The 141,735-nt window shown below is 41.7% G+C and overlaps 10 protein-coding genes, 1 long non-coding RNA gene and 1 pseudogene across 20 annotated transcripts in view; 6 read left to right on the top strand and 6 right to left on the bottom strand.

Moving 5' to 3' along the window:
* The window catches only part of usp49 (ubiquitin specific peptidase 49), a 9,645-nt gene extending 4,377 nt beyond the window's left edge, over positions 1-5,268 (top strand). For 2 of the 3 annotated variants that reach the window (XM_080890661.1, XM_080890662.1), the window contains exons 4-7: positions 1,247-1,454; positions 3,131-3,239; positions 3,467-3,672; positions 3,777-5,268. In XM_080890661.1, the coding sequence (XP_080746787.1) occupies positions 1,247-1,454; positions 3,131-3,239; positions 3,467-3,672; positions 3,777-3,880 (627 nt within the window). In that variant the 3' untranslated portion in view covers positions 3,881-5,268. The remainder of the gene's footprint in view (positions 1-1,246; positions 1,455-3,130; positions 3,240-3,466; positions 3,673-3,776) is intronic. The other variant, XR_013972687.1, reaches the window with a different exon arrangement.
* Positions 5,269-5,621: 353 nt separating this feature from the next.
* On the bottom strand, positions 5,622-13,256 carry tmcc2 (transmembrane and coiled-coil domain family 2). 2 transcript variants are annotated; one of them, XM_080891889.1, is made up of 5 exons: positions 12,820-13,256; positions 9,922-10,335; positions 8,974-9,596; positions 7,714-7,849; positions 5,622-7,414 (listed from the first exon to the last, which is right to left on the bottom strand). In XM_080891889.1, exons 1-5 carry the CDS (start codon positions 12,820-12,822, stop codon positions 7,115-7,117), a joined length of 1,476 nt encoding a protein of 491 aa, XP_080748015.1. In that variant the 5' UTR covers positions 12,823-13,256; the 3' UTR covers positions 5,622-7,114. The 2 variants fall into 2 exon arrangements, with proteins under 2 accessions (XP_080748015.1, XP_080748016.1); XM_080891890.1 differs by having other exon boundaries at positions 12,825-13,256.
* A 1,995-nt stretch (positions 13,257-15,251) lies between these two features.
* cdkn1a (cyclin dependent kinase inhibitor 1A) lies at positions 15,252-19,201 on the bottom strand. 3 transcript variants are annotated; one of them, XM_080891618.1, is made up of 3 exons: positions 18,849-19,201; positions 16,717-17,167; positions 15,252-16,634 (listed from the first exon to the last, which is right to left on the bottom strand). In XM_080891618.1, the coding sequence occupies exons 2-3, from the start codon at positions 17,156-17,158 to the stop codon at positions 16,579-16,581; spliced, it is 498 nt and encodes a 165-aa protein (XP_080747744.1). In that variant the 5' UTR covers positions 17,159-17,167; positions 18,849-19,201; the 3' UTR covers positions 15,252-16,578. The 3 variants fall into 3 exon arrangements, with proteins under 3 accessions (XP_080747744.1, XP_080747742.1, XP_080747743.1); XM_080891616.1 differs by lacking the exon at positions 18,849-19,201 and adding an exon at positions 17,505-17,657; XM_080891617.1 differs by lacking the exon at positions 18,849-19,201 and having other exon boundaries at positions 16,717-17,498.
* Positions 19,202-21,226: 2,025 nt separating this feature from the next.
* On the bottom strand, positions 21,227-23,459 carry LOC308402672. The gene is made up of 3 exons (XR_013972791.1): positions 23,347-23,459; positions 22,576-22,664; positions 21,227-22,377 (listed from the first exon to the last, which is right to left on the bottom strand). It is a non-coding gene; the product is annotated as an uncharacterized lncRNA (long non-coding RNA).
* Positions 23,460-32,267: 8,808 nt separating this feature from the next.
* Positions 32,268-38,795, bottom strand: srsf3b (serine and arginine rich splicing factor 3b). Of its 2 annotated transcripts, none has more exons than XM_080892570.1 (6): positions 38,637-38,795; positions 37,900-38,110; positions 37,319-37,459; positions 35,282-35,320; positions 34,714-34,800; positions 32,268-32,967 (listed from the first exon to the last, which is right to left on the bottom strand). In XM_080892570.1, exons 2-6 carry the CDS (start codon positions 38,100-38,102, stop codon positions 32,940-32,942), a joined length of 498 nt encoding a protein of 165 aa, XP_080748696.1. In that variant the 5' UTR covers positions 38,103-38,110; positions 38,637-38,795; the 3' UTR covers positions 32,268-32,939. The 2 variants fall into 2 exon arrangements, with proteins under 2 accessions (XP_080748696.1, XP_080748697.1); XM_080892571.1 differs by lacking the exon at positions 38,637-38,795 and adding an exon at positions 38,278-38,450.
* A 1,291-nt stretch (positions 38,796-40,086) lies between these two features.
* LOC308402314 (S-adenosylhomocysteine hydrolase-like protein 1) lies at positions 40,087-54,938 on the top strand. Its single transcript, XM_080891052.1, has 17 exons — positions 40,087-40,581; positions 43,624-43,735; positions 44,019-44,162; positions 46,169-46,269; positions 46,607-46,709; positions 47,547-47,641; positions 48,002-48,108; positions 48,194-48,310; positions 50,597-50,660; positions 50,800-50,888; positions 51,142-51,212; positions 51,593-51,687; positions 51,840-51,938; positions 52,212-52,280; positions 52,611-52,689; positions 52,854-52,974; positions 53,131-54,938. Exons 1-17 carry the CDS (start codon positions 40,402-40,404, stop codon positions 53,135-53,137), a joined length of 1,653 nt encoding a protein of 550 aa, XP_080747178.1. The 5' UTR covers positions 40,087-40,401; the 3' UTR covers positions 53,138-54,938.
* A 2,637-nt stretch (positions 54,939-57,575) lies between these two features.
* On the top strand, positions 57,576-68,360 carry strip1 (striatin interacting protein 1). The gene is made up of 20 exons (XM_080890470.1): positions 57,576-57,730; positions 59,648-59,717; positions 59,827-59,901; positions 59,996-60,130; positions 60,226-60,346; positions 60,670-60,845; positions 60,929-61,056; positions 61,173-61,355; positions 61,787-62,007; positions 62,129-62,194; positions 62,290-62,353; positions 62,468-62,539; positions 62,938-63,012; positions 63,371-63,468; positions 63,814-63,940; positions 65,445-65,545; positions 65,667-65,733; positions 65,827-65,931; positions 66,042-66,246; positions 66,932-68,360. Exons 1-20 carry the CDS (start codon positions 57,620-57,622, stop codon positions 67,177-67,179), a joined length of 2,448 nt encoding a protein of 815 aa, XP_080746596.1. The 5' UTR covers positions 57,576-57,619; the 3' UTR covers positions 67,180-68,360.
* A 42-nt stretch (positions 68,361-68,402) lies between these two features.
* Positions 68,403-77,696, top strand: LOC308401989 (tripartite motif-containing protein 16-like protein; annotated as a pseudogene). The gene is made up of 7 exons (XR_013974826.1): positions 68,403-69,032; positions 73,003-73,098; positions 73,179-73,412; positions 73,497-73,653; positions 73,730-73,819; positions 76,058-76,117; positions 76,230-77,696. The product of XR_013974826.1 is annotated as a tripartite motif-containing protein 16-like protein (transcript).
* Positions 77,697-78,893: 1,197 nt separating this feature from the next.
* LOC308403175 (sodium-dependent neutral amino acid transporter SLC6A17-like) lies at positions 78,894-99,449 on the bottom strand. 3 transcript variants are annotated; one of them, XM_080892438.1, is made up of 12 exons: positions 99,095-99,449; positions 95,091-95,536; positions 91,514-91,671; positions 90,825-90,951; positions 87,593-87,774; positions 87,390-87,500; positions 87,068-87,309; positions 85,176-85,368; positions 84,906-85,098; positions 84,468-84,627; positions 84,207-84,369; positions 78,894-83,874 (listed from the first exon to the last, which is right to left on the bottom strand). In XM_080892438.1, the coding sequence occupies exons 2-12, from the start codon at positions 95,371-95,373 to the stop codon at positions 83,473-83,475; spliced, it is 2,214 nt and encodes a 737-aa protein (XP_080748564.1). In that variant the 5' UTR covers positions 95,374-95,536; positions 99,095-99,449; the 3' UTR covers positions 78,894-83,472. The 3 variants fall into 3 exon arrangements, with proteins under 3 accessions (XP_080748564.1, XP_080748566.1, XP_080748565.1); XM_080892440.1 differs by lacking the exons at positions 95,091-95,536; positions 99,095-99,449 and adding an exon at positions 91,746-92,582; XM_080892439.1 differs by lacking the exons at positions 95,091-95,536; positions 99,095-99,449 and adding an exon at positions 91,891-92,582.
* A 6,565-nt stretch (positions 99,450-106,014) lies between these two features.
* On the top strand, positions 106,015-114,026 carry LOC308402063 (RNA-binding protein 15-like). The gene has a single exon (XM_080890636.1). It carries the CDS (start codon positions 106,151-106,153, stop codon positions 108,698-108,700), a length of 2,550 nt encoding a protein of 849 aa, XP_080746762.1. The 5' UTR covers positions 106,015-106,150; the 3' UTR covers positions 108,701-114,026.
* Positions 114,027-118,320: 4,294 nt separating this feature from the next.
* LOC308402948 (amphoterin-induced protein 1-like) lies at positions 118,321-123,245 on the bottom strand. The gene is made up of 2 exons (XM_080892124.1): positions 123,068-123,245; positions 118,321-122,712 (listed from the first exon to the last, which is right to left on the bottom strand). The coding sequence occupies exon 2, from the start codon at positions 122,642-122,644 to the stop codon at positions 121,124-121,126; it is 1,521 nt and encodes a 506-aa protein (XP_080748250.1). The 5' UTR covers positions 122,645-122,712; positions 123,068-123,245; the 3' UTR covers positions 118,321-121,123.
* Positions 123,246-134,718: 11,473 nt separating this feature from the next.
* Positions 134,719-138,451, top strand: LOC308402131 (G-protein coupled receptor 61-like). Its single transcript, XM_080890754.1, has 2 exons — positions 134,719-134,914; positions 136,313-138,451. The coding sequence occupies exon 2, from the start codon at positions 136,528-136,530 to the stop codon at positions 137,929-137,931; it is 1,404 nt and encodes a 467-aa protein (XP_080746880.1). The 5' UTR covers positions 134,719-134,914; positions 136,313-136,527; the 3' UTR covers positions 137,932-138,451.
* The last annotated feature ends 3,284 nt before the right edge of the window (positions 138,452-141,735 follow it).

Genomic DNA, 141,735 nt, shown 5'->3' with positions numbered 1-141,735 from the left:
GACCTCAAAACGATTTTATGTACACGGCGCTCGAAAATGTTTTAGTACGACTTTGCTAAGCTACGAACCTGCACCGCTTGATGGATTGTCGGCGCATTACGGCTATCTTAGGCAGGAGCCTCGCGGAGTGATACATACGGTGCTTCAACATAATATTACTGTATTGTGTGTGTATAACCTCTTTTTAAGTTTTGTGGATATTATACTTGGTTATGCTGAGGATATGTCGGCCAGTTTCTACTGGAAATGCTTTTTGGTTGAACTGTCAGCAAGGAATTTGCATTTGCACTGTTACGTTTTTATATAACTTTAATGCAAAAAAACAGCTGCTTGTTTAAGTGAAAATACATGTTTTGTTTTTTGTTTTTTTGCACTAATAAAATTGTGGAGTTGTAAAGTATTTTGTCTAGTGTCAATTATCGTCAGTTATATCGTTATCGCAAATTTTCAAATCTATATCGTGATAAATATTTTTGGTCATATCGCCCTGCTCTAGATGTCACATCACCACATTCCTATAATCATTTAGGGTGGTGCATGAGGAGGACCAGACTTACACTACAATACACTACAATGGTGCGTTGTAGTGTATTGTCTCTGTGATGTCCACCTATAGCTGCTTTAGAATCACCAGCTAACCTTACATCCATGTGTTTGGACTGTTGGAGCACGGTGGAGTACCCAAAACGCTTCCCATGCAACATGCACGCATTACACAGAACACCCTCCCCCCAAAGTCCAGCAGTTTCAAAGGCGACACTCTGCAGTTCTAATTGCGATTTAATTTTTAAAATTCAAAATTCAATCCACTTCAAGGTGATGTGTTTTTGGTGTTGTGAACAAATAAACAAACAAAAAAAGTCTTAACTGCATCTGTTCAGCTCTGTTTGCAGGGTTTGACCAATCACAGTTAAGATTGTGAGTTTAGTAATAAAAAAGAGGCATGCATCTGCATTAAAGAATAAAATGCAGAGACACGGTGGGTTAAGCAGTTGCCTGGAAGAGCAGGCCAAAGAAGACAGTTGATTGATTGTGATCATGTATGAAGAGCATAAACCTGTGCTGGAATGTAGTTAGAATGGGGAAGTGTCTGGTTTTGTAATTCAGGCAGATATTTTTGTTTCATTTATTAAATCAGTTTATTTATTTGTTTGAACCACTTTCCAGAGTTCTGCTACAGCTGAAACTTGGAATCGTCGTCACACTCACCTTTGCTTGTGTTCCTCCTCTTCTCTGTATGTTTTAGGTGACATGCCTATCCTGTAAGCACAAGTCTAACACAGTAGAGCCATTCTGGGATTTGTCTTTGGAGTTTCCAGAGCGATACCACAGCATAGACAAAGGCTCGAGCTCGACGGCTTACCAGCGTAGCTGCACCCTCACTGAGATGCTGTCCAAGTTTACAGAGATGGAGGCTCTTGAAGGCAGCATCTACGCCTGCAACCACTGCAACAGTCAGTACAATGTTTAATGCACCACAAGCCAAGCTCGTCTTAAGTTCATTATTAGCTGATAAGACTTTGCTTCTTAAGCTCGAGTTGAATAAATCTGTATTGTTTCAGGATATCTGCCTATTATATGACAACTTGGATGCATTCTGATAAAGCTGCTTATCAACCCTAAAATATCAATTAGCAGTTAAATTATTCTCTTGATTCATCAGACAGAGAACTGGATAGTGGACCATACCTACACAATTTGGATTCTAATGGGAATTGGTTTTAAATAAGTTATTATCCAAAGTGGAACTTAAAGTTATAGATTTCCCTTCATGATTTATTCATTTTGACTCCGGACCCTGCTTTTTCTTTAAAGGTCAATGCAGTTTTTCTTGCGAGGTATTTCTATGAATAACTGAGAATGTCAGGACAGCAACTTGTAAAAATGAAGCGTTCAGAACATTTTCCTGTTAATCTGATGGCATCGGAACTAAACGCACACCCGGGTCATGACTAATTAAAAGCTGTCATTTCATTCTCATCAGACGCACAATAGTAACATGCAAACTGTCGCATAAATGAAGAGGATTGCACAGGATTACGACCGCATGCATGTGTTTCCCGACGTTATCAGTTAAAAGACTTGATTTTTCAGGATGGAGAGAAGTTCGTCTCCGAAGTGTTACACATGCATTCAGTGTGATCCAAATGCATAAAGCAAGATTTACAAATGTATGTATTGATGTGTGTGTAGCGTTTGAGAACACACAAGCAGGTGCTTCAGTCCACACAATTTCAAAGCAATTTTACCACACGCGAAACTGTTTTACAAATGCGCACATCCACATTTGAATAAATATTGAATGAATACTGATCAGCTGCTCACAATTCCTGTGCATACAAATGTCTGAAACTTTACAGACATCCTCCTACTCACGAATGGCCTGGCACGCACAGATCACATCACATGGTCACGTAGGATTTTGAGACAAATTTCAGGCTGCCGGCTTCGCATACATCCAGAAATGTAAGCTGCATTCAACTACTAGTGTTCTGTTTTCCTGCATTTTTCCTACTAAAGTAGCCATTTCTTCTAAGTAAACAGAACAACTAGTCACCCCGCTACTAGAAAACAGATTTTCCAGTTATGTAGTTAGAAGTTTTCACTGGAATGGAGACAGGATCTATCAGGAAAAAATGTTTAAGTGATTCATTTCAGGGAGGTGAGGTAAAAGCTGCTGTATTTACTGAAGTGCGAAGTCTTGTGGTCCCAAATCATCAAATAAACATCAGTAAAGTGTAAACACTTACCTCAAGTATGATTTGTCAGGTAATGTATTGTCAGATTTCACCCATGGTGTGCATACAGAGTACACTGTAGAACTGTGGGTGCATCTGAATGTACCCGTGAGGAACATTTGTGTGTAAAGTGACCTTTACCTGAATGACTGAATGCTTTCAACAGATTAATGAAGCCAACGGTGTTATTTATTTATTCATTGTCTAAGAAGCTCTTTAATCTCCTGCTGACAGCTCCGGCGGAGGCAGTGACTTAAAAACTAGGCTAGCAGCTTTGAGAGAGCCACACAACACTTTCGCAAAGCCTGAGATTTTGCAAGAAAGCGTCACTTGTGCAGCGGAAACAAAGCCTCGCATCAGTAACCTGTGATCTCCTTGTTTCATGGTTTCAGAAAGAAGACGGAAATCATCCCACAAACCCTTAGTTCTGTCAGAAGCATGTAAGCAGCTTCTGATCTACCGTTTACCTCAGGTTCTCCGGCTGCACCTCAAACGCTTCAGGCAAGTTTCTGTAAAGGCTGATATATATATTTTTTTTTTTTTTTTTTTTTTTACTTCCAAACCAAGTTCTTTGAAATTTCTCAAAGAAATTTCAGGATTTCCTGTAGTTTTGATCTTGTTTTTTCTGTTTGCGTTGTGAACTTGGGGTGCTCTACCTTTATTTATTTTTTTTGTAAGACGAGGCTTGTGAAGTGTAGCAACACTAACTATCGCCTGTTGTACGGCAGATGGTCGGGGCGGAACCACAGGGAGAAAATCGGCGTCCATGTGGCCTTTGACCAGGTTCTGAACATCAAACCATACTGCTGCACAGGCTCAGGTCACTCTGTCCACAGAGGAGGCTACACCTACGATCTGTCTGCTGTAGTTATGCATCATGGTAAAGGCTTCGGCTCAGGGCACTACACCGCATACTGCTACAATACAGAAGGAGGTGAGGAAGAGCGCACAGCATCCTGTGGTTTATTTAAGATGCAAATGTTCTGCTGTGTTGTTGTTTTTTTAACATCTTTTTTAATGTGCATTTGCTATCCTCAGGTTTCTGGGTCCACTGTAATGACTCTGAGATGAAGGTTTGCAGTGTAGAGGAAGTGTGCAACACTCAGGCCTATATTCTCTTCTATACCCAGAGGTCTGCCTAGGTACCTCTCGCTGTGATGATAACCTGTGCGTGGAAACTTAGGGCTGCATTCACGAAAAGGTTTTCTGATGCTTTCCCAGATGTCATAACATTTTAGCAGCACAATCCAGATAAGAAGTATGATAGTGGTGAGTAATGTTGCCATAGCTAGTAGATCAGAAAGCTCTGGGTTTATGTCTTACTTTTGACTCTGTAAGAAAACATTTTCGTAAATGAAGCCCAGGTTTCTCAGCCTGTAGTACCAGCGTATTGATTCCTGGCCTGAAGACTGTGGTCAGACTCTGTCCTGCTGAACAACAACAACAACCATCAGGCTCGTGTCTGTTGAGTCTGGGAACAACCAGGTGCTCTCCCCGAGACAGCATTTTACATTAAAAAGGCAACACGGATTCTGGACTTTGGAGCGTTTGGCCACAGTAATGTTGACGATGTGCATTTTTACACGTAATCGCGCGTTTGACCGCTGAGCTTTACATGAAGCGACACATTTTTAACGTTGCCAGCGACCGCACTGATGGTCCACGCTCCATGTTGCCTTCTGCTCAGCTTTTTTAATTATCGTGAAACGTCAGTTATGGAAACTTTTAATACTCACCCCTGTGTCATTTGTATCTCATCATGTCCTCTCCCTCAGATGTACTGCTGTGACTGGATACTGTGTCTTAGGCTCAAGGCTCTCAGTGAACACGAATAGGTTTTGTTTTTAGTTTATTTTGTAGCCGCTCTGTTCCATGAAAAGAAGCAAAAAGCACGAGTATCAGACACTCAGTGGAAAGCTGCGGGAGGAGCTGTTGCTGTCGGCTCCCGTAACACCTTGAAGTGTCTGCTCCTCCTCCTGCGGTTAGACCGGTCTGAGCCTGGGTTGGACATGCCGCCTCTCTTAACCTGCCGGAGACGGGGCGCGAGTTAAAGGGTAGATACCGAAGAATGTGTGGTTTCTTTTTCTTTCTTTCTTTTATCTGTTTTTTGGGGTACCCATTTTTGAGTTGAGCACCTGAAAGCAATATATTGTACATCTCGCATCTTGACAGGAAATTTAAGAAAATCAGGAATTCTTCTGCTTGTTATATACAATGTGTTTTGGGTTTTTTTTTTTCTGTTGTCTTTTTTTATTTTGTTTTCTACTCTGCTGTTTCTATCGAGGTCTTTAGATTTTGCTAGGTTGTCAAGAAAAACTGTGTTTGATACGAGTCAAATGCAAAATACATTTGTGAACTCTGTGACAGTTGGAACAATCTAATGACGATGAATGTCTTACTTTTTAGCGGTCAGGTGTGGCCATGCCACCGGCTCTGATCCCCTTGAGTTCTGTCGTGTACTGTAAGAATACCTGTCATAAATGTAATGGTCATATGGGTTTTGCCTGACAGTAATTATTAAAAAGACAAAACAAAATTGAGATGCTTTGGTTCTCTTGCTTATTTTTTTTTTTTTTTATATAGTATTTTTTCCAGAGGGAGTGGTGATTCTGATTAAAAGAAGGTTATGAGCAGCTTCATGAATTTAGCTTCATGGCTGAGCCAAGAGAGTAAAGTAGAACTGAAATAATCAGGTTACCAGATGGATGCACAGCTGATCCGAGGCCTAACCACTAATGTGTTCTTAGATATATAATCTGATCCAGCCAAGGATGGTGCTCATAATCAAATGTAAATCTCTTTCTTGCCTTAACAGTAAAGTGATCAGGGGCGTGGCCGCCACTCCCAAATGAAAAAAATATGAATCAGTAATTGTGATCCATAAACATGCCAACAGTGTCTGAAACAGCATTCTACAAATGCTCCCTTAAGGTATGTGTATGTGTTTAAATGCTTAAGATCAATCAGCTTATGGGACTCTTTCACACTGGAAGCTCCTAAATTTCCCTTTTTCCATGCTTCATATCTGACTTTTATGGAAGATCTATGTTACTTTGTTTGTATGCAATGGTCAAGGGTGGAGCAAAAGGATGGCCAAGCTCACCGCAAACTAACATTTACCCGTCCTTCGGGCCTACCTCTTCCAACCAAAGGTAATCCGATGATTATGCACACAGTCAGAGCTGGAGCTTTATCCACTCTCTGCTGCTTTTTTATGCTTCCCATGCATTCACATTGTAACAGCAAAACCACCCATTTATATGCAATAATCTTACAATTATTATAAGCAATCAAAAGAGAATACACTTTGGTGCCTGCATATGCAAATACGTTTTTAAAAGTAAAAAAAACAAACGGGTGTCGGCGTGAAGGACGATGAGGAGATGGATCAAGGTCAGCCTAATATATGAAATCATTTATTTCTTACATTGTTTAATAAAACAGCAATAATTCTTCTTTCTTTTCTTTTTTTTCTTTTTTTGCAAACTGGATATAAACTTTGAACATGCCAGTTAAGTTGACACTGTGGATAGTAGCAGTTCTACAATAGATATAATATGAAAATGCATTTGTGGACAGAGCAGATTTTTACACTGTTGAGTCAGTATGGTGAATTGTAGCAGATTTTTTTTAACTATTCATTCATTTGCAAGAGAAAAAAAAAAGGAAAACGAAAGAAAAAGCACTGCTTCAACACCAGAGAAGAATGTGAAACAAACCGGGAATGACACCGAGTGGAGATACGACAGATCCGCGCTGCAATTCTGACACCAAAATGGCAGTTATAGAAGATTCAGTCTGTCAGTAATGACATGTTAACTCATGCCAGCTAGATGCATCTCAGTGCACATATGAGGACATGCATGAGCACATAACATTCATGGAGAAAAGAAGAAAAAACACCTTGTTCCTCTCAAATACACATTAGCTTCAACATGAAGATTACAGCAAACATGATCGGGCATTTTATTTTTGCTCCTGTCTTTTTAATGAATGTATCATAAATCATTAGAAAAAGGCCAAAGATTTCTTGCAAGAAACTCAGTTTTTGGTGACAGCGATGCGATCGACGGTTGGTCATCAGTGCCGGTACATGTGGGTGAGAGGGAAGGATGTCTTTTGTCACTTGGCAAGCAGAGAATTTCACTTGTTTTTGCTCTGTAAACACCTCTCGGCGCTCCCTGTAGGCCGGGTCTCGACTAAAAAGTGCCGTGCTTTGTTCTCTCTCACTCCGCCTTCAAACTCAAAGGGAACTCGCCGCAGTGGCTTTCATTTCACTTCAGTCTCTGGGTCCCTTCAGTGATGGCGAACTGAGCTGGAATCAGCTTCTCTGATCCCCTCCTCCTCTTCCTCCTGTAGAGTGTCTTTCAGGAAGTTTAGCTGGGCAGCAGCCACAGCTCCACAAAGTCCCACTGCTTCCACAGCACGAACAGCAGCAATGTCAGCAGGACGGTGGCGGCTACGCGGGCCCGGGTCTTCATCAGAGGGGTGATGAAGTTGGCCAGAGTGGAGACGAAGACCAACAGCACGGCCATGAGCGCCAGGATGACGTTGATGAGCTTCCCCAGCAGAGCTCGAGCGTTGGCATTCTCCACTCCTTCTAACTGGACAACCTGCTGCTGCTGCTGCTGCAGCTCCAGCTTGGTGATGCGGGTCAGGCATGACTCGACTGCCTCCTGTGTGTGCAGATCCCAAAGAAATGAACCCACTTAGTGCGATTTTGTTTTTCAAAACCTCATTAAAAGGCCTGAAAATCTAAGACACCTTTTACAGGGAATGATAATGTCTTAATTCAACTGCTTTAGTCAGAGTTGAAACTACCTCTGAAAATCACAGTCAGTAAACACAGTTTGTACGTTCACGTCTTTGAAGCATATACAGGTTTTGGAGAAACATATTGCCCACACACAGCTCTGATCCCAACTTCTAGCAAACTCCAAAGTCTCCAACGATCTATCGGAGTCTTTGTTTTTACCTGAATGTCTCTCGCCCTCTCATACGACTGGTAGGCGACTTTCTCCTCCATGCTGGCGAGCTCCTGTTTCAGGTTGGTCATCTCATTCTGGTGCAGCTCCGTCAGGTCATTCAGCTGCTCTTCAAGTCGCTCATACCTGAACACACAGCGCAGCACACACTGTACTCCAAAGCATGCATGTCAAACTTGTTTTACATGGTTTATCTACATATTTAATCCCTGTGATGTCATTTATTTTTCTTTTTTTTATTATTGTGGACTCATTGTACAAAACATACATTTAGTAGAGGGCAAAAAAATAGAAGTTTCCTTGTATTTAATTCATCCTCTGGTTGTTTGTTGCTTTCTACCATCTACCACTCTACCATCTTGAAATTTTGTGTGATGGTAGAGATCAATAAGAGCTCAGCTGATTTCATTTGGGAGGAAATCTGGTCATGGTCACACCAAATGTAAAAATCAGTATAAACTTTATATTACCCACAGTGTTTTATGGATCTTCAATCTTCACAACAGTATAACAGGCTTGAATGACATGATTACCTAGGTTGGCTAAGCATTTGACCTTGACCTTCATTTTCTAGCGCCCAAGGTTAAAAAAAAACATTTGAAAGGGCATGGAGAGAACACGCTTGTAATTCTTTTCAATATGATGCCCTAATTGATCACGATGACAAAATCACACACTGCATGAAGAAATGTCAAAATCTGAAGTTATTGCAGCTTATTGAAGCCAAAGATTTTGGCCGATTCTGCACCAATCGTCTGGGTAAAGATAATAAAATACACTAGCATTTAAGGCTTTAAGGTCATAGGTCAAAGGTCAGTCAGCATGTTGCAAAACAAAAGCTTTAGTATACTCCTTGACCTTCAGGGGGAGTTGTGCTCTCTGAGTGCTATTGTTGTTTATCTATTACTTAATTAATAATGAATTATTAAGTGAATAATTAATTTGTGTTGCATGCACTGTTAGAGGGGAGGTGTTTATCAGAAGGAAAAGCTGTAAAGCTCTGAAAATGTAGTCAGAAATTTCAAACCCGATGCCCTCCTTCACATTTTCCAATAACGTCTAGTGGACGGCACTTTTCCGGCCACTTTTGGCGACTGGGCCTTAATTTTGACACCCCTGCTCTAAAGTACATATTTAATGATGATTTTAAAAGGAGCAGTGGGGACTGAGTTGTTTTTTCCTTGTGTGAATTGCATCTTGATGTTCAGTGTAGCACGTTAGTGATTGCTTTTCTTTGCAGGGACATCTACCTGTATCTCTCTTCCTGCAGGCACTGAGTCATGTAAGAGTAGTCGCTCTGCAGCTGGCCCTTCATGTCCTCGATGGCGTCCTCCATGTGCGTCTGGCTGGCCTTGATCTCCTGCAGACCCTCAAGTAAAGAGTCCCATGAACTATGCATGTGATGGTGGTGGTGGTGGTGCCCGTCCAATCTGGGGCTCCCCATCGTTGGGCCTAACATACCACCCCCTCCTCCTCCACCAGCCCCACCAGAATTACTGCCCGCTCCGGATCCAGACGTGGCGCTGGAACACTCGTCGTCGCTGCCGTACTTTGGGCTGGAGACCAGGGTGGCGCTTCCACTCAGGGCGCGGGGCGTGGGGGTGTCTTCAGCGTGGCCCCCAACTCCGTCCTCTAGCGTGTCTTTTAGGTGAGCAATGTTATCAGCACTGCCAAACTTGTTTCTTATAAGACTGGCAAACTCTCGTGGCTTGGAGACAACGGCCGTGTGCGTGAGAGCAGAAACTCCTCCTTTAACCCCTTCAACTACTCCACCTCCGAATCCACTTATCCCAGCACGAACGTTGGCTCCCACGTCCTTCAGTCCCTGCTGCATGTCCCGCAGGACATCCTTCGGCTGCCGGGCTGGCCCATTCTGTGAAGAGGGGAAAAGGAATGAGGAAGCAGAGAAGTGGAGGATCCTAAAGGAGAGAGCTGATCATGTTATGAGGGTAAGTTTTAGCCCTCATAACACAGATGAGGAAAGCAGTCCCTGTGAAGAATCAGGTGAGGCACAGGGGGGATGCACTGGTTTAAATAAGTGTTTGGGAAATCATCAGTCTATTTCTGGACTCCACTGCGCTCCCAAAGATAGACTGAACACTTGTTCAAGTCACTCATAAGATAAATGTTCCAATAGACCACGAAGAAAGACACGTGCATACACACACACACACACACACGCACACGCACACACTTACCTGCTCTATCTCCTTCAGCTTCTTGTGGTAGTGCTCTAGTTTTTTGTGTAAGTGCGCAATAGTCTGTGCCGATTTCTGGTTCTTCTTCTCGAACACTTGCTTGATTCTGGACGCCTGCTGTTTGTCCGCGTTGTGAGCCAACTTCAGGTACTCCGCCACGTTGTCGTCACGCGCCTCCTGCTCCACGCGAATCTGCTCGGTGACCTTTAGGATCTTCTGCTGCAGATGCTCCAGAGCAGCACGTGTCCGCTGCGGCTCACCGGCCACAGCACCTTCCGCTCCCCCCGCCATGCCCCCAGACACCGACCCCACCGCCGCTGCTGCCCCCGCTCCGTCCATGCTGATGTTGGTGTCAGAGCCTCCATGGCTGGTAGTGGAGGGCAGGCCTAGAGTTGCCACCTCACTCTTGTCCAGCTGAGGGGACAAGAGGGCAGTGACTTGCTATTCAGGGGTGAAAAGAGAGCTACAACTGCTCCAGATACATTAGAGGTGTTAGTCAAACTAAGGAATCAGAGCCTCATCAGTATAAAAGTGTAAAAGTAGAGATAACAAAGGTTATTCAGATAAACGGCGCTGGAGAAACATCTTCACTGTAGCTGACTCTTCACAGACTGGGTTTTACAAGAAAAGAAGTTCATCTGCAGACATGTGGTGCCAACACAGGCTGTTATTATTGGTGTTATATTCACATAAACATTACTGTGCAAAAGTCTTGAGCCACTCCTTATATCTATGTGTTTTAATGGGAAATAGGTGCAGTGATTTACATGTGCAAACTTAACATAAATACAGCACATTAAGGCAAACAGAGTTTGTACAACTCCAACAAGCTTGAAATTCAATATTTTGTTATGACCGCCTGAACTCTCTTCCTCAAGCTTTCTTGTAATTCTTGTAATTTCTTTAAGTAGCCTTCAGGGATATCCAGGATACTTGAAGGACATTCAAGGTCAGATGCATCTTTTAGGTCCTGTGTCAGGGCTTTCCTTTCCTTTCCTTTCCTTTCCTTTCCTTTCCTTTCCTTTCCTTTCCTTTCCTTTCCTTCCTTCCTTCCTTCCTTCCTTCCTTCCTTCCTTTAAACTTTATATTAAGCATTATTCAAAGATTCAGCTAAAGAAATGGAAACAAGTTATATGCTGTTGTGACAGGCTGCTAGTAACAAAGTGCCTAGATTAGACTTATTAAAAAATCTATTATTAAATATTTATTAGATATGATGCAATTTAAAATCGGTTCTTTGCTAATGTTCTGTCACATATAGAGACAACACTGGTTCATCCCTTGAGTGAGATGTTGTTTTTGTTCTTGAATGACTCATAGGTACAAGGTACAAGGACTGGACTGAAAGTGAGAACAAACTTTGAAAGACCTTTGGAAAGCCGAAGCAAAATATAAAGAGACAAGGGTTGGCTCAAGACTGGTGCTGTATGACAATAAAACAGTAATGCTTCGTTTATAATTAAAGTACATCATATAGGTCGCATACATAAAACACTCAGTTCATTTTTAGTTGTGTGTAATTCAAAAAAATTATCTTCACAGAAACAGACAAAATGTAAAGTATTTGAATCTTTACTTTCTGCAGGAAACAAAATTTCTTCTGTTTTTCTAAACTGCAGATTATATTTTCCAGATCTCAACTGCCAGAAACAAAACACCTGAGTAACCTCAGTAAAATCACTCAACAAAATAAATAAACCTCCTTCGATGGGACTGTCAAAATGTGTCATTTTGCCCACTCGGGGCATATTAGCTTTAACCGATCTAGCGGAGAGATTAGAGACCACATAGAAAGGCCACCATGCATTAATTAGATGATGCTTCCTGCCCTGCTGAGCCTCAAAAAACGAAGAAGGAGAAGAAGACGATGACGATTAGTTAAGATGGAAGCAAACTACACATGTAAACCCACGAAGGTGTGCAGCACGTGGCGTGTACTTTAATGCTAAAGACACGCTGAGCGTGTATGTAAATCTATTTCTGCCTGAACCTTCGTCTGACTTTTCCTTCAGAAAAACAAAAAACATAACAGCCTGAGGATGTAATCCCTTTTACACGACGAGACCCCGCGTTGACAGATCCACGCGGGGATTCCCTGGTCAGTATTATATGTTTATGTGCGGCTTTGGCAGATGGCGCGTTTGATAATGACTCTCCGCCTGACGTCAAAACGCAGCAATCAGACCCTCAGACACGAGTTTGGGCTCACACATGACGAGAGCAGTGCTGTGAGATATTTCTCACAGCACTGCTCTCGTTTCTGTCTGCGGGATGGCGCGAGGATTTATTTTACATTATATCTGCGCGACTGCGTGAAATGAGCACGCGCTGTGATTGTAAAAGTAGGTTACAATCACGGTGTGATGGAGAGGAAAACGCATGACTGCAGCCCCGTGATGGAAAAACAACAAATCATTTTTTTCCTGATCTCTGAAAAAAATAGATGAATAAAAAGTGGGATGCTTTTTTGAGTGGCTATCACTCGCAGGATCAGAGGGGGTGAAGTGGGCAACCAAAAAAAAGCGCAAATCGGCATATAGCGACGGCTGCGGTGGTGCTCAAACCTGACGCGGTGTCTCTGTTTAAACGTGTAATAATAATAATAATAATAATAATAATAATAATAATAATAATAAAAGATCCACGGAGCGACGCTGTGGATGAAGCCGAGACTCCTGAAGGTCGGGAGAGAAGCGGTGAGGATGAGGATGGAGATGGCAGATGTCTATGGCGTGAAAACAAGAGGACAGGGTGATGCCTGTGCATTCTTCACTCAGCGGGAGACGCGCGGGGACGTGATGCCAGCGAGCACGCGAGGACGAGACACAAGCAGCGCAGGAAAATGAAAATGAAAAATTTAAAAAAGGAAAGAAAAAAAAGGATATCAGAAAACGTTACCATACTGCTTTAATCCAATTTTTGCAGTGCCATTGCAAGTCTGTGTTCGAGGCCCATCCTCCTCCTCCTCCCTCCGCCTCCCCCTGAGCTCACCGAGGAGGAGTCCCCCCTCCTCAAATGTCTTTACCCCCAGCCGTGGGTCTGGCTAACTGTCACCTCCCTGGATCCTAACGCTCCATCGTTAACACCATCGATATCTGCAGCCTCCCTCTCCCTTTTCCTATCTCTAATGCTCCGATCTCTCTCTCTCTCTCCCTCTCCTTTGTGTCATATGCTCCCTCCGCCTCCCCCTGCTTCACTCTCCTACATCTCTCTCTCTCTCTTTCTGTCCCTCTTTCGGTCTACATGCAAATGCTATCAGTACTGCCCTGTAATGGATGTGGGAGCTAAGGGACAGATGATGGAGGGGCTGGGAGAGCTTGGCGCAGGCGTGCAGGTGCCCCCGTGCTGATAAGGCCAGAGGAGGGAGGGAGGGGGTGGGGTGAGTGGAGGGAGGGAGCGCTCCACTCACCTAAACTAACTCCAGTACAAACACGCGCACTTCGCCTGTGCTGGTGTGGGACTGCAGTGATGTTGTGCCAAAGTACACAATGCCTCAGAGCGCCGACTCGCTCTCGTAATTTGCCTACTTCACAAAAGAGTGAAGAAGAAAAAGTGGTATCACAACAGCAGAAGCCAGTTTGCATGACTCGGCACTACTCGAGGATATATTCACCCAACTTCAGATCTCTCTGTGCCTGACGGTGCGTCAGGATGTGTCTCCGCGGAGGGACGCCCTCTAAAAAGGAAGCGTAAAACACGCTGTCATCGTCGTCTTCAAAAACAAACTTGGAATAGATTTCAAAGAGGAACTGAGAACAAAACAAGTAAAAGAACTGGAAGGTATAATAAATAAAATAGACTTCAACAACACTTGATTTTAGTGTGTTGTTATTTTTAAATTATTGTATTACTTATTGATCGTGGCCCAATAATAGCAAGAGGTAATACGTTAACACGCTTACTGGACACTTTATTAGGGTGTATTCAACCTCTCCTTAACATAAATATTTAATTAGCCAATCACATGGCTTCAGGTCCATGTATTTATGCATGCAGACTAAGGAGCTGCTGAAATTCAAACTAAGCATCAGATTAGAGAAGAAAGACGATTTAAGTGACTTTGAATGTGGCATGGTCTGCTGTATTTCAGAAACTGCTGATCTGCTTGGATTTTGCTGCACAGCCACCTCTTTACGGGAATGGTCTGATGGTCGGAAAAAGAGAAAATATCAAATTAGTGAGCGGCAGTTCTCTTGGAGAAAATACCTCATTGGTGTCAGAGGTCAGAGGAGAATGGTTTGAACAGATAGACAACAGAAACTCAAATAACAGCCAACGTTACAACCAAACTGTTACAGGAAAAATGATTCTATGTTTCTTTACCTTCTTTTAAATGTACAAAGATGCCTTTTGTCTGCCCTCTGCCTATGGTTAGATTAGTTTAGAATGATCTTTTTAGACTTTCCCAGCAAACACATCTTGTTTCTGGGACATATTGTTTTAGATTGTTTTATCTTCCCTAGCTCTCTGCTGACGAGACTAGCACCATATATGGAGTTGTTTTATTTTATCTGTTTATTATTTGTTATCCTGTTCTCACTGTCTCTGTGCTCTGTGCCTATAAAAATTACCAAGCCACTGTGCATGGTGTGAGTTGTTCTTAGCAGCTCACCCGTGTACACGTTTGATAAAGAAAGTAACTTTGTCTCATTGTGTCTTTATTTCTCCTGGGTCTTTTACAGAGTTTTCCCCCAACAGGTTTGAACAGATAGACAACAGAAACTCAAATAACAGCCAACGTTACAACCAAACTATGCACACCATGTTGCCAGTGACGTCAGCAAAGAACAGGAAACTGAAGCCACAATTTGCACGGGCTCACCAAACTTGGACATTAGATGTTTGGATAAATGTTGCCTGGTTTCAGGAGTCTCGATTTCTGCAAGGAATCGATTTTCTGATTTCTTGCATACTTTGGGCCCCTTAATGCCAATTGATTAACATAAAAAAAAAAACACCACAGTGGCCTCCACAGTCACCAGATCCCAATCCTGTAGAGCATCTTTGGGATGTGATAGAGCATCATGGATATGCAGCTGACAAATCTGCACCAAATATGTGATGCTTTCATGTCAACATGGACCAAAATCTCTGAGGTTTGTTTCCAGCACCTTGTTGAATCTGTGCTACAAAGAGTTAATGCACTTCTGAAGACAAAGAGATCCAACCCAGTGCTAGCGAGGTGTTCCTAATAAAGCGGCCAGTGAGTGTATAATGGCCTTAATGGAGAAATGACAAGTTGTTGTACTGTTGCACAACACTGCAAGGGTTCAACCAAACTAAGGAACAGTTTTACCGCTGATACTAAAAAGTAAAGTGACGACACATTAAAGACACAAGGCGGTTCATTTGACCATTTTATTGGATTTCATAATAATTAAACAAAACCTAAATTAACACATGACATCGTATCTCACAATAAATAAGGACAGATTTTCACTTGTAGCCTTGAACAAAACACAATACAGAGGAAATGTGCGCAAGCATCTACAAACAGAAGTGCATTCGTTGTTTGGGGTCATTCGCTTATTTTCTCGGCTTCGGAGCATTTGTAAGCTTTCTGTTGGTGAGGGTTAGCGTCACAGTGACACCCATTCATATTACCCATAGCAGCAGGATTTGCTAATGTAGACATAAATAAGTGCCAAGAGGGAAAAAAAAGAACAAATTTAAGGCAAAAAACCCCAAAACAAAACATATCATTAGTTAGATTGCACAGTGAAAATAATAAATGTGACATTTTAGCTTAGTATACATTTACTTATGATGAAGGAACTTTAAATACCAAAAACAAATGCCAGTAAAGGCACTTGATACTGGGTGTTTATGTGCAATACTGCAGTTTAAATGATTATGCTACCTGACAATGCCATATTTAACTTTATAGATAAATCTCTTATACATATATAACTAAATAAACGTGTTTAAGTGTTCCTAGTCTACGTTATCAGTATCAGAGTCTGGGCAGCCGAAGGACATCAAAAATCAGCTGACGTAAAGTAGATGGAAAAGGATGGAAGAGGACATGATGGCACTTCTGTCTTTTACAATCTAAGCAAAGCAACTGCGTGTTTGAGATGTCAGAACTCTTCAAGCATCTTCCTTTGATTAAAAGATGGTCGATAAAAGCACTGTATACAGCTGGACATAAAAAGTATAACATACTTCGGAAAGTAAAAAAAAGAAGACGACTGGTAAACCCTTGTGATACACATGTAGAAAAAATGCTGTAGAAAAACAATAATGGATTTGAACTACGGAGCCAAAGAGCTTTGTCCTCTCAGCTCACAGACATGATGAGGCTGGATGATTTTAATCGACACATCTCCAGCGGATGTGAATGTGCTTTCAGTGCGGCTGAATGTGCAGTCGGGCAACACTTTGGCACCCCCCCCCCCTTCCCCAAATGAGTGTAAATCCACTGATTCCAGAGATTACTGTTAATCTTCTCTGCTCAAATGTCGCATTCTTGCCACTGAGGGAAAAAAACACCAATCTCCTCAAAGTGACTACAGTACCCTAATTAAGTGTTTTGTATTGACGTGTGGTTGAGGTCCCTCCTGGGTGCACGGCCAGAGTCTGTGCGGGACGTGCGATTCCTGAGCGTGGCCCTGTCTGTGAGGTTCTCTTGGCATATTGGCGTTTCTCCACCGAACATCACTCGCCGGATTTGCGGGGCATCCACACTACTCTTCTTTTAGCCTGGTAGAAATCTGTTGGGATAAAGCGCAGGAATTTTAATCTCATGCACTCTCACGTAAAATGACGAGACTTCTCGCTTTCAGCTACACGTACCTGTGATGTTCGTCTGCTTCCTCTTCAGCCCCGTGTTCTCGCCCTTCTCCGGTGTTTTCTCCAGCATCTCCTGGCTGTGCGTGCATTTCCCCGGCGTACCGGGGATGTTCTCCTTCTCGCTCTGTGCCGTCTCCACCCTCCCTCTCTTGGGAGTAACTGTCGCTGCTGACCTTTGGCCTTCAGCTTGTCCGAGATCCTGCAAACAGGACCTGTAGAGCAGAGGCACCCTAGTGCTCGGGACACCTTCCCATTGGAAATCACTGCTCTCCAGAGGCTTGTCCAAGCTAAAGTCAAAGCCCCACCGTTTTGAAGCCTCCTGAAGGTCGCTACGCATGGCAGCCTGGTACTCCACCTGTAGCTGCTCTCGGTCCACAGGCCCAAACAGGTTTCTCCGGGCTGGTCTTTTTCTCAGAACCCCCAAGATTCGCTTGTGAGAAGCCATCACTCTACACTGATGGAAACAGACAGAAGATCTCTGGTTAGAGTAACACTGATTGGCGTTTTGCTTTAAAAAAGTAGCAACAATAATAAACCAGGCATGGCATATTTGAAAGTTAATTTTGTCTCCATTAATTAAGCATCTCCAGCGATGAGACTAATCCTCCCAGACACTCGGTGCTGATGAAATGTTGCACAAGTAAAACATGCAGTGACTTCTCTGAGAGGAGAGGAACTTCTGCGCCAGTCTTATTCTAAACCAAGCAAAATGAGTTCTGTAATCCATTACAAGTGCATCCATCTCAGTTACTTGATACTGTCTCGAGTATGAAAGTAAAAATCAGTCTCACCATCTTTCAAACCAGCGTAAAGCTCCTCAGTGAACTAACACACTGGTCTCACTGGGCAGCTTTTTATACTAAGGCAGTGACTCACTGAGCGCTCCTCCCTCTCTCTGAATCACTGGTACATGCCAGGGCATAATCTCAACCAGACATGTAAGGACAAGTCCTAAGCAGCGACCAACAGCGCAAACACCGAGAATCACCACCAGGTGGCAGTATCAGGCCCCCTGCAGATTAAAAATCAGAGGCGGTGATTTGTGAATCCTATTTCCAGATCTGCAGATCTGGACGGGACTTACAAACAGCAAACACTTTACTGCGAAGGCTACAGGAAGGAATCAGGTGTGTCTCAGGTGGATGTCATTAAGGCCATCCGGGAAGTACTGGGCAGAATTCCCAGGATTTTCTTTTCAGGGAACAATCATGAGAAGCAGTTCCCATCATGATTATCCAGCTGAGAACAGCAGGAGGGGGAGAGGTCACTCTGATTAGAGTTTAATAAGTGATGAAAATAATGACGATGAAGAGAAGTGCAGATGAGGCAGAGAAGCAAATCATCAACACAACCTGATAACTGTTCACTGGCACCTTAAGTCCATTGTTTTTTTCAACAAAGCTTTCAATAAACACGGGCTTTAAAATGACTCCTTATACTGGGAAAAACTGGGGAGCCAAAAATAAATCCAATTCACCTAGAATGAAGTAAAACATCAGAAACAAGGAAACAGTTTGGGAGAGGGTAAATACACAGCTTGTAGACACCATCCTCCTCACACCCTCCCATTTCCATCCACTCAGTCACGCGTATGACGCGGCGTGAGAGGAGGGGGCGGAGTGATTCAAGCGAGTGGCGGGAGAACGAGTCATGCCCGGGCGGCGCTGGAACCGGCTCGAACCCTGCCCAGTTTACTACACGGGTCCACGTGAGGCTGGAACTCGTGCTGGCCAAACTGCGCTGTCACTGTCTGGAGCCCTTACCACCCCTGCACACCAATGAATCATAACCACACACACACACGTAAAAACAACCGTGCGGGAAGCTTTGGTAAAGTTTTGAGTTGATACACTGAAACCAGCTAAAAGACATACAAACCCAACAACAACACGGGGACGGCGGTAATCATGGAAAGGTGTAATTTCTGGGATTAAACGAACAAATAAATAAATAAATTAGATTTAAAAAAAGATAAAATATAGTTAGGACTGAACCTAAAAGTAGCTCCTATAACATTGCAGGTTGTATAGCTATATAATGTAAACAGCGATTTGTTTTAGAGTTGTATACACTAACAGGCCAGTCACAAGTGAACACACCAAAGCGCAAAAATTCAAATTTTTAGTTTTACTTACATTTTAATTCAAAGACAAAAAATCTTCCTTCTTTCAAACTTGCTGGGGGAAACCTGACTGTTATCCACCTTATCTTGCTGTTTTTCTGATTTCCAGTCTTCACAGCAGCTCTGAAGTAAATAAACGCCCGAAGCTGATGCTATGTAACCCAGCAGATTCACAGGAAAATACTTCTCCGTGACACTTTCTCCTAAGATTTCTTACAGACACGGACTCCTGCTAAACTTTTATGAGCTCGGGTACCCTCCTCTCCAGTCCAGAGGTGGAGACTCGGGGGACTCGCACACGTGAATTTGGCCCGGTAAACACACGAGCGCACGTGAAACTTGGCTCGGGTAGAAGACGTGAGGAAATTCCAGTTCAGGACACAGCCCAGCTCAGCCTCCCCCTCCCCGCCTCTCCCTGCCTCTCAGTGCGCATGACAGAGCGCAGCGGTGTGTATACTTGTCCCGTTTCCAGGATACATGACACATCTCGTTTGCTTCCTTCCATTTCTAAAACAGCTCATGTATGGAATCAGAACGATGCCACCTTGAAACGAAACCGAAAAATGGATTGAAACCGAAAAAAAATATTGTAACTGAAATAAATGTACTGAAAAATCTTGTATTGAAACCGAAAAAAAAATTGATAGTGAAAAACAATTAATTGAAACTGTAATTTTTTTGTTTTCGCTTACAATTTTTTTTTCGGTTTCAATCCATTTTTTTTTCGGTTTCAAACCATTTTTCAGTTTCAATCCATTTTTCGGTTTCAAACCATTTTTCAGTTTCAATCTGCTGGCACTGTTTTGGCGTCCGGGGGCGCGCTGGGGGGGGGGGGGGGGGGGGGGGGTACCGCATGTATTTGCATATATTATAGAGGCCACTAGTGCTGACCAAGCTGCCATCTTTCTCTCTTCCCGTCTTTCAATGGCTGCTTCAATTTCAGCTTGAACCTCCAAACCGCAAGTAAGTAATCATTTTTTGTCATCTTTTCTTGCTGTCCCACTGGGCTGGACATTAGTTTAGTTTTTTTAGCTACATCTGGTGAAGTTGTGGTAAAATGCTGGTATTAGCCTATTCGTCGTAGCAAGCTAGCCTGAAGCTAATATTTGCTAAATTTAGGGACACCCGTGTCTCTTCAGGAGTTGGAGGCCGGTGTTCTAGGAGCGGATCTCAGGATCTCAACAGGCAGTGTTGGGCAGTAACATAATACATGCACCGGCGTTACGTATTTAAAATACAAAATATGAGTAAATGTATCCGTTACAATTACTGTTCAATAGGTGATATTGAGAATACAGTTAGTTTGTTGAAATAAATGGATTACATGGCGGTATTTACCTGTTTCATATGTTAGGCTATGGTCTCTCTATTTTTTGGTAATTCCACGCCGGTGGAAACCCAAACAAAACACGCAATAAGAGCCTCTAAAAATTATTATACAAAAATTATTTAATATGAAGGCAATAGCAGAGTGTTACAGGCATCGCTCTAAACAATGTAGCCTCATGGGCAGTGTAGTCCGTGCTGCAGGGAGAATGGACTGCCATACCCGTTATGTGTCTGTGAGCGAGGGAGGGAGAGAAAGGAGAAGTACAGCTGTCACGGAGCAGAAACGGGAGCTGGAAGCATGTAAATATAATAATAACCACTAAAGCCAAAAAGAGTGCCTGACGAGCCCAGCTGCAAGTAAGCTGTTAAGACTCGACTGTACACCGTGTTCTTGTTTTCCTCCGAAACAATAAGCAGCCTTTCAACGCCTCTCTCTGTCTCTCGCTAGCAAACTTGACCCAGACAACAAAGTAAAGCTAGTTTTCAGCTATGAGCCCGACACGAACCGGACATATTAGCCAGAGGTCCCTTTACTACGGTTCGGAGCCGCTGACCTGTTTTATATACGCGCTGAATAGTTTTCTACACGAGATCGCTGCAGCCTTACCTAATGTCCACCTACTGTTACTCATTTATATTAAGATTTTAACATCTAGTTGGTGTTGGTATGGCGAGTAGCCTTCAGTAATAGTAATAAATCACACAGCAATAGTACATTCATGTAGTTGTAAAGTATTCAGAATACATTACTTCTATAATCTTTGGTGGAATACATTTTAAAATTAACCTTCCCAACACTGTCAACAGGTTAGCACCTCATACCACAGTGCATCAAAGCAGTCTCATGAGCGCTGGGAAGGAGGAGCCCAGAGCCCAAAACAGATAGTGCAGGAGATGACAAGGTTAGTAATTGTATGGTGAAAATTATACTTTATCTTTATTGGCAAAAGAAAAGTAAATACAAAATCTGCTTCTCACATATAGGGCATTTCCAAAACTTCAATTTCTTTCATTACAGCTGTCCTGTGCCAGACGTTCTGTTGACCCACAGTGAGAGGCATCATTTCGGAAACACCAGGAAGACTGAAACTCATCGCCGGGATCAAGCAGGGCTCGTGATCTTCACCAGCAGCTCCCTCACAAGAAGGATAAACCCAGCATTTCATGAACACTGATGGAGACCTTTGCTTTGTGTAATGTTAGAAGTACTCAGATAATCCTCAGAGGGTCTGGACTTTTAATAGAATAGAATTCAACTTTGTTGTCATTGCACATGCATAGGTACAGGGCAACGAAATGCAGTTTGCATCCATCCAGAAGTGCTTTAGCCATGATATAGATATATTACAATATATATTAGCAATAATATAGATATGTAAGTATATTACAGAAATGGGTCTATTATGGTATGTTATAATGTACACGGTATGAAGTATGTTGTGAATATTCTATAACTATAAGTATGTACAGGCTGTAGTGAGTACAAACTATGTACAGGCTATGAACAGGATATAAATATGAAAAACTACAGAAATCTGAGATATACAGTTATACAGAAATGTGAACTATGCAAATTATAAACAGTTGTAGGATTAAAAATCATCATATGTACAGAATGATTATTTACACAGAACTATACAGTAGTGCAGTTAAGTAATAGCTATAGCTATAAGCTATAGTAATAGCTTTAAGTCCTGTAGAAAGTTAAATATATGTTGTGCTCACTGGTTACTCTGGTATGAATGACTCTGAATTACTTTATGATAAATAACACACTATTGTCAAAAAACAGTGAAAGAATTCCAGATCACAAGTTTTTAGTTCAAATACAAGTAACAACCTTTGACTTTTAATCAGGTTTTATTTAATTGTGTCAGAGAAAACATCACGTGCTTTTCATGTAGCTGAGTACATTCAGTGTTTAAAACAGAAGTTGTGCAGGTCTGAGATCAGCAGTTTTCTGAAACACCAAACTGAGGTACTGTTAATGCTGATATATAGTGACACAGTTACAGGGGTGATTAATCCTTTTGACTTTTTGTCTTTAAATTTATCAATAAAACAGCTGCAGCTTTCACTGACAGCACATGTGGTACTTTAACCTTTGTACTGTTTTCTTCAGTTAATTTTGGAGTTACTACAAAGATTGAAGATATAGGATGATCTGTCTGCTGTCACTGGGTGGTGCTGAGGTCTGAATCTGAGGACGGCTCCTGTAATCACAAACAGAACAGAATCATCACAAACTGAAATATAAAGTTTATCTCTCAAATCTGAAATAGAGCAGATCCTTCTCCGTCCTCACACACTCGGGATCTGAAGTTGTTCAGTCCTACAGTTCTGCCGACAGCTGTTTATTTTTTTATTTGTTTTAAAGGCCTTACTAACACTTTTTCTAATATCATGTTTACCTTTGAGTTGTTGATGCTTTATAAATGGACATCTGCAAAGATGAGATGATGGAGCAGGTTTCAGTCGAGGTTCAGTCTGCTGCTGCATCCTGGTCACAACATACAGAGGTGTTATCAGCTCAGTATTGAACAAGAAATATTAACGTTTCAAATTATTTGTCCTAAAGGATGCAAGCTGTACAGAGTACTGAACATGTGACTTTGTGAACATAATTCATTAAAAATAATTTGGACAGTTTTTTAACCTGAATATTTGTAACAAACTCAGTAAAAAAAAAAAAAAAAAAGCTAAAAAAAATAATCAGGGGAAAAATGTAACATTTTAAGTTAAGCTGACAAGCGGAAGTAGTTGGTTTCAGTACATAAGTATCGGGCTTTGCTATTTAATCCGTAGCTATTGACTAATGAGGGGAATTTAAAAGTTGGCTTTAATGTCCTTCCACATGTGGAAAGCGACAGAAAACATGCTGCTGTTTGCACATATTTAATAATCAGCTCTGCACAGGAGCAGAAGCAGAGTCCAGCCCGTTGCTCTTACAGTATAATACTCATAATAAAAGTACAGTAACCGTGGTTAGTCACTGAGCAGCCTGGTGCGTTTCTCTTGATTTCTTTAGTCAGGGTAAATTCATTCACCTGCACGGGGTAGCTAAACGAACTTTACAAAACATGTTTCCCCGACAGCCGAGTGCTCATCTTAGCTAGCTAGGTCCTTAGGTAGCTAGCTAAGGACCTAAATTACGGATTAGCTTACAAACACATTTAACTTACCAAAAATAATGCGGTGGGGCCTCAGATCCTCCTGTCCGGTAGTCCAATTTACTGAAGAACACCTCAGGCTGTCACTTTGAAATAGTCGGTAATGTAAACGCTGGACCTCTCGGTATCTGCCATTCCCGAACAGACACGTGCGAGTTTGTCCGTGACCGCAGCCGCGTCGTCAGTGTTTTCTCCAGTCATTGGTCAGCATTATAATATATGCAAATACATGCGGGTCGGAATCCCCGCCCCCAGCGCCCCCGTACACCAAAACAGTGCCAGCAGAGTGAAACTGAAAAATGGTTTGAAACCGAAAAAAAAAAATTGTAAGCGAAAACAAAAAAATTACAGTTTCAATTAATTGTTTTTCACTATCAATTTTTTTTCGGTTTCAATACAAGATTTTTCAGTACATTTATTTCAGTTACAATATTTTTTTTCGGTTTCAATCCATTTTTCGGTTTCGTTTCAAGGTGGCATCGTTCTGATTCCATAGTCACGCGACGTTTCGGTTTCTGTTGACATCACAGAGCAGACAGCAGCGAAGGAGAAAGTAGAAGTAAAAGTGGAGAAACTCGTAAACAGTAAATGGAACTACACTGGGCAACTGCACTCATGCGCTCTTTGTACCTGTGTCCAATTTAAATATATCCCTCCTGTGGTAACCCCCCCTCCCCAAAAAACTCACTATATGTATCGACCACTTCACTATGACAACATTCACCGGCCACTTCATTAGGTACACATGTTCAACAGTTTGTTAAGGTCAATATCTAATATGCCGATCATATGGTGGAAACTCAATATATTTAGATGTGTAGACACGATGAAGATGACCTGGTAACGTTTAAAGTAAGCATAAGAACGGGGAAGAAAAGTGATTTAAGGGAATTTGGTGCCAGATAGGCTGGTCTTTGTATTTCAGAAAGTGCTGCTGTGCTGGGATTTTCCCACATAAACATCTCCAGGGTTTGCAGTATTGTCCAGAAAAGAGAAAATATCCAGCAAGCAGCAGTTCTGTGGGTGAAAATGCCTTGTTGATGTCAGAGGAGGATGGACAGACTGCTTCGAGCTGATAGGAAGGCAACATAAACTCACATAACCACACGTTATACTCAAGTTATTCAACTCAGTTCAGTTAAAATTGTTTCTTTACACGGTGTCAAATAACAACAACAATCACCTCAAGGCACTTTATATTGTAAGGTAAAACCCCTACAGTAATATGAGAAAACCCCATCAGTTAGAGGACACCCCCACCCCCTCATGAGCAAGCACTTCTGGGAAGGAAAAACTCCCCTTTAACAGGAAGAAACCTCTGACAGAAGCAAGCTGAGGGAGGGACAACCATCTGCTGTAACCAGTTGAAGGTGAGGGGAGGAAGACCACCATAAGGCCACACAGGGCACCACTCCTGTCAGCTAAGAGGAGGAAACATAGGCTAAAATTGGTACGGAGTCATAAAAACTGGACACTAAAAGACTGGATACATGTTGCGTGGTCTGATGAGTCTCGATTCCTGCTGCCACATTCAGGTTGTATGTTCAGGATTTTTTGTAAGCAACACAAAAGAATGGATCCATCTGCGCTCCAGCTTTGTATCAACACCTCAGTCGATTGTGTAATAGCCTGGAGGGATATATTCTTCACACACTTTAGGTCCTTTAGTTCCAGCTGAGCATCACTTAAACACCACATCCTGAGTATTGCTGCTGACCAATGCACCATGTCGCAAAGCTCAAATCATCTCAAACTAGTTTCAGTCAGCTTATTGGAAATTTAAGGCAACTAATGTAACTAAAGAAGTGGCCCATGAGTGCAACTTACTTTGACATAAAAAAAAACTAAAAAGAAAAACAGAATTATTTCAGAAAATATCTTCAAGTTTTACAGAATAAACCCAATCTTATACTAGCAGCAGTGACAAGACAGTAATAAACTATACATGCAGACTGTATTCCCTGCTGACACTTTCAGGGTGTTATTATTACATAACATTATACACCCCCGTCCCCAATGCTCTCCAGCCCCATCATGCTGCCCTTTAGCCTAGTTCCCAGAACATCAACAATAAGGGCCCAGACTGTAGGCTTCGGTGTATAAAGGCCCAGCTGATCTGACTCTACAGTGAGTCCTTTGTTAAGTAACTGAGTGATGAGACACAAGAGAAACACACATGCACACCAACACACCAGCTAGGAAGTTATACTCAGTGGAGATATGCACTGGAGTTAATTTGCTTTTACACTCGTGCAGCTGAGTGGACACTCTATTATCGCTCAGCTCTGAGGCGGCGGCACAGTGCACAGGCCTAATCAAATTGTGTTATTCAGGTCTTTGTTCTGCACCCACCGTAAAAGCTTTGTTTCACAGATAGCGCCAAATGAAGTGCATAGACTAAGTAAGCTACCACTTAGTTAAATATTTATCAAGGAAGTCCCGCTCTTTGCAATTTTACCTGACACCATGCTTATGTAATACTGAAAACATACAACAAAATCAAAATCAAGTACTTGTGTATGATCTCATTAAAATGTTAAAAACTGTTTGTTATTAATTATGCTTACAGTTAAATAACCCATATTTCAGCAAGGAGCATTTCAGGGAAACAGATTTGCTTCAGCTTTCTACTGTACATACTGGATGTTGACACTTTGACCTGGGAGCACAGCATGTCCTGACAAAGCACCCTGCAAAGCGCACAATTATGTAGCCTTCAAAAATGAATAGAGGGTTACTGATTTTACCATCCCGCTGCAAAAAAAACATTAAAGTTATTTAGATATGCCAAAGTGTCCAAATTCTGGCATAAACACAGAGGAGAAACATTTACAGAACTATCGGTCCAGTGTGCCGTATGACAGCACCGTATTACAACATGCATACGGGATGTGCAAATAACTGTTTTTCTATCTAAATCTGCAGCAGTCCCAAGATTAAGGCTGAGTTCAGACCGAGTTCAGTTTCACGCAAATAAAAGCAGCTTCTTCGTGCAACAAGCCAATGAAAAGGACAGACATGTAAAGGCAAATTCCTTGTGGATTACTTTTTAACCTGAATGCTGGGTTTCTTTTGTTACCTCGCAATTGCTTCAACTAAAACTTGGCTTTCTGATATTGTTTGTATGTCTAAGAGTATAACGAACTGTTGTGGATCATTGTTTTTACTTCAGAATCAATGCTTAAATGTCCATAAGGCTAAAAAAAAAGTCTTCTCAAATGTTGCAGGTATAGACACGTGTTGAAGCTGCGGAGGTGCATTTACAAGGCAAGAGAAAAAAAAGCATAAAATGAGTGACGGTATCAGGACAGAACTTAACTGATCCGAATCAGGAAGTTACCGGGTCATTTGCACCAATGTTTCCAAAAGGCTCAGACTGAGTTGCTGAATGTTTTCACCGCAGAAAGAGATTTCCAGAAGGTTCACCACCAAACAGCTGCTCTGATTTTTACACACAGTATGAAGGATCGTGCTCCATTCACGTGTATAAATACAGCTTCTGGGTCTTAGAAATTACCTTATGCATTCTTTTTAATTAAAAAAGAATGCATTTGTTTAAAACAAATGGCAGTAGCTGTGGTTGCAAAATATTTCCAGTCTGATTGAGGTTTTGGAGACGTTAACTAATCCTTGGCACCTGTTTAGCTCACTGGTTGAGCAGGCGCCCGCATGCCATATATGGATGAGATGCAGTGGCCTGGGTTTGAGTGTGACCCTTTCCCGCGTGTCTTCCCCTGCTCATTCTACTTCTCTTTTCCTGTTTACCCCTCACTGTTGATGAAAGACCCCAAAAATATAAAAACATTAACTTGTCCACCATTTTGTCCACCTCGTCTAGAATTAACACGCTGCAGCACCATTGTGTGCTTTACATCATCCTGTCCTCTGCTCCGTGGGCGTCAAACCCACAGGTAATGCGTTACATAACGCTTGGGTGGAAATACCACGGCTCAAAGAGTGGCTTCCCGTCGCCGTGGATGCAGAGTCATCGTTCCAGTGACGTCACACGGGCTTGAGTAATTGCGGGAAAGCGCGCGCAGATTTGAGAACTCAAGTCTCCGTTATGCCGGCTTCACGTGGACTGTGAGCGTGAACAGCTGGAGCTGGGTGTAACCCAGGAAAAGTTACTGGATAGCGTGAGAGCTGTGGCGGGATGTCTTAAATAAAGTCCGCCACCCGCAGCTTTAAATTTAGTGAATGAAACTGTGTGAAGCACCCTTATGCATCATGTTACGCTTTCACTCTTAGCTACTATTTTCAGTATTAGCACGGTTTTCAGACGCTTTCACACGACTTTATAAATAGCACAAGGACATCATTGTTTGGATTGTTTTTTTTTGTTTGTTTGTTTGTTTGTTTTTACTATTTAATTTGTAAAAATGTGTATACACACACACACACACACACACACACACACACACACACACACACACACACACACACACACACACACACACACGTAGGAAAATATTTAGTATACACATCCAGAAATGCATACACTATTATATATTGTACATATATTTATTAGTTTCAGGTTGGCCATTCTTGTATTTTGCTCGTTTGTGTTGTTGTGTTTGCACATCTCTGTTGCTTGTGGGGCTCGCACACAAGAATTTCACTCGCATGTGCTGTGCCAGTGTGCCTGCACATGTGATGTGACAATAAAAGTGATTTGATTTGATTTGATTTGGTTATCTGTCCTGCTGAAAGGGTTAAACAATCAGTCAACCTATTACATAACAGCCTCTTACTAAACACCACGTTCAACAGAAAAGGAGGGAAATTACGAGAACATGAACCTGCCATAGGTTGCTTTTTTCCCTTCTTAATCCTGACTTGTTGACACACTGGGAACTGGCAAACGGGAACAGTAATAACCTCCTCAGTCCTCTCATTGCTCCTCTACTCAGCTAATCGTCTTCGAAAGTCAATATTAAAGCCTGTGCTTTATTTATAAAAGATATCACATTTACGTTATTTAAAATTTTAGTTGGCTGAAGGGGAATTTTACATCGAATTTAAACACTAAAAAGTTTTTTTTTTTTTTTTAAAAAAGACCCTTTGTGCATTATTTATTACATAAACGAGGACTAAATATGGGGAAACCTGTACTGATGTGGAGTTTGAACTACCTGAAGTGAAACCGTGAAACAGAAAATGATGTTCAACAAATCAGAAGGAAAAAATCCCAAAGCGCCACTAGCTGGAAGTGGATTCAACAGGTTGCTCTGAGTGAGCTTTTTGTTAAATGTGGTCTTCTTCTTTTAAGGGTCACCATTGTGGATCTGTCTCCATCTCACTAACTCGCATGCCCTCCTTCAAGAATCTTCTCTCAGGTTTTCCTCTTTTCTGCTCAGCTTTCTCACTTCTCCAAACCATATAGCAGATCTCACTACCATCCCTTTCACTCTCGCTGAATCCTTTTTTTTTTGTAATACTTTCTCTTTATTGATTTTCATCTTATGTTACATACAGAACTAAAGAGGGCAAGGGAAACCAACACATTCACATATGTTCACATCGCCTCGTTTTACTTGCATATATTACATATTACACAGGTGCATGTTCCATTCAAACAAATCCACAGCTGTCCCTCTGCATCACACAGGTATCAGTTTCTAGTCTTTTAACGTATAATGATCCAATCTCTCCCAAACTCTCTCCTTTCTCCTTCTGCAGCCGCAGTGAGAAGGTAATCAGTTCCATATGATGAATTGTGTTAATAATGTCTATGACCAGCTTCCGTGTGGGGGGGCTTGTCTGTAACCAACATTTAGTAATTGCCTTTTTGCATGCAACCATAATTATTTTCAGTAAGTGTGAGTCTCTTTTATTTATATCCTCAGGGATATTCCCAAGGTACATGGTACTAAAGGAGAAGTCCAGTGTTACTTCCAGCACATCCATCACCAGTTGTTTAATCTCCTCCCAAAAGGTCTTCAGTTTAGGGCATGACCAGAAGACATAGAAGCAACCTGCAGCGACCTCCCCGCACTCCCTCCAGCATGAAGCGCCTGAACCACTTATTTTGGATTTCTGCTTTGGTGTGATGAAGAATCTAATTAAATTCTTCCATCCAAAATCTCGCCATGTTAAAGAATTTGTGGTAGATAACACATTCTTCCACATCCGCGACCAATCTTCCTCTGAGATAGTTATACCTGCTTCTATTTCCCATCGATGACTGACATATCTTGTTGAGGTCTTTTTCATAGCTATAAAACTTCTATACACTTTGCCTGTAGTACCTCTTATAATGTTCTCACCATAAGCATCCATAAATATTTGGATCACCCCACTAGCATCTGCGTCAGGCATTCTAACTTCCTTCCGGAAGAAGCTCCGAACCTGTAGGTAGCGATAAAAATCTTCCCTGCCGATCTCGTAAATCTGACACATCCTCAAAATTTATCAGCTCCCCATGCTTCACTATCTTACAGACTGCAGTGATTCCATGCCTGGACCACTCCCTAAATTTATGGTCTAATAATGCTGGAAGGAAGCGTGGGAGATACGCTGGCCATCCCAGCAACCCTATTTCCCTATTAAGACCAAAAATTTTAATCACATCTGCCCATTTTTTCAGAGAAAAACTTACACAGAAATTTTGCATCTGATATGCCTGTGGCAAACTCTCAAGAGACCCCAGAACAAACTGTATTGGGAAATCAATCAAAGAAAGCTCAATGTCCTTCCATTTTGCCTCATACTTAGTTACACCAGCACACTAGAGGTCTGATCTGGGCTGCCAGATAGTAATCCTCAAAGCATGGTAGGGCCATACCCCCCCGCTCACCAGGCAGCTGCAATATTGCATATCTCACTCTCTGCCTTTTATTTCCCCATATGAATCTTGAGCAATGCATATCCCACTCCCTAAATTGTTTTGCTGGAACCTCCACTGGAAGTGCTGCAAACAAATATAGCAGCTTTGGGAGGATATTTATCTTTATCGCTCTAACTCTGCTGGCCAGATCGAGGTGGAGCAGACCCCACCTCTCCAGATCTTCATAAACTGCTGGAAATTGGACTTCCTTCTACCACCTGCCGCTGGAGCAGAGACTTCCTGTCAGACCGTGTACAGAGAGTTAGAGTGGGGCCTCATCTTTCCTCAGCCCTCAGCCTTAACACCGGCTCTCCCCAAGGCTGTGTACTGAGTCCCCTACTGTACACACGACTGTGTTAGTTCCCACCCAGACAACACAGTCATTAAGTTTGCAGATGATACCACCGTGGTGGGGCTCATCTCAGGGGGAGATGAGACGGCGTACAGAGCTGAAGTTCAGAGGCTGACAGATTGGTGTGTAGATAACAACCTGGACCTCAATACCACCAAGACAAAAGAACTGGTAGTTGACTTCAGAAGGAGGAAGTCCGAGCTGCAGCCTGTCAGCATAAACGGGGAGTGTGTGGAAAGGGTGTCCAGTTTCAAGTTTCTGGGTGTACACATAGACACAGACCTCCAATGGAGCTCTAACACCTCTGCGGTCTTAAAGAAGGCCCAACAGCGTCTCCACTTTCTGAGAATCCTCAGAAAAATGGACCTGAAGAAGGAGCTGCTGACCGTCTTCTACCGCTGCTCCATTGAAAGTGTGCTGACATATTGCATCGGTGTGTGGTTCTCCAGCTGCACCACAGCACACAGAAAGGGTCATCAATATGGCCCAAAAAAATCCTTGGACATCCTCTTCCCTCCCTGAAGGACCTGTACAGCACTTGCTGTCTCAAGAGGGCACGCAGCATCCTACGGGACTGCACACACCCAGGACACCGGGTGTTTAAGCTGCTGCCGTCTGGCAGGAGGTTCAGGCTGCTGAGGACAAATAGACTCAAGGACAGCTTTTACAACAGAGCAATACCCTGATCAATGCAAACAGCTGACCTGACTGGCTACCTACCTGGACTTTTTTAGGGGGGGGGGGGGGGGGGGGGGGGGTAACAACGGTAAAAACAGTAACAATAATAATATTTATATTTATAACAAGGTGCAGTAATAATTAATGTGCAATACAAATACACTTATTCTTTTTTTTTAATAAGTTAATATACTGTGTTGTGTTGTTTGTGTTGCGCTGTGATGTGTCATATCGTGTCGTGTTATATGTAGTGCCGACGTAGGACAGTTTTCCAATTTCATTGTACTACTGTACTATGTATGACTGTGCAATGACTGTAAAGAGTTATCTTATCTTATATATCTTCTCTTTCACCCGATTATAATTAACTTCATATAACAATGCAAGGTCTTTGTCAGCAGGATCCCCAAGTACTCCATTGAGATTGATGTCATCCGAATCTATATCTTGCTACCAATTGTCTTGAGGGGTTACAAAAGAACGTCAAGCTTTGAGTTTTTTGAATGTTTAGTCTGTAACAGGACAGTCTGCCATATTCTTCCAGTATTTCCATAAGCAGAGGGATTCCCTCTTCCGGGTTTCCTAGCGCTATGTCTGCATACAAGCAAATTTTATTTTCCACGTTCCCCGTTGTAACCCCCTCCAATCGAGTCTCTTCCCTGAGGCATTGAGCACTCTCGCTGAATCCTATCAAAAATGACCCCTGACACTCATCTCCACCTGCTCCACCCTTCCTGGACTCTGTTGCTCTGAATATTTGACCCAAGGTGTTTAAACTCATTTTACCTTCATTGCACTGCTTATAATGAAGAGAGTTGCTTGAGATTTATATTAAATGCAAAAAAGTAATACTTGCGAATGAAAATAAAGCTATGAAAGCTATTTAAAAAGAGTGAAGCCTCATTTACAAAGCAGCTAGGGTTAAATAAAGGCACATCTTTAATTCAGCTGAAACAATGCTCTGGGCTTCTTCACACATCAAGAGCGCCCTCTGGTGGGGGTTAAATGCTCAGAGTACATTGGTACTTTATTAATCTTAGGAAAGGTGTGAGGAAAAAAATACAAAAAAACCCCAACTTTTTTTTAAAACCAACCAGTATTTTTAATTGAGACAATTTCACATAGTATCAAACAAAAGAAAAAAAATGAAAAACTTCACAGACAAAAATCTGACCTCTGCTCCTTGTAGTTATTTTGATTCACTGGACAGATTTGCATTTGAAAAGGCTGCCTTTTTTTTTTTTTAAATAAACAAAAACAGCCAACCACTAACAGATGGAAAACTTCATTATGAAGAGTGTAGCTAGAAAAAAAATAGTTGGCTTACAAACAAACAAAAAGGGATTTATCCCATCTTTTTCTTTTTTTTAAAAAATGCTGACATTTACACAGTGAAAAATGACGGACTACTCACACGATGTCTAACTACACAGAACATTCTTCAAGAAAACAAAAGCTCAGAGATTAACTGGTGAACTGGAATGCTGGGTGGCACTACTGTTTCAGGACCAGCAAGACAGACATGGCACAGGTGAGCTATTATACCTGTACACGCCCAGTCACTGTATTTGAAAGTCACCACAACAGGAAAAAGGGAGGGACACTAAAATGCTTGATTGTTGTTGTTTTCTTTAAAAAAAAAAAAAAAGAAGACAAAAGTGACCTCACGGTCATGATGAGTCCATCATATGAAACGGGAAAGCCCGTAAAACCGTTCATCTTCAGCTCCCTTTACACCTGGCAGACCTCTTATCTTCTGCCATTAGACCTGGAGCGGCTGTGAGGGAGAACAAGACAAAAAATAAACACATTTCAGCTCATTTTTGCATTAAAGCGCCCTTCACCAATCACAAACAATCAAATTGGGTTTTAAATGCACCTGAAATGTGTTTGTGCTGCGTATAACATCACACCCACAGGATGCCAGATTCATTAATCGTGTGACCAACAGCAGCAGACTGATGTCACACATACTCACACACTCAGCTGAGTGGTTATTGATCGGTTTACTCTGAGGCGGATACTCTGGGTTAGAGCTGGGCGATTGAACGATAACGATATGTATTGCGAAATAACCTTTTCTCGATAGAAAAATTAAACTATTGCGATAGACCTCACCGCTCTTGTCCTCTTAAAAACAAAAAACAGCCAATCCAAATTAAGTAGTGCAGAGCCGAACCAATCACAGCCGGAGCGTCACTTCACGTGACCTGTTACGTACAGCACAAGTGCCAAGCCGCACATGTGTATTTGTTTTGGGAAGCAGCCAGCCGCTTTGCCGCCCGGGGAACGGAGGAAATGAGTGTGCCGACTAGAAGGTTACCGAAGAGAAAACAGATGATGGTTCCAATGCCGGAGAGATTGTCGAACGGAAGAGCCATAGAAGTTCCATAGTGTGAAGGTATTTCGGCTATTTCAAGTCTCACAAAAAGAGTAGCGCGCACTATAAATTGTGCCGAAAGCAAGTCTGGAAATGCAATAAACCGGTGCATGCTCAATCTCTGACTGGAAGCTCTAATTCGTCATTCGGCTTTTGTCAGACTAAAGTAACTGTTAAAACTGTTTGAAAAGCTCAGCTATACAACAAGGAGAGATTGAGAATTTCCTTTTAGTTCTCAGTTTATTTGATATTGGCAAAAGTTAGTCAATTTTGTCTGTTCTTCTGTAAAACAAACTAAGATTTATTTTTAGAATTAATATTTTGTTTCTAAGTGGAATTGACAATTTAGTCTGTTTTGTTTGTTCTATTTTGAAACTTAAACGCTTTAGCGACTGCCTTTTGTGTAGTTTGCAATATTTGCCTTTATTTATCTGAAAAAGTCTCATGTTTCTTAAGTACATCTACCCTGTTGAACTTATTATGGGAAATAAATATTTAAATCAAAACAAGCTGCTGATTATTTCACATTTTACTTGTGAGCAACAGCACATTTAAATCTTACAAATATAGTTATTTGGCTTATATCGTGATAGATATCGTTATCGCCTGAAATGAAAAAAAAAAAAAACATATCGCGATATGAAAAATTCTCATATCGCCCAGCTCTACTCTGGGTCATACATCTCTTTACTTTCAGCAGAGAAACAGGTGCTGCCACCAAACACCCTATGATAACCCTCTTTTTTTAAATTTCAAAGCCTACTTCAACTAACTGGATAAAACAGATATCAACAAACCTGCAACACCCCCAAGTTTTGGGCAACCATTTAGTCACCAAGAATAGCAATAAGTCGTGGTTTTTTTTTTTTAAGAAGGTGGCTGTCCTGTTTTTTTACTGGTGGGATGGAGACATTTGCTTGCTCTGGATTAAGAGGCAGCCTTGACAGGAGTATCCGGTGTTGGATGGCTTTTCAGTCGAGCTGACTTTATCTCAGTTTGTCAGCTATGAACCAACACTGTCACTGTAAATTAATATCCCAATATTTTATTTAAATAAATAATGTTTGTCTATTTGATGAGTCGCTAACAACCCTACTTTAATGGACTGAAATAATCTTCACACAGTTCAAGGTGTACAAGTACCTTCTTGATCGAGAGAAGGATCTCGAAGGTTTGTGGTTCCTGTCCCGGGAGAGGGACCTCTCTCTCCTCCTGTCTCTGGAGAAAGACCTGAAGAAGAAAAACATCCCATTATAAAAATTTTATAACTTTTTTATAACTTTTTTTTTTTTAAACAAAAACAGTTTAACCAAAAGTTAGATATATTTAAAAAGATGGTGGTTTGCTTTCAAATTACATTTAATTTAGTGTAAAGATGCACGTAAACAAGGTCTGAAATCTGTAAACATGAATATATTAAGTGTGCATATGTACACACTCAGTTTTCACTTAGTGTAAGCCGACTCCACTTTGCCTTCCACATCATATCAATTAGCGCAGAGCTTACACTGCATCATCACAGAAACAGCAACAAAGGTTCAAACAGGCTGTAAAGTTAAACAAGCACCTCTGCAAAAAACATTTCAGCTTCCACGCAGGTCAGGTTTAGCGCAACACTTCTGCATCACATTTGTATGCTACAAATAAAACACATGCATACACAATGCTGAAATTATAGAGTTAATCTCATGCAGCGTGAAAGATGACTTGCCTGCTACGGCTGCGGCTGAAGCTCCTCCTGCGTGGGGATCTGCGCAGGGAAAATACAAACGTGTTAAGGACGAAGACAGATAGATTGATCACTGTGTAGAGCTCCACATTATTTACTCCTTTTCTTACACGGGGCTCCCTCAGCACAGCCCTTTGGCTATTTCAAGAACTCAAAATGGAAGTAAACGACTTGCATGTTTTTCCAAGGAAAACAAAGACTTCAACCAGAAAACAGAAGTCACTGGCAGTGGACCCAGCACATAAAGATGGCAGGTGCAGAGGAAACCACCTCTCACCTTTCCCACAGTAACACATGCACCTTTCAATAAAGTCCAATTATATTTCAGTCTAACTTTGAAATGCAGATTAGGATTCGTCCCGTGATTCATAAGCAGTAGATTCAGAGCTCCGAGGCATGAAACCCCAGCAGGATTTTCATCTTAAGGTAGTTTGATATCGTACTGTGGATCGGCTCTGATGTGGGGAATCAAAAACCCAGCACACCATTTGGGCCACCATCTGTATGAATTCAGTCCACTGCACTTTAAGGGAAAAATGTACAGAAATGGAAATTGGTACCAAAATTTATTTTTCACAGGGAATAAGCCTCGTGAAACAGCCAGGCTAAGATCTCAAACCGGGAACACACACACACACACACACACACACACAAAGATCTGATATTCATAGGGGGTGTTTAAGGAAAGTTTTGATGTGACTTCATAATTCTGCTCAGAGCCCCAAGACATACCAGATGATTATCTATCATCGAAATCTCTGGAAACATGACGTTCCAGATATTTGATGTTGGTCCATCCCCCTTTGAAACAAGGACTACAGAAATGGTGGACGACAAAATGACAAACTTATGATTAAAATAATAATAATTAAAAAAAAAAAAAGAACAACCCTTTTAAACCAGCTGTCTCTTCACTTTTAAAACTGTAATCAGCAGTGTACTGAATGAAGCAGGAAAACTTACTAGTATTTTTGGTTTTCAACAAGCTAGAAATGACGAAAGGGAGGCAGACTGTCGGCCGGGTGGGTAGAATTGGCTGAATAGGACTGGCCAGATGCTGCAAGGTGATTAGGTGGCAGGCAGATGGGGGCTGGCTGTGGCTTTTTTCCTGCTTTAATTGGTTAGCCGAAGCCTGCTGCTGGTAGGTTGTAGACATTTGGGAACGTAATACGCTGATTGGTCGGGAATGTGAGGTGGCCACTGCCGTTTGGGTTAAGGTTGAAGGAGGAGGAGGTTGAGAACGGCATGCTGAGGAACCAATGGGCTGGTGCAACCTGACGACTGGCCATGCCTGGGTCATGTGACAGCACCAGCCAAGCTGATTGCGGCCCGATGATCAGCAGTCACATGATGCTGAAAGAGGACTAGTTGATTGACTCAGAGGGTGGTGAGAAGAGGCATGGTGGTGGCTCTGCAACGGGTTCATTCTTATTAATATAGATGAAAAATAAAAAGCATCCTCAAACAAAAAGAAAAAAAATTGCATCACATTTGGCACTTTTATTCCCCCCAAAATGTATACTTATACTTAGCCTATACTTTTACTGACTGCCTAAATCTGTTTCCCCACACCCATTTTTGCCTTTTTAAAACAGTTAAAATGAGACTGCACAAAAATGTGCGTTTCAAAGGAAGCATTTGTGCCTTAAGTATAACCTAGGTCTTGCAGACCACACTTTAGATGCCTCAGAAACAGAAAGGCAGCCCTCTCTATATTCTGAAATAATGCCCCTTTTCCACTACATGATGGTGAATGACTATCTGTGTGGCTCCTTCCATAAAATGACCATTAATGTCAATGAAGATGAATCTGCAAGTCTTAGGCATTGCAACACCCACAAATATATAATCACCAGAAAAGGTCACAAACACTAGAAATACCTACACTGGAAACCCAAATGCAATTAAAGGGAACTGTACTGTGGGCAAGAAAGTTGAACCGGTAAGTGACCAAGCAAGAATAAAGTGCAGAATAGATTGGTTATCGTGTCTACTGGCCAACAACAACATGTAGGTCACCTGCGTCTGGGTGGTGGGCTACGCCGCCTGTAGTCGTCTCGGTCTCTAGGACGCCTGCTCCATGAAGGGGGAGCGCCTCGAGTGCGGCTACGCTTCTCGCCAGTAGATAACTCCACACGCACCCGACAGCCACACAAAGTCCTGCAAAAGAAAAAAAAACAAAAACAAACAAACACATGAATAGAAAGTATTTTTCCTCGTTTTTCCAATAAAATGACTTACTTAGCACACTTCAGTGGGCTGAATATATCATTTGAATGTCTAAATGTAGTCTAAATGTCTGCTAATGTAACAGATGTGATGACCAATAACATGTTATCATTGTTAAAAGTGTGACTGCATGAGAGGAACTCTCCTTTCTGCAGAATGGGAGCAATGTCAGGAACTTGGAGGAAAGAGTAGTACCGATCCAATAGCAATACCTTCATTTAAGTAGACTACTCATGTGGATGCAGCGTTTTCAGTAGGAGAAACGTTTCATCATCTTCCACTGAAAACGCCATGTGCAGATAAACAGAATCCACTTTCCTGACCTGGATGATTGAGCATGCATAAACTGATTTGCATAGGTTGCCACCTACCTTCCATCAAGCTCCCGCACGGCATCAGTTGCATCTCTGGGATCTTCGAACTCTACAAAGGCGAAGCCTGGGGGGTTCCTGGCCACCCAAACACTCCGGAGAGGACCATAGTAGCCAAATGCTCTTTCTAACTCTGTCTTGTTTCCATTGTTGCCGAGATTTCCAACGTAGACCTTGCAGTCAAGGGGACAGTCACGATGCATGACTGTATCTGAAAAGTGAGCAGAATAATATTAATGTTTTAGCTCTAAGACAAAGACTGGTAAATGGCCTGTATTTGTATAGCGCTTTACTTAGTCCCTATGGACCCCAAAGCGCTTTACACTACATACACTACAAAGACTGGTCACACTCTCTCTCACTTAGCCATTTACTCACAAACGAATTGAGAGCTTGGCCTACTTCCTGCGCTGGATTTGCAGGTTATGCTAACGGAAACTTAAAAAACAAACAAACAAAAACAGACAGCCAGACGAAGCGAATCCCAAATGCCTTAGTTAACTCGTTTGCTTTATATCTCCAACTATATTGTTGCATATTCGACGCTGCATTGTGTTTCGAGGCTAATAGCTTATTTACAGGGAGCTAAAATGGCTGCCGCCTACCGAGGCCTACTCAGCGGTAGCAGCACTCTGCTAGCAGCCGCAGAAATTTATACTATACATTCACATATGTGAAGTAAACTCACAACAGGTCGTTTTGCAAACATATAACAACGCAATACATTGAAACGCTACCGTTTTAGGTGTAAATATCAGCTCAGATTATCGATTGTGATCCGGCTAAATTGTGCCTTTTCGTCTTCGGTGGAAAATGGCGTGACGTCAGTGGATTAACAGGATGCCACTTTCGAGAGGGCGGGTTTAATGTCGCCTCCTTCCTTTGCCCCCCCTCCCGAACAACAGTTGTCCAAGTTTTGGCTGCCTTTTCACTCTATCCAGTCCTTGTACATGACCTTCAGAGGAATGTTTTGTTTACAGTGTGAATACATTTACCAGAGCTCAAGGAAAAATTATGATACTAACGAGTTACATAGCATAGTTAAATTGATGTAAAGTATTTCTTCAAATGATATTAAGAGAAATAGAGATATTTGAACTAATAAAGGTATAAATAAATTGTACTCTGTACAATAAAGCATTTTAGGACTCTTCTCTCGGTTGCTCCCTTAGGGGTCTCCGCCACAGTGGTCATCTGGTCATCTGTCTCCATTTCACCCTATCCCTGGCCTCCAGCCCTCATCATGCCCTACTTCACTACATCCATGAATCTTATCTGTGGTCTTTCTCTTTTTCTACTGCGTTGCACCTTCATCTTCAACATCCCTTGTAAAATATATTCACTAACCCACCTATCCCACGTCCAATCCATCTCAGCCTTGCTTCTCTAACTTTGTGTCCAAACCTCTTCCACCAGCTCCCTACCCTCACTAGTGATTACAATGTTGTCTACAAACATTATAGTCCACATAGACTCCTGTCTGACCTCATCTGTTAGCTTGTCCATCACCCCTCCAAACAAGAAAGGACTACATTGCCGATCCTCTGATGTAATCACCCACCCACCTTAAACCCATCCTTCACTCCTACCATATTATTACTGAGATACTAATGTACAAATGTAATGCATACTTGAAAACATTTTTTTCTGTTTTTGAAAAGAGTAAGTTGTGGCTAATAAGATAACTTCATTCGCAGTATCACAGAAAAGAAGTGGAAAAATAATAAATAAAACGTGTTATGGTTGTATTTTCTTGGCAAGATTTTTCTAAGTTTTTTCTGCCAGTGGTTTTCCAAAATAATAGCTTGATCCACGTATAACTGATACACATCCAATTTCCTGAGTACAAAGGCTGCTTTACTCCCTGCCAAAACAAATGAGTACACACTGTGTTTATTTACAGTGTGGAATTGGGACATACTTCCTGCTTAGACTACGACTAAAATGTGGGGGAAACTGTAACTGTAAAGTCAAAGTTACATACGTCCGCCATATCTCACAAAACCGAAAGTACTATACTATAACGGGATCTAATATGTCAAATTTGGCCAAAAGGGCAATATATATATACATTAAAATATAAATTAAAGGACGTGTTCATCGTTCGTTACGTGCTATCCCAGTTACCCTGAACGTAGCTTAACACGCGAGCCGCCCACTCAGTCTGTTAGTAACCGCCCACAAAGTTGGTCAGCCAGGTGACAGGAGAGCCAGCCGGGAAACAGCACGGACCACGTCCCGCCTGCGTTAGGAAGTCGACTACGTAACGATTCACAACCAAATCAAAGTCGACTAGCCAAAACCACCTGCTTAAATCCTGCGTTTATTGCCTGCTTTCACGTGCTCGCAATCTGACAGCCTCTTATCCGTCAGCAGTTGCGACGTAACCAGCTAGCAGTTCGAGGACACCCATAACATAACGCTAGCCTCTGACGTTAGAGAAGACTCAACGGTTGGTTGTTGTATTTCTGTCCGGGTAAAGATAGATAAGCCAGCAGCGAGATGTCCGAACCGGTCGGAGAGGCGAAGCTGGAGGTGAAGCAAGCGAGCAAAGAGGTGAAGGAGAGCGAGAACGTAGCGGAAAAATATTCAGCCATGACCGTGAGCAAAAACAGCGAAATAACCATGGGAGAGCTGTCGACTGTCTTCAGCGCTGTGCCCACTCACAAACCGGTTAAAAAGGTAAGTCTGCACCAGGTGTAAGCATAACGGCACCGAGGAGGACCCTTGGATAATAAAACAAACCTCCAAGGCTCTTTTTAGCGCGATAACAGCACTTTATAGGTGCTGTATCTTCTTTGTTTAAGGGTATTTGTCAGACTTAACCTTCTTTTTGCAACGTGAATACATTTTACTAGAGCTCAAAGACTTCTGATTTTAAGAAAATATATTTGGTACTAATGAGTTATATGTCACAGGGGGTTAGGTATCTGTGCACCAATAACAGTCCACACACATTGCTATTGCGTGTGACAAGAGAATTAAAAAGTTGTTTAAACCCACATTAAGTAATTAAAGAGTCACACGTCAAGTCCAAAGAAACTTAAGCATTTTCTGCATGTGTATAATGGCTCACACCTCTATTAATAACTATAAAACTTTATAATTGTGCATTTTTATTCACATATTACAAATCCCAAATTTACTACAGTTTCAGCACACTTTCAGCAGCGGCTTCTGACCTGAAATTGCGAAACAAAAGAACCACTTTTTCCTTGTAAAACTTGCAAAAAGTTATTTGACACACTCCAGGAACAAGGAAGAGCTGCGCCTTTCACTTTTGAGGCTGAATGGACAGTGTTTGCACACTCCATATAAGTTACACTGAAGTGGACAAATCACAATGCACAATGCAACAGTTTTTGCATTTGGAAAGCATATAGCTCGACATGGGGCTCGGAGTCTGTCAAATGCAAGAGTCAGCATGCTCAGCCAAGAACATATTAGGCAGACGTTCCTGTTATACTTGACTGTTTCACATCCTCATACTGTTTTAGGGAGGATCTTTACACTGAAGCATCACTAGCTTGCAAACAGGAGCCAAACATTTGACCCTAAGTTTTTGTATTGTTGAATTCAAAATAGTTGTGCTCAGCTGATATCAAGAAGAATTGGGAAATGTGAACATAAAGGACACTTATCAGCATGTCCTCTATGACAGCACAGTTGAGATTACTGACCTTTTATTTTAAATGTAATGCTTATGTATTCTTACATATTTAGTGTAAGACATTTAAGTTTCAAGCTTACTAATTATTTACAGTTGGAATTGGAGGGATAATGGTTAAGTCTGGGCTTCCTGGAGTTCTGATATCAGAAAGACTGTAATCTCTTTGACAGGCATTTAAAATAAAGCAACAAGTGTGATTAAATCACAGATGGCAAAGAAGAGTATTGTAACACACTTGGGGGGGGGGGAAAAAAAGCACACACAAAAAGAAGTTTTAAGTTTTCCTTAAAATATTGCCAAATGGTATGTGCTCAGATTCATTTTTTAAATATCTAGCCCTTACTTCACCTTTAACTTTAGGTTCCATGTGGGGAATATACAGACGGATGTGTCTTCCTCCCACTACATAAAACATGACTACAAAAAAAAAGGTTTCATTTCCTCTGAAATACATTTTGTTTATCAAATGGCCGGAAATAATAGGAACATGCACAGAGTCCTGATTAAATATAGTAATACAGACTCAATACGTACTCAATCATTCTGGTAACCCCCCCCAACAGCTCACATAAAACAGTATGTTTCATTCAGTTGGGCCTTGGGACCCTGAAACCTACACCACCCTACTGAACTATGTGGTGTTTTTCACCTAAATCACAAGAAGACTGCTCCTCATTGTCTTCTGTTACCATGGTGTTTAGCAGGTATGTGGATGGGGCACCTCAAGTCAAGATAATTAATTGGAATGATGAGAATATTTCATTTACAGTTGTTCTATTCATGTTTTATTTATATAGCGCCAAATCACAAAACATTTGCCTCAAGGTGCGTTTATATCGTAAGGTTAAGACTCAACAATCAGACGACCCCTTGAGAGCTAGCACTTGGCAACTGTGGGAAGAAAAACAAATGGCAAACTGTGGAAGTAAAGCACAGATTAATTGTTATGCATGTATATAATTTATTGTCTAGGGTGATCTTTAAATCTGATACTTGGATACTTGGGTCTGATACTCCAACACATTCCAGAAACTGCTGAGGTGGGGCAATCTCCCTGTCCTCTGTTTGCATTGGAGCACCTTGAGAGTGGAAAATCCCTGTCAACATACGTTTTCTTGTTGCTGCAAAAAAAATAAAAAATAAATAAAGCCAAAAATACCCCAAACTGTCCAGGCATGAAGTTAGTTACCGGTACACACAACAAAGATACCAGTCCGGTTTCTTCATCTCGCAGAATTGTGTACCGTTTGCTTTAAAGGGACAAGGTTAAACCCTTATCGTGCAGAGAAATATTTTATTGGAGGCCAACCCCCCCCCCCCCCCCCCCCCCCCCCAAGATGAGAGCCTGCAGCACACACAGGGAGTAGGACTGTTTCATAGTTCTGAAAAGTAATCAGTAGGTACAATTCAGGCTTGCACTCATTTCACGTCAGTTGCTTAAATACCACAACAATGTGAGCAAAATGTCACGTTTGGCTTAACACACTGTGCTGGAACCAGAGCTGGAGAGCTTTGTTTATGTTTTAAAAGGTCATATAAGGTGATTTATTTTTTTATTTTTTCCTGCCATGTGTACGCCCCTGCAGGGGATCAAATAACACGACAGGGAATTTTTCGACGTCAGAAAAGCCGAGAGTCGATAGTAACAATCGTTACACAAGCACGAGTCAGATGGGGTCATCGAAATCAAAATATGGCTTGAGCAGCTTAATTTTGGAACATCAGTCTTGATGATGCAGTGTCTGCTGGGCTATAGCCAGACATCCATTTTTGGTAATAAACTGAAATGAGCTCACAAATTTGAGGGGGATTTTTATATTGCCAGTAATTTTCTTGGATTCTGCTCCATTCAAATCTATTAAAGTCATTATACTATACAAGAAAGACAAAAACAGCTCTACTCTGGCTCCTGAAGGACTGTAAGAAATTAACATTTAGCTGAGCCACAAGAAAATGATCACAAGACATTAAACTGCTTGTCTGTGTGTGTGTGTGTGTGTGTGTGTGTGGCTTACATTGTCTGCCCTCTTTTTTTTTTCTTTTTCTTTTTTTAGCAAATCCAGTTTGTGGAGGACAAGCAGGAGTTCAGCAGGTTCCCCACCAAGGCAGGCCGTCGCTCCCTGTCCCGCTCCATCTCCCAGTCCTCCACAGACAGCTACAGCTCTGGTAAGAAGGAGCCAGAATCACGTGTGTGTCATTTGTGATGTAGATGCAAAAGATTTTACACTGTGTTGTATTTACTAAGCTGTACAGTGTGGAAAGGGAGATAATGAGAGGAGTCTGTTAGGCCATTTGATGACATCAATATTCGTACATTTCTTTGTTATAGGTTTTGTGGTAATGCTTCTTTTTGTCATCCTCATCTCATTTTGACCTTCAGCAAAAATGTTTGCTTAACTTCCTGAATCTTGAGTTTGGTTGGTGTTAATAATAAAACCCTGTTTTACAGCTGCATCATATACGGATAGCTCTGATGATGAGACCTCGCCACGGGACAAAACTCAGGTCAACAGCAAGGGCAGCAGTGACTTCTGTGTCAAGAACATCAAGCAGGCTGAATTTGGCAGGCGGGAGATTGAGATCGCAGAGCAAGGTCAGCACGAGGAGCGTGAAGTGATCTCAGCATTTCATTTAAGCAACAGCTACTAAATTTACAAGTGTTGTGGAGGAAAACAAAACAGGAATCAAAGGTTAATGTTTAAGTAGCAATGAATAACACTGTCGCCTAAAAATAAATCCCCTTACACAACTGAAGTGACATTTCAAGGGTATAATATTTCACCCTGAACATAAGGTTATTTGAAGTTATTTAGTAATGTGAGTAACTTTCTCAGTCTGTCGCTGCTGTAAGTGATATTAATTTGTTTGTAAAAAGGAAAGTAGTTGTCATGATATCACATCTCAAAAGATGTTAAGATCTCTAGCACATAGGGCTGTTCGATATAACAATATATATCGGATGACAATATAAAAACATCTATAGTTTCATTTTACCCCATCATTTGTTTTGTGGTGTCGCAAAATAAACTGTTTACGGCAATATATTTTCATCGTTTTGATGGTCACTGTAGTGGCTATATTCAATTCTTAAAGTTCTCTCTTTCTCTTATATTTTATATAACCACACTACTGACGGACAAGCGCCTGTTTTTATGCGTTGTCGTTATCAACAGCAACAGTAACAGCATCGCGTGTCCGCTTGTTTATGTTCCACATAAAGCTTTCACAATAAAGCTCAAGATCCTGTTGAGACTTTCCAAAATAAACTGAATCACGTGAAAGAGCAGATTATTTACGGATGACAATTAAAAAATGAGCCGCCAGGTGCTAAAAAAATAAACCTTAGACTCAAACGTTAGAACAGGCAACCCGCAGCGCGCTGTGTAATAAATACAAAGAAAATGGCGGCCGTTACAACTTATGTCTAAAAATGTATAGTTTCATGCATCGGTTAAAACACTCGACTCTGGGTAAAGGACGCGCAGCTGGAAACACTTCACGCAAGTCGAGCTGCCCGAGATTCACAGAATTTACAGATAATTTGAAATTTTTGTGATTTATATCGTTATCGGACGATAGAATTCTTATATCGGGATATGAGATTTTGGTCATATCGCACAGCCCTACTAGCACATTGTCCATTCTTTCTTGCTTTGGATCAAAGAACTTGTGGTCAAAGGAGCTTGCAAAGAAAAGCGTCTGGACTTCTATAGAAGTCCAGACGCTTTTCTTTGCAAGCTCCTTTGACTACGATGACCTGGATGACTGAGAACCTTCACAGACACAAAGAACTTGTGCTTTAATAAGATGAGCCACATGGTTTTAATCATGTCTGGATATGATACAGAATAAAATCTTGTTAGTCTTATCATACAAGATTTAAGTATCTGTGCAGATAAGTGTTTAATGCTGAGAAGCAGGCCTTATTAATGTGCCAGTTACGAATGTAGCAACAATATTTTATAATCGTAATTTAAAACAAAAAAATTCATGATACATTTATAGTTCACACTTAAGATCTTTACTAAATTTATCAATCAGTATTCATCTGTTTATAATTTTCAGACAATAAAACATTAACATGATTCCTGCCTGTAGTATTTCCTATAACATGAAAAAAAAGAGAAGGAAAATCTGGACATGATTCATAAACAGACTCTGCATTATTCAGCAACACTAACATTTGGAACCTAAAGCAGCATTTTAAAGGTCTGTTTGCTGGCAAAACGTCACTGAAGCAGATGGGAAACTTAAGCTTGTTCGGTGCTGCTGCTATTGCTGCTGCTGTTATTTAAGCCCTGGTCACACAGGCCTAGAGGCTTGCTTTATTTAAGAAATACAAAACACAAACAACAATAACACTACATATTTCCATCCAAGACAGAAAAGTAAAACCTGTATATTTCAAATAGTCCCTTTATCCATCTTTCAAAAAATAGCCAGTAGCTCTGTATAAAAATAACTGCCTTTAACGGTTAACGGTTTAGTTTTATTCTGTAACGCTTGCTAAAAGAAAAGGATGTATTTTTTTTTTCTACTGCATCGTCTGCGTTGCAGTGTTTCCCACTGACTATTTTCATTATGTAATCTTGTTTTCAGATATGTCGGCACTGATCTCACTCAGGAAGAGAGCACAGAGTGAGAAACCGTTGGCAGGTGCCAAGATTGTGGGCTGCACTCACATCACTGCCCAGACTGCAGTAAGATTCATCTCTGACATCGAGCTTCAACGCCTGAGCAAAGACCGCACTGTGATTGTGTCTGTTCGTCATATAGGACTTTAAATCACTATTTAACTGCTTCTTACTTCACACAAGCTCGTGCTTCCTCTTATTATTATTATTTTTAATTAAATGAGTAAAAAGAAAATCTATTGTATTTCAATTAAAATGTATGTAGCTGGCTGTGTTCATGGGCTGTCAACAGCCAGATGATCCCAAAGAGTTAAAGATGATGTATGTAGACGTGGGTCATGGTAAATTCATGTGTTATATAACAATAAAATACACTTATTGTGACTGTACTGTATGTTTTCAGGTGCTGATTGAGACTCTGGTTGCTCTCGGAGCTCAGTGCCGCTGGACCGCATGCAACATATACTCCACACAGAATGAAGTGGCTGCTGCCCTGTCAGAGACAGGTAAGCAGCAGAGATGGTGAAGAAGCTCATAGACCACGTTGAGTCTTCTAGGCGAGCTTGATTGCAAACAACATTGTGATAACAGCAGAACACAGCATCAGATAAGGCTTCTTTTTAATCTTTAATGAGCAAAGGTTTGTTCTGTTGTGCGAGCATCTCGTGGCTTTTAAAACCAAGGTTACGGTTTGTAAATGTTAAACTCATGACAGTTCATCCCTGCAGACTTAATGGGAACACATAACTCTGTCCATGTAGTGAATTAGCAGCACTCTTTATGCCCTTTATCTGCGGTTGCTATGTGATGGTCAAAGTGTGCATTAAATCTTCAGAGTAGACTCGTCATGATCGGGAAGGCTGGGGGAGTCTCAGTGATCCTGCATTTTTATTTTATTTTTTTACAGGGTGTCTAGTGCTCAGTTAATTATTGCTGTACGTACTGTACTGAGCTGTTCATTAAACTGAAGGGCACATAGAGAGTACAAATGTCTGCCACTATTAAACTGGTCTCAAACTTGCTTTTACACCCAGTAATCATATTGGTATCATCTGTTTGGAGTATGACACATTTCATTTGAACAAATACTATGTCATGAAAAATCTTTGGTTTCCACTGGGATGAGTGAGATATTACATCTATAATACCAGTTATCAAGCGAAGAGGTGAATTTGACTGTATTCACTGTCTTTATTTAAGACTTTATGTATGCTTTCATGCAGTTTATCCAGTTTCTGCTCTGTGAAATGAACGAGACAACGTAATTGCTCATCAACATTGAAGTGGTTTCTTGATATGACGTACTGCTACTGAGATATTATCGCCCATCTGCTATGTTTCAGGTGTGGCTGTGTTTGCCTGGAAGGGGGAGTCTGAAGATGACTTCTGGTGGTGTATTGACCGCTGTATCAACACTGAGGGCTGGCAACCTAATATGGTTGGTGGAAAACATTTTTGCCAGGTGTAATATGTGAATGATGTGCACAAACAGCAATGTTGAAAAGCCCCAAATAACACCAGAAGAAGAACCCGTTCATTAATAACAGTCTGTAAATATTTAATTACTGAAGAGAAGATGAGAAACGCCACGCTCTGTTTATAAGATGTAGCAGATGTAGCCATTCTTGTATTTTGCTTGTTTACATTATTGTATTTTGCACAACTCTGTTGCTTGTGAAGCTCGCACACAAGAATTTCACTCACATGTACTGTACCAATGTACCTGCACATGTGATGTGACAATAAAAGTGATTTGATTTGATAAGAAGATGACGAATCTTTTCCTCCTGCTTATTAGATCCTGGATGATGGGGGAGACTTGACACACTGGATGTATAAGAAATACCCCAACGTATTCAAGAAGATCAGGGGCATTGTGGAGGAGAGTGTCACTGGGGTTCACAGGTAATTTATTTTTGTATATGTGGATATTTGCTTTCTTGACACATTTAGTTGCAAGCCAACATGTTTCCATCATGTTTCTGTCTAGGTTGTATCAGCTGTCTAAAGCTGGAAAACTGTGCGTGCCTGCGATGAATGTAAATGACTCTGTGACAAAGCAGAAGTTTGATAACCTGTACTGCTGCAGAGAGTCCATCTTGGATGGGTGAGTAAGCTCGGGTTTTAAATGTTTTGCTCATGTATAAACAATATTACAGTTTGTTTGTTGGATAACTTAAATAACATGGTTTAAGGGGGGAGGGGAAGGGGGAATCCAGTAATTTTAGTAACTTTTCTAGAAGTGATAAAGGAGAACAGCTTATCAACTTATTTAAAACCTTTAGATATATGTGCTTTTCTTTATACAAATCCATCTCTATGTACACTTGTACTTTATATTTGAATCAATGTAATATAAAGATCAGAGGGAGCTAAGCAAGGTAATTTTGTGTTGTGTTATCATTTGTCTACAAGTGGGAAAATCTGGCAGAACAGGCCCTTTATGGTCTGCTTTTCATCTCAGCATCATGTTAGTGGGGGCAAACACAATGTGCTTAAATCTCTGGATGATGGTCGATTTGGACTGTGGGTAATTCTTTTGGCTTTTGGGTCAGCTTTTCACAGGAGTGAAGAGAGTGAGGAATAAAATGGAGAAAATCTTTTTGTTCAGCTGCATCACTTGTGTTGCAAAAGGGTCTCGTGACCACGTTGTAAAGAAAAATAAGCATATATCACAGCATTATGAATAATGCTGTGATATATGCTTATTTTTCTGATTGTTATTAATGAATTAATAACAATCATAATTGATGTTACTGGAGGACGGACAGCCTCATATGCTGCTATCACAAAGAATGTTGCCGTTAAAGATCTAAACTTGATTTTTAAAGAGATGTTACCCTTGTAAAAACTTGTCTAGTGTGAACATTGCAGACTCTGCAGTCTCTGAAACAGCCTGACAGCACAGTTACATTTATAACCCTACTGTTATTTGGCAGCATAAAAGGTCTAGTGTTCTTTAACAGTGTGTGCACATTTCTGCATGGGAACAGTGCTTGCTGTGCTTTTCTTTGCTTACTGCCGAAAATTTATTGCTGTTCCTCTGGATTAATTATCAGCAGGTACAATGTTGTCTAGTAGCAGGTGTTCCATTATGAAATACTAATGATATTTCCTCGGTTAGTGACCAGGGCTAACTGAGAAAATTGGCTTCCACATTACTGTGTTAATTTAATTTGAAGTGGGCTTGTATTGGAAGCAGGTCTTATTTTCTAATACCCTCTATTTGACAGGTGTAATTTGTCATATTTTTGGTGCCTTGCCTAATCAGCTTGTTTCCTTTATTAAAGTTATTGCACTATAATGAATATTGTGGAGAACAGCGAGCCACTTCTGATAAGGATTGGTGAAGTGGCTGGAGTTTCTCTGCAGACAACATGAGGGGCTCACTTTTCATGCCTGCATCTCTGCCGAGGGATTGTTCTTAACCCAGAAACCCACTGCACTCCTGCTGTCACAGCTTATTTAGTCTAATATGAATGACTAACTGAATTATATAAATATAATGGGACCAACATGGTAACTTGCTATAAATGACTGTGTGTAGGATGTTTTTATTGCATGCATTTAACATGATACATGTTATTACATGAATGTTGGCATTATCAAACCTTTTTAAGGAAACTGATAACTGATGATATTCTGCACAGAAACCATAAATACATAATTAAAATAGCTCCGTAGGACACATCTGTAAATCTTTTTAAGTCTTAATACTACTTTTGGTCTAACTCGTCGAACAGTCCATTTCCTACTGCTTATTGGAGTCGTGGGGGCAGCAATATAAGCACAGATAATCCCAGAACTCCTCACCTACGAGGCACCCAGGAAGGATCCTGATCAGATTCCTGGACTACCTTAAATTGCTCCTTTCAATGTTGGTTAATAGTGGCTCTATTCCACGTCACATCCTGTCCCATCCTGTCTCTAAGGCTGAACCCAATTATCCTACGAAAGAGGCTCAGTTCTGACGCTAGTATCAATCTCATTGAACACTACCCAGAGCTTGTGACCATGTGTTCAGGGTAGGAATGAGGATCGACCTGCTTTCACACTCATTTCTGTCTTTAGCACAGCAGACCGGGACATTGTCAGCATCATCGAACACATAGAGTCAATCAGTCAGTCAAACTCCCAGATTCATGAGAGACTTAAACTGCTCCATTTGGGGCAACAAAAATTCCCCGGACAACATGGCTCTTAGGATCACTAGAGCGCACAGACTCCAGTGTGACAATGTGGAAATTTGGGATATATTACAGGGACTTCTGATACAAGCAGTGCCAAATAACATTTTACTGTGTGCCATAATTTTGCAAACACCATTACAGATTGGCAGTTTTGTTTTCCAATTCTACAAAATGTGCTGATTTTGTGTCTTAAACGTCTGTAGTTTGAAGAGAACCACAGATGTCATGTTCGGAGGCAAACAGGTGGTCGTATGTGGTTACGGCGAGGTGAGTTGTTTCCTTTCAGTTTATCATTCTGCAGTAATCATAATCGCATTGTTGTGAAAATGTGTGAGACATTTTAAACATGCCCTTTAAACTCTTTTCTGTAGTTTGCCATTCATGAATTATTATTTTGTCTTTTCAGGTTGGAAAAGGTTGTTGTGCTGCTCTGAAAGCATTGGGAGCCATTGTCTATGTGACAGAGATTGATCCCATCTGTGCCCTGCAGGCCTGGTGAGGAAAACATGATGAATGTATCGAGCGATATGAACAGGAAAAAGCTGCAGAGATAAAACCGAGCTGTCCAGAAAACTGTTCGTGTTAATTATCTGACAAAGATATGAAAAACTAATGATCAGCTTTAACTCAAATGCACTACACACCCAATCAACAATTGATTTGCTTGTCAGTAAAAAGATTTTCCAGCCTGTCACTGTCCAGGCCTGAGCTGAATTCAGAATCTCTTCCTTCTTTTGTGTATAAATAGCATGGACGGATTCCGAGTGGTCAAGCTTAATGAAGTCATTCGCCAAGTAGATGTCATCATCACATGCACTGGTAACTACATTTAATACACTGACATTTTTATAGCTTTTTAGGGGGCAGGGATAGCTCAGTAGGTAGAGTGGTGGCCCCATGATCGGAAGGTCAGGGATTCGATTCCCCTGAACAGCTACCCTGAGGTACCCCTGAGCAAGGTACCGTCCCTACACACTGTTCCCCGGGCGCCCAATGGCTGCCCACTGCTTCACTGAGTGAATGGGTTAAATGCAGAGAGGAATTTCCCCACGGGGATCAATAAAGTACACTTTCTTTCTTTCTTTAATATAACATAAGAAGTTTTAAGTTCATGGAGTTTTCCACTGCTTCTTAGGGCTCCAGAGCGTTTATTTCTCCTGTAATAGATGAGGATGGTATATGTTTGTGCCTTTCTGTAGGAAATAAGAATGTGGTGACCAGGGACCAGCTGGACAGAATGAAAAATGGATCCATTGTCTGCAACATGGGACATTCCAACACTGAGATTGATGTGGTAAAATAGTGCTTTAAAGTATGATGGTAGAATTTAAAATTTAATACCACGATTATAACCAGCAGGAACAAACATAAGTAAAGATCAAATAAATATTCTGTCATTTTAAATTATCACAAAACGAGGTTTACTTGTGTTCTCGTCTCAACTAGGCAAGTCTACGGACCCCCGAGCTGACCTGGGAGAGAGTCCGCTCTCAGGTGGATCATGTCATCTGGCCCGATGGCAAGAGAATTATCCTCCTGGCTGAGGTGACTGCCTGTGTCTGTGTGCCTTCGCTTATGCATTTGTGTCAGTTATAGCTACACAACATTAAACTGCGTTACAGCTATGCACGTGTGATCTCAGGTTGATAGCATCCTTGTTAATAAACAGTGTTGATCCAGTCCGATCCATTCTCCTCTTTAATGTGCTGTCATATCAAATCACTTTCAGCTTATGCTAGACTGTAACAATTGTGCTGTAGACCTTTGATTAAATTACTTTTTAAAGCCTGCGATAACGTGTTGTTTTTTGTCCAATAGGGACGTCTCCTGAACCTCAGCTGTTCCACTGTCCCTACCTTTGTGTTGTCCATCACAGCCACCACTCAGGTAACATGTAAATGGATGTTGACAGCAGCTGAAGCTAGGCCATATTTGCTGTTGATGTCTGGTGCAGATAGCAGAGTACATAGGAATCGGTGTGGTTTTTTTGTTGTTGTTTTTTCCATTTTCTGTAATTAGATGGCCGTCCTCGGAAATAAGCTCATTTGCTGACCCTGATATGTTATAATACACAGGACACTCAACATCTTCACGTTGTTTCTGTTCATAGATGCGCTCTGTCATTATAATCAGCAGTTCATAATTTAATCCTGCGCTATTCATTAAATTCATAATGTGCAATAAAATTTCAGCAGTGTTATTGATGTTTGTTTTCAGGCTCTGGCACTCATCGAGCTGTACAACGCTCCAGAGGGACGTTACAAGCAAGACGTTTACTTGCTTCCCAAAAAGATGGGTAAGGATTTAAATACTTAACCACTGCCTGTATTATTTACATGTTGAAAGCCTACAGGCATTATTTATGGACGCCTGCAAGAATGGAGTGCATGAACTGACAGATTCACATCTTCTGTGTGTGCGCCCATTTCTTTCTTATTAAAGGATGTCTTTGTTTTTCAGATGAATATGTTGCGAGTCTGCATCTGGCCACGTTTGATGCCCACCTGACAGAGCTTAGTGACGAGCAGGCAAAATACCTGGGTCTGAATAAGAACGGCCCTTTTAAACCCAATTACTACAGGTACACTTTTACACATTTTAAAATTTTAAAATGGGGAAATATTTTGAAACTTATATTAACTTATTGTTATTGCACTAGGTTGTTTGCCAACACATAAACAATTTTTAAGAATTGTGTTGCATTCACATTATCTTTTTTTGTTGTTGTTATTCACAGGTATTAGTCTGTCTCACCTGAGAACAACAGCATGTGGATGGTTCCTGATTAGTACCCGACCTCCAGGCAAAAAAAAAAAAAGATTTGTGTATTGTATTTTTTACCCTTCATGGGACACATAGCTCTTTTACTCGTATTTTAGTGACTGTAGAAAGTTTTGCTGCTTTACCAATGGCACCCAAGCTGGCTATGAAAAGTGAAGCGTATGCACTCAGCTCATGTGAGATAACACATGCAAAAAAAAGAAAATATGATTTATTTTATTTTTTTTTTATTGCATGTGTTTCCATTCTGGAAGCTGTTGAGTATATCAGCATATTGTGCCAAATGACTGTGAGAGGAGGGTTGTGGTTGTTCAAAAATATTAGTTGTTAAACATGTTAAACCCACACGGAGCACTATTTTTGTATAATCATTCCCTCCATGTACTGCAAAGCAGTCACTTAAAATGCCAAACCCAGGAATCTCAGGAGCTTACTGTGCTTTTTATGCACTTTTAGCTCCTTGTTTTGGAATTCTCATCAATATTGTGCTTAAAACTGTTTGCAGTCTTTTCCTTAAAAACAGACAAGCCAACAATTGCAAAAAAAAAAGTGACGTGATTTAAACTCCTGGTTGTTGTTGTTGTTGTTGTTGTTTTTTTTTTTTAATTTCTTCTCTCAGGAGTAGGTGGACCAAATCTGAGTTGAAAGGCCAGTCGATATGAGACTTAATGTTACTTTTAAACTAGCCAATGATTTGGCATTAATCGGATGTCAAATCAGTTTTTCCTGTGTATCTGCTGAGTAGGCAATCGTTTGCTTACAGATGAGCCATAATAACCTGATGAGCTGACTGTAAATCAAAGTTTTGTTCCTCTGAGTATTTTTACTGTCCAGTGGTCAGAAATTGCTCTGTGCTGCTTTAAACGTTTCTTCCTGCTTTGATATTAAAGCACTTAATCACCTTATACGTTCCATACACAAGATGCACTCCTGTTGTAGTATCCTCACAATTAGTGCTAACCTTGACTGGGTATAACAGAAACATAAGCGCTTGTTGAGCATATCAAATGTAAGAGCTTGCCATTTTTTTTTTTTTTTTTTTTTTCTTGAAAAAGAATTTGTCCATTTATGAGGTTTTGGTGTCTGGTGAGAGTTATATCTGTACCTCAGGGCATTCAAATATCTCTAATTATTTGTAAATATATGTCAATGCATCTGCACTATCTAATCTTAGTATTCATGTGTAATCTGTTGGTTTGAATTGAATATTTACAGCACCTCTGTAAATTAGAGGGATATAATCGTGTCTGTGATCCGTGTCATTTGTCAGGTTTAGCTGTTGAGAGTAAATTGAAATTGGCGGCTATGTAAAGCTAGCTGAGCATTGTTACATACAACACATTTATACTGTACATACAGCAGCGTCTGATGAGCTGCTCTCATAATGCTGTGTCTTGTTAGATTTGTCTCAGGACTCTGTTAAAGAATGCTAACAACGGAGAAGTAACTGTCATTTCCTAAATGCTCTGGGACTAGACACGGATGAGCTTTGTTGTATTAGCTTTACCTCCCGTTATCTTGTGGTATTGTAGTTATTCTAATCCAACACAGTATGTGTGTTTCCAGAAGATTATGATCATTTTAAAGGCTTACGCACTGTGAGGCGTAAACGCTTGTGAGGCTTGTTAAATGCAAAGTCACATTTTACTCTGTTATATTCACATGTGATATTTTTTTTAAACAGTGGGCACTTTGGATGACTGAGTTGAGCAACTCATTTTATGTCTAAACTAGGTATTACACAGATAGTTGTATCTTGTTGAACTTCAACACATTTCATTGTGCTGTATCGCTTTACAGTTGACAGCACCGCTGTTCCTCTCAAGTGTTTGACACCTTGTTACCATTTTAAAATAACACGCCACATGACTGAGGATCCTGTTTCATCACCGCACTAAGCTTAAACCTGAATTTATAGAAACTGCGTAATTCATTTGTGCAGTAATTTTCAATTTGAAATGAACAGGTTGCCCCCCCCCCAGTTACGCCTGTTGTTGTTTATTGAATAGTAGCCTACAGTGTGCTACTGCTAAGTGCTTTTCATCTTTGCACTAACAGCTTTAAGGGCATTACAACCATGGTTACTGATCAGTTGACAGTGCCTTGTAACTCAGTAATTTATATTCACATGGACCATCTGTGCGTTTTTCTTTTTATCCATGTTATTGCCCGTCGCAGTTATGACCCTGCAATATACAGTTATAGCTATGCAGCAAAGAATCCTCAGCCTTTCTTCTGTAAAAATCAGTGTTTCACAAATTCCATAAAAGGTATGCTAATAATACTGTAAACAGTTTGAATAAGCAGCATTTTACATTCTGATATTTACCTTTTACATTTATTGTGATGGTTTTTTTTTTTATTTTTTACCTTCTCTATGTTAGTTCTTGTAATAATGGCACATTTACTTTCATAATGGCACTCGGAAAATGCTTCGCTTTATAACTAATAGTGACAGTCACTTTAACCTATTTGTTCCTCTGTTATAGAGACAAATGAATGTTATACTACTGGCACAAACAGCTTGACTTTTGTTAAATTGAAGTTAATCAGTATACCACTGTGATTTGGAAGCTGTACATTGTTACATTTGAATACAAGGTTGTCTACATTATATAGTACCTATAATGTTTGCTTATTTTTCAACTTTGTTTCTAGTTTGTTTTCATAATGTCAACTGAATACAGCTTGTTAAATTTCTCTTCACTTTCTCCTTTAATAAACTCCAGTTTAAATTTGAAAATGGCTCAGAAACATCATTTTCCTGCAGACAGACAATAAGCTTTACACAATTTGATTCCATTTAATTTATATAGCACCAAATCAAAACAACAGTTGTCTCAAGGTGCTTTATATTGTAAGGTAATGACCCTACAAAGAAAATAGAAAACACCAAAAATCCTATGGCCGCCTAGGAGCAAGCACTTTGGTGACAGTGGGAAGGAAAACTCCCTTTTAATAGGAAGAAACCTCCAGTAGAACCAGGCTTAGGGAGGGGTGACCATCTGCTGCAACTGTTTGGGGCCAACAACAAGGGGAGGAAGACGGGACAAAAACATGCTGTGGAGAGCCAGAAATTAATACTAACTAATAATTAAATGCAGAGAAGCATATAAACACATAGTGAGTGTTTATTCACTTACTAAGGCCACAGGCAAAAATATGTGGGTAACTGTGACAGCGAGTCAAATGGAACAATAATTTTTTTTGTGTTCATTTCACTCAGCATAATCTTTTTTGGGCATATGTATAACTGGGGTGACTATGCCAGGTGGGAGAGCAGGTCATTTCTAATTGCAAGGTTGGTCCAGCCTGCATACCAAACATCCCTGAGCAAGATACTAAGCCCAAGTTACTTCTGATGCATCCATTAAAGTATAAACGTGTGTGCATGTTGGACAGGAAGCACTTACCTAGAAAGAGCATAGGGAAAAAAGTGCTTGTATGAATGGGTGAACTAGTTATGTAAAGTGCTGAATAAACGCAGAATAAGAACTAGTCCACTTACCATTGAAAAATAATGTAATTATGATGGTTAGAGTTGTGATTAGAAATTTACATCTACTCATGGGCATGAATGACGCAGCAATTTGGGGCTTTTAATGATATCCTGTGAACAAGCCTATGATTGTAGAGAATACATCTTTAATGGCTTTACAAAAACTGGTAGCACAAGCTTGGGATTTTCTCTAATCCACACAGGGTCAAAATATTATCGTCCCTTAGTAAGTTGCACTTCGACCAGACGCTTTCGGCAGATATAAACAAGCTTCTGACATAATTCTGGCTGAATATTTTACCACTCTTGGCAGAAATGTAGACTTCATTTAAATTGGTTGGTTTCCTAGCTCTTAAGTTAGCAAGAGCCAGGAAACAGGATTGAGCTCGGGGCTTTGGGAAGTCCCTTCTAGAAGCTATCCCCCCCCCCCCCAGTTTAAATAAATAATTTAAAACAAAAAAATTACCATCACATGCATGCACCGTGATAAGTGAATGCAAACATCTGACCACAACTTCATCCATAATTTACAATAAATGCGAATTCTATATTTTCTTTAATTATAACTGTTTTGGAGGATTTTAAACATCTTTAGATGTTTATCCATCACGTAGAAGAGAAGTTTCTGAGTAGTCCCGCATTAATTCTACAGTAGCTACGGCAGATCCTAAATACAGAAGCGGAGCTGTGAACTTTCTTCATCCTGAATGAGTCCTGCAGCAGATGTCAGGCTCTGCTCCGACTTCTGATCTCATCATCATAGCGTCAGTTTGGGATTGAGGCCTGAAGAGGCAGAGAAAAATTCATTTCAAAAATAATTCTACACAACCACACCTCGGGCCGCTGCTGCGGACCTTCGGACAAGATTCTGCGGATGCGCTGAAGCGAGTCCGACAGTCACGTTCCATTTCTCATCTCGCGAGAGTTCACTGCGCCCCCAAAAATTATGGACGTCGGTGGAAACGGTAGTGGGCTACCTGTAAACAATAAGCAGAGAGCTATGCTACCTAACAAAACCAGGGGCGAATTTACCCGCAATCAAAGAAAAGATTCAGAGGTACGTATCCAGATGTTTATGGTTGATTTCCAGCGTGTATTTTTTTTAGCTAAAGAGACAAGGCCTTTCCTGCTGCTAGTGTAAAGTTAGCTAGCTCTGTCATTGTAGCACAATTAGTATTTCTAACATGATTCGGGAGTTAAGAGCAGCAAACGACCTTCATTACGGTGTTTGTACGTGTACCTAGCTGTACGGTGTTCCGTTTGTTTTCCGGTGTTAACACATTGAAAAGCGAGCAGGAGACAGCTAGCTGACGTTAGCCGGCTACAGGCCAGGCTTGTGTATGTGTCAGAAACCTAAGGACCTGTTGAAAACTGATTGTTTAGGTCCTGGTTAACGCATTTAATCTTTCTAATGCGACAGTCGGCTATTACAGTGTAATTTTACTGTATATATGCAAAATTGGTCACCCATTTGTGTGACGTTTAAAGAAAACAAGCTGAGTGTTTCCGTGTAGTGGTTTAAATAGCCACTGGAGACAGTCATGGTAGCACTGATTCCCTGTCTGTCTTGAAGAGGTGTATTATATCCAGTCTTTTCTTAAAAGTAGGCTCACAGCGGCAATAGTAAATCCTCCTGTGTTTAGTTGTAATGCTTCATGATGGCAGCTTCAGTGTGTTACTGTTACTTTCAGTGTTGCAGCTGGTACACATGATATTGTTTATTGATTCATAAACTTTATATTACAAATCAGAGACTACATTAACTAGTCTGAAATGTAAATTATAGAATAAGAGATTATAGAGTTGTCAGTAACAAATGCTCAAATACAAGTTTATTACTACTACTATTGGTACACTCTTATAACAAACAGTGCCCAAAGCGGTTTATGTAACCAAAATATAGTGAGGTGTTAAAGTAACGGACATCAGCTGTGCACGGTGTTTATGGACAACTGAAAATATGACTGAGTGTGACAGAACTAAGTAACCCAACAAACCAACAGTGTCATGATGAAACTTTCCAAAGAGACTAAGCAGACTGAAAGTGGAGGTTTTATAACCTTTACCACTCCCACCACTCAGGTGCACCCAGTCTTAAACTGGACATAGTGCTATTACAGCAGTGTTTGATTGCATCTTATTTTTTACTTTGTGCTCCTGAACTACTTCGAACAGTATTGCTTGTTGTTGCCAACTGGATGTTTTTATACCTTTATACCTTATACCGTGCTTTATAGGCACGTATAAAGTGGATAACATGCCTGATTTAAAAAAATATATATATATATATGTTAAAAGATGTAAGCTTTGTTAGAGAGTAGCTGCCAGCACAGAGGAGTGTTTCACTTGTAGCTAAATACTAAAATGTGGTGAAATGCAGCTAAATGCATTGATTCAAGTACTCTACAAAGGAAGATCATAGTGATTATGATGCACTGCTGTAGATAAAACAACCCAACAAAAATGTATAAGCTCAACCTCAAACAGTGTTATCAGCAGTAAAAAGCCTCAAAAGACATTAATGCGGGAGAAATATTAATCCAACAGTAAAATACTAACGGGGAACATTTTTACTACACACTTGAAGTACAACTTGCTGGCTTACATGTGTTAACGTAAGTGGGCTTTTAATCCAGAAGGTTTCCTAGTCAAATTTATTTTTTGATATTGTAAATTGTGAAAATGCTACTTCCACCACTTTCTCTTAGCGAGAGTCACTTGGACATTTTGGTGCTTTGACTCTTGATGATGTTGTTGCTGTTGTTATGGAGAGTTTTGGAAAGGAAATTAAACACTTCTAACTAAATACCACCACTTATTAAATGAGAAAACAGTTTTTTATGTGCTTGTGTGTAGAGTTTGGGTAATGTGACTTCTTAACATCAGTCGGATGTGATTAAATTGGATTAATTACATTTTTTTTTCTTTCTATCTAGTAGCTCTCTTTCTAACCTCTGTGGTGTGTTGTGCACAGGGGCAGTCTGAGTTTCCAGATCTGGAGTTTGAATATTCGGACACAGATAAGTGGGCTGCAGAGCTGTCAGGTACGTGTGTGTAAGTGTGTGTGTGTGTGTGTGTGTGTCACACTTTAAGAACCTGTAACCACCTAATAATGTGTTCATATTACTTATGAACTCTTCATGTGTCTTGCAGAGCTTTACAGTTATACTGAAGGACCAGAGTTCGCTCTTAATAGGAAGTGCTTTGAAGAGGAATTCAGAGTTCATGGTAAGCACTCAGAATATACATACACAGCCATACAAATAAAAGATGAAGCAAGTATGCATCGTAGTTTATTTTCTTCACCTCTGCTGTGCCTTAGTGTCTGATAAGAAGTGGACAGAGCTCGATGAAGCTCAGCACAGAGCTCACGCTATGCGCCTGTTGGACAGTCTTGAAGTCACTGCCCGGGAGAAGAGGCTGAAGGTTGCTAGAGCCATTCTCTACATGGCTCAGGGTCAGTCCATCACACATTTCCATGATTTCAAGTTAACTAGAAAATAGTTTGTCTTCATGTACTTCATGTACTGTCTTCTTTTTTCCTGTTTTTAGGGACCTTTGCTGAGTGCAGCTCTGAGGTGGAGGTACAGCACTGGATGAGATACAACATATTTCTGCTGCTCGATGTGGGGACCTTCTCTGCTCTGGTGGAACTGCTCAACATGGAGATTGAGTATGCTCTCCATCAACTTTTTTAGCCTTGCAGAAGTAAATGCCAATTAAAACAAAACAAAGAAGCCATTTTTTCCTACCACATAGCTTTCTGGAAGCATTTATTGATGTCCAAAGGTGCCATAAATCAGTCAGCATGCAATTTTACTTTAAATTTAGGACGGGGGAAACACATTATTTGTCTGTTGGTTTTTTTGTTTGTTTGTTTTTATTGTTTTTGTTTTTTAAACTAATGAATTCACTCAGAATAAAAAAGAAGAATCACTGGTTGTCTGTGGTAGACTTCAGGTTAACCAGCTTCCTGGTGTGCTGTCTGTGTTTCAGTAACAGTGCTGCCTGCAGCAGCGCTGTCAGGAAACCAGCCATCTCCCTGGCTGACAGCACAGATCTCAGGGTGCTGCTTAACATCATGTACATGATGGTGGAAACCATCCAACAGGACGACCCAACCGACAAGCCCGAATGGATAACCATCAAGGAGACCTTCAGGACAGAACTGGGTAAATTTCATCAGAGTAGCTGAAGACTCATTGAGGTTATGTGCAGAATCAGCCTTGTAAATGAGCATGCTTCTCTGATCCAGGATCTCCTCTCTTCAACAACGAGCCCATTTCCGTTATGCTCTTTGGTATGGTTACCAAATTCTGCAGCGGTCATGCGCCTCACTTCCCCATGAAGAAAGTTTTGTTGCTGTTGTGGAAGAGCATACTGGTGAGAGACTCAAACATCAGCCTTTCACAGAGATACTGATATCCCAAAGAGTTTATCTTTATTTTCCTCCTAAATCCCATCTTATCTTCCAAAAACCTTCCTGTCTTCTGTTTCAGTTCACACTCGGAGGGTTTGAGCGGCTGCAGAGCATAAAGGTCCGTAAGAGAGAGGAACTGGGTCTCCCTCCTCTCCCGGAGGACAGCATCCGAGTCATTCGCAGCATGAGAGCGGCTTCTCCTCCTGCATCTGCATCTGACCTCATTGAGCAGCAACAAAAGCGGGCACGTCGTGAACACAAGGTAGTTATAGCTGCTACCATCAGGTTAAAGCCAGCTATAAGCAAAACACCTCAAAGTGAACAGCACTGCTCTCACAAACTTGTATTGGTGTGTACGATGGACTGTGTGCAGCAGCACACACTTTACAGCACCCATTCCCTCTTTGTGCAAACAAAACTGACAAATCCAGGAACACGAGCACGAGCGAGGAAAAGATGACTGCAGTCCAAAAACAGCTAAATAAAGACATTATTATAATTAATAATAATAATGATGATGTTTTTTTTTAGAGCACCAGCTTGCATTATTGTTTCATTTAGATGACGAGCCTTCTGCTTACAATGTATTCATGCAATAATTTCTCTGCATTCAGTGGCTTCATAGATGTAATACTTGAGTAATTTTAGTATTTGCTTCAGTCTAGTTGTAATTATCTTGTAACTCAAACACAGGCGCTGATAAAACAGGATAACCTTGATGCATTCAATGAAAAGGATCCTTACAAAGCGGATGACTCACGAGAAGATGAAGATGACAATGATGACAATGATAACTCTATAGAAGCAGAAACTTTCCCTCTAGAGCGGGACGAGGTGATGCCTCCACCTATTCCTCATCCTCCGTCGGAGAGGGTGTCCTTCCCAAAAGGTCTGCCGTGGGCTCCTAAAGTCAGGTACTGCTCAGTCTCACCAAACAGCAATGCTGAACTGTAATGATGTTAGTTCCTCCTTTATACCCACAAATATACAATTAAGACTTTTTTTGTTATTGATGTTACTGTTTTGCTCCAACAGGGAAAAAGATATTGAAAACTTCCTAGAATCAAGTAGAAGTAAATTCATTGGTTACACTCTTGGAAGGTAGTGTTTTCTTCATTTTTTTAAGAGATGACAGTTAGCTTTTGTGCAGAAATATTGACATGTTAAGAACTGTTTATTTTGTGCACACATTACAGTGATACAGATACAGTGGTTGGATTACCCAGGCCAATTCACGAGAGCATCAAGACCTTAAAGCAGGTATTGCAGTATTTTGTGCTGTACTTCATTGTTGGGATATTGAAGCATGGCTTAATTTCACACACCTGAAGTGTTCCTGAACCTTAATTTATTAAATGCTATCTTATTTTTCAGCACAAGTATGTCTCTATAGCTGAACTACAGATCATAAAGGAGGAGGAATTTCAGAAAACCCCTCTTTCTGGCGTAAGTATAAACAGATACAGTTTTATTAAAAGGAGATCTGTCGTGGTACCTCTCATTAGACTTCATTAAGGTTGGTTGGCATGGTTACTCAGTTCAGAATAATCCTTTTTTATCATATAATGGGCCTTGGTGCAGCCTCTTAGTTCATCTTCTATCTGAAACACAACTTTGTTCATTCATATCGTACACATCCAGCAGCAGAAACAAATTGCCTGACGCCTGTCTGAAGCCTTTGCACATACACTGACCTCATAATTTTAAACTCTGGCCATGCAGAAATTATTCTCACAGTAAGCATAATAGGTCCATTTTAATTATTCAGTTAAAGAAAAACACACAAAGTAAATTCTTCAACTCGACGTCTCTTGTTTTGTGTTTTTCTTCTTTCTTGTCGTCAGGGTGAAGAGGAAGTGGAGACGTGTGCCACCGAGCTGCTTTACCAGGGGATTCTGCCCAGTTTGCCTCAATACATGGTTAGTATTGCATGGTTTATATTGTGCTACTGTGGGACTACTCATACTACAGCTGTGGTAGAGTAAAAAGGCTTTAAAACCTGTAATTCTGTGTGAAAGCAACAACAGAGCAGGGTCTGCTCAGGGATGGCGATAAAGATTATTGCACAAATACTCTATTGCAGCACTTGTGTAAAGTGTTGTGTCACAGATCAGTGGTGTGCTGTTAGTTATACTAAAGCATTTAGTTAGATTTTACGAATTATATGCCGGATACATTTGAAGTACATAAATAAAACTCCAAGATTTAGAAACCTCAGTGTTGGCAGGCTGGATTTAAAGTGTTTAAATCACTCCATCATGCTTGGTCTCTCTGTAGATTGCTCTGCTGAAGATCCTGCTTGCTGCTGCTCCGACATCCAAAGCTAAAACCGACTCCATTAACATCCTGGCAGACGTGCTGCCGGAGGAGATGCCGTAAGTGCCTTGAGCCTGCCAGTTTCTTATCCACTGTGCCATTATGTGATAAAGAGGGAACATATGCTAACCGAGAGACATTTCCATTATCTAATGTACTCACATTTCAGGGTGAGTACAGGTTTTCAGGTCATGCACACTTGTACATACAGAGCTGGAACTGGTTTGGTTTTTTTTTTAAACAAGGAGATGTGGTTTATCGGCAGGTTATTTTGCCTGAGCATGTTTGAGAACAGTAGACTCTAAGATTGCTACGTTCTGATTTACAGGCAGGTGCTAGTTTTTACCTGCGAGCAGAACAGACTGAGGGTTATCTGATCTGATCTCTTCTGTCTGACCCTGCAGGACCACAGTGCTGCAAAGCATGAAACTTGGTGTTGATGTGAATCGGCACAAAGAGATCATTGTGAAAGCCATCTCTGCAATTCTGCTGCTTCTCCTGAAACACTTCAAACTCAACCACATCTACCAGGTGCGCACGCCACACGCCTGTTTAACGTTGCACATTGTTATTATTCCAGTTTAAATTATAATTTTGAGTCACATCAAATATCAAAACATGGTAATAGAGATAAAACAGATTCACTCCCCTTCACGCTGCAGCAGGTTTAGTTTAACTCACGTTTATTTACAGTATTTACAGCTTTGATTCAAAAAAAGTGACCAAAAATTTTTTGCACGTCTCTTAAACTAAATTCTGTCCACTGTAGAAAACAGAAAACATATCAAATGTTTAAACTGAGACATTTTACTTGTGCATGAAAAGTATTAGTGGACACACTAAGAAAAGTCTAGAAAAGTAGGAAAGCAGAAACTGCTGGAGGTACATTTTACAACTAATTAGGTTAACTGACAACAGGTCATCAATGTGATTGGGTATAAAAACAGCATCTTAGAGAGGCAGAGTTTATCAGAAGTAAAGATGGGCAGAGGTTAACCAATCTGAAAAAACTGCATCTACAAATTGTGGAAAAAGTTCAGAATAATGTTCTTCAACATAAAACTGTGAAGACCAGGGCTATCTCATCATCTACAGTACACAATATCCAAAGATTCAGACCATCTGGAGAAATCTCTGTGCGCAAGGGATGAGGCTGATAGTCAGTACTGGATGGCTGTGATCTTCGGGTCCTCAGGCATCGCTGCATTAAAAGCAGCCATGATGCTGTCAAGGAAACCTCATGGGCTCAGGAGCACATCCAGAAATTGTTGTCTGTAAACAGAGTTCATGGTGCCATCTGAAAATCTAGGGTGAAGCCTGATCAGGCAAAAATTAGGCCATAAGTGGACATGATCCAGAAACACTGCTGTCTTCTCCGGTGCTGGCTTCTTTAGATTGACATATGCTCCACGTCTGTTTCATGGAAGGAAAACTAAGACGCTAAACTGCAAACTGCAGCTATTAAAACTTCTATTAAAACTATGAAATTAAAATTCATAGTAGAAGAGTCTGGGTGCTGAACTGACCTGCCTGCAGTCCAGATTATTTACCAACTAAACAACTCAAAAACAAAAGATACCACAAAAAAGACCCAGGACGGCTGAGCAGGTAGAGTCATTTCCTCTCCCAAAAGTCCAGCAGCTGGTCTCCTCAGTTCCTCCTATCAAATTCAAAACAAGCTAATAATTTTCCTAAAATGGTACATTTATTGTCAGTTTAAACGTTTGATATGCTTTCTGTGTTCTGAATAAAATCTGGGCTTATGAGGTTTTCGGGTCATTGCATTCTGTTTTTATTAAGTTTTAAAACAGGGAATTGGGTTAAAAAATAGTCTTAAAAATCCACTTAAATATAAAAGGCGAGTTTCTTCTTTTCTTAAACTTAAATAAATCCTAGATTATTTTCAGAGTTGAACAGTTGTTGTGTTAATCGTGAGTTCAGTAGTAACCAAAATACAAACTACATACACGTACTGATATAAAAACGAATCCTTGTGTAACTGCTGTCCCTCTGTGTGTGTGGTTGGTGTTCATAGTTTGAGTACATGGCTCAGCACTTGGTGTTTGCCAACTGCATCCCCCTCATTCTCAAGTTCTTCAACCAGAACATCATGTCTTACATCACAGCTAAGAACAGGTACTTTCAGTATGGCGTTACATAACAAAGTCATGATTCCTGTTTGCAGTGCGCATCAATAAACTAAATGTACATGGCTCTGTATTTCACTGCATTGACTTTACTTTTTTCTTCCTCAAAGCATTTCAGTACTCGACTTTCCGTACTGTGTGGTGCACGAGCTCCCAGAGTTAACCGCAGAGAGTTTGGTAATTTTACCCCCCTTGTTTCTGTTGTTTTGTTGTTGTTGACACGTGACTGTAGGATTTGGATGTTTACTGTGGACGATTTCTTTGTTACAGGAAGCGGGAGACAACAATCAGTTTTGCTGGAGGAATCTGTTTTCCTGTATTAACCTGCTGAGGATCCTCAACAAACTGACCAAATGGAAGCACTCCAGAACAATGGTGAGAGGACGTCACGTCACATTTGCTGTGACACACGAATCACGTATGAAAAGACAGGATATAACTCTCTGCTTTGATTCCTTTTTTTTTTCCTTGACATTTTCTGCCAGATGCTGGTCGTGTTTAAGTCGGCACCCATCCTGAAAAGGGCGCTGAAGGTCAAGCAGGCAATGATGCAGCTGTATGTCCTCAAGCTGCTCAAAGTGCAAACAAAATACCTCGGACGTCAGTGGAGGAAGAGCAACATGAAGACCATGTCTGCCATCTACCAGAAGGTCCGACATCGCCTGAATGACGACTGGGCGTACGGAAACGGTGAGAGGAAAATCTGAACAGCTTTCGTGCAGAATATACAACACTACACACAAACATAGGACAGCATTATTCAAGTATCATTCTAGAAAAAGTGGGGAGCAGGTGATATTTGAACACCATAAAATCCTTTTTATATTCAGAGAACCAGTCAAACCTGGAAGCTCTTCTGCATACCTTGGCTGTCATGAGGGGTTACTTGAGTCACTGTTGCCTTTCTATGAGCTCAAAGAAGTCTGGCCATTCTTCTTTGACCTCTGACCTCTAAGAGAACTGCTGCTCACTGGAGATTTTCTCTTTTTTTTGGACCATTCTCTGTAAACCCTGCCACGTGATTGGCTGATTAGATGTGTGTTAACGAGCTGTTAGACAGCAAATAAAGTGGCCGGTGAGTGTGCATTTAATAAATGTCATGAGTTGGGAAAAGTGCCGCAGACTGCCTGAGGTGAGACAGCTGGTGTGTGAGTGAAAGATGAGCTGCACATTCAAAGTGTTTCGTGTTTCTCAGACCAGTCGTCTGTTCGCTGCATGAATGTTTCATGTGTTTGTCGCCTTTTTGAGACAAACCTGCTGTTTTGTTTTTATGTCCTAATGGAGATCAGGATTTGTGGGCTGCTGCAGATTGCTGTTACGCTCAGAGCAGACAAAATCCACTAACTTACAGTTACTGTTTGTTTTGTGTGAGCAGATCTGGACGCTCGTCCGTGGGACTTCCAGGCCGAGGAGTGCGCTCTACGAGCCAACATCGAGCGCTTCAACAGCCGCCGCTACGACAAGAGCCACAGCAATCCCGACTTCCTGCCTGTGGATAACTGTCTGCAAAGTGTTCTGGGCCAACGAGTGGACCTGCCCGAGGACTTCCAAATGAACTACGACCTTTGGCTGGAGAGGGAAGTCTTCTCCAAACCTATTTCCTGGGAAGAACTGCTACAGTGAGACTCGACCACCGTCAACATTCTTGTCGTTTATTCTTGTTTTTTTTGTTTTGTTTTTTAAACAGTTTCAGCCAGGTGTTCAGATGAAGCACCACCAGTGCTCTCACTGATCAACAGAACTCTTCTCTGAACAGAACAGTATGCTACACATTCTGTATAGACTGAAGGTGACGGATGGATTTTATTCTCAGTTTCCAGCACGGAGGAGTGTTGTCGGGGGTCCTGCTAAATGCTTTTGGTGTTTGAACTTTTGCCTTTTGAGAAATTTTGCATTGTTATGATTTCTGTGTAGTTTTTAGCCAAAAAAAAGATCATCCTTTTGTACTTAGGTTCTCTGAGATGTCTCTTGCCTCGTTCCCAGTTTTTTAATGAAATAGCTGATAATGACCTCAGTGCTAAAACTCCATTTGCGGACTTGAACTCTGCTCCTTCTTTACATTACAGATATTTCCTCTGTGTGCCTCTTACCTGCTACTGTAGGTTCGCAACTCACCAGGAAGAACTACATGACCACACTTTCACTTTTAAGTTTAAATAGAGTATTCATTTTAGGTATTACGTGTTAGGCCAGGCTCAGCACAGTGAATACATGAATAAAACATTCCTCGTTCCATCTCACGAGTTCATCATCTTCAGAGAGACTGAAGGAAAGGTCAGGATTTCTTTATGTACACTCATGATAGTCGGATCATTGCTCCTTTAACAGTTGGACCTTTTTGTTGCCCTGCTGGATTTTCAGGATGATATCATATCTGTTTTACCTGACTAAGTGCTTTTGCTCTGGGACCATCAATGAGGCTGAATGGACATTAAAATCCCAGTCTAGACAAAAAACAAACAAACAAGAAGCTCGTCAGCATCTTCGTCTTCTTTGTTGTGCACACACCTGCACTGTGTGTGTTGGATCTTGTGAGAGAAAAGAGTGTTTCTGGTCTCATAAATGTGGTTCTTGTTGCCTGGTTTTATTCATCAGACGGCTGTTTTTGAACAGAAGGGTACAACTGAATTTAAATTGCCAGTTACAGAACTGTTATACTTCTACATCTTTTTCAGATATGAGTTTCTTTGTTTTATTTAAACATTCAGGAAATGAAAGTACATGTAAATTACAAAGCTTATTTATCACTGCTTTTCTTTGTTTTATGTTTACCTAAATACTGTAATAAAGACATTCATGTTGGATTTATTTGTCCTTTCTGAAGGTTGTTGTTTACATTTGTCTGGTCTTTGAGATTCAAACAGCCAGTGTGGAGGAGACACAGACTCCGCCTTCCTTTTTACAAGAATTTCAAAAGATTTAGTCACTCCCACACACAAACACACACTTGTGAGTCATTTGTGCAGGAAACGAAACGAAACTTGTGACAGCCCGCCTTTTTACCACAGAGACATGGCGGAGCGTAACATTCCTGCGAAGATGAACCACCTCTGCTGTCAAATTTGCAGAAACCTTCTCAGGAATCCTGTGATGATTCCTTGCGGACACAACTTTTGCATGCGCTGCATCCAGGACCAATGGGATTGTGACCAGCTGAGGAACAGTCTCTGCAGGTGCCCCGAATGTAAATATGAGTTTCCATCCAGACCTCAGCTGATCAAGAACACAACTCTAGCTGAGGTGGTGAGAGAGACAGAAATGAGTTGTAATAAAGAGCAGCAGTCCTCAGAAGGGAATCGGAAAGTCCTGAAGAGACCCCGGAGCTGTGCAGAAACATCAGAGAGCACTTTGTGTGGAAAACACAACAAGCCCCTGGAGGTTTACTGCTGCACAGATAAGCAGATCATATGTGCACAGTGTGCTTCAGCTGAGCATGGAGGATCGGGTTGGTGAAGGAGGAACGGAGGCGGAAGGAGGTACTTACAGTTTTTTCTGAATGCTTAAACCCTAACTGTGATTCCTGTAGCACAATCTCTAAAACTATTCAGACTTATAGCAAAACCACTCACTGAGTTTGCAAAACTAAAAGCACAAAAACTGCTTTGCACTCAGTTTGCAATTTTGTAACACACACTTTGCAAAACGGTAGGCACAATTCACTGCACAACACTCAATTACCAAATTTCCAACACACTCCTAGCAAAAGTATACACATGTATGGCTATCATTAAAACTAATTTGCCAACTGTCTGGCACACTTTCACATGTGAAAACTTTTTTAGATAATTAGTTCACTTTGCAATCAGCCTAAGCACTATAATACAGGTAAGCTGTGTGTGCGGAGTACAATGGAGGGAGCAGAAAGAGTGAGAAGTAGAGGAGGCCGAGGAAGAGGACGTGGAGGTGAAGAAGTAGGATGAAGAGGACGACAAGGACAAGGAGGAGCAAGAGGAAGACGAGGAGGGGGGAGAGGAAGATGAGGAGGGGGGAGAGGAAGGGTAGGAAGAGTAAGAAATAGAATTGCTGATGACATCAGAGCTACAATAGTGGACCATGTAATCAACCGTGGAATGACCCTGAGGGTAGCTGGCCAACGGGTCCAGCCTAACTCGAGCCGCTACACTGTAGCAAGTACCATAAGGACATCTTGAAATGAGAATCGGTTAGTACAGTCACTTCGCACAAAGATTTGTAGCACTGCCATATGCCAATGAGAAACACACCAATACCACTGATGTAAAAATACTGAAGTTGTTACTTTACAGAATTGCTAGATGACCAGATGCTGGGGGCAGAGGAAGCATGTTCACTGCAGACCAAGTAACCCATATCGTGTGTTGGAATTTTGGCGATCGTGGCTCAAGAGTTGGGAGTTCGCCTTGGAATCGGAAGGTTGCCGGTTCGAGCCCCGGCTTGGACAGTCTCGGTCGTTGTGTCCTTGGGCAAGACACTTCACCCGTCGCCTACTGGTGGTGGTCAGAGGGCCCGGTGGCGCCAGTGTCCGGCAGCCTCGCCTCTGTCAGTGCGCCCCAGGGTGGCTGTGGCTACAATGTAGCTTGCCATCACCAGTGTGTGAATGTGTGCGTGAATGGGTGGATGACTGGATATGTAAAGCGCTTTGGGGTCCTTAGGGACTAGTAAAGCGCTATATAAATACAGGCCATTTACCATATAGTCATTATGGCGATTGCAAATAATCCTATACTTGGAAATAAACACTTGTGTTTGTTTTGATGTGTTTGAATAAACACCAGTACTTGAAGTTTGGATCCCTCTATGCTTATGGATCTATGACAGAAGTATGAGCTCAAACTGACATAGCCTACCTTGTGCACAGAGAAAGCAAAAGCCAGATGTGTTTTGTATTCATACCATCAGTGTGCAGTTGGCGCATTGTGTGCTTAGTAGATGATGGCTTGTGTGTACTGTTTGATATGGAAACACCATTTTTACGAAGGTGTGAAGAGTTAATCTAGCTGTGTTTGCTTTTGCAAGAGAACTACAATGTTTTGATTATTGGGTGACAGGTTTTCTTATTTGTGTGAAGAGTTTTGCAAAATTAGCCAATAGTTACAAAAAATGTGCTTAAGCAATCAGAAAAAACTGTAAAACAAGATTAAAAAAAAAGGTGCAAATCCTACTTGAAAGCTCAAATTTGCAGGAAGAAGAAACTGAAGGAAGAATCTCCTGAAAAGCTTTTGGTGAATTAGCCCAGGAGTCAATTCATGCAGTCTTATGGCATAATACTAGACCTTCTAGCACTTACAGTTTTTTCTGATTGCTTAAGCACATTTTTTGTAACTATTGGCTAATTTTGCAAAACTCTTCACACAAATAAGAAAACCTGTCACCCAATAATCAAAACATCGTAGTTCTCTTGCAAAAGCAAACACAGCTAGATTAACTCTTCACACCTTCGTAAAAATGGTGTTTCCGTATCAAACAGTACACACAAGCCATCATCTACTAAGCACACAATGCGGCAACTGCACACTGATGGTATGAATACAAAACACATCTGGCTTTTGCTTTCTCTGTGCACAAGGTAGGCTATGTCAGTTTGAGCTCATACTGCTGTCATAGATCCATAAGCATAGAGGGATCCAAACTTCAAGTACTGGTGTTTATTCAAACACATCAAAACAAACACAAGTGTTTATTTCCAAGTATAGGATTATTTGCAATCACCATAATGACTATATGGGTTACTTGGTCTGCAGTGAACATGCTTCCTCTGCCCCCAGCATCTGGTCATCTAGCAATCTGGTCATCTAGCAAAAAAATAATTTCCCCCAGGGATCAATAAAGTATTCTGATTCTGATTCTGATACTGTAAAGTAACAATTTCAGTATTTTTACATCAGTGGTATTGGTGTGTTTCTCATTGGCATATGGCAGTGCTACAAATCTTTGTGCGAAGTGACTGTACTAACCGATTCTCATTTCAAGATGTCCTTATGGTACTTGCTACAGTGTAGCGGCTCGAGTTAGGCTGGACCCGTTGGCCAGCTACCCTCAGGGTCATTCCACGGTTGATTACATGGTCCACTATTGTAGCTCTGATGTCATCAGCAATTCTATTTCTTACTCTTCCTACCCTTCCTCTCCCCCCTCCTCATCTTCCTCTCCCCCCTCCTCATCTTCCTCTTGCTCCTCCTTGTCCTTGTCGTCCTCTTCATCCTACTTCTTCACCTCCACGTCCTCTTCCTCGGCCTCCTCTACTTCTCACTCTTTCTGCTCCCTCCATTGTACTCCGCACACACAGCTTACCTGTATTATAGTGCTTAGGCTGATTGCAAAGTGAACTAATTATCTAAAAAAGTTTTCACATGTGAAAGTGTGCCAGACAGTTGGCAAATTAGTTTTAATGATAGCCATACATGTGTATACTTTTGCTAGGAGTGTGTTGGAAATTTGGTAATTGAGTGTTGTGTAGTTAATTGTGCCTACAGTTTTGCAAAGTGTGTGTTACAAAATTGCAAACTGAGTGCAAAGCAGTTTTTGTGCTTTTAGTTTTGCAAACTCAGTGAGTGGTTTTGCTATAAGTCTGAATAGTTTTAGAGATTGTGCTACAGGAATCACAGTTAGGGTTTAAGCATTCAGAAAAAACTGTAATATTTCCAACTCCAGATTTAGTTTTGAAACGACAATGCAGCGACATAGCTGACTATAACAAAAATATTACAAGAACATGTTTTCTCTTTGGGTAAATCCAGGAAACTGTCATTAACCAATTGCTCGTGATTTCCTGCAACTTCAAGATTGCTGACAATGTTTTATATCCTGGTGGATATTTGGAAACTTTTGCATATCTTGTGATTTATATATATGTACAATGATTTTAGCCATGTAACTGAGATGAAAGCAAAGTGCACGCTGCATCTAAGGCACACAGATCGACGATTCAAACTTCAACATAAGCCTAAAAAAATGAATAATTGCTGAAACTAAGTTTCGATTGGAAGTGAGGGGAGGAAAACCGGAGAACAGACACCCTGTGGAACGAAAACAGAGGCTGATGATAACTATTATAATTATTAAATGCAGGATGGTGTATAAACACATAGTGAGTGAAAAAGAAACACGGTGTATTATGGGAAGCCCCCAGTAGAACAGACCGACTGCAGAATAACTAAAGGAAGATTCATGGTTATCTGATCCAAATCTATTGATAATCCCTTATCAACAAGGGACGTTTTAAGCCTAATTTTAAAAGTAGATGGGCTGTCTGTATTTCAGACAGGTGACACTTCCACTTTATTTGGTTAAACAAATCATTCCTGAGTACTGGGACAGCCTTACAAAACATTCAAATGACTTACAGCATCGACCCAGTTTTAGACAAAGATGCATTTGATTCATACAAATGTAAAAAGTGCCATCCAGGAAAAAACTAACAAAATCTAAACAAATTATGTGTTTGCTTCCAACTAACACATTCTGAAGAAGGAACTTAAGGACATGCAGACAAAGTTCAAGCAGACTCTTCAGAAGCAAGAAAGGAAAAGAGAGATGATGGGGGAGATGCTCGGACAGATTCAGGTGAGGGGAACATGTGACCAAAAAGTTATGTTGTCTGAAGTGTTTGTAGTGTGTCACCCACTCACATGTGTATCAAACAGGACGAGGCGAGAAAAACAGAAGCCTTCTGTGAGAGCGTCATAGTGGGCGCCATCGACTCCCTTCAGAAACATTACCTGTCAGTGAAGGAAGTGATTGCAGCTCAGGAGGAGGCGGCTGCAGCTCAGGTTCGCATCTCGCTGAAGAGCCTGGAGGAGGAGGTGAAGCAGATGAAGGAGAGGGATGCTAAGCTGGACCACCTGGCACAGACTGAGAGCCACATCCGTTTCCTGCAGGTATACTCCCAACACAGCGCTGGAAACGTTGCCTGTTTCTGAGTGACGGGTCGTATCCTGAACTTCTCCCCTCCATCCTCACAGAAATGGCCCTCTCTGAAGCTCCTCTGTGACCCCTCGTTCCAGGAGCTTTCAGAGGATCCACTCCTCCACTTTGAGCTCACAAAGAGAGCCGTTGAGCATCTTGGGAAGCAACTGGAGGGATTCTGTGACAAAGAATTTGCCTCAATCTGTAACACTGGTATGTGTCGTTATGTGGAAAACATCTCTCTTTAATTATAAGAATGTAAGAATATCTATGTCCTTGCGTATGACAGCTGATGGTGAGGAGCAGCAGGAATCAGCATCAGAGATGGAGGAAGATGATGTCCAGCGAAGAAGTGAAGCCAGCGTCTCACAGCTCCATGGTTTGTCCTTCAAACAGTTTCCAGAACAATTTTAATATTATCTTACAATTGTGGTCAGAAGTTTACACCCACTCGTCATCATGGACATGACCGTCATGCTAATTTTGGGTTTTTAATGGTTTCTTTAAACTGTTGTTCAGCACACATCTTTAATGGCTTTGAGAAACAAGAATCGAAGAGAGAAGTTTGAATATATTTTGGATTTCTTTAATTCACACAGAGTCAAAAGTATACATACAGCCTCAAATATATTAACCAGCCCCCAATAATATTTTGTTAAATGTCCTGTTACTGTGAGCCTCCTTCATCCATTCCAAAACCAGCTGTGTCCGCATTGTCCGGATTATTTGACATTAGGTTGAAGAAGACCCTTATGAAAAGGACACCGAGGGAACAGTTTACCCTGCCCGGGATAGGGTTACCGGGGCCCCGCCCTGGAGCCAGGCCCGGGGAGGGTGCCCGAGGGCGAGCGTCTGGTGGCCGGGCCTTAGTCCATGGGGCCCGGCCGGGCACAGCCCGAAGAGGAGACATGGGCCCATCCTCCCGCAGGCCCACCACCCGCAGGAGGCGCCATAGGGGTCAGGTGCATTGTGTGCCGGGTGGCGGCCAGGAGCGGAGGCCCTGGCGGACTGACCCCCGGCTGCCAAGACTGGCAATAGGGACATGGAATGTCACCTCTCTGGTGGGAAAGGAGCCTGAGTTAGTGCGTGAGGTTGAGAGGTACCGGCTAGATATAGTCGGGCTCACCTCTACACATGGCTTGGGCTCTGGAACCAGTCTCCTGGAGAGGGGCTGGACTCTGTCTCAGTCTGGAGTTGCCCCTGGTGAGAGGCGGCGGGCTGGGGTGGGTATTCTAATATCCCCTCGGCTTGCTGCCGGTACGTTGGGGTTTTTCCCGGTGGACGAGAGGGTTCCAGGCATGTCCCACCGGGAGGAGGCCCCGGGGCAGACCCAGGACACGCTGGAGAGATTATATCTCTCGGCTGGCCTGGGAACGCCTTGGTATTCCCCCGGATAAGCTGGAGGAGGTGGCTGGGGAGAGGGAGGTCTGGGCCTCTTTGCTTAGGCTGCTGCCCCCGCGACCCGGCCCCGGATAAAGCGGATGAAGACGGATGGATGGATGGATGGATGGATGGATGGATAAGTTGAAGAATTTGCAGGTAGTCCTGCTCCTTATTCCATCCATTTTATGATGTACCAGTGACACGTTTATACAGGAGAACATCTGTCGTTTAAAAGGTTTTATTTGCTTCAGCAGTTGAAATTACAAGTTTACAGCACTGGACTTTGATGTGAACTCAGCCATCTGCTTCACACAGAGGATGACTCTCAGAGTGGGCAGTCCAGTTTTATACTACAACAAAAACACGTATTATTATGAAAGCGGAAGCGACGTGGCAGTCCTGCGACTCTTCTCCTCTCTTTGTTCCCAGCTGACCTCGTCTTGTATCTTCTCCTCTTCCTGGAAAAATAAGACAGAAAGAAAACACCTCCCTGCCTAGCCTTGATTTTTAATATAACCTAGCAATCCTAAGGCTACTGATTCCACTTATTATCTAAGTTCGGGACATTCTGTTCGGACTCCCTTGGCCCAGAAAATATAATCTGGACTTCTAACCAGTTATGATGTGTAAGCATGCTTTGCAAAACCCTCTGCACTTCTACATGTCAATCACGATAATTCAATTCATAGCGCTGAATGAAGCTTTCGACCCGTAATTCATGGAGTGCCTGATACCAGTACCACTGCTAAAAATAGCCCAGAGCATGATTCGGAGATGGTACAGTGTTCTTCGGTTTAAAAGCCTCAGCACTATTCCTCCAGATACACCTCATGTCATTGTGGCCAAAAAAGTCTTTATCTTGTCTGACTATAAAACTCGTCCATGTGAGCAGCAGCAAATTTTAGTCCAGCTTGAACGTGGAGCAGGGTCTTCTTTCTTGTATGGCACCCTTCTACATGCCAGTGTAAAAATCATTTCACCTTGGACAGGGGTGCTGGCAGTTCACAGTTAATGGCAGGTTTGAGTCGGTGGTTCCTGGGTTGTTCCTCAACATCCTTAAACATGTCCTCTCATCTGAGGGTCAAAGTTTGAGTCTGCTTCCAGACCTTGGCAAAATGGTGACACATCTGAATAACTTGTACTTACAGGCCAGTTTCAGGGTCCCTGTATTGTTTAATGATGCAGCAGAGACGCTCACTGACGCTCTGATGTCGTCTCCCGTGTCTCTTTACAGCTAGCAGGCCTCTGGCTAAACAGAAAGTTGAGCCTAAAACCAGAGAAGAGTTCCTGCAATGTAAGTTTATCTTCCAACCTGCATTCACCATGACTTTACCCACACACAGACTCATCCAACCACAGCTGTCTTCTTAGAATTCAGTCCTTAAATGTTCTCTTCATTATCTCAGATGCGTGTAAGCTCTCTCTGGACCCCACGACAGCTCATGAGGACCTGGTTATTTTGAAAGGAGGGAAGATGGTTAAGCTGTGCAATGAGAGGTCCAAGAATCCTAGTGTTCGTAACCCAGAGAGGTTTATACATCGGCGGCAGGTGCTGTGCAGGGAGGGACTGCAAGCTGACTGCTACTATGAGGTAGAGGTGAAAGGAGACAAAGCAGAGATCGCTCTAACCTACAAAGGAATAAACAGAAAATCCCGCACTACACTGTCAGCCTTCGGGGCCAATGCAAATTCCTGGAGTCTGGATCTATCTAAACATTACTCTGTGAGCCACAATTCTGACAGCATCCAGCTCACTACACCACCCCGTCATCACAGGGTTGGAATTTATCTTAAATTTCAAACCGGAACTTTGTCTTTCTATGAGGTGTCGGACAGTATGAACTTCCTGTACAAGGTTGAAGCCGAGTTCAGAGAGCCGCTGTATCCCGGATTCTGGCTCGGAGAGAAATGTTGCATCAGGATCTGTGATCTGAGACAGAGCCAACTGTAAAAGAACTGAAGAGGACTGCAAACAGCTTCTTTCTACTTAAAGGGAAATTAAAAATAATATGTATAGATTGCTGTATAGATTGCACAGTGCACTGACATGTCTGTTTCCTATGATGTGTGGGGTGGTTGATAACTCTGCAGTATATGAAGCCCAAATTGCCTATATGTGTAAGTTTGTATAAATTCAATAGTATAAAATTGCGTTTTTATTCATGCTGGACATGTTTTACTGTGGACAGAGTGCTGAATGTAGAAGAATGTCTTGTTTCTACGTAACCTCCGAAGGCAGGATTTAGCAAGTACATATAGTTGAGGGTATATATGTATATTCTGTTTCTATTTAACATTGCTTTGTGAAATTACTGTGTCCAGAAGAGGGCGCCATGTGTCTGCGGTTTGCCTAATAGCCTTGTATGGAATTTCAGTCAAGTCAATATTAAAGAACTAAATAAACAAGTGGACAAATAGAAATGTAATTAAATGAATCCTGAAATATTTTTCTAATTAAGAAAATGAATAAAAATAGAGGCCGTCTCTCTTGATTGCCCACTTCAGGGTGGGAGAAACACCCCTGAACTGTGTTATGATTGTTGATGTAACATAGTTTGCTTACCAGAGGGCCCTCTGAGCTCTTCCCTGTTGGTAACACCAGAACACTCAGTGGGAAATTAGTAATAAATTAGTCATCTATGACCTGTTGACACAATAAAACAAGATTTATTTAAACTGCATTGCCATATATTATCTCAGTAAGGCTCATAAATACGTCCACATAACAAACGTTTTGGAAATCTGTCTAACGCATTAGCTGATATATTGGACTTATAAATCACCAGATATTGGTGCTGGTCTTAATAATCCTCTGTTGGTCCAGCTTTACTCAAGTACTCTGTATTTAAAATGCATGTTTGATTAAGGATGATGGATTTAACAGTGTGGTTAAAGGGAGATAATTTATTCTAGCAGGCAGGGAAATTGTGTAGATTTGATATTGCAGTGCTGGTTGGTGAGAGTCTCGAGGAGATTGTCATTAGTCTGCATTTGAACTCATTGTCTAATCTTCCTGTTCTGCTCGGTATGGCAGAATAGGAAGAATAGACTGTTTGGTCCTTATCTTTTTATTAATTGCTAATTCTGCATATTAAAACTGTGTGTCGTGTTTTAAAGTCTATGGTGATTATTTAAAAGGCTCTGACTCTAAAAACAGTGCTTTATATATCGATTCTACCAGTTGAACCTGGTTACTTGATGGTTGATGATGTGAGTGCTGATGGAAGCAGCAGGATGAGTCCTGAAGTGTACAGGGCTATACTCTCTGCGCGTATTATTGAGACAATCGCTTCACAGTGTGAATGGATAATGACCCAAAACATAATGTTCAAGCAACCCAAAAGGCAAAGAAATAATAATAGATTGGATTTATATAGCACTTTTCAAGGCACCCAAAGCGCTTTAGAATACCACTATTCATTCACACACTGGTGGCTGCCCTGGGGCAGACTGACAGAAGCGAGGCTGCCATATCGCGCCATCGGCCCCTCTGGCCAACACCAGTAGGCGGTAGGGTAAAGTGTCTTGCCCAAGCCACGGTCGCCCCAAATAAATAAATGAGGACTGGCTGTGTCAGTCATGTGATCTCAGCTAGAGTACGACTGATATGGGATTTTTAAGGCCGATATAGATACCGATATGCGGCGGTTTAAAAAATCGGTTTAAAAAACTATATTTAAACAGACAGATCTCCCTAACATTTGTTATGTCTAGTTATATATGAGTGCTTACTAACATAATAAAGCAATACAGTTTAAAAATACTTGTGGATAACTCATTTACACCCGACTCTGCTCTGATCTGTAGTCGCGTTTATGTTCCAGACACGTGTTGCCAACAGGGAAGTTGAAGAGCCGAAACAAACTATGTAACATCAACACTCCCAGCGTTGCAGGTCGTCTCTTCTTCACTTTTAAAATGTTCATTTATCGGCTGTAATAAATGCCGACACTGAAAATAGTACTCTAGAAAATAGTACTGGCTGATGTATCGATCACCACCAACATCTGATAAATCATGTTTACTTTGACCGAGAATGAATTTAAACCAAAAAAGTCCAGAAACGTCACAGCAGCTTGTCCACTCTTTATTAGAATAATTTTTTTATGGTCACAATTTTTACAGTATTTCTCAGTATGATACATTCATAAAATGAAAGAGGAAAGAGAGGGAAGCTGTAAAGGGACATGTGTCTCCTGTTTGAAGTGTGTGCTCACTAAGGCTTTGCACACACCAAGCCAAACTCACATCTCACACACACACACACACACACATGTGCACACACCAGTGTTGGGGGTTATTTCTAAGGATTGCTTTTCACAGACAGGATTTGCTTTCAGCCACAGTTATTCTGTCATTTAAATAACATCATATTGCTTTTCATCAAATTTTAAATGTACTGGAAACAAGACAACGAAAACAGACGTTAGCTTTTTGCAGTCTTGTGAAAAAAGTGCATTGATCACATTCATTTCTAACTTTTGTTATACTTACTGCTAAAACTTTTAAGACATTAATCTACATCACGTTAATAAAATCTGTCTCCAGAATAGTTTGGTTACATAACATTATTTACAGACATGAACACACCAGAGATGTCTGCGTGATACACTCTTACACTAAAACGGCTCACACACCAAACACAAAACATCTGTAACCACACTAGTGATCCACTCATTACACAGCAGAAAACTAATTCCTGAATGGACTGTGACAACTTGCTGTTCATAGAGCTACCACCAGGGGGCGAAAACATTGCCAAAGGAGGATTAGCCAAATCCTTTGCTCAGGTCTCTCCGTGCAAACTTGGATGAAAAATGTGCTTGGAAGCTGAAAATGTTTGATTCAGAGAGAAAAACAAAACCAATCAAACAGAAAGAAAAATCCCACTTTGTGGATCAAACCTACCATGTTACATTCATTTCTGAATCCTTACACTGTTAAAGGAAACTGTATTTTTCCACATATAGAGCAGTTGAAAAAAACACAGCATATTCCTGATACATGTGTCTGTGTTTTCCCCCCCAAACTGGATGCAAAAGATTGCATCCAGTAAATATATATATATGATTTTTCCAGTAAAGTGTTTGTCTGTCTCTGATGTGGGCAGAAGTGAGTATTTCATCAATGTTACTTCTGAGTGCATAAAAAACCCAGTGATGCCTGTTGCGTTACTCTGTATGAACGACACCTTATTTTAATGATGTCGATGGAGATGCTTTGGAGGACGCTGATAATAGTCATCTTGCTTCTTGTTGGATGCTGTGTTTTTGAATCAGCAATTTTTCACCTGCCCCTAAATAAATTTGCAAAGGTGTGGACCACCCAAGCAGCAACCTCCAGGATTGCAGTTCCTCTGGTGGCCACTTGAGGCTGGCTCCAAAAGTGAGTCAATCCCTATAGGCTCCCATGTTAAGATGCTAACCTTTGAAGCACTAAAAATGAAAAATGTTCTTTGCTTCTATGGATAAATTTCCCTTTTATTGACTCTGTGCTGGCTACATGTTTTTTAATCTAATATATCTGGATAACAACAACCTCCATAATCAGAGATGTCACTTTTTCAATTTAGGATTGTGGGTAGTGTAGTTCTTTTCCATCTCATGCAGACTCTTTGGTCTCCACAGGAGCAGATTGTCGCTAGTGATGTGCGATTCCACTGATTTCCTTTCCAATCCGATACCAAGTAAAATTCAGGGTGGTATCGACGATACTGATCTGATACCGATACCTTGTACAAAAACGTATTTTATTTATTGTATCTCAAATTATAGTGTCATAATGATTACAGGACATCAGATTACTTGTTCTTATCACTTAATAATGCAGAGTTCATCATATAGAAATAAAAAACCTGAAGTTGTGCGCTATTTGAATGGAAGAGGAAGTAGTTCCTTCCAATTGTAGACAATCCGAATGAAATAGGTTATTTCCACTGTGTTCCTGTTAATGATAAACTACAAATTTACCCTAAATTACTAAAATATCAATATTTTAATGTGAGAATCGATTCTAGAACATAAATGACTGGTATCGGAGGAATCGATATTTCAGTATCGATCCGCACATCACTAATTGTCGCACTATTGTTTGATTATGTCGTAGCTCGTAGTGAGTCTACTTTAGACGGCTAAAACATTATAGCTCATAATTAAAATCCCTGTGGAGAAATTTACTTTCTGGAACCTTGTTGTTGAGCTTTATTAGCAGGTGTTTATTATTGTGCATTGAAGCTGTACAGATTATGAATGCAGCTTAGTAGCAAGCTTGCTAACTTTAGCTTATAACTTAGCATGCCACCCTCTTGTCCAAATACCCGAGGATTAAAAAGTTGAACAAAGTCCAAAATCAATGGGTGACCTCAGAGTGGTTCAACCTAAAAAAAAAAAGTGCTTGCAAGTTTTGTATACATCTGGAAAGATATCTGCTCAGGATGTTAGCATGCTGTGTCATCTACGCTAAACATATTTTAGAGACAGCCTTTCATGAACCTGTTGGCTAACAGGACATTTTGAGAGCATCTTTCGGTGAACGATTAGACCACTAAACCGGAAGTGGACACACACACGACTAAACAAGACCGTACATCAGCTCCACAGTGCAGCATCATTTTCATGTCCACGATCAGCTCCACAAACTACAGAACAGTTCTAAAATGTACAGACTCAATAAGCGTCACACAAGATTAAAATACACAGTATACATACTAAACGCTTGTAAAAGATAAATCTTTGTAATTCATCACGCCTACGTAACAGCAAATATACAGGAATATAAATATAGTCCATTTATACCTAAACACCATGGCTGTAAATATTGTGATTAAAAAAATAAATTAAAGATTCCTTTAAATAGGAATTTAAATGTGCTCAGTTTCAACTCAAGTCAGCGACCATCACCGTAATCCCTGCTGCGCCACAGCAGGCCCTGTAACACAGAGAGCAGTGTGTATGTGTGTGCATGTGTACTTCTGTCTGTGCATGAGGAGTCTAAGGCTTTCAAAGGTGCACACTATCAGGTCGGCTGATAAGTTCACAGAATTGGAATTTTTGCTTTTTAATCTTTTGGTCCGTAGCTATTTTTCTTATTTTAAGTTCATTTTTTTTGTTCAAAGTTAACACAGTTTGTGCGCCAATATAAATATATATTGCTGTGTGTCCCATAATATGTCTCGGCAGGAGTTCATTTTAAAATGTGGATCAATGCTTGAGACAATTCCAGCCAATAATCTGCTTGTGCTCAGTGAGTCAAAATCTCCTTTGTGCTTTTTTGAAGGAGGAGAAAAGCAAAGTTTGCGAGCTTCGTGCCCGCGTTGTGTTTTGGGTTGTAGTTCACTTTCACTGCAGTCCAGTGTAACAGGTCTGTTATTCTGGAGCAGATTTCAAGTGTTTTGTTGTTTACTTTTAACTCTTTGGTGGCGAAACTGAAATGAGTGTGTTTCTACAGCACGGAGACGAAGACGTGAGAGTGATGGATAATGAAACAGTGGTTTGAGCTCCCGGTTAATAAAACCCAGAGTCCTAAAGGTATGTTACATTACTATAACTATACTGTACATTGTGATTTTACACCTTTTTTTGTTTTTACAAAATGAACAACAACAACAGACTCTACACGCAAATTACAGGAGGAGGTGGATGTGGGGTCTGATTGGAACATAAACGGGTGCCTTTAGAGTCGTCTTAGCATATTTTACAAATCATAGTCCTATGAAAACAAATCTCACGGCATCAGAACAGAGCTGCGAGTCTGTGGCCAAAAACGTTACCTGATCTTAATTTGGAAGTGCTCACCTTTAAAGTCATTTTCTTAAACATACAGAGTTGAGTGTTTTGTTTTTTTTGATTCCTTGTGTGCCATCACACAGTGGCAAACACCACAGGTCAGGTGGTTTGCTGTGAATGTCTTCCTCAGACACCTCAGGACGTTACAGTAGAGTTTAGTTGTGACTTGAATTCACAGCGCACACTGTGGAGTGAAAATGGGACTTTCCACAGCTGTGCTGAGCATGACCTTGAAGAACAATTTGTCCAAATCTGAATCAGGTATGGTTTTGGAACTTTTCAGTTGCACCTTGTCGACTGCATAACATCTAATATAAAGAAAACCTGCTGCGTATTAAGTGGTACATGGCTTTGACACCCATTATTGCTACATAGGAAACCAGCAGAACCTCACAAACTCTACTACATTCACTCTTTCACACTACCTGCACTGTGCAGACATTGTCCTTATACTATGGGGTCGGTGTCTGCTAGGGGATCCTTAAACTAAGGCAAAGAAAATCAGATCACAGAACTTCATTCTGAACACATTAACCTGATGTTTTTAAATATATACAGATGTAGTGTGTCACTGTTAATCTCAACCTGATTCCAGAGTTTCGTTTATTGTAAAACAGTGAAATGCATCCCTTATTTCCTGTTTTCTAACTTCCAGATGCTTGGAAACATTCTGGAAATCTTCTCATGAAGTTCCTTCGTGTTATTTTGGAAGCGCTCATAAACTGGATGGCTACATACAGTTTTGTGGCGTTAGCAGGGCAGTGGTGAGGATTCCTGGAGCTGCGCTGAGCTCCAGTGGAGACCTCATGGGTAAAGTTGTGCTACAGGGGTGGTCAGAGGGGAGTCTGTCAAGGCTGGGCAACAGTCAAGAGTCAGACTCTGGTGTGAGAGGTGTGCTTGGTGTAGTTGGTGTGGTGGGGCTTATGGCAGCATTTTGGTAGCTAGTACCATAGCAGATGTTTGGAGACAGGGAGTCCATGGGTTTGTTTCCTCCAGGTGTCAGGAAGGGTTTACGTGCTGGCCCTGATGATGGGGCCTCGCCTGGTTTGCCTCCAAGGATGAATCTAGCCTCATCCTGCTCCTCAAGGTTGGATATGTCCTTCATCATAGATTTATGGTAAGAGACAGACAGCTTGTTAGAGCCATCTGACATCAAGTTGAAGTGTCGGGCGATGAAGACAACAGGGAGCGGAAGCATGGCCACAGCGATAAGAGCGAAGCACATGGCCAGAGCCCAGGGAGGATAGCTCTGGAAGCGTTCCTGAGCCTAAAATGACAGAGGGGTGAAATGAAAAGGAAACACTTTTCAAACGTTCCAGGTGAAAACTAACCCCCCAATCACTCCTACAAAGTACACCCTGTGTGGCTGTGTAATGGTGGGAATTTATTCTGTGCTTTTTATTCTTACTCACACAGAGACACGGTATGCAATCCTGTGAAAAACGAAGTACAATTTGTCAAATACGACTGTTGCTGTTGGACATTTTGCTTACATTTTAGCAGTTTTCGTGTCATGTTTTAGCTTCTTTTCCCTGAGTGAAGCATTTGAAAACTTCTTTTACACCAAAACAGCACAAACACACACACAGACAGACTGACCAGCTCTTGAACCCAGGCGTTGTATCCTGGTGGGCTGATGGCCATCTCGATGACAGTGGCCGAGATGAGAACGATAAGACAGAAAGGGGAGACGTACTTCCAAAGGTAGAAATAGATGATATAAGGTCGGAAACCTAACATGTCCTCCAGGTCCTGCATGAACCTGACGAAGAACAACAAATTGCAGTAAGGATCCTTTCCTTGGATACACTTTTGTAGTTTGATACACAGCTTTGAGCAGCATCTTGTAGTTAGCCTCACCTTTTGGTGCCATATATCCAAGCAACAGACAGATTTTCCAGGATGACCACTACAGTGAGAGGCAGACCAGCCGAGTAATCATCGAACATGGTGACAAAGTAATTTCCCGACCGCTGAACAAACAACAAGCCGCATAAGAAAGCGATGATGCAGCAACACACTGAAACAAACACAGAAACAATTGGAGCTCATTTGGAAGAAAAGATTAGGAAAAAGTTTGAAAAAACAGATGAGAATTAAAAAGGTTTTATTTGCCATTAAGTGCTATTATTTCCTGTTTCTGCTTTCCATTCAGTTTGCTCACAGCACATAAATACTAATGCAGCTCATTCCCAGATGTACTTTAATCCTTTCTAAGTGCTGAGCAAGGGGTTTCAACTACTAATAGCGCAGAGGCTGAGGGAGTCAGTGTGGCGGTGGTGCTGGGGAGCGGCGTACCTGTAAAAAGCTCCTTCTGGACTTTGTAGGCGTCAAGGACAGGTGTGGTGATGCCAGTCATGGTGCCGATCATGCTGCCCAGACCGAGGTTGATGAGCATGAAGAAGAACATGACTGACCAGAAGGGAGATGCTGGGAAATGCGTCATGGCTTCTGTGAAGGCGATGAAGGCCAGGCCGGTGCCCTGGACAGCCTGCAGAGAGACATTGAGAGGTGTGAAACACAGAACATGCTGTGGATTCAGCTGAGTTATGTGTGCCAAAGGCTCACTTTGTTCAGCTCATCCTCCAGAACACACGGCTCCAGACCCAGCTGGGGAAAGCTGTCCTCTTTGACCGTTTTAATGACCCCGTACATCTCAGCGTAGTCCGACGTGGTGAGATGGGAAAAGTTCACATGTGGAGGAATAAGATCATGACTCAGGACGTTGGAGTTGAGGTATCCCAGGATCTTTTCTGCATTCCTGCAGACAGAAAAGGTCAGAATCACAATGAATCCAATACATATTTTGTGCCACACTGCTTGACTGATGCTCTGACAAAAAGCCATGTAAGGTACAATTTCTTGAAAAAAAAACTGTTGCTGTTAAATTACTTAAAGATTAGATTAAATTAAATTAGATTAAATTGTCTCTTAAATTAGATACAAACATCCATTTACAATTTCACCTACCACTCAGTAATTTAATAAATGATCACAATAGAGACAATTTAGACCTATTTAGCTTACACTTTGGTATCCTCATATTCTTTATAAAGGATGTGATTTTTTTCCTCATAAATAATTAGGTAGGTAAAAAGCGCAACAAAAATTGTGGTTTTTACTCCTGTACTTTGCGTTTGGAACAAATTTACGGAGTTTTAACTTGTTAATGTGCCAAAAACATGTATTTTTAAAAGAGTAAATGGATACATGCATTTTTCATGCAGTGGTTAGTGCTGTGACCTCAAAATAAGCTCTCTGGCTTCCTCCCATAGTTCAAATTATGCTCATTTCCAGATACATAATAATAATGTATACTTTATTGATCCCCGTGGAGAAATTACTCTCTCTGCATTTAACCCATTCACACAGTGAAGCAGTGGGCAGCCGCAAATCAGGCGCACGGGGAGCAGTGTGTAGGGACGGTACCTTGCTCAGGGGTACCTCAGGGTAACCATTCAGTGGAACCTTTCGATCATGAGGTGACCACACTACCCACTGAGCTATCCCTGCCCTTATTTTGTGTGACCTGCTCCATATCACCACTGTCTCCTGCCCGCTCAGATCCTCATCTGCTATTCATCTTACTGTTCCGTCCGCACGTCTCACCACTATGGGGAACAGAGCTTTCAGTCGCTCTGCTCCTCGGCTCTGGAACTCTCTTCCTCCAGCCATAAGACATATAGACTCTCTTCCCGCATTTAAGTCACAGCTCAAAACTTCTGTTCAAACTGACTTATTCGCTTTAGTGCTCATTTCATCTGTTGTCAAGTTCTGCTTTGCAATTTTAACTGATTTTATGTATTTTATGACTATTGCTTCTTTTATTAATTTTGTTCTTTTGTAAGGTGACCTTGGGTTTTTGAAAGGCGCCCTCAAATAAAATGTATTATTATTATTATTATTATTATTTTATATTCTTGGACTCTACCAGAGTAGCTTGCATGTTTCAAATTTATTAAAAAAACAAAAGACATCATAATTTAATTAAATTTTCAACTTTCCCCTGATTGTCTGGTCCTCATATAAGTTGGAATAGCAGGTTTGTACATTTATTATATGAGGCTAAAACTTTGAGAAGAATCATCTTGTCTTCAAGCGGGGACTTTCCCCGTCTTTGACATCAGATAGAGTCACGAACAGAAAAACACCATCAGAAACCAAGAACTCAGAACAATCTGAAGATGGGCCTTTTGGCTCGAAAGCACTGCTCGCACGTGCACTGACCACAGTATCTGAAAATATGAGGATCCATCACTGTAACAACATATATGTGACAGAAAATAAGGATAACTGCCACTGTTTATAACATAAAGACTGTGGGGATTGTAACTTTGAGGTGTGATTTTTGGTTAATATGCAGTACTCATGAACCTTGCTGTCGGACTTTTGTTTCTTTTTTGGGGGGTTACATTCAATGTTGCCAAAACCCCCCCCCCAAAAAACAGTGTTCAACTTACTCCACAACACACTTTTCATTCATGATGTTTGCCTTGAAGCCCAACACAGCAAACACAACCAGTGTGGCCAAAATGGAGGTCAAAAAGTTGATGACAGAGACGAGCACGGCATCAAAGTGGCAGTTGTTGTCAATCTTATTGTAACTGGAGAAGGCAATGACTCCTCCAAAACCCAGACCGAGGGCAAAGAAGACCTGGGTGGCGGCCTCCCTCCACACCTGCGGCTCCAGCATCTTCTCCAACTGAGATGTGAGGAGAGGCTTTTGTTAGCATGCATGGTTGAAAAAACAGAGGTGAGGAACAATGACTCTTCCATCCTAACCTTGGGAGTGAACATGTGAGCGATACCATCTACTGAGCCCTTCAGCATTAAACCCCTGACCAGGAAACAGAACAGCACCACGTAGGGGAAAAGAGAACTGAAGTACATCACCTGTACAGGTGCAAAAGAAAAAGACATCAATTCAGCAAAAAACAAGCCTCCACACTTTTCTCCTAAATGTTTCTGTGTCATGGTTTCCCAACCTTCCCAGAGGAAGCGATTCCTTTAATGACGGCGAGGCAGACAATGATCCAGGCTACCAGCAGAGACAGGGTCATTTTGATGTTGAGGCCGCCGCTCTCTGCGATGGTGCTGGTCGTGTTCAGAGTCTGCCGGTACCAGAAATAGGTCGTAGCCGAGCTTTTGTCACATTCTGGCTCCACAACTGTAGATGACAGGAAAGAAAAGTTTAATTTGGGTGATAATGAGGAAGCAAGAAGAGAAAAGGTTTGAAAAGACTGCAGGGAGCCTGAGGAGAGCGAAAGGAGAGTATACTGGTGCAGAGGATGTTTGCTCGGGGTCAGTATTACAAGATTTGGCTGGTTTATATTTCTCACTTACACAAGGTCATCTGTGTACTTGGTATGCAAAACACACAACTCAAAGTCACAACCCTTGAGATTTTCCTCACAGTGTATTAACTTGTTACCTTGAAGAAATGAAATATACTGTGTGTGGCTGAGAGTAGAGGCAGCGGTGTTGTGATAATATGATCACGTATTACTGAGCTTTATCTGTGCAGAGACACACACGGCACACAGAAAAAAGTCAAGCACAAGCAGGTGAAAATGCTTCACAAATTAAACTGAATCAAGTTGTTCTTTACTATGTTTGTTGATCGATTTGCTTCCACGTGTATGTCATCACAGCGGCCGTGAAATATTTTACAGTCTGCTGCTGTCCTTCAGCATTAGCGTCCTTCAGCATGAATCTCTGCTTCCCCCGTCTTTCTGCCAGCCTTGCTGAGTCATTCACATGCTGGTTTTTGGCTGCCCCAGGGTTTACAATATAATCACCACTAATCGAATAAGTTCCAGTGGGTTTTAATCTGGATTAGGCAAGTGAAGTCTTGACAGAAAGTTGTAGTGAAGGGAAGACAGCTTGTGTCTTCTGCTCAGGAGTGTTGATGAAGACTGAAGCTTTGTAACACAGCAATCCATTGAAGTATAACTGTGAGAATTATGTGCAATCTGCAATGTTTCACCAAATCAGTAGCATGATTTTCTCATCATACTGAACCTTTAAAAATCAAACCCTAAGCGGCCTGCATTAAATGCATCAGTGACCTGCAGTTACGACAGTTTTCCTGTACGGTCATGTGAAAAAGAACGATTTTCACAGGACTGTAAGTAACAACAGTACGTAGCAAGAGTGACCACCTCTATAAAAACTGGAACGTTCCGGTGTGTATTAACACAATGCCACAATCTTCCGTGGAGTGAACATCCAAGCAAATTCATCGCAGACTGTGCAGAGAAAGTGCAGAAAAACAAAGAGCTCTACCTCATATCGTACCGCTCACGGTAATACCGGTATAATGTTGGGCAACGATAAGAAAATGAAATATCACGATAGAATATGGGTAAAACGCAAATGTGCAGTGCCTTTGTTTTCATTGTCGGCCAATTTCCACTGGAAATGCCTTTTGGTTAAACTGTCAGCAAGGAATTTGCATTTGCACTGTTAAATTTTTATATAACTTTAATGCAGATAAAAAACAGCTGCTTGTTTAAGTGAAAATACATTGGGGTTTTTTTTTTTGCACTAATAAAGTTGTGGAGTTGTAAAGTATTTTGTCTAGTGTCAATTATATCGTCAGTTATATCGTTATCGCAAATTTTCAAATGTATATCGTGATAAATATTTTTGGTCATATCGCCCTGCTCTATGCAGCATGTGAGTACAAACACCCCAAACCAACTGCCGAGCATGGTAGTGGAAGGGTGATGATTTGGGCTTGTTTTTGCAGCCACAGGACCTCGGCACCTTGCAGTCATTCAGTGAGGCATGAACCTCTCGATATGCCGAAGATATCTAGAGTCAAAAGTGAGGCCATCTGTTCGACAGCTAAAGCTTGGCCACAGCTAGGTCACGACAACAATCACAGCACAGCACAGTAATAAACCTACAACAGAACGTCTGAAAAAGAAAAGAATCGACTCTGCAAAAAGCCAGTCAAAGTGCCGACCTCAACATGGGAGAAATGCTGCGATGGGAACTTAAGAGAGTTATTCATAAACATCCATCCATCCATCCATCCATTTTCATCCGCTTTGTCCAGGGCCGGGTCGCGGGGGCAGCAGCCTAAGCAAAGAGGCCCAGACCTCCCTCTCCCCAGCCACCTCCTCCAGCTTATCCGGGGGAATACCAAGGCGTTCCCAGGCCAGCCGAGAGATATAATCTCTCCAGCGTGTCCTGGGTCTGCCCCGGGGCCTCCTCCCGGTGGGACATGCCTGGAACACCTCACCCAGGAGGCGCCCAGGGGGCATCCTTGTCAGATGCCCGAACCACCTCAGCTGGCTCCTTTCGATGTGGAGCAGCAGCTGCTCTACTCTGAGCCCCTCCCGGATGGCCGAACTTCTCACCCTATCTCTAAGGGAGAGGCCAGCCACCCTTCGGAGGAAGCTCATTTCTGCCGCTTGTATCCGCGATCTCGTTCTTTCGGTCACTACCCACAGCTCGTGGCCATAGGTGAGGGTAGGGACGTAGATCGACCGGTAAATTGAGAGCTTCGCTTTTACACTCAGCTCCCTCTTCACCACGACGGACCGGTGCAGCGTCCGCATAAACAAACACGTACAATTCTCAATGAACTGAAGCGATGTTGTAATGAAGAGTGGCCCAAATATTAACTTCAAGTTATTGGTGGTTTTACGAGAATTCAAGAATCCAAACTGTCTTTCATCTTAATCCTCATACTGGCTGTTTGTTCCCACTGTCTGAAAGACCCATGTGTGAATTTCTGAACCCTATGAGAGAAAAAATACGAACTCTTTTTGTATCCTTTCTTTAAATTGTTGCCTAAAAGGAAAATTGCTTTTCCATCCCCAAATTCCTCTTCTTAGCCAAGAGACTCTTGACATTAAGTCCAGATCAGTCTTCAGGGTTTTTCCTTTAACTTTGGTTATATGCAGGAAATATCACAGTTTGGAATAACTAAACCATGTTACATAGCTAAACTTAAGTTGCTGCACTTTAAACTTTAGCTTTACATTTTGGGCAACCTGTGTCTGCACAAAACTGTCATTCCTGTTTATCTATAGCCATCCTAGCAGAATGGCATTGGAGGCAGTATCCTTTAGTCATCTTTTGTAACTGCACAACTAATGAGAGGGACTACCATGAGATTTTGGAGAGAAATGCATCTGTGAAACAGCGTTTACTGTCAATTAACAAATGTTGGTATTGCACTAAAGTAAGTTCATATAAACTCACTGGCAAGTGTCCCATTCTTTCTGATTGGGCAGTCACTCCATGGGAGAGGATACTGGAAGGACTGGAAGAAGTAGAAAATGCTCCAACCGATGATCACATTATAGTAGAGACCCACAAAGCCGCACACCTACAGACAGATAGATGGCGTTATGCGACAGAAACAGCCAGATAACATTTAATGAGGTACAAATATGTGATGTCAGGTTTGATATAGACATCACATGTGCAGAGGATCATCTGTGCAGAGTGAGAAAAACATGCAAATGAGGCAGGTGCTTTGTGCATGTCCCAATGCTGCTGTCAGTCTTTGGAGCAGCCTTGCCAGCAAGGACATTCAGAAGCTAAATAAGGTTGAGGGAAGCATGAATAATTGAAGTGCTCTCTTTTCAACAGTGATCTTCTGTGAGATATTTATAGCTACTTCTGCAGCTCTGAAGTAAGACTACCTTCCACTCTCAGACACGTCAATACCTTCATAAACCTGCATCAAGATATAACTTTAACTAGATAGATAAATAGATAGAACCTCTTTGATCTCATCACCATGCTTCACTTGTCAAACTGCTTCCTATGGAGCCGCTAAAGACTTTAAGAGCACTGCTAAAGAAAGAGTGTACATTTGGCTCACAGTTAAAAAGATGATGGCTCTGTCTCACACTCCTTACAGGAACAGAAGCATCTCAGCTTACCATCAGACTTGACATTCCTATTCCACCCAGGCGGGGACAGACGTAGTTCCACACCCCGATACTTCCACGCCTGATCTTCTGACCCACTGCCAGCTCCAAGAAGAAGAGAGGGATGCCAATAATGAGGAGGAGGATGAAGTAAGGAACCAGATAGGCGCCTGAAAAAACAAACAAACAAAAAAGATTTGGTGTTTCTAGGAAAAAAGTGTTGCTGTTTGGTTGGCTAACTTACACAGGAAATCACAAGTCCTTGTCCCCCTGGATAGGGAGCTTTTTCATGCTGTAAAATGCTAGTGCTACGCTAATGGGTAGCACTGGGTGTCCTCTGGCTGCTACAGTAAAAGTAGGACAGTTGTATCAAACTGTGGGAAAATAACCTTTTTACTTCTCGCGTGATCCCACTAAACACCCTCAGTCACTGCTCTCAGGTTTTATGCGATAGGATAAAGTGCACGGTAAAGCGGGCTATGCTATGATGGGCCTCCATTAGCGGTATACCGTTGCGCCGCTGGTGTAGTGGTATCATGCAAGATTCCCATTCTTGCGACCCGGGTTCGATTCCCGGGCGGCGCACGAGTTTTTTCCCTCCCACAATTTCGTTGTACAGTGACAATAAAGGGCGACTCTATTCTATTCTGTTGTCTGTTACATCTGGTTTAACTACAGTGAAAATGGTCAACCGATGGCTTCAATAACCATTGGCTCACACCACTAAAACTACAATTAACTAAATAAAAAACGTAATGAACTGGATTGAGAGCATCCCCGCTGTTTGCTGACTACTTGCCAGATCACTGACTTAAGAACTCCTACAAAGGTGACTTGTGCAGCTTCAGCTTGTTAAACTGCAGCTATGCACTGCTGTCTGTTATGGAGGGTGTCTCTGACAAAATTACCTGCAGTTTTTTGGGTTTGCAGCTGTTGTTGTTGCTGTGATGAAGACTGACAGTGGATTTTGTGTCTGGGTTAAATATTCACTGTACGTCTTAAGTACTAACCCTTCTGGAACCCCACACCGTAACCTATGGCCCAACCTAAGATCTGAGATGCACCTCTCTAGAAAATATAACTATTTCGACTCAGCCCACAATGACTGTGATTGGTCAGTTCAGTAATTTTGTTTCCTCCTGTCCATTTCCTTCATTTTTTAATTTAAATAGAAAATAACAGATCAAGTTAAAGAAAGCAATCCCTCTGCTAACTACACACAGGGTACGTCGCAGATGTAACGTAGAAGTAAAAATTAATACCCATTGCATAACCTGGTATATTCCTGACAGCATTTTTGCCGGAATAAAACTTGTTTTGTTTAACTCAGCCTCATTGATAAATATTCTTTGAAATATAGTTTAATCTTAAAGGATGTCTGAATTTGTCCCCTTTGGAGCTTAATCCAGAGAGGAATCATCAGGACGCAACTGTGTTTTATGTGTGAGGGGTGAGTCATCATCCTGGATATAAAGACTTATAGCTGGCAAACATGTACTATTAATACATCAGAAGCGGGAATTACATTCAGTAGTACATGCATCTCACAGTCGGTGGAGTAATGAGGCAGAGAGATGAGAGGAGGCAAAAGGCTAAATCCAGAAAGCTGAAATAAAGAGGAAGTTAAATTTAGTGAGCGATTCTGGTCTCTTGCCAAACTTGAAATCCACTTCATCACCCGCTAGTTGAAACCAGAGGCCACTAAAAAATGTGATGCAGGATAGGCATCTCAGAGGAGGAAGAATGACAGAGGATGCTGAACGAGAAAGAGAAAGGCGTGTCCTGAGGAAAGGAGGAAACGAGAGAGGAGTCCACACATCAGTAGCGGCCAGCAACCCTGATCTTTAATGTGTCTGTAATTGGGTGGCAGACAGCAAATTACACAATGAAAAATGCCTGCTTGTCAAATCGCATAACCTGGCAAGTGCTGGTGGAAGATTACTGGCAGTAAATCTGGCCTATAGGCAATAAATCCTACGTATATGCTGTAAGTCAGGCACAAGCAGTAAAGCTAAAAACACTTAGACCAATGAAGCAAGAGCAGATCTGTCAGCCCATGATGACAAGGTGTTTTTCCTACAATGAACACCAGTTTACACTGCATGCGCCTCCGATTACATAGAGTACATGCATTCCTGAGAAAAATAAAACCTCATACAGTTACATTCATTCTCCATACAGCTCTCTGTTTACCAGGGTATCAGATGAGCCTGGCCTGCCCTACTGGCTATAGTAATCAATAATGCAGCTATTTTTAGACTTGGCTGCTTTATGCACAGTACAGCTGCTCTCTTGGCAGGGCTGAAATGAATGAAAGTGTCGTGTTGTTTTTGATAGTCAAGGTCATGAGATGAACAGCTCTCTCTGTGGCAAACGAACATGCTTGTCTGTAAAGAAAACAAATCCCATTGCTCGAATAGGACTGAGCGATCAATACCAAAATGTTAACAAGAATATTTTCTTAATATCCACATGCATCTGTTATAATCCCTAAGCTAATTCTTGCTGATTATTAGTTATTTTCTGTTCATTTATAAGATTTCTTCTGGATGGTTTTCATGTTTGATTTCTGTTTGGGCTGTAGGATCTGTAGCTTTTAGTTCTTTTTACTTTTGAAATTTAGCTTCTCTTTGTATTAGAGTTTGTTATTTATAACCTCTTATATTTTGCTGGGAAAATGTAGACACTCACTGTTGTACCTCTCTCCTGAACACCTCTTTGAAACAGCGTTTCTAATTTGGAGTCATCACTCCATAACCCCGTTGCCACTGGTTTTCAGCCCAGTTATTTTTTGATGTCTTTTGTAGATTCAACTAAAAAAATGTATACATTATAAAAACATATAACATTATGTAAGATATACATTTTATGCCTGCTAGTAACAAAGTGCCTAAAAATACAATTTATAAGTGGTTCTTTGCTAAGTTGTCTGTTATGTGTAGACAAAACACTGGTTCATCCCCTTATGTGCCTTTTTGTGCTTGAACGATTCATAGGTCAGTGACATCGCTCTGAACACTGTGAGGAACCAGGACGACTGAAAATGAGTGAAAAAAGCAGGCGATGCCCAAATAAAACCTTTGAAAGACCTTTAGAAAGCCTGAAGAGTTATTGCTCAACACAACTTTACAAAATGAATGTGACATCATGAGTTCTCAGACCAAAGCCATCGTTAACCTCAGTCTTCATTTGGGTTTGTAAAGATTTGTGACTAAAATTGTTCCACAGAGACTGAAATATAAATACCTGCTAAATATGGGAAAAAGTACTACAGTAAGTGTCAAAAGAAAAGTGTTGAGCCACAAAGACACAAACTAATTTCTCCATCATCATAACAACTGAATGTGGATAAATGATAATTGATAATAAATTACTTCCTGGCAGTGTTGGTGGAGTAACATGTAAGGGAGTTAATTAATTAAATGAAGAAATAAATGTAATTCTCATCAGTTCCATAGAATTTAAGTGCAAAATCCTCATGAGTAGGATGCCTGAAAGAGTTCAAGACCCAGACAGGCTGTTATGAATCATATTTAAAAAGAAGAATGTATATATGTGGTAAATGCTGTAAGTATTGCCTGTGACTCACCTCCTCCATTCTTTTGGCACAAGTATGGGAAGCGCCACACGTTCCCCAGGCCCACAGAGAAGCCCACCTGGGCCAGGATGTACTGCAGTTTGCTGTTCCAGGCGGGTCGCCCATCGTTTTCAGGGACCTCTATCTGAGGGACTTTCTTCCCCGCCGCCCCTCCGACATTCAGGGAGCTGCTCTTGTAGTCGAGCGGCTCCTCGTGTGCGAGCAGGTCAGCCACCGACTCTGTGACGTGCTCATGGCTCTGCTCGCGCTGTGTCACCTTGCTGTTCTTAGGCATCAGGGAGGCTGAGGGTCAGGAGGGGGGTGGGGGTGGGGGCGAGTGGAGAGAGAAACAGAGAGCGAGAGACGGGAAGAAGTGACGGAGGCCAAACGTCAGGTGGGGATGAAAGGAAGAGCGATGCTGAAGAGCGATTGCTGGATTTCAGTTCTTGGCTTCAGTCCTGCATCAGAAAAACAAAACAGAGCGATAGTCGCACCCAAAATGGTGTTTGGACATCATAACATTTAATTTAGTAATGATGTTGTATTATTAAATGATAACAACGTTAAGCATCTACGTTGTGAATAAAATAGTAGAAGGTTTCTGCCCTTGGTGAGTCTAATTTCCTGACTGTGATCGTTAAATAACACTTTGTACAGTAGCTGACACAAGTAATACCCCATTTATTGCTTGGTTAACCTCCTAATAAGCCACTGGATTGTAACACATGGTTATATCTCTCCAGAGCCAATAAAGAATGGCACCATAAAGACAGGATCACAGACAATTTGTCACAAAGACAGCTGTACGAATAAGATTTGGGGACAATTTTATTATGCTTCTGCATAAATGTGACCTAAAGCATTACCAGAGGTTACTACAAGTCTTTAAGGAAAAAATTAGAAACCAGCAGAACCAGTCACATTGATTAATTGCAGAATTTGATCCAATATTATACGTTTGTGATGAGGAGTAGTATTAGCAGTAAATTTGAATATAAAAGCAACAGGCGATGATGCTGAGATGTTAGTGGACTCTGAGCAGCATTTAAATATCAGACCTCTGATATAGTCTGAAAAGCACTAAAAGGAAGTGAATCGTGGCGTGAAGAAATGAGTTGTCTGAACACCCGAGGACCTGAGAAAAAAAGATGACTGATGCTCATCAGGCTGGAGAGGATTAAACAATCCTTTTTAAAGAATTTAGACTCCACCAGTCGGGCATTTTGAGAGGTCACACGTGATTCCAGGGTAACTTTTAAGTAACTAAATGTCACATTGGCTATTGGACATGCTTATGAGTCTGCCACCAGGAGAACAACAATACAGAGGAATGCAGGGCTGCAAAGACAACATCACTGCTGTCCGTTTACAGCCTTTAGGGCTGTGTGGTAACGTCAGGAGACTTTGTGGATGCACAACACCAAAAACCATTTGGTTCATATGAAAAGAAAAACAAGAACCTTATCCCATCTGTAAAACACGATCTTGTTGTGTCAAGATGTAGGCCTTTCTGCATTTGGGCCAGCACTCATGAAGTCTAAGTTATGGTAGCAAATTCTAAAAGAAAAAAATGTCAAGACATCTGAAACTGAAAAACTGAGTCATGATAGCAATAGATGGTTTATATTTTTAAATTACCAACACAAAGTATTGTGAAAGGGCCAGAAGTGTGGCGCTCATGTGAGGAAACTCACAGAGATGTTGGAGTGCAATGTGCTCTGAGCTTTGGGGTGCACTTCTCCACACCATCACACACGGCTGATCAATAGTTAAGGCAAATGCTTAGTTGCACTTCGTGCCACTTAAATGGGTCACATTGAGATACTGAAAGCAAAGATTCACACGACTTTGCCACATAGGGACGTAATATTGAATCGGTTAACTAAAAAATAAATGGTCTTGTTGTGTTGTTTGCTTGGGTTATGCTTATTAGGACTTTTCCACATATTCTTAGCGCTATACAAATACGGGTCATTTACCATTTTACCATTTTCTTGCAACTGTATGCAGTATCCGAATTTAAGAAAAGCTCACCAGTGATTGGAACGGAAACAAAGCCCCTCACTGCAGCTCTTTGTATCTCATGCAATGTTTTCGGGTCCCAAAAATTCCCAATCCTGCAAATTGTTCTATTTAATTTCCCTGTTCTGAAAAGCTTAACTTTGGTGAAGCTTTTTTCATGTAAATCCTTTAATCCTCTGGAGCCTTGCGCCAACATCCATCCCCACCCCTCTTTGAGGGAGTGGTTGGTTCAACCCAAATGTAATAGAGGAAGTAAACACGATGCTTTGGATGAAGTGCCCTCATACGTTCTCCTTATTCACATCACAGGCCTGCACAGACTCATTACTTATTGAGTGGGCTCTTTTCTCCATCATGTTTTCCAATTGAGATGCAAAAACTGCAAAATATGAGGTCTGAAGTGAAAAAGAAAAGAAAAAGAAATTAACTAGAAAAAGTATTCTCTGTGATTGTGAGCTCATATTTCTAGTTCCACACTTGAGCTGAATGAAGGTGCTCTACCTTTCACGTGATGCTACAGCAGTGATGCGCCCGAGATCTCATCGTCACTGCTTACATCAGCCTAAAACAAGCTTCCTCCGTATCAGCCGATTCAGCAGACCTTAAATGCTCCACAAACCCTCTTAGAGCTTCTACCGACAACAACAAACCTACATATTCTTGATGCGCTTTTACTGTCCTAAAGAAAAAAAACCCCACAAAAAACAAAACATCCCTAAAACAGATTTCCTCCTCTGTGCACAACAAGATGATCCCATGATGTAATAATCCAAGCGCAGCCATTCACAAGTCTTCATAATCCTGTGTGCATTAACTGTAAAAACCACCCGAGTGCTGCTTTTCTGTCTTGTCATTCAATCCCACGCTACAGTAGATACGTAATATCAATCAGCGACTGCATCATGGGGCCAACACTGGAAAAATAAAAACAGCAAACATCAACTAACCCATCCAATAATCCTCTGGGAAAAAAAAAAAATCAGCACACAGTTCAGATGACCCCAGCTAATGCTAAGACCGAGTCTGTGTGGAGCAATTTCATACTACAGCAAAAGGTTGGAAGAAACCTTTGGGTATGGCTCGCTTTATCTGAGGTCATTCATTGTGCTGTCCTTCAGAGACTCTCACCGCACAGTTACAACCTGGCCTGGCTTTAGATATACAAGCTGCATCATCAGTCTAGTAAAAACACATGATTTGGATTTCTGTTTCTTGCCAACAGTCTGTGGCTAAAAAGAGATACCAGCATATATGAAAAGCAGTATGTCAAAGACATACAAACAGACCACGGTGTGTTAAAAGTTATATTCATTTGCAGATAAGGATGAAGGACCTCACCTATTAGCTAGAAGGTGGTTATTAGTGATACATGTACACAGTCATACACAGGTGCTGTTACTTATTGACAGTGTCACACACGACGCAAAATGCAGTTTGATTATAAAGAGGCAACCCTGTATACATCAGCTTCTGCAATCAGTCTCAATTAGATGTCCAGACTTCATTGATCAGCTGATCCTGCGATTATCAGCGAGCTCTACAAGTCTGAGCCACAGTTAAAGGTTAATCAGCTGTTTCACAAAGTAAAAAGTGTTAAAAGTCTGAAGCACGCATGTCTTTAATGGCCAAATGGCAGCATTAGACCTCAGAGGCTGGGACTGTGTGAATTGAAAACATGCAGGATGTGAAAATCTCCATCATCAACACTACGACAGAGATCACTGTCTGGAGCACCAGGTGAGACATCTGGTGATGACAGCGATACCTCTGCCTCTGTTTTCACTGCTCGTCCTGAGCAGAATCAAGGTCACTCCAGAGCCCAGACCTGCGTGCGTCGCGGAGCACATTTGAATCTTGATGCCTTTTTGTTCGCAACATAACACAACTTCTCTTTAAAGTTGGCAAGCATCTCAGGTATGACACAGAACAATTAAAACTACTTTTAAGCAGAAAGAAATGTTAAATGAAGCAATGGCAGGAAAAGAGTTTCTCACCGTGAGTCTTGTACAGCAGTATAATCCGGGCTTAAGCGATCGCAGTTGTCAGAGAATATCTGGAGAGAGGCATGAATACATCCACCACGAGCATGTGTATGTGTGTGTGCGGCTGTGGTACTGACTGAGCGCTCACAGGACAGTGCAGGACGGAGCATCACATGCTGCACTGCCAACAATTGACGTGCAGGGTGGAGAGCGCACCGTGACGCACGAAGTGGCTCTCATTATCAACAGTGGCAAATTAACACGCCCCACTCTTTCACTTGTTTGAGATCCATCACGGCATCTCTGCGCCGGAAGAAGGACGCCGAGTGAATGAAGGGGGCTACAACCGTGCGCGGATTTGTCAAGGTTATCCACTCCTACCTGAGGAAACGACCGACTGACGCAGTTTTCGTCATTCGCTTTTCAATTGATGGAAATTTGAAACCGTTCAGCCATGACCGGTCGGCACACTGAAAAACAGTGCTCAGGAAAAAGAAAAAAACAAACATATTTAAGGTAGAGCTAAATGAGCCTGGTTTCTGGTGGCAGTATTATGATGAAATGAGCAAAATGTTGAAATGTGCGTTTTATAGCGGAGAAGAGTCAGCGTTGATAGGAAATGTTTATTTTAAGAAAAATATATCTGATAACAATAATCACACGCAGATCTGGGCAACAAAACAAAGAAAACAACCATATAAAGCTCAAATTAACGTGGTGTCTAACAAAGTTTTGCGCTTTTATTAAAGGTCATGCACAAAAAACAGTAATATTATAAACCTGATATAAACAGTGAAGGACAGGTTTCCAAGATTCAGGTCAGGGTCAGGTTTGCAGACCCCTTCATCCACACTGACCTGGCTCTCTACCAGACTCACCTCATCACCTCCTTTGCTTTCTTAACGCTTCGTCTCATGCATAAACATTTGCTGGTCACAGGCTTATTCTGACATTTTCCTTGGGAGAACAGCCACCCCTCAGACTGCTCATAGTTACCTATTAACCATGAATTTTTTTTAGCTCTGCACAAATGAAATTGCTTGATAAAAGGATTTTTGGGAGCCAGTATATGAGCAGAAAAAAGCATATAAGCAGATAATCTTACTGTTTTCAAAGACACAGGAAAGGGAAACATGAGAAGTTTTAAATTACTCAGCAATAAATAAGCATTAATAAATCAACAGTAATCAATAATTGAAATGACTCAGCATCAGCTGGAAACCAGACTGGAGCCTCTGCATGACTCTGGGCTGATGCGTTTGTTCCTGTTAGACATGTACCTCAGGCTGAGGCGATGAGGTGTTATTGTTGCCTTCTTGTCCAGAAATGATTGTAAAAGTCAGTAAAACCCAGTTTAGGAACTAAAAATACCCAGTAACTATTCACACAGAGATTATTTTTAATATTTCCCAACATGGACTCCACTGCAGTAATCTCAGACTAATAGCTTTATCTCTGTGATGAAACTGTAAGTCATGAGGTGGGTGGTCATTTCTCTATTGAGACGTGGACGTGCGACACGACTGCAGCAGACCGAGTCACCCAGGGGACCATAAATCATGCACCATCCAGCAGAATATTCTTTATTACCACCGAGATAGGGGGAGAAGATAGTATTGAGAGGCCATTTTTCATGCTGAGTTTATGGATTTATTTTGCTCCCACATGTCCGCTTCCTGTGCTTTAACTTTGACATGTCTGCATCATTATCAGATTCTTTTTAAATGGAAGGATTATTATTAATGATTATAATCATTAATAATAAGACATTATTCGATTATTATTATTCTATTTTGATTGAATATAGCAAATGAGTGTAATTACCTGCTTTTAAACTCTGTCGGAGGCCAGAATCCTGTTTAACAGTTTTAATTGACACACACAAAAAAGTCGAACATGACCTTTGCAGTGTAAGAGAAGCAGGTTTATTCTTGTGCGGCAGACTTGGTTAAGGCGGAATCAAAGTACACAAGACAAGCTCGCTCTCACACATTTCTCCTTTTTTTCTCACTTGACGATGCTCTTGACACACCTTCATCTGACTACTGGGAGCAGTTGCCACAGCAACCCCAGGATCATATGACAGACAAGCCTCATCTCTGCCATCTCTTTCCTGCATCCCCTCACCCCCATACTTTGCTTTCTCCGGTTTGCAAACTGAAGTTCCAGTGGCATCCCGTAAGAAGGAGAGGAATGAACCTATAATCTGTGTTAAATCAAAACTGTTAATCACCAAAGTGGCTGTACCCGCTTTAGCTTCTAGAACATTTACCTCACCTGGTCTTGTGGAAGATAATAGGAACCCTGTGATGACTTACAAGGCATAGGGCATTAACTGTAAAATAAATGTTTGATGCTCAGCTGCCCTTGACCAAAGCTACGCAGCCTCAGTTTCTGCTGCAGGCCATCTGCTAACTGGACAGCAGGGTTCCACTCAGCATTACGATTGGTCTTTAGGGGTTGAGGGTTATTAAGCCTGCATCAGCAGCCTTTCAGACCTGTGGGACTATTGTCACAGTGCTGCTGCCACCCTCTCTTGTTAGCAAATGAACCAACAGTCCCATGTAGATTCAGCATTGTTCTTGCTTTATATGCACCACAGGACTTTTGATCAGCCTGGAGTTCAAGATTCCAGTTCATGTCCAGGTGCTCTGGTTGCTTTCTGATTTTGTATTTCTTAGCTGTGTTTATTGTACAGGTGCACTCAGTTTGCTCAGCCTTTTAGTCTTGGTTGTGTTCTAGTGCTGAAGTTCATGCATGTTTCTATCTTGTGTTTAGGTTTACTTCCTTCCTTGTCTGATTGTGTTTATTCTCTAAACCTGTGTCTAAATTTAGTTTGGCCCACATGTTGGCCCCCTAATGTTGGCCCCCTAACTCAAGGAATAAACCAGTGTTATGTGTCAGTACAGGAGGGGCACTTTGCTACCCCACCTGTCACAGAAACACATCATTCGTTTCATTTCTTTACCTAACAAATTCTAAAGATAACACTGTTTGACAGGCATTAAATAGTATTTGTGCACCAGCAAGGTGATTCCAAAGAAGCAATTAGCTGAAAAAATCTAAACATTTCACTGTGGTGTAGGTGTTACAAACACAGTTTATTTCCAGTCTTATATTCCTCTTTGTCTTAACCACTGGACCTTTTTATGATCAGCGATTGTTCTCACTGTCCTTCCTTTCGCCTTAAAGAGCCTCTCTTTAAAACCTTTTCCTCAAACAACATATCTCCTGTTTGTTTTGGGTTTTTTGTTGTTGTTTCTCTCGACCGTTGGTGCCTGACGTCAGCACCCTTTCGCAACACATCTCTGCTGTTCACCTTCAGTCGTCTCCAACTCCACGTCGTCTCCCTGCTGTTTCGCAGCATTCATTGCTGCTCCCCAACACCCACTCACATGTGCTCAGGCATTATGCATCTGCAACACCACATCCGCCCAGTACTTTTCCCTTACTCTAGTCTCATTTATATTCCCCCTGTCCCATCCCTTTCTTTCTCCCCCCCTCCCTCCCTGCTGTTTCTTCGTTCGTGGTTTGCGCTGTCTGGGTCACTCTGAACTGCTAAAAAAAGCTTCACCCTGCACTGGGCTCTGTGGTCTCGTTTACACAGCCCATTATTCTCAGTACAAGCGCTTGAATAAACATGCTTACACGATCACTGACATTTCTACTGTAGGCGAGTGAGTATGGACACATTTAAAAGGTGTGAAAAGGCTTGTCAAAGTAACTGATTGTCCACATGTTTGACATTTCACTAATTCTGCTGGATTATTTTCGGGCAAAAAACAAGACACAAGTCGTCTACAATCAAACAAAGGTTGTTTTCATGCCAGTCATAATTCAGGTGTATCTTTAACACAGCAAATGCACATGACTCGTACTATTAGCTCTTAAATTATTTTCTGTTGAGGCAGCATTAACTGCTGCCTGTGCATGAGTGCGTGGGGATATGCTGGTGTCGTGCAGGTGTTCACAGGACACAGGAGAAAGTGGGTCATGCTTAGCTCTGACAGACTTAGTGCAGCGCTCACTCCAAGATATTTTTTCCAAAGAATTATTTACACATATTTTACTCAAAATCTGCTGTGTGAGAAGATTTTCACTAATTAATATTAATCAGACATAATGATAGGTCTCATTCGAGGACTGTGATTTCAGTGACATCAGTGGGATTGAGTTTCTATTGAAGATTGGAAATTCATCATGACTCCATCCATGCTGGCTCAGGTTACACAGGTGAAAGGCCGGCTGTCCTTTGGTTGGCGGATGCCGAAAAAGCACAGGCAGATCTGTTACCAAGCATCTGTTTCAGATGAAAGCTGTGGAGCAGTGGATCAGGTCGCGATGTTCACCTAAAAGCAACACACAAAAATAGAAACTCATTAAAAGCTGTTTTTTCCCCTCCGCTAATCCAGATTTACCCTTTGACAGCTCATTAACAAAAACCTTGGTACGCAGTTCTGTTTTCAGGGGTTATTAACAGATGAACCTCGTATCTGTTTCACTGTGGTCGAGGTTTAACATTTCTGTGAATTTGTAGCGGCAGCTTTGGGAAATTTGACCTAAAACGATTTAATTTGGCAAACACTTTATATAACGCTTACTGACAACACTGCTGTTTCCAGCTGCTTATTTTGTGGTATGAACATGTTCATGCTACAACAAAATCTCTTTTAACCCATTGCCACTGTTTATACGTCATTTATTTGCTCTACTTCAATGATTAGAGGCACCACACTTCTCCACTCATGCTGTTTTTGTAGACACTCCTAAACCAATTTTAATACTGGACAGCAGATTGCCTTGCTGGACCTGTGAGGGGACATGTGACTCTCCGTGGAAGAACCTCACCAGATGGCCTCTCAAACAGGGGCCTGTCCAGCTCACAGGGTTGAGGACAAAGCTCCTGTCCCCATTTTTTTGGACAACATAATCCTTTTAAAATACCCCTGCAGCAAAGCACTCTTAACAAAAAAAAAAAAAAAAGCATTGTTGGTGCAACACAGTTGGTGCTGCAAATAATCAGGTCAAACTCACTGTGAAAAAACCCCAAATATACAGGTTTAAATGTGGCAAAAAGACATGATTTTGTTTATTTGGAGATGGGCTGGACAGAGCAAACAGTTAATGATATTGATGTAACTGTAGCTAGGCATGGATTTATATTTGAATGAGCATGAAGAAAGTGGATGGAGATGCTTTGAAACTGGAAGCTTTTCTGTTCATAATAACTGCACAACCATTTCCCGCCCTGCTGTCATTATGCCTGTAATCCTACACGTGGGAGTGCCCTACATACGTGCCTCAGGGTTTTATCTCTCTGTGTTATCAATGTTAACAATGAATCCCACATAATAGGAATAATGTGGAAGATGGTGATCTCATTTTAGTAGGAGCTACAATCATGTGACCAAAACGTTTCACAGGACTCTCTGCAGTCCAGTGAAACTGAGCACATCCTGACTGCATCCACATGAATGAAGAGTGTAAGTAGCAGCTAGGTGCTGCTAAATGCATTTGATGAATTGATAATCAGCAAGTGTGAACATCATTCGACAGTAAGAAAGATTAATCACAAGTGGAAAACATCTTCCCAGGAAGAGAGTAATATAGAGCTACTACAGTAACAATTAAATTAAGAATAGAAATGTAATATCATCCTGAGAACTGAAGGAAAAAAGTATCTTTCAGTTAATTTTTTTGTGATTTCCTGTCTCGTTGGAGCTAAAAGAAGCCACCGAAATGCATGAGAAATCACTGGAAAGACCTGGATTTCCTGGACTTGGTGCGTTAGCTCAAATGGACCTAAAAATCCATTACAGAGGACATAAATGAACAGGCTGGGTTTCAGGAGGATATAATGGTTTTATATTTTGCTTGGAGTAGTATAGAAGAGTAACTAGACATGAAAATGTTTCCAGCTGAGCTGTTTCTACCACTGATACCCAAAGGTTTCTGCTATAGAGACAGTCTGTTCTTTGATTTCCTGTTTCACTGAAGATGTTAAAAGAAGCTTCTCTGCCCTCTGGTGGTGTTTCTGTGTTCAGCATGCAGCGGGCCAGCAAGTCACAGACAGACGGACATAAACGGATTTTAACCGCTGTTCACTTCTTAAAGCACAGTTTGCACTTCTAATGGCGAATAAATTGTGCTTACAATAACTAGCAGACTGAGCAGTCTAAGAAATCGCCACTGTGACATTTAACACGAGCAGTCTGAAGGAAAGAGGATACTGAAAATATCTGATTCACTCGGTTTAACAGATCAGGTTCTTGATTGGTTCTCATCATACCTAAAGGCCAGAAATGAAAGTGTGATTACGGTTTAGAAAATCAGACTATTCAAATCTTACAGATCATCCTGCAAGTTACCTCTCAGTTAAAGCGTGCACTTCAATCTAAAAACTGTCTCCTCAGCTCATCACATTTCTACAACTCTGTTCTTCGAATAGGGGCAATGGCCAGCTGCACCTACCGGGCTATTTCAGACACAGCCCCGCAGGATGCAAATAACTTGTTTGATCCTATTATGGCAGTCAGCCCCCCCCCGCCACTGTTTTCCTGTCTGGTATTATCACAAAATCAGTGTACTTACTTCAAGGGCACCTGCAGCCTTCCTGTGCAGGCATTACGCCACTTTTAAACTAAATCTTCAAAATATAAAAAAAATATATTAGATTTTTATTTTATATTTCAATAAGAAAATAAAAGTTATAGTAATCTCAAAGCCAAGTGTTCTCTTGCTTTGGGCCTCTTCTGTTTATGCAGTGCTTCAACCATAATGCCACAACCTGTTTTAAAATAAGCTTCTGCCTGCAGGACTGTACTTTGACCTCAGCAACACAGCCGCACCCTCTTTTATAATAGGTGAGCTGGTTTCCTTTTTTATGGATTGAAAAGCCACGGCGCCAATCGGCTTGTTTTACAGGAAGGTAGGCGGGACTTCCTGTACAGTAGTGCAAGTAATCCAACATGGCGCTTACGTTGCTCGCCTGAGAGTGCAGTGGGAAGCGCTTTAAGTTCAGCTCGATTTCAGTAGTAGAGTTCATTAAAGCGGATCAGGCTTTTAGAAATGAAGGGGAAAGAGCGATCGCCGATGAAGAAGCGCTCCCGGGCGCTGGATGATAGCAGAGACCGAGGAGGAAGCCACCTGAGCAGCAAGAAGAGCGGAGCCCTGTCGGCGGTTAGCGGCAACACGGGTAACGGCTCTGCTTACAGCGGCTCTTCATCCAGGAGGAGCTTACACAACGACAAAAGAGACCTGAGGGATTCGGACGGACACAGCACATCCAGTCGGACTAGCAGCGGCTACGACTACGGAGTTGTTTCCGGGAACAAGCCGCACGGTGGCGCTGACCTCGCCGCGGAATCCTCCAGGTCGGGTTCACGCAGCGACCTAAGGCCTCCGTCAAACCCAGGAAGTGAGTACAAGACTTTGAAAATCAGCGAGCTGGGCTCCCAGCTCAACGACGAGGAAATAGAGGACGGCCTGTTCCACGAGTTCAGGAAGTTTGGGGACGTGAGCGTTAAAATGACCCGAGAAAACGACGAGAGGGTCGCGTTTGTGAACTTCAGGCGACCCGATGACGCCCGGGCTGCCAAACACGCCCGCGGGAAGCTGGTGCTGTACGATCGGCCGCTGAAAATAGAGACAGTCTACATGAGCAGACTTAGGAGCCGCTCCCCCGTTGCTAAAGACGGCTTCCCCGCGGGACACAGACCCCTACACGCTCAGAAAGCTCTGTCTCCCTCAGGCATGGGGTTCAGAGACTACCGGCTACAGCAGCTGGCTCTGGGCCGTCTGCCCCCTCCCCCTCTGCCGCCTCCTCACCTCAGAGACGTGGACAGAGACAGAGATTTTCCCGTGTATGAAGGCAGAAACAGACCGCCTTACATTCCCGAGTGTTTCCGCGATGAGGACATGTTGAGCCCCGAGGACGACCAGAGGGCAAACAGGACTTTGTTTTTGGGCAATTTGGACGTGACTGTGACGGAGAGTGACCTGAGAAGGGCGTTTGACAGGTTTGGAGTGATTACAGAGGTGGACATTAAGCGCACAGTGAGAGGCCAGAGCAACACCTATGGATTCATCAAGTTTGAGAACCTTGACATGGCTCATCGGGCCAAAGTGGCCATGGCTGGGAAAATCCTGGGCCACAGCCCGATTAAAATAGGATATGGGAAACCTACGCCCTCGACCAGGCTGTGGGTGGGGGGGCTCGGGCCTTGGGTTCCACTTGCTGCACTTGCCAAAGAGTTTGACCGCTTCGGGACCATCAGGACTATAGACTACAGGAAAGGTGATGCGTGGGCTTATATCCAGTATGAGAGCCTGGATGCTGCTCAGGCTGGGTATACTCACATGCGTGGCTTCCCTCTCGGTGGCCCCGACAGGAGACTCAGAGTGGACTTTGCAGAAGCAGAGACTCGCTACCAGCAGCAGCAGTATACGCAGCTTCCTCTCCCCCTGCCACACTATGAATTAGCCACCGAGCCATATTCACACCGCCTTTCTGATCCAGTGAGAGCGAGAGAGCGGTCCCCTCCACTTCCTGCTCGCTTCAGAGACCGGGATCTCTACCCTGCTGAATGGTCTGGCCTCGGTGCACACGAGAGGATGCGAGGTTTTGACCCGGCAGACCGTCTGGACAGGCGCTCCCATGAGAGCTGGTCACTAGAACGGGAGCGGGAGTTGCAAAGCAGAGATTTGGCCCGCACAAAGAGACCTTTAGATGACGGTTGGCGGCTGGAGCACTCCCCTGACGGCAGTAACTTTGGTCTGCGGCGTCATGGCAGCTCTCTGGACCGCAGCCCGGGAGGGAGCAGCCGAGATGGGGGGCGCTACAGTGACCCCGAACGCTTGCCTCGCTCTGGCAGAACCTCCCCAGTCAAAGACAGGAAGAACAGCCTGGACGCTGGGTTTGTGGACAAAAAAAGGAGAACACGCAGCCCATCAGAGCCACGCTCCGGCTCCGAGAAGGGGCGCAAACACAAAGTCAGTGACTCCTCCAAGAGCCCAGCGAAGAAGGAGGACCGCTCAGAACATCTTTCCTCCTCTACAAACTCCTCCAAACCCGGTCAGCAGCCTGACCCAGATGCTGAAAAACAGAAGCAGAGTCAGGTCTGGCAGGGCGTCCTCCTGCTGAAGAATAGCAGCTTCCCCACCTCACTGCACCTGCTGGAAGGGGACATGAAGGTGGCTGCCAGTCTGCTGGTGGACGGCTCTAAAGGGGGCCAAGTTTCCCAACTGAAGATCAGCCAGCGCCTGCGCCTGGACCAGCCGAAGTTGGACGAGGTCTCCCGTCGCATCAAGGCCGCCGGGTCCAGCGGACACGCCATCCTCCTCGCTTTGCCTTGGACATCCGACGACAGCGGTGCCCAGGACGCCGTCAACTCCACCGAGAGACCCCTGAAGAACCTGGTGTCCTACCTGAAGCAGAAAGAGGCGGCAGGTATCATCAGCCTCCCCGCTGGGGGCGGCCGTGACAAGGACCACGGAGGAGTACTACACGCTTTTCCCCCATGTGAGTTTTCCCAGCAGTTCTTGGATGCCTCTGCCAAAGCCTTTGCCAAATCAGAGGATGACTACTTGGTAATGGTTATTATCAGAGGAGCATCATGAAAAAAAAAAAAAGAAAAAAAAAACCAACAACAACAACATGTTTCATGTCACACTCAAAACTGTTAAACTGTGAGATGTAAACACAGGGAGAAGAAGTGGTATTAAAGCAGTGCAGGAGACAAACAGCAGGATGCAGATTTTAAGCTCTCTAACCTGCTTCTATTTCATCCTGGTGAAAGTTTATAAAATTAAAGTCAAACTGAATTAAGTACATTTTTATAAGTTGATGAATTTGATTGTTAAATCAGGTGAAAGTTTGCCTTTACTATTTAGATATTTAGATTAAATGCACATTACCTGAAGGGTACTATCCTAAGGTGAGTCCAGAGTGAACTACAGGTCTGTGAATCAGTACTGTGTGTGTTGCCTTATCGTTTAAAAAGAACAGGTCCTTTATGTGCTTTTCACACAACTCCTGCCTACAACAATGAGCTGAAGATCCAGAAGAGAGCATTTAGCCTCATTTTTGGTATTTGAAATCAAACTCATGTACACTGTTTTCTTTTTTTTCTTCTCCTGATTAAGGAAGTCCATTTGCTTTAAAGCAGTATCCGTTGGCCAGTAATTGACCTACACCAGATGTTCGTATGTATTTGGTTTTCTTTTTTTTGTGACCAAGTAAAAAAAATTTTGAAGACTTCCAAATTCCAACTTTCAGTAAATGATCTTTAAGATGTCAAATTATAGCAGAAAGAGCAGTTAAACAGACCAAATCACTCCATCACTCCTTCTGGATATTCATGTGTAAAGTTAAGGTACACGAGAGCATCAGGAGTTTCAAGTATAATTTACATTACCAGTGCTTTTGTGTGTGTATGTGTAGTTGCGCGTGTGTGTGTGTGTGTGTGTGCCATGTTTCATGAGTCATGTTACTTTATGACTAAGTGGAGGTTTGTCATCGGTGCTTTCACAATTTTCACCAAGCACTTGTACCAGCAGCAGCCGTTTGTGAGGGGATGGACACAAGCAGCAAGCTCTGCGAGCTTTCATTTCTCAAAGGCGTATCAGGATCCAACTACTGATTGATCTTTAAATTATTATTATTATCCATCTGAAATTGTGAAAAATGCTCCCTGATTGACCAAAAGTCCAAAACCCGAGGACTAGATTTTTTTCGTGTGTGTGTTTGAAATTTTTTGCTTATCGTTATCTTTTAATATTTTAGTAACGAGCTAAATCAACTCCCCCGCAGTCTCAATGCAAATTTTACAAGGCTAGTCTGTGTTGTCGGGCTCTTATTTTGAAGTATGGGGTTGCTTTTTGTGTCCTTCCCTTCTCCGTTGTGTGGTTTGTTTGGTTTTTTTTGTTCTTTTTTAATTATCCACAGTTTGGTTGAGCATTTATTGTTTGATCAGATGCCTCACTCAGTTTGTCATGTTTTAACTCACTGATTACAATTACTACCCTAAGAAAGCATATTGTTTTTGTTTTGTTTTTTTTAAAAAAAGAATGATGTAACCTCCAACTGAAGAGCTGTATACCATGCACAGGTCTTTTTTTTTTTTTTCTTCTTTGCCTGATTGTGAGTTTCCAAAAAAGAAAATGTTGCAGTTCGATCAGAGGACTTTGGCGTACGTTTCCACACACACGAGGAACGGAGGCCATGTTCAACTGGCCATACTTGCCGCCTTCAAAAAGGGACTCATAATGATTGTTTTTCATGCTTTGATTTGAGTACTGTGTTTCAAATGGATAAAGAGTGATTTGTGCTGTATACTCAGGATATCTGAAGAGAGAGAGAAATGGAGATCATCAATGCTCATGGGCCTAAGAAGTATACCTGTCAGCAAAAACACGCAAAGTGCAACGTGCACTTCATACATCTTGTCTTAATAAATTTACTCTTTCGTGGGAAACACGAGTGCCTCGGAAGACAACTTTTGTGACCTTTTTCTGTTCTTGGAATTTTCTGTGAAAGTCTTTAAAAAAAAAAAAAAAGAGAGAGAGAAAAGGGGAAAAAAAGGCTTTCACTTTGACAGCAGGAGGCTTCCCGGCAGACGTGAGAGGAAGTGTGAGAATTGAGGGAAAGCCTCTCAGTTCTGTGTTTTCGTGATGCTCGACATGTGTTCGGTGACTTCTCTTGTGAAGAGCTTTTCCATATGACCTTCATTGAGATTGAAATTTGGCGGTGCTAGAATACTTTGTGCAGCCTGTTTGGGAAAGGAAAATGTAGAGTCCCTGTGCCTCCTCAGACCTGTGGCTTATTCCTCGGTCGCCTTTGTGCGTGCGGAGGTGTGACACAGAACCTGCTCATCTGAGAGCTGTTTCTCAACAGGGCTCGTCTCAGCGGGAGCTTTTTCTTCCTCCCCTCATCTGGTTCCAGCAGCGCACTGGTGCACAGTGTGTTTGTTCAGCGTCTGCAGCAGGAGCAGTGTTTGTGTAGTTGCTTATTGTTCTTGCATCGGAGTTTTAAAGAAGAAGATCTCCGTGCTAGGGCCAGACCTGCTGCCTCAGCCTGTCGGAGAGGAGGTCGAGGCGGTGAGACGGCGTCTGCCAAATATCGGAAAGGAAGCGCAGTGGAGACGAGAGATCGCCCCAGTTGAGGCCTGAGCAGGGAATCCTAATCTTTTAGTTGGTTTGTTGATCTGATGATTTATGCACTTTTAAAAAGATTGTGTGGCAAACTGCATATGAAAGCACAGAGACGAGAGGATGACTCCCATCGTAGTTTCCTGGTTGTTCTTCAAACAAAAGGGACGGCTACCCTTCAGCTCCAAGTATCTGCACGGTGCTCCAGCTCAAGGTGTCCCCTGGAGGGGGAGGCGTGAAGCGTAACAGCTTTACGCCTCCTGGCTGCTCCCACCCCTCAGGTAACGTATACTGATGGCCACAACGACACGAGCGGGTACGTATTGTAATGTCAAAGAGCACCACAGGCACACTGTTGCTTAAGTAAAAGCTGGTAAGTGCAGGGGTGAGAAAAAAATAGCAAAAAAAATCAGTTAACATGCAGTAAAATTACAATAATTCTGATTTTGTTAAAAGCATAAAAGCCAGAGATTAGTGTTGAGCTAACATTGTCACAGTTTCTGTCAGTGACAGTCGGTGAACGTTTCTTTCCTGTTGTCTCACCAAATTGTGGTTTTACATCCCATAAACTGCTGTAACCTAGCAAAAGATTTAATTTCATTTCAAAAGGTACTTAAAATTAAGCTCTGCCCCTTTGCGTGCATTAACATGTGAGTAAAGTTTAATCTCAGTGAGACGGTGCTGTAGTTGCCTTTAATTGAAACCTTGATTTTTCAAAGTAAGTCAAATATATGTGCAGGAGTGAAACTCATAGATGTAAAATAAATAAATAAATAAAATAACAGAGTAAATGGGAACAGCCAAGAAAATGGAAATGGTCCAGGTGCACTAAAGAACAATGCTTCAGCAGGCCTGAGAGTCTCTGAGTGACACAGAAGGACAATGTAATGCAGGCAAGATTATTATAGTTCACTAAAAACTAAAATAGGTATAAAAAAAAAATTGACTTTTGAAAAAGAAACAATTTTGTGAACTTTGAAAACTAAAATTAAAAAAAAAGTTTTAGAATTTGGTAAAAATTGTTAGCACAACCTGCCTGACGAGGCTTTGGAAGCCTACAGGACTGTGAGTCGACTGCTTTCAAAAGTTCGGTGTTTATATTGTAGCATCGACACTGATAATCTGAAATCTTGTCTCTGGTGAATGCTCTAAAATGAACAAACGTACTCTGGAAAGTAAAGTTAAAGTAAAATAAAAATAGAAGGTAAAGAAAATCCAAAACTGTAATAACTGAATATATGTGTATATATAATACAAATACACGGTAAACTAAACATTACAAAAATGGGGAAAAGTAGATCTCAAGACCATTATAATTTGTAAGTGCTCTTACCTGCTCTGAGAGAAAGATGTCAATGTTAGAGGCCTGCGGCTGATCCAGATAATGATAGTATTGATACCAGTGATGGTATCGGATGGATACTGGAATACTAGGATCAGTACTTTTTCCATCATCCAAGTTCAGAATGAACCCTCTGAGCTTTTACTAAATATTTGTTCTGAAAATGAAAAACTATAACTCAGACATACACTAGAAAAATTTCTTAAACATTTTCCAGTTTTAAAATACATGAAAAGCTGAAATGTGTCTTAAATTTGTATTATTAACTAATTATTGTGGAAAGTAAAAATCACAGTGATTTCTTGGTCAGTAAAATTTATCCAGATTTTGCAAATTGATGATGATTCATCTCATAAATCATTGCACATTGCTCTTCTCTACATAAGCTGCCTTTATAAGTTAAATGTATTGGTATTAACAATGCTGTGCTTGTACTAAACTTGCAGTATTGCCCAGTGAAAATAGTGCTGAATAGATGCCGTGCAGTACGATCAGCCATCAGCAGGTGCTGTCAGTCACAACAGCCTCAGTTCTTACTCGTTATGATGGCAGTCTGTTTAGTTTACTGTATTCTGCGCTGCTCGCCGCGGTACATGAGGCGTGCAAATTTTGTTTTACAGCTTCAGGTTTAGTCGGTGCAAAGGTTCATGCCAACGGGATTGCTTGCTAAATCAGAGGAGGTGCAGGCGCTTGGATTTCTGCAGGGATAAAGGTGACTGAAGCTTGATGTTGTTACAGTGAACTAAAATTAGGTGTGGAAACCACAACAAGAATGAACTGAACCATTTAAAAAGTCACATATAAATGAAAACAAAGGGGGAAATGGCCGAGGAGACAGTTTATGCATGTTTAATAAGCTTAGGATGTTCACATGAGTGACTGTGAGTCAGCTGTTGATAAAATATTTGGGGTTTTTTCCGTCTTATAAACACCCTCCACATATTAATAATAAAAAAGTAAGCATTTCAAAATAAAATTAAAATGAGCAAACTCAGTGAAACAGTTTGAAATCAAGTGGAAAAACAAATGAGTGAGTGTATCCCAGGACCATGCCTTTTAACTTCAAAGGAATTTGCCATCATTTGTGATCATTAGAAATATCAACTGGTGTGAGTATTATTACATCGCCTCCAGCTCTGAATCTAAACCTGCACACCTGGAAACGTTTCTGCTGTTTCACTGAGTTTTAGGCCTGTTTTGTGAAAATCCAGTTCTTTTTGTTTTGAACATGTTTTAAAGATGCTTCTAATCAAAATGTTGAGTGTTTCAGGTCATTCCCTCGACACAGAAGCAAAGAAGAATGAAAATATCCTCAGTGGTTTGCCCTCTGAACGCAAAAAAAAAAGCCCGCTTCACACTGTGGGACGCTGGCTCTGTGAGTACAACTTAATTAAATTCAAATCTTAATTAAAGTTTTTTATTGTTTCTCATAATAATGTGAACATCAGCTGATTTTGTGCTTGAATAAAGGCAGCTGTTCTTTAAACGTTTCTGATTGTCTGTATTTATTTTGTATTTGTTTGAATGATGAACCTTTTACACCGTCAGTCCTCCGGAGGGCAGCATTGAGCGGAGCGATATTAAACAGAGGCTTTGTAGCTTATATGGGGGGAAAGTTCAGCTATTTTCTCATAAGTAACATCCAGTCTCCCGTGTGCAGGATGAACACGTTCATTCTGACACAAATAGGAGACGGTCACTTTCATCTTTATGATTGCACAACTAACGTTGCGTTTGCCAGATAAAGGCAGCAACAGTATTCTTCACTTCAGAGGGACTTTTACAGAGAGTAGATAAGAGAAACTAAATCAGGATGTAGTGAAAGTGAGGACACCTGAGAACAGGTGTGGCTCACAGTTGGATCTATAAGCTTTTGGAAGATTAAACATGTTGACAGGAGCCTCTAAAAATGGGGTAAATGGTTGTAAAATGAACAGTTATGTCAATGCTTTTCTTAAAAATGTGTTTAGTGTCCTTTGTGTTGGTGCACAGAGGCAAAGTGTGTCATCATCAAATACTTATTGAACCTAACTGTGCAGTTTCACCACCGGGGCTGCGTTGTGTTCTTCATCTCATCGAGCTCAGTTTATATTTCTCCTGCACTTTTATAAATCACTCCCAGCGTGTTATTCCTTTTTAGGTTAAGCTATGAGGCCGGAGATATTCTGGAGAAAATGTTTATGAGTGTGCTCCCAGATGTTTGTGCAACTGAAGTGAAAAGTTGTTCCAGTTGCTTCGATCTGGCAGCTGCTGCAAGAGGAAAACATTTCTCCTGCCGTGTAGTCGTCTTTAGAGTGCATCGGCCATGATTGTTGAGCACGACGGGCTCCGCTCTGTCCCGATGGAGTGAAAAACTGAAACATTGGGAACACCAATATAAGATTAACAAATAATGAACGACAACAGTATCAAAGTGACTGATCTGTTCTTTCACCAGCCTCCATCCTCTGCTTTTGAGACCACCAAAAAAACATTTCATCTTATACAACATCAGGGCAAATCCTACATACTCCATGCAAGCATGAAAAAATGATCTGAGAAGTGTCCAAGAATATTTTTGCAGAGGGAAGAATGAATCCTTCCATGTCAGGGAATTGGTGGCCGCTAGATGGCAGTAGACTCGCTCAACTGCTGCTTCAGTCGCTTCCCCATTCATGTGATTCTCCTGGGAGGGGCCTGAGGAGAGGATGAGTCATCTCACTTAGAATTCAGCCTTTAAGCCACCGAGCAAAGACGCCATTCATTCATTGTCAGCAGGCCCACAGTCACTGCCATCTGTGTGTGTGTGTGATGTTCAGCGATCTGATATTTTCTTCAGACAGCTGCGTTTGTTCTAATAATAATCTGGCATATCATGTAGCTCTTTCCCATTTAAACGCTTGCATCATCACACAGATCAGCCACTGTCAGCCCCTTTCTGTCTCCTTTGGGCTTTTTATGAATTAAATACTTTGCAGATCCTGATTCAGTGTTGTGTTTTTGTCCAGCGTTTTTCAGATCTTTAAGCCTAGTCTCACACACACCTGGGTAGTGTTGGGTGTATTGTGAGTAAGCGTGGTAATATGAGAAAGCGCCTGCTGAGACAGGGAGCATGAACATCCCCGCAGACCTCTTCAATCATTTATCCAGGAGATGAGTTGCAGGGCAGCCAGTGAGGTGTCACAGTGCACCCTCTTCACACACATGCCAGACGGTCACATGAACAAGTGTCATATATTATGTTCCACATAAAATTAGATGTGTTTTATGTGTGTAAATTGCAAGTTTACAGTAATAAGATGGAAACACTAGGTTGTCAGAAGCTGATATAATGCAGCTCTGTCTTGGACTGTGATTGGCAGAGGAAACTGAATACAGCACAGCGAGTTCACTCTCCTCGGGGACATACTGTGGTCAACGATCCAAATAAGGTTGAAAATCCAGCAACTTCAAATGTGGCCAGACGCCGGCATGTTTCAGGCACAGATGCAACAAATACGACTCCCAGCTTCCACCCCAGCAGTCCATGTGGTCTCCTATTTCACTCAAGTGAACAAGGTTGGGTCAATAATGTAATTTAGATCCAGAGGATTTCCTGCAGACTAACTAAGACAGCAAGTGAAAATTAATCTTTGCCTAGAAGGACACAACAGTCAGGCCAAGTCTGATCAGTCAGAGCCAAAGTTAAAGGAACAGTTTTACATTTTGAATTGGAATACTCTCTAATTAAGACTCTCTTTCTTGATAAGAGAGTCAGTGGCCCTGAGTAGTAAAGATAGCAACACTTTATAATATGGCCCACAACTAAGGGCATCATTTCCCAACAATTAAATCGATTTTAATATATTTTATTCGAAACGACAATCTAAATATATTTATCTTCAAATTCCTAAAGGTAGGGACACTAGAATAAGGATGTAACAAGTCAGGTTTTTACAGCAAACAAATAAATAATTAGACTGTAAGTAAATTTAAGTAAAGCATAATTTCTTGGCTATTGACTGAGACATGGAACACCACCTCTCTGGTGGAGAAGGAGCATGAGCCAATCGTGAGGATGAGAGGTACCAGCTAGATATAGTCGGGCTCTCCTCAACACACGACTTGGCCTCTGAAACCAGTCTCCTGGAGAGGAGTTGGAGTCTGTCTCAGTCTGGTGTTGCCTGTGGTGAGAGGCGGCGGGCTGGGGTGGGTATCTTAGTATCCCTGCCTTCCCTGCTGCCTGTATGTTGGATTTTTCCCGGTGGATGAGAGGGTTTGTTCCCTGATCCTGCAGTTCAGGGAATGGGTCTTGACTGTTCTCTGCGCTTATAAGCCGAACAATAGTTTAGCGTATCTGGCCTTCTGAATCTACAGCTGTATATTCTGGACACTTGGGTGAAGAGAGGGGCTGAGCTGTCAACTGACCACCGCCTCACCTGGCGGTGAGTTGGATCAGGTGGCCGGGTAGGATGCTGGACAGACATGCTGCACTGAGCTGGTTGGTGCCTGTCATGGCGGGAACCCTCGATTGAGATGGTGGACACCGGTGGTGAAAGGAGTCCTACTGGGCTTCAGAGGCAGCTGATAGGTACAGACAGGCCAAATGAAACACGGCTCGGGCAGTGGCTGAAGCAAAAGCTCGGGCGTGGGAGGAGTTCAGAGAGGCCACAGAAAAAGACTTTTGGACTGCCTCGTAGAGATTCTGGCAAACCGCCAGGCAACTCAGGAGGGGAAAGTGGTCCTCTACCTGCACTGTATGCAGTGCTGACTTCAACTGAGGATTTTGTCAGGCAGTGGAAGGGATCTCCTTAATCCTACTGATACATCTTCCCTAGAGGAAGCAGAGTCTGGAGACGAGGGGGATGACTTGTCCATCACTGGGCGTGAGATCACTGAGTCAGTTAAACAGCTCCTTGGTGGCAGAGCCCCTGGAGTGGATGAGGTTCACACTGAGTTCCTAAAGGCTCTGGATGTTGTAGGACTGTCTTGCCTCTACGATGTTGCATGGAGATCATGGGCAGCACTTTTATGTTGGCAGACTTGGGATGTGGTTCCCATCTTTAAGGAGGAGGACCGGAGGGTGTGTTCCAACTATGGGGGATCACACTCCTCAGCCTCCCCAGGAAAGTCTATGCGAGGGTGCTGGAAAGGAGAGTCTGACAGTTAGTCGAAACTCAGCTACAGGAGGAACAATGCGGCTTTTGTCCCGGTCGCGGAAGACTGGACCAGCTCTTTACCCTCTCTAGGATAATTGAGAGTGCATTGCTCAACCAGTCTACATGTGTTTTGTGGACTTGGAGAAGGAATTTCCCTCTGAGTTTAATATTTTAAATTATTAATAAGTAATAATTTTGTTGCTGTGTTGCCCCTTATTCTAGTGTGCATACCTTTAAGGATTCAGTTACCTGCTACTTAGCTTTGCAGAACAGCACAACTGGTCGGATTGTGTCCAAACATGTTAAAATCTGCCTTTAAAGCATCTTTAACACAAACAAAAACTGCAGAGCAAAAATGAAAGGTGCCTTTGCACTAGGACATTACAACATTTCAAGTCTTTATTTTTTATGCATGTTAAAGAAGTTGCAAAGTCACAATTAATAAGTTAGCCGGATTCTCTAAGCCTGGGACAGAGCCACGCCAGTGATTTTACTTGTTTCTGTATTTCCACTGTTTGTGTGAAGCTGAGCTAACAAGCTGTTGGCTGCACATGAGAGTGAAAGTTCTGCAGTTGCACATATGTCACAGGACATACTGCACACGTCTCTTTTTACATCATGTTTATTTTTGTTGTTTGTGAACTACATGAGGAGTACAGCAATAAACAAGATGCACAGAGCAAACAATGAAATGCAATAAGTCGTTATTCAGGATTGCATATATTAAAATACAGCAGGTGAACTCAGCACACTGACAATATACTGACTGTAAACACTGAACATGTAGGTAATGATTTGTCACACGTAGCTCCGTCTTTGGTTATTATAATGTCCAACATGATGACATAGTACATATGTGCCTCCTCTGACAGACTGAAAAGTTCCTCCGGTTGTGTTGCTACATTATAATATTTAACAGACATGCTAGATTCTGACGATGTCATGAGCTTAAACTCCCACAGACACATTTATCGTGATTACACCGAGGTTATATTGAAAAAGCACCATGAGAAGTGCATAAACATCACTGTACCTTCAACATTAACATACATACCCTTTATAACACAACTTTGACTATCCAGAGATTGTGTAGCAATTACGATGCTCTACTGCTAACATTGTGACCTGAAATGAACAGCCTGAATGTATTATTATTGTTTTTTTATTATTATAAGTTGCATTTATTTGAGTCATCTTTTGGTCTTCATTGATTTTCATCCACACCCCTTTCTGCACAGTGTAACACAGCTTTTGTGGTTGCACCAGCCAGGGTAAAATATGAGCTTCTAGTCCTTTTAAGAGGATTCTGTTGGACATCTGTTTGAAAAACTGCTACATCTACATTTATATTTCAGCTGTCAGCCAGCCACAGGGGCCCGAGTGTTGGCTGCAGCTGCTATTTCTGACAGTGTTTATGAGAATTCTGGCTTGTGGCTGGCATCGGCTGATTTGCTTAGGGTTGGGCACTAATGCCCAGAAGCATTCAGTGGATGGTACTCGCTCTCAGGCTCTTCCAGGCTGCTATTTACTCTTCAGTATGGAAGTATGTGTGTTCATGTTGCCATTCTGAAACCTGACACTGAACACGATATTTTGTCGCAGTGTGATAACAAAATATGCAAATAAACTTGCTCAACTGGAAACTTATTGTTATGTTTGTTAGCATTATCAATCAGTTTCAGGTTTTCCATCTAGAGCAGCTTCCATACGTTTCTAAGATTCATCCATCCAAACTCACAAAACAATACTATTTATACTATTTTCTTTTACTCGAATTATTCTGTAATCTTTGGTAATTTAATTTGAACCCAACCTCTAAAATCGAGCAGTTTGACTGTAATGTTTACATCTAATAACTCGCTCATATAGAACATAATAAAATGGTGGCATTTATTTGTAGCTAAATTCAGCTGGCTGATTTTGTTTTTGTCGTCTGGAATATGTGTTTAACTTTAGCTTATTGCAATGAATTCTTTATGAACCAGGAACCAGGATTTGTTTTTTCTGCATAATCCACAGATAACAGTAACTATACCTGAAGCTTAGTCGGTGGAATAGTTTCTTTTTAAATGAGACTGTATTCATGCTATTGGCATGCTATTTGCTAATCAATCAGACAATGACATCAAGAGTTCATCAATATTTACTGCAGATTACTGACGCTCAACAACAGCACTGTTTACTGGAAATGTATGCATACTGGATGAGAATAAATTTGCCAAATAACAGTCAATAATTGTGTTTATACTGATAAAATAGCTGCTGAGTGTTTATATCCTGAGAACCAGCCTATTCATTTATGTCTTCTCTAATGGACGTTTGTTTTTGGTTGATATCGTTTGACTTATTTGAGCTATGCTAATAAGCCCTGGTGTACTAAATAGAGGACATCCTGGTCTATCCATCTATATCTTATGTGTTTGGGTGGCCTCTTTTAGCCCCAAAGAGGGTGGAAATTACAAAAAAAGTTCAGTGGGAAGATTCATTTTTCCCTGGTTCTCAGGAGGATATGAAGAGCTAGTCTGGTTCATTTTAAAGATTTCTTTTTAAGTAGTGCCTTCAGACAGCAGCTGTTGTGAACTGGAGCAATATAAATAATATTTTATGAGACAAAAAGTCAACTAAATTTGTCAGAAATTAGAATTCATTTTAAATGATAATAAAAGTATACCTGCATATGATATTTAATCAGAGCTGCTTTTAAAAGCACTTCATCTTAAGGCCAAAATCACTGCAAAAAACACATATTGCTGTTTAAACATTAAATCGCACTTGCATCTAAAAAGAAATTTAACTGAAAAAGTTGCATAAGTGTAATTATTAACAGCACTGTTTTCTGTGAAGTTTAGGAATGTTACATATAGCAGAAATATTGCATAATAATAGTAACAGAGTGAGTTCTGCAAGCTTTGCATAAAAATTAGCCTCCCTTTCTACGTTATTCAACAAATTCAGAACTTCTCACCTTTGCAGCACCTTCATCCCAATTGCAAGAAAGGCCATATCTTTAACATGCAGGCTACTGGCTACTCTGAGGTGACCTTCTCTCAGTAATGCCTTTAAGTAGTCTACTAAGCGCTGCTTGGTGGTTAATGTCTACATGGTAAGCATTTTTAAGAACGCAAACAATATTTAAAGTTCATATATTCTCATTTTTAGGGAACACGTGTTGCATTTATGAAAAAAAACCCCAGTTCTCTACCAGAAATATAGCGCTCTGTGCCTTCACAGAGGAGTCATTTGAATTGTTAAGACGCATCACAAATGGAAAGGCCTAAAAGTGATTTAATCAAAAGATTAAAATCAATTTGAATCTTATGTTACTGGATCGGCACCACCGTCTCGAGTCAACTAAAGCTTTGTTTGGAAGATGCTCACTTTTGATATTTTGCTCACATTCTTAGAATACAAAGAAGCAGCGGCATCGCCCTTATTTCATATGACCATAGGAGAATTGGAGCACACCGAGCTGACATCAGACCTTGTTCTGCCCCTGTTGGCCCCCTGCCACTCCTCATCTTCCTCACTTATTGGATTCAGCCTCCCATTCTGCTCCAGCTGTTCTTTAGGTTCCAGGAAGGCCGTGTGTCTGTAGAGGAAACCTCCATCTCCCACCCTCTCTTGCCATCTCTCCTCGTGTGCCTGGGAGAGACTGACAGTTGAAGAGTGGAGGCTGTCTTTGCCGTCATTTTTCTCCATGTTCTGACCTGGACAACAAGCGCAGCGACACGGTGTGAAAAAGAGGTAGATGAGAATCATGACGAGACTGATCAGACACGCTACAAGGGTGGTGTAGGCTGTTTTTAGATTCTCCAGTCCTTTGCTCATGGTGGTATTAAACACCACTACAGTTACATACAGCGTCTCATTGAATGAATCACTTGTGGCATAGCAGGTGTAGACCCCTGAGTCTTCTACCTTTAGGGGCCCAATCCTAAGGCTGCTTTCGTTACGGATGAAAGTGGTTTCGTTTTGAGACACTGTCAGGTTTCCTGGCAGCACCCATCTCTTCACCATGTTCTTCTGTCTGGTGTCACAGTCTAACACCAAAGATTGCTCCAGATAGCCTTCTTTTTTAAAACCTTTGACCTCACTGCAGTTCAGATACTGTCTGGTCAGATCTAGTATGGCCATTTTTTCCTTCGGCTGGCCTGATGTCACACATGTGTGGTTGCTCCTGAAGTCAGTGGAAGGGCTGAGCTCCCTGAGTTCCCAGTGTGCCATCAGTTCATACAGCTCACAGCTGCAGGTTAGAGGGTTGTTGTGGAAGTACAGACCGTTTTTAATCCAGGCAGGCAGAGCCTGAAGCTCATCCAGGGGCAGAGCTTTAATTCGGTTGGAGGAAACATCCAGCAGTCTAAGGCTTTTCAGCCTGCCTCGGCCCTTTAACAGCTCTACGAGGATGCGTGTGATCTGGTTGTGGCTCAGATAGAGCCTCTGCAACTCGATGAGGCCAGAGAAGGCAGAGCGATCTATCTGAGAGATGTGGTTTTTATAAAGCAGCAGGACCTCCAGATTCTCCAGCGGCTCAAAAATGTATTCGTCCAGCAGGCGGAGGCTGTTAAAGGAAAGGTCCAGGTAGCGAAGCTTTCTCACATTCACAAATGCCTCAGTGGAGAGAAAGGTGAGGTTGTTATTACTGAGCAGCAGGCTTTGCAGCTGGTCGAGTCTGATGCCGGTCCAATCAGCTTGGAGCTTGGTGATAAAGTTGAAGCTGAGGTCCAGCACAGCTGCATACGATGGAAGAGCGTTGGGAACATTTGTTAGATTCTGCTTGGAGCAGCTGATGATGGTGCTGGCACACAAACAAGTCTTCTGACAAACCAGGGGGCTTCCAGTTAGCTGCCCACTGGCTCTCACTGCTGGTAACAGCAAAGTCAAGTGCAGAATAAAGCAGCTCCTTCGTTTTAACACTGCAACAGCAGCAGGCCAAAAAAAGCCGATGGAGCCCACCATGGCGCCAGCACTACGCACTGCAGGGACTCTGGATGTTCTCTTAGTTTTCACAGTGGAAAATCATGGATCTGTAATCACACATTGGGCCACGTGATCAATAAATCAGCTGTCAGGACATAATATGACATGATAATGATGCAGAGTCTCATGCCATTAAAGCAAACCCGCGCTCTAATGCAGAGAGGCGTGGTGCATTTGCGCAGCTGGATCATTAAAAAGTTGAATGTCGGCAAAAATGTTATCAGTGTCATATCGTGTCGTAGCATAGAATAAATAACAAACTATGGCGATTAATCAATGTGTCAAATTATTCAAAATAAACAGAATAGTCTAAAAGTTAAGTGTGTGTGTTAGTCGTTTCCCTGATATCAGTTATCAAAGCATTTACATTTGTCCCAGCGGGCGGACGCGATTCTGCGTTACCTTTTTTTCTCCCGTTTTTTAAAGAGAAAGAAGTCCTTAGCAGTCCAGTCGCGGAGATGATTAGGACAGATGCATCTTCTTCATCTTCATCATCTTTATCGTCGGCGACCCGCGAGCTCACAGACATCCACCTTAACACGCTGAGCTACGGGCGAACGCACTCTGCTGTCCGGCTCCAAATGACCGGAAGAGGCTGTGTGCAAGCCTCGCTGGTGAGGAAAGGAAATGCAACTATATCCGAGAGCTGATCTGATGTGAGGGGTGCAAACAGCAGAGGTGGGTGTGTGCCACATTTCCTCTCCTGCTCTCTGTCTCTCTGTCTCTTATGGCCAGTCTCTGATTCAAAAGACAAAAAACAAGCACCCAACATGAAAGCAGTGAGATGACAGCTCGGCTACACAAGCTTCAACATTTCATCATCTTTATCGAAGCTGATTTTTATTCTGCTTCCAATGAGCCAACATTTCTGATATTAAAACAGTGGTTCTCCAGGTTATCTGGAGGTCTTCCAAAGTTTGTCTTTGGACACATTTTTAGTGGAATGTTTTAGTTTGTTTGTTAACAGGCAAAAAACATAAATAGGTACGTTTTTTCCTTCACTTTTACCTAACCTGACTTGATGGCTCATTCAGTGCTACCATGCCTTTAATAATGAATCTCTTTCCCCAAAGTTGTCCTAACATCCTGGTGAAGGACGAGGTACCTGTGTGGATGAACTGCTGCAGCTCTGGACATGATGTGCGTACAGTAACATAGGAATCAATACGGGAAGTTCAGAGTACAGCACAACATATGGACTTACAGTAAACACCAGGCAGGCACAGACACATTAAGCACAATCAGTCAAATAAAGCAGGAAAATTAAGAGGCACATAAAGTTTCTTAAGATGGATTGCTTGAAGAAGTTTTATTGTACTGCAACATCCATGCAAAGGACAAACCAGTCCTGAAAACTGGTCTCTTATTTGATGAGGTCACACCTCATTTACAGTCATTTTCAAGGCTGTGATCTCACAGGTAGACCTCAGGTGTAACTCAAAACAAAGACAATATTTATCTCTGTGGTTTTTGTATTACTTGTGCCAGCTGACTGGGATAGCTTAAAGGGGACTGTGCCATCAGTGATGCTATTAACTAAACTTGTGGTTTCCACCTCATGACAGGTCAATATGTCTGTTGTGGAAAAGGTCTGCATGCCACTTTATAGTAGTGTGTAAATACTCATCACTAGGAGAGTGTATAACATCGCCTGTGTATCTAGTGCCCAACAAAGTTTATTTCACTGTTCAACAGACCTCTGTGAGCCACAGTGAGTGATGTGGTGCTTTTCTCTGCAGGGGAAATGGGCTCTATGGTGTATTTCATACACAGTCCTGATGCTGTAAATACTGACTGCAGCGCCAGATATGTGTTTATATGTAAATGATCTCCAGCAAGTACTGTTATTTGAAGAATAAACCACTGTGCCTGGTTTTAAGTGGTGGCGTAACCTTAACTGAGTGTGAGTGTGCATCAGAAGTTAGTGAGGGTATAAACTCTCACTGCCCACCAGTGTTGGGACTAACGCGTTATTAAGTAACGTTACTTAATAACGCGTTACAGTAACTACGTTATTATTGTGGTAACGAGCACGGTAACTAGGTATTATGCCAAAATTAGGAACGCGTTAATCGTTACTGGGATTTAGATAGGGTCGTTATTCGTTACTTCGTGTGGTGAATCCACAGATTCAGTAACATTAGCAAGTGGTGGAGGCCAGGAGGTGGATGAGGGAAAGGGGAGGCAGGAGCAGAGACCCGAAGCGGCCGCCGGTCCGAGTGTCAGGTGGACTGAACTTCAGGTAAGAAGTTATGACCTGCAGTCTATTTGGGTCAGATCTAAACCAAGTTTAGGTGGAGTTTATTTTCGTTTTGCTGACTTTTTCGTACTGGGTACTCGCTAGCATGACTGAGTTTCTAATTGCCAACCATCCTGTAAAAAACAGAATCGTCTCGTATTCAGAGAAAATATTGTGCGTTTCGTGTTGAGCTGAAAAGGAACAGTTTGTCCCGGACTTCAGCTACAATGGAAAAGACACAAAGCTGGAGGTATTCTGTGTCTTTGCTGCATAGCTGCCTCTTCTCCTCTCATTCTCTCTTCCTCCCTCTCCTGTTGCTACTTTAATCATGAAACTGATCAATGATCAGCTGATTGGCTTTTCTCTCTTGCTTGTTTATCGCCCACTTGGCGCCAGAAAGAAGAAAACAGCGGTTGTCGCGCTAAACAACAGCAGCACGTTTAAGCTTGATCAGCTGTTGTTAGAATTTATTTAATATTAATTTCTACTATCAGCTGATGTTTGCTGGAGCCACAGCTGTAAAGCTGCTGGTCATGATGTCGGTTTGGTTATCTGGTGAGAGGGAAACATGAAGATGAAACCAGGAGATGTCCTTACTGAATCATCAGAGCTGTGATGGAGAAACAGGTTTACCTTTTAGGTGACATGAATGAGTTGAAGGGAAGTTATGAACCGTTTCTGAGAGACAAATAACACCAGGATCCTTTTTTAGGTAGCTGACAGCTGGTAACTGTGCAGGGGCGGGTCTAGCAAAGTGTTGCCAGGGGGCCAGGTAGGGCATTAACAGGGAGAGGGGGGCACAAAGAAATACTTTTCTTTCTTATTCTCATTTAAAATGTCTCGCTTTTAAAAAATAATTATCTGAATCTTACAACAAACGATTGATAGATTGATGCATATATACCATCAAAACAGTGTACATCACTGTCACAACAGTGTTTATTATCATTCAAAGTCTTTATGATTTTTGCTATAATGGTGGGCCGGTCTCTAGTCAAAACGCCCAGGCCGATTTTTTTGTCCCAGTCCAGCTCTGTATGCAGCTCATCTGCAGTCTGGTGTTGCCTACATCTTCCTATTCAGAAGCAGAATTTCCGAGTTCTGAGTACAATCGAAAGCACCACGACTGCAGTTTTTGTGTTGGATGTAAAAAGCGCACATGACGTTGTGACGTAGGCTAGAATCATGGCGGCGGTCAACAACGGTCCAGGCGTGGGATTTCTCTCGTGGAAATGTGCACATTATTTTTTCCTTTCTATTGGTAGGTGGCACAGTGCACTTGTGGCAAGTAAGCAAGCTAGAAGACTGGCAAAGTTATGGAAGAAACACATTAACAAGAGAATTCTGAGTAAAACCAAAGTTACTTTCCCTAGTAACTAGTTACTTTGAAAGTAACGAGTAACTTGAAGTAACTGAGTTACTTTTGATAGAAGTAACTATTAATGTAACTAAGTTACTAATTTAAAGTAACTTACCCAACACTGCTGCCCACACAGCTTACTTAGACTACCCTGGGAAAAACCCAGAACCTACTCTAATGGTCATCAAACCACATCTTTATTGATATATGCTGACATGTTAAAACTTGTCACAAAGGGTATGTGAGGGTCACAAATATCATCTTTATTGAACAAAGAGTTAAAGTTTGACACCTCCGGTAAAAAAACTGGGTTTGGAGGTGGTCTGTTCTTTTTGTCGCAAATATTAAGAGACCGGCACTAGATTTAAATGCAATAAAAATGTTGCAAACTGACATCCTTATCCATCCACAAAGCTAGTCTTCAGAATAAACACAAATACCTCACTATACTATAGATACTCATTCTTTCCAGTGAATGAGCCCGCTGTTTATTGTGCCCTAGCGAGTCATGTAAACTCACTTCTCCTCATCCCACCAAACTCTTCAAGCTCTTCAGCCTCATGTGAATTCTATAAGGAAGTATCAGACGGCAAGGGTGATTCAGGCCACAGCCTGGTGGAGGGTCATGAGGTTTAAGTTCTCCTGTAAATTATAACTAAAGTGCAGCTTCAGGGCAGTGGTCGCAGGTAGTATCTAAACCAGCCCACGGTGTGGAAAATAAAGGGAATGTATGTCCTTGCAAGACACGAGACATGTTTTTCAAAAGCTTGCCTGATGAATTGACACTAACATTTTGTATCCTGATGCCCAAAGGATATGTCCTACAACCTTAGACACTCTTGTCTTTTGCTCTGGTGTGTAAATATTTCTGAAATGTGTGTTTTCAAGTAAAAAAAGAAAAGAAAGAAAGGCTCTGGGTTTGAACCTGTTGCTCAGCTCTTGCTTGTTAGACAAGGTCTTCATGTTTTCCTTGTACCTATGTTTCTCTCCTGTGGTTGCTCTGACTTCTGGTTGCCTTCTCATGCTTCACTGTTAGGTAAACTGTCCATTGGATTGAATGCACACATTGCATTGACTTCTGCCTCTCTGTTTGCCCTGTTGTGTCCAGGGTGTGTCCTGCCACTTCCACAGTCTTAGCTGGGATATATTTTAGGACAGATTTGTGCTTGTGGTGTTCTTTGTAGGATCACATGAGTCACCGATGACTATTTTCCTTATTAAGGAATCCATGGTGACAGATTTGGCTGATTTACTAAACATTTGAAGTCGTTCACAGCCTGAGAAAGAATAAAATTAAACCAGAGTAACCTGTGTCAAGTACAGGTTAGTAAGAAGAAGCAGAGGCAAATTAAAGAAAAAATCTTGAACCCTTCAGTGAATTAACTCTGTGGCTCTGTTATGCGATGGGGGACGTTATGCTGAGGTTGTTTGAGTTTGCTTGCCCCTTTAAAAAGAGGGATCACTGCACATAAATTCACTGTAAGTAGTCCTGAGCATCAGGGATCACTGAAAGGTTTGATGAGCATGGATATCATGTTAATCTGTTTAAGATTTTGTCCCATTGTGTTAGACAGCCCTCCATCATCTCTCCATCTCCATCATCAAACCACCAAATGATTGAATTTCTTTGGAAGAATGACGAATAGCCTTCCGGTGGATGCAAAGATGCATAAAAGCTTTTGCGGTTTTACTTGATGGTTACTGTTAATATGGTTTCTTTCTATCATTATTTGAGATATTACTGCTCACTGTTCAAAATGTATGCAGCCGGCAACCACTGATAATACAATGCACAATACAGTGGACATACTGCCACCATCTGGTGCAAGCAGCATGTTCAGGCCCTGCTCGAAGAAGCACATGTGCTTTCTTGTATAACTTTTCAGCTCTGCTCACCCGTTACACAAATAACTCAGCTGCTCTGCCTCTTCCAGAAAGCTCATGAAGATCTGTGTGAACAGACAAACAAATGCATTTTGTAACTAAATGGCTCATTTTGACTACTTAGGACACTCTCTGTGGCCACTTCATTAGGCACACCTGTTCAACTGCTCTTTTGGGTTTACAGAAAAGTGAAAATATCCAGTGAGCAGCAGTTCTCTGGGTAAAAATGCTCTACTACTGCATGAGGTTAGAGGAGAATAGCCACTACTTTGAGCTGACATGAACTGAACAGTAACTTAAATATCCACCCCTCAGTAATACTCAATAATACTCAGTCTACTTGAGTATTGTTGTTGACTGTGTCCACCTCTTCATGACCACAGTGTACCCATTTTCTGACGATTGCTTCCAGCAGGTTCATGCACCATGTCTCAAAGCTCAGATCATCTCAAACTGGTTTCTCAATGATGACAATGAGTTCACTGTCCTCTAACAGCTTCCACAGTCATTAAATCTTAATCCAATATAGACATGTTGGGCTGTGGTTAAAAACACGAGATTTGCATCGTGGATGTGCAGCTGACAAATCGGCAGCTACTCTGTGATGCTATCAAGTCAACATGGACCAAAGTCTCTGAGTGTTTCCAGCACCTTGTTGAATCTGTGCCATTAAGAATAAAGGCACTTCTGAAAGTGAGAGGGGAGTCCGACCGAATACCAGCAAAACTAATGAAGCGGCCAGCCAGTGTATACTGTCAAATTTAACCTGGAAAAAATATATTTTAGAAACTATATGCTTGTGTGTAAAAGTAGCTTTGAAAAAGTCTTGCACATTTAAAAACACACAATATTTCTACCTGAAAGTAGTGGCCTGGAAGTATAAAGTAAAAAAGTAAGCCCAACAACGTATGGCTTATAGTATATATGAAAAATACTGCTGACCACCTGTGCTCCCCCTCAGCCCCCTAGTATACACAACAAGGCATCAATTTCAAAATCCTATGTTGCTTTGTTCTCAAGTTATTGCATTTAGAAGATTTTTAGAAAACCTACTCTGACCCCGAGGCCAAGGGCACTGAGATTTGAAGTCATCCAGTAATTTTAGTAGACTCACCTATGGTAGCAATTTGAAGCTCCTACTTCGCCTCATTCTCCACTTATCACATTTATAAAAACTTAGGTGCTCACGTCGCTTGCCTGCCTGCCTGCCCGGCAGGGTGTTGACAATACCCCATCAGTAAAACTGATTGTGACCTTGCTTTCCTCTATGCAGGGCGAAGCGCTGACGCTCTTACGTCTTACATTGAGCAAACACACCCACACACACATATGTAAGTACTGATTGTGTAACAGATCAACATATCAATAAAGAAAATTATCATTGATCTGTTTTACCTGTAAAGTAGGAAATATGCACAACTGGTAAATGCACTGGCTACAAGTGTTCATGTATACAAACATGCATAGTGTTCAGAGGCCGTTTACAGCGCACAGAAAATAAATAAATAAATGTAGCTAGTAAATTTGACACAACCAGAGGCACATGTAGAATAGAATAGAATAGAATAGAATAGAATAGAATTCAACTTTATTGTCATTGCACATGCACAGGTACAGGGCAACGAAATGCAGTTTGCATCCATCCAGAAGTGCTTTAGTGATATAGATATATTACAATATATATTAGCAATAATATAGATATGTGAGTATATTACAGAAATGGGTCTATTATGGTATGTTATAATGTACACGGTATGAAGTATGTTGTGAATATTCTATAACTATAAGTATGTACAGGCTGTAGTGAGTACAAGCTATGTACAGGATATGAACAGGATATAAATATGAAAAACTATACAGAATATGAAATAAATAACTTTACAGAATCTGAGATATACAGCTATACAGAAATGGGAACTATGCAAGTTGTAAACAGTTGTAGGATTAAAAATTATCGAATGTACAGAATGATTATTTACACAGAGCTATACAGTAGTGCAGTTAAGATAAGTGAGGGTGTAGATAGTTTCTACAGAGGCTATATAAAGTGCTAGTGGTTGTGAGTGGTGGTTCAGTCCATGTTATTATTGTGTTTGAGGGTACAGTTGTCCATTGTGGGTGTGTGTATGTTCAGTCCATGAGTTTAACGTGGGTCAGATGTCAGGAGGCAGAGTTCAGGAGTCTGACAGCTGTGGGGAAGAAGCTGTTCCGGTACCTGGTGGTCTTAGTCCGGAGGCTCCTGTAGCGCCTCCCAGAGGGCAGGAGGGTGAAGAGTCCATGTGATGGGTGACTGGGGTCTTTGATGATTTTCCCAGCCCTTTTCAGACACCGCTTCCTGTAGATGTCTTTTATGGCAGGAAGTGGTGCTCCGGCGATGCGCTGGGCAGTTTTCACGACCCTCTGCAACGCCTTCCGGTCCGAGGCAGAGCAGTTCCCGTACCAGACTGTTATACAGTTGGTCAGGATGCTCTCGATGGTGCAGCGATAGAAGTTCACCAGGATGTCTGAGGACAGGTGGTTCTTCCTCAGAGTCCTCAAGAAGAAGAGGCGCTGGTGAGCCTTCTTGACCAGCTTGGAGCAGTTGGTCGTCCAGGTGAGATCCTCGGAGATGTGGACTCCCAGGAACTTGAAGCTGCTCACACGCTCCACAGCCGTCCCCTTAATGTGGATGGGTGGATGTGGGTCAGCATTCCTCCTGTAGTCCACGATGAGCTCCTTGGTCTTCTCGGTGTTAAGCAGCAGGTTGTTTCTGTCGCACCACTCAGCCAGACGATCCACCTCCTCCCTGTAGGCGGCCTCATCGTTGTCACTGATGAGGCCAATCACCGTGGTGTCATCTGCAAACTTAATGATGGTGTTGGAACCATCAGCAGGTCTGCAGTCGTGGGTGAAGAGGGAGTAGAGGAAAGGGCTCATCACGCAGCCTTGTGGTACACCGGTGTTCATTGTGATGGTAGATGAGCAGCGGTTATCCAGCCCGACATGTTGGGGGCGGTTGGTCAGGAAGTCCAGTAACCATTTGCAGATGAGGGAACTGATACCCAGGTCTGTCAGTTTCCTGATGAGTTGTGAGGGGTGGATTGTATTGAATGCTGAACTGAAGTCTATAAACAGCATTCTGGCGTAGGTGTTGTTGTTGTCCAGGTGTGAGAGGACAGAGTGCATTGCGATGGAGACTGCATCCTCTGTGCTCCTGTTCCGGCGGTATGCGAATTGGTGGGGGTCCAGGGTGGGGGGGAGACAGGATTTGAAGTGTGCTAGGACCAGTCGCTCTAAGCACTTAGTGATGATGGGGGTGAGTGCTACTGGGCGGTAATCATTGAGGCTAGATGGGTTGGAGTTTTTGGGTATCGGGACGATGGAGGTGGATTTGAAGCAGGCCGGTACCACAGCGTGGGCCAAGGACAGATTGAATATGTCTGTGAGCACTCCTGCAAGCTCCCCAGAACACGCTCTGAGAACACGCCCGGGGATGCCATCAGGGCCTGCAGCCTTGTGGACATTGATCCTGCTCAGCACCGCTCCTACATCGGTGGGGGAGAGAGTCATAGGTTGGTGGTCTGGCGTCATGTAGGTGTTTATGCTAAACTTTCTGATTACAGTATAGTAATAAAAGAGAGAGCTACATCTTCAACATATTAAAAAAAAAAACCCCCCAAAAAACATACTGCACATGGCAAAATAAGTCAATCTGTGTCTCTGCATTATAGCAGCTCCAGAACCTGCCTGGTAGTAATTCAATATTTACTAAATTTAGTGGAAATGTTTGCTGTTTAGCTCCCAGGGGGTGTAGAAAAAAAATCCCTGCATCCTAATATGTTTGACTGTCTGCTCTGATATAAACCTTCCTCCCCAAGAGTCTCCAAGGCAACATTCAGTCAGCACTTAAGTCTTTTTCTGCAACACTCCAACACATTTTGACTTCTACAAGCCATCTGAAAATGTGACATGACAGACGCTTGTTAGACATTTGTAAAGACTCTGTATCCTTCGCTCAGGTATTGTGCAGCTCGCCTCAACAGTCGTTTTGTTCTCTTGCTTTGATGTTATCAACACGGTGCAGGTTAATGTTTGCCCGTGCCTTGGTGCACCCCTACAAAAAGTGCGTTTGGATTTGAGCTGATTGTTTGTGTAGGCAGCGGTAATTATGCTTTGGTAAATGTAATGGAAGGATTTTTTTTTTTCAATTTCTGAGTGCTGCTGTTATTTGCGCATTCATATCTATCAGTGGTTATTATTGGCAGTAGGGGCTCTCTGGGGTCATTGCAAGCGTCCTTTGCTATTTCTGAGTGCGAATGTGGAGTCTATTTTTCAAGGTTGCCATGGAAACCATTGTATTTGTGGTGGCAGTGATTGGTGCTGCCGGCCAAGCAAGACTCTGCTATTTTTGTCGTGAGTCAACACATGATATGCACGCTCTCTCTCTCTCTCTCTCTCTCTCTCACACACACACACAGACACACACACTCAGGTGAACATGCCTGAATACAGATTCAAGCAGACAGTTTCACTCGCACAGTGCACACATCCACACCGCATACCTGCAATGTGGATTCACTCATGTGTAGTGTTTGAGAAGTGCTGTGCGTTACACAAGCATGTGTACATTTCGCATCCTTCCTCAGCGCTACCAGGCATCTTGATACATCTTCGCCATGACAACAGTAGTAAATGCTGTCTATTAAATCCCTCCACCAAAAACTGGTCATGTTTCCTTATGTTCTGTATGTTCTGCTTGTTCTTGTTTTTCAAGCATTGGCTGAAAGAAGCTGATGATGATGGTGGCGATTAACGTATAATCACTCAGTTATGTAACATACAGAAAATGATGCTACTGTGATTTATCATGTTTGCATTTGAGTTGTGAGGCCAAAGGACAAAAAATAGCTTTTTTTTTTTTTTTTTTACACATCCTGGCACAGTGATGAGCACGGAGCTGTAAATGATGCCAAACTTCTTACCGTAGCCACCTGTATGGGAATCTGTCAGCAGCAGTTTCTTGGTGAAATGGAGAATTCCTCAGGCCACAGGTCCAACATATTTAAAATCTGCAAATTTGTAATGCTGTAAAAACACAATAACTCAATTCACAAATCTTCAAAAAAAAAAAAAAAGGTGCTTTGGTTAGAAATGAATCAAACAACTGCAGTGACAGATGGTGTAGCAATAAATACTATTTGCTCTTTTTTAAGTGGGTGACACCACTCCACTCTCAGCATCTTCTACTTGCCATAGTGCAATAAATACACTGATATGGAGGATGGGAGCAATAAACTAGAAAACCTCAATTCTCACAGCAACTAAAGCAGTGGCGTTATCATAATAGAGCTATTAGTGAACAACTAGTTTAATCTAAAAATGCATGAGAGGTGCTGCAAATTAAAACATGCTTTTTAATGGTCAAAGAAGACATAATTTCCATGAAATGCAAATGTTATGTGTGTAATTATGGGAAACCTTACAAATGCAAATGAAAAACACCCCAGAACTCAGCAGCTTTATGCCCACTCCTTCAGTAGAGTAGCCTTATCCATAATAGCCCAGATTTCATTGTCCTCAGCAGACAGAGCAGTGAGGATGGACTCCATGTGAAAAAGATCACCGTGGCAACAGGAGTCCCAGTTTGAGAAGCTGGGATGGATGGAGGCTGAGGCCTGGCCTAATCAATCCTTCAATGTCTCAGCAAATCTTAGACTGGAAGGCGCTTTAATCTGTAGAATAACAAACTGAAACACTACAGGCTGACAACAGTAAATCAACTGGAAGAGGAAGGAGAAATAGGGGGCGGGATATGAGAGGGAGGAGCATGAGCAAAGATTTATGAACCTTAACAGGTTATTTGAGAATCGTATTTTCCAAGGTAGGAGTTTGGAAACACACAAACAATATTTTTGGTATGCTAGTGGTAGGTGACAGTAGGTTTCCTGTCAGGAAAGGTGACATGTTTTCCCCCTTCTAAATCCCCAGCAGAGGGCAACTTTTAAAAATGTGAAGCTCAGCTGTGCTTCATCTGGAGCAGTCAGGGTGTAGCAAAGTAACCATCATGTCACACAGCAAGCAAAAATTGCACATCAGCAGTGAATGGATTTTGCTCTGTACATTATTTAGGGAACATGTACAGTTAGCAAAGCGGCTTTCTGACTGTTGCTGCAGTAAATTTAACATAGGAAGTTGAGCTACCCTTTAAATAAAGCTAATATTTAAGCTCCCTGTGTGGTTGAATGTGAAGTCAGAGGACTGCCAAAGTGACTGCTGTTATCCTTTGAAGACCATCTTTACCAACTTTGTGACAACCCGGCTGAGACACACTAAAGCACTCGTTATTTAAAAGAAATTTATAACGCTGCTGCAGTGGCATTCCTTCATTTTTGAAGACTCAGATTGAGATGACGGTAAGGACATTAGGACCCTGTGGAGACAGCAGCTCTGGTCCTGTTTCTCACTGCCTCCTGCTCCATCTCTGCAATGTGTGTGAGTGGAGGGGGAAGGCAGAGAGTGAGCTGGTGTCTTTGCAAGCATTTACATCAGCATCGTTTCAGAGAAATCTCTGCTGCCACAGCTGTTGTCAGCTAGGGAGAAGGATGCACTAGGCAGATCAAGGGATGGAGAAAGAAACAGGCTGTTACAGTGGGAAGTACCTCAGCAGCATTTTTTAAGGTACAGTGATTGATTTCCACTGTGTACCTCAGCAGTAGGAGCTAAACCAGGATTCCATCCTCAAACCCCAAAGCAGCAGACAGCTGCATCAGGAAATACTCTGATTCAGGTATATTATGCTCTCTGCCTTTTTCTTTCTGTGTCTTCCCATCACACTCCCCGATCCTCACCACATTCTCCTCGCTTGTTCTCTCACGCCTCCTGTAATCTGCTCGTTGTGTAGCGCTGACTGCAACAAATTCATTTAAGCTACATTCTGATATACAGAATAAGAGCCTTGCTTATTATTAAAATGGGTGTAATGCATTAATAATTAAAACATAAACGAGCAGGTGGAAGGGAAAGGAATGGCCAAACCAGGCAGGAGGGTTAAAGTGAATTGACTGTACCCTTATGTGTGGTATACAGACGTTGCTCAGTGTGGGCAGTCATTCATAGGCGATGAGAGAGGTTAGAGCTCAGTATTTACTTGAACGTGGATTACTGTGACTGTAAACGTCACATCTGTGGCAGACAGAATTCATATCAGCAGGCAGCATGGTTTCCTTTATATGGCAACAGCCAACCATAGCTCTCTGTCTCTGTGCACAGGTAACATGCTAACAGCCTGCTCAACCTGTGAACATCCTTAGAATTTCTATTTGGAACATTAAATTAACTCATTCTAAATGATCAGGGCTTCCTCAGTGGAAGACATCACCCTCTGTACAATCACAGACCTACATACAGGCCTCTCAGAGTCTGTGGCTAGGTTTTGGTTTTTTTGGGCTAGAAAAGGTAGTCATAAATATGCAGGTTAACCACAAAATATGCATATATCTTTGAGGCAAGCGAGTGCTCTCATGGCAGTTGTAGATGTGATGGAAAAGGCCTATTAACTAGTCAGTGATAGTACTGGTTTTGGTGAATTAGCTCATGTACAGACAGGATGTGTGCTTGAAAAGTATTTATACCTTCCTGCTGTTGCTGCCCGGGAAGAATAAGTCTGGATTTATCGTTGACCTTCTTTGCTGTAATATATTCTTAAAAATTAAACTGCTCTCCAATTTTTTCCCTTAGAGTTATTCTGATAATAAATACGCATTTTTTTCAGTATTATTATTTGGTTTTAGACGTGGCCTAACTCTACTGCATGATGACTTCTCATTTTTCATTCTTTTTACTTACTCAGTTCCTGCAGCATGTTGCTAAAAAAGGTGTCAAATGTCCATGCCTTGAATAATGAATATCTAATAGAGTTAATTGGTTTGAGGGGTGGCTTTGAATTACCTTATCAGCAAGATCGCTTTAACGGAGATTTCAGAAGCTAAGGAGGATTTTTATAAAACTTCATCTAAGTGAATTAATTTTGATGGTAGCTGGGGCAAAAAGGGAAACTCACCATGGAAGGATGAGTTCATATAACTGATATTTGCAAATTAGAGGTCTCTCATGACACAGTACACACACAGGCAAACATCCACTCACAGATATTTACCCTCTCTTCTTCTTCTTCTTCTTATTGTAGGGTGGGTCTGTGACTGATGAAAGACAAGAAGGCTTTTTAATGGAAAGGATTCAAAACATCTAAACTTCCTGACATCACAGCAACATCTTCTGGACTACGGGGCAGCTTTTTACCTCATTTTCAAGTCACTGTTTTCTGGCCACATTTCCCTTTCTTTGAAGGATGGGTGATGGGCCTGTGACTGACTCTGCCCGCCTGCCTCGTCCCACCCTTCAATGGAGCCAATGTGGAACTCCTCCCACACACCTCCACAGCCCACATCCAACATGTCTGCCTCCTCTCTGCCTGAAGGCTGGGCTCTGTCCCAGTCGCTAGCCCTACTGGCGATGCTGCTCATGGATCTGTTGGCTGTGGTGGGTAATGTCGCTGTCATGGCGGTCATTGCCAAGGCCCCGCAGCTCCACAAGTTTGCCTTTGTCTTCCACCTGTGCGTGGTGGACCTTTTGGCAGCCCTGGTGCTGATGCCCCTTGGCATGCTCTCGAGCCGCGCCTTCTTCGGGGAGGCCCTGTGCAGGAGCTACCTCTTTCTCAGTGTGTGCCTAGTCAGTGCTGCCATCCTCTCTATCTCTGTCATCAATGTGGAGCGTTATTACTACATCATACATCCGATGCGTTATGAAGTGAAGATGACCATTGGCCTGGTAGCTTCGGTGCTTGTAGGGATATGGGTAAAAGCTCTGGCCATGTCTGCTCTGCCACTGCTCGCTTGGTTCCTGCAGGGTGGAAAAACTCCTCTTTTGGAGAGTAGCGGGGTTGAGGGAGGGGGTGGCGGTGCCGTGCCACCTCCCCCGGCTCAGGGTCACAGACGCTGCTCACTGCACTGGACAGGGGGAGGGTCAAACCGTTTGGCCTTCATGGTCCTCTTCACTCTGGTGTATTTTCTGTGCCCACTGCTGGTGATTCTCGTTGTCTACTGCAACATGTTTAAAGTGGCCCGGGTGGCTGCCATGCACCACGGCCCACTGCCCACGTGGATGGACACACCTCGCCGCCAGCGGTCAGAGTCACTCAGCAGCCGTTCTACAATGGTTACGAGCTCCGGGACAGGTACTGGAACTGGCAGAGGAACTCCACAACGCCCTTTTGGAGGAGGGAAGGCTGCAGCAGTGTTGGCAGCAGTGGGTGGGCAATTCCTTTGTTGCTGGCTGCCCTACTTTACTTTCCACCTGTATTCAGCACTGGCTGCCAGCCCTCCAGCCACACTGGCCTCTCTGGAGGAAGTGGTCACCTGGATTGGCTACTTCTGCTTCACCTCCAATCCCTTCTTCTACGGCTGTCTGAACAGACAGATCCGAGAGGAGCTGGGCAAGCATCTGCCTTGCCTGTTTCGTCGAGCGGGGATCGAGGTGGAGGACAGACTGCCCAGCCGTGAAGGATCCATAGAGGAAAATTTCCTTCAGTTTCTTCAGGGCACCGGCTGCAACTTGGATCCTCAAAACTCTCACAGCACTTCCAGTCCTAAGGGTGAGGCCTGCTGCCCTGTGGCTCAGTCACAGCCAGCCGAGCCGGCACATGCCATACCCATTGATTTCCGTATCCCAGGACAAATTGCAGAGGAGACTTCAGAGTTTATTGAGATTGAACAGGCGAAAAACAACCATATATATACAGACAGCTGACTTTTCAATGTCTCTATATTTTGAAAAATACGTTCAAAGAAACACAGTCTTTCAGGAAAACACGTGTCTCTATTTTTTTCTTGAAAGCTGTCCACCAGGTAGCTAAATTCATTTTAAAGACTAATAATTGTATCTTTGGATCACTGCACTTTGCCTCATCAGTTTTCATCCTTGTTTTTGAAAACAATCATGGTTGAACAGTTAAATGCAGATGTACAAACTTTTGCTTGCGAACAGGGAAGTTACTGCTTTATTTAAAAAAAAGAAAATAAAAGGCTGTATTTTGGCCTTCGGCTCAGCCCTGTACAGTAAATGACTCACTGAATTGCTATTTATGTTGTTTAAGCTTTTTTAATAGATGAAAATAAACATTAATTTGGTGTTTGAGTCTCTGACGTTTTGGCAGTAAAATATTTTTGAGGAATTTCTTTTCATCTCAAATTAAGAAACACTTGCTTAAATACACTGGCTCCCTCTGAAATCATTACTTTAATATTATGCAGTTACATCTTGCTACCAGAAAAATTACCCTAGTATACGAATACGAAGATTAAAAAGTTTTGTTGGTTTTTTTTACAAGACTTCAGCAAGTCATTTTAAACATTACTGCAAGAAAAGTAATGTTAAAAAACACAGCAATAAAAACATCATATTGAACAATAGTTTGGAGTTTTGTCAGTGACAATGGCAGCTTTAAGCCAATTCGATTACATTAGATGTGTACATATTGTGGCCTGACTGCTCATGGATTTGGTACAAGCTGTTTACAGACAAACTTTCCTTGGTGCTTTACGATGTAACTACGATGTTTAGGGTTACCCCCGCTTCCTGCCATGTGATGTATCTATCAATGTCTTTGGATATAAATTTAGATCTTAAAAAAATTAATAAATCAGCATTCGCTTGATGCACTGCTAAAAATTGAATGATGATTCTGTTCTCTACATTGTTTAATGTACTAAACTCTAAGTTATGTTCAGTAAAATTGTGTAAGGTTTGGTTGTGTATGTCAGTCAACACAAGCATTTTTTAAATGATGAGTTTAGGTATTTGTAAAAGAAGTGATGACAAGGAGGCCAATGTATTTTGACAAGTGCAGTAACTGCCTTCTTTGTGTTTTTCCGCTGTGAGATTTTAAGGAGAATACATGTGGATTGTTTTCTTTTTACTACCCTGATTCTCTTCAGGGTTTTGTTTTTAAGTACCTCAGTGCAGGAAACAATATTTCACTGTCTAATACGACCCCTGCACACTACTTTAATGTTGTGGGAAGAACAGAGCAGACAGAATTTGCTTGAGGTTTTTAAAAGACTTGGTTTTGCAGCTTAACTATGAGCTGAAATTGTATTTTATAGCGAACTGTTAGAGGGAGACGTGTGAAAATGACTGATTAAAATAAAGAGGCTTTCTTATGTATTGTGGAAACAGGGTTTTTAAGATATTTTTTCAGAGGGTGTTTTAGTGACAAGGCCAACTTGACACCTTCTTTTTATCACGTCTAAATATCTCAAACTGTGAATGATGTTGAATGTTTGTGTTAGGTTCTGTTTTGACTTGTTCGGAGATTGTTTTTTAAGCTGTGGTGAAGATAAAGAATGACTTCCACTGTACAATGATATGAATGTGTTAAAAAAAACACAGCTGAAGCTAAAGCGAGAGATACTGTTGTAATAAAGAGTTTCTATGTTTGTAAAATATTTTGGATGCATTCGCATAATTTAACCTACAATGTGGGGTTTCTGCCAAAATATTGGTATAAGTGCAATATACTCTTGCTGGCCACTTAATTGAGTACGGTTGTTCAATTACATGTTAACTCAAATATCTAATCAATCAATCACAGGGCAGCAACTCAGTGCATTTAGGTGTGTAGACATGATTAAGATGACCAGCTGAAGTTCAAACCGAATTTCAGAAACACACCCATTTGTAGGGTTTACAGAGAGTCCAAAAACGATCAAATATTCAGTGAGCTTCAGCTCTCTGGGTGAAAATGTTTCATTGATGTCGGAGGACAATGGTCTGACTGTTTGAAGCTGATAGGAAGGCCGCTGTAACTCAAAGAACCACATGTTACAACCAAGGTATGCAGAAGAGCATCATTGAACCGTGAAGCAGAAGACTGTATCAGTTTTCACTCCTGTCTCCTAAGAAATTGAGGGTACATTTTACTCTTGATCACTAAAATAGTAAATCAATATTTGTGGCATAGTTTTTTTTAATAATAACATTAACATTTTAGTGTTTTATATTACTGTACATGTGTGTGCCTTAATCCTTTGCATTGAAATGCAAAGAGAGATGGTGGGGGAATATAGTTCACAGTAATCTGAAGGTAAAAATCTTCAAAAATGAAAAAATTGAAATATTTTAGAGATACATGAAAAATGTGTCAATCAACCACTAAAACAATTTTTTCTGTTCATGAAAATTAAAAAAAAAAAAAGTAATAATAATAACAATAATAATGTGCTTTTATATATATATATATATATATATATATATATATATATATATATATATATATATATATATATATATATATATATATATATCCTGTTTCTATTTAATTTTTTTGCTTTGTTTCATTTGGAAGATGTGATTGCTCAACACGCCTCACACTTCTATGATGGACCTCAGTCAAACCGCCCCCAGCTTCGGCAGGCTCTGCCATCCCCATGGCAATTATTACCAAGAGACATTTTTCTAGGCTGTAGTGGGTGGTAGGAGGAGCTTATTCGATTGGGAATCCAACATGACGCCCCTATCTGTGACTTCTTAAAATATATTCTCTACACTAAACCAGATCTGACATTTGGTTTTGTTATGTTATCACAAACCATAGCACTCCTAGTGTGAATATGTCATGCTGTAAACTGGAATGGCCCTCTTAGACTTTATTTGTTATTTATGTGAAATCTTGGGTTACTTTGCCTTGTAATATATCTAGTTGTACCATAACAACAATGTTATATTCTGTTAAAGATTCACATTATATTTGTCAACATTAGTTATAATCATACACATTATGCCCTTGCTTTTGCATTAACAGAAAGATCTGGCGTGTTGTGGTCCAGGACAGACACTAAAGCAGCACAGTAAAGGGAATTAATCATCATCCTAGGTAATCGTCTGCGAGTCATTTGATCAACCCACTCAAAACGGAATCTTGCACATGTTTTAACATGATCTACTAAATTATTATAAATCTTATCTGGTGGGTAATAAAGGTCAAAGGTTTGAGACACTGAAACATTGGACTTCAGTTTTAAATGCCTTGAGTCAGCCAGCTCAGTACGTGTTCCTATTTTAAGGCTATTTGAGGTGTCAGAGAGTCTTTTTCTTTGCTTTTGCAAACAGCCTTGCTTTCTAAGCTAACATATAAGCTTAAGCAAACTTTCAGTAAAAGTTTAGGAAACTATATTTTACATTTTCACCACTGCTTTACTTTTTAAACACCGGTATTCACTGTGGTAAATAACAGTAAGCAGAATAAGTTATATTCTGCTATAAGTAGATACAAATCTGCTTTTATGTCATTTTAGAAGTATTTTACTTCTACTCAACAGCATTTCAGAGAAAAATGCTGTACTTTTTACTCCACTACATTTACTTGACTTTAGTATTTGACCTCTGTAACAGGTATGACAAATATGATCTACACATAGAAAATTATTTGCAACACACACTCACCATGTGTTTTGTTAAGTATACCTGTTCAGCTGCATATTCATGCAAATATCCCAACCAGTCTCAGCCAGTCACATGGCAGCCACTCAGTGCTCTGTGGACATAGCCAAGATG

Source organism: Rhamphochromis sp. 'chilingali' (assembly GCF_963969265.1).
Source record: "Rhamphochromis sp. 'chilingali' genome assembly, chromosome: 9".
NCBI lineage: Eukaryota > Metazoa > Chordata > Actinopteri > Cichliformes > Cichlidae > Rhamphochromis > Rhamphochromis sp. 'chilingali'.
The sequence above is the reverse complement of the archived record's forward strand: the minus strand, read 5'-3'. Positions and strand labels throughout refer to the sequence as shown.

Coding starts and splice junctions, on each gene's coding strand:
- srsf3b (XM_080892570.1), bottom strand. CDS start 38,102: ATGCATCGTGACTGTCCCCTTGACTGCAAGGTCTACGTTGGAAATCTC. Junction 37,460..37,899: donor GTGCGGGAGCTTGATGGAAG/GTAGGTGGCAAC, acceptor TTTCTTTTGCAG/GACTTTGTGTGGCTGTCGGG. Junction 35,321..37,318: donor AGCCCACCACCCAGACGCAG/GTGACCTACATG, acceptor TTCCCTGCGCAG/ATCCCCACGCAGGAGGAGCT.
- LOC308402063 (XM_080890636.1), top strand. CDS start 106,151: ATGAAGGGGAAAGAGCGATCGCCGATGAAGAAGCGCTCCCGGGCGCTG.
- LOC308402948 (XM_080892124.1), bottom strand. CDS start 122,644: ATGGTGGGCTCCATCGGCTTTTTTTGGCCTGCTGCTGTTGCAGTGTTA.
- cdkn1a (XM_080891616.1), bottom strand. Junction 16,635..16,716: donor GAAGCAGACGAACATCACAG/GTACGTGTAGCT, acceptor TTATCCCAACAG/ATTTCTACCAGGCTAAAAGA.
- strip1 (XM_080890470.1), top strand. CDS start 57,620: ATGGACGTCGGTGGAAACGGTAGTGGGCTACCTGTAAACAATAAGCAG. Junction 63,469..63,813: donor GTGCTGCCGGAGGAGATGCC/GTAAGTGCCTTG, acceptor CTGACCCTGCAG/GACCACAGTGCTGCAAAGCA. Junction 63,941..65,444: donor AACTCAACCACATCTACCAG/GTGCGCACGCCA, acceptor TGGTGTTCATAG/TTTGAGTACATGGCTCAGCA.
- LOC308402314 (XM_080891052.1), top strand. CDS start 40,402: ATGTCCGAACCGGTCGGAGAGGCGAAGCTGGAGGTGAAGCAAGCGAGC. Junction 44,163..46,168: donor GATTGAGATCGCAGAGCAAG/GTCAGCACGAGG, acceptor TCTTGTTTTCAG/ATATGTCGGCACTGATCTCA. Junction 50,661..50,799: donor TCGTATGTGGTTACGGCGAG/GTGAGTTGTTTC, acceptor TTGTCTTTTCAG/GTTGGAAAAGGTTGTTGTGC.
- tmcc2 (XM_080891889.1), bottom strand. Junction 9,597..9,921: donor AGCTGAAGGAGATAGAGCAG/GTAAGTGTGTGC, acceptor CCCTCTTCACAG/AATGGGCCAGCCCGGCAGCC. Junction 7,415..7,713: donor AGAGGGCGAGAGACATTCAG/GTAAAAACAAAG, acceptor CTGCACACACAG/GAGGCAGTCGAGTCATGCCT.
- LOC308402131 (XM_080890754.1), top strand. CDS start 136,528: ATGGAGCCAATGTGGAACTCCTCCCACACACCTCCACAGCCCACATCC.
- LOC308403175 (XM_080892438.1), bottom strand. CDS start 95,373: ATGCCTAAGAACAGCAAGGTGACACAGCGCGAGCAGAGCCATGAGCAC. Junction 87,310..87,389: donor CTCACATGTTCACTCCCAAG/GTTAGGATGGAA, acceptor CTCACATCTCAG/TTGGAGAAGATGCTGGAGCC. Junction 84,370..84,467: donor TGGATATATGGCACCAAAAG/GTGAGGCTAACT, acceptor GTTCTTCGTCAG/GTTCATGCAGGACCTGGAGG.